A 144,179-nucleotide genomic window follows, 5' to 3' on the forward strand; every position below is an offset into this window, starting at 1 on the left:
AATCGAAATTTAAGTTTTGGTCTAATCGGATAAATTCAAATTCGAACACTTCTGTAAATAATTCTTCAATTTCGATGGCAGCGAAGATTTGCTGAATTTTAGCTATCGTAATCGTATATTTGTTTGCTCCTTATAATAAGTTCCCAGTAAACAACAAATTCGGGAGCTGAAACAATAAAAAGCCTTCAGTTAACACATTTTTAAGAAAAAAAAAAGTCGAACAAATTTACGCAAATCAACTGAGACGTATATTGTAATTGTATTATTTATGTATATCAGTTTTAGTAGCCGTAAAAATTTCAAGCAAATAATGGTTGTTGTTTTCTGAACTTAATTCGGGGAAACGACAAAAAGGCAAGCTTCGATTTTTTCGCTTTTTATAAGCAAGCGAGAAAATATTAACAACACAAAATTCGCATTTTTAGTTCGACACAAAACCGAAGTTGAATACATTAACTCGCGGATGAGAAATCATTATTTAAAGCAGTTTTTAATTAAATGTTTTCCATAATCATTAAAAATTGTTTTATTGTCTCTTTTCCACGACGCTTTTCAGGAAATTGTTTATTTTTTTTTGGGGGGGGGGGGGGGGGGACCTTGAAGCTGAAATTGAAAAGCGAACTGTGAACACGTTTTAAACAGAAAATATGAATCTAACTTAAACGTCTAAAAAGCATAATGCTCTCTTAGAAGAAGTTTTTGGTGAGCTTTAAGACAATTGGGCGCCATTAATTTAATTAAATTTATTCATAATTCTGAGCCGAGAATTCATCAACCTAAAAACTGGTGGCTCAATTTAAATTTTAGCCATATAAACAGTTACCGCTAAAAATCACATTTAAAGTTCTAAAATAAGATTTCATGCCAAAAAATTGATTGAAGAAAAAATTGTTGAAAACTAAAAAATGGCTATATTAAAATTAAATATATATCTTATCATTGAAATAGAGTTAGTTATAGTCACCCCAAGTTATTGTCATATCGTGTTTAGAGAAATGACGCTAAAAGTAGTCACAGATGAATAAATATACTTCCTGTTCTAGACAAAACAAACAATTGCTTGTCAAAAACAGACGGAAAATAAGTTCAAAACAAAATTAAGTTCAAAAATAATCAGTCTCTGATAAAAGTCACGTGATTTCCTAGAAAAATCCTCAAATTAATCACTTGTCTGGTTTTGTTTGTTCCTGCTCTTCGACGAAACAAAAGTATAAACAAAAACAAAACAGGGGGAAAAACCTATTTTTAGGCAGTAAGTTTAAATTTACACCCCCCCCCCTTTAAACCCAAAGTAGTTTAAAAAGGTTGAATAAAAATCTTTTCAATGAATTTAAAGGTTTTTCAAATGTTTTTTCCGTGCCTGCTTTCAGATTGTATAGCGTTGTTTGTGTTATTATTCTTTACATTGTTTTCATTATGGTGTGCGTGGGTGTACTTGTAAAGTATTGATTTCCCCTCTGGGAAAATATGTCTGAAAAAGGAAGCAGGAAATAGGGATAAATCCCAATATTTCCCATCGAATCAAATCCTTTTCAACAACGTGAAAATGTTACCTTTTGTTTTGAAAAACAAAAGCGCCATGATCAAACTAGAATGCGTCAAAAACTGAAATGTTTCAGAAATCAGGCATTATACTTTTTATTTTTAACTGACGTTTTTCTATTTTATTTCGGTTCAATTAACAAATAAAATTTTCATAAAAATTGGGGAACAAAAATAGAATTCTCTTCTGCGAAGCGGAAAAAATGCGAATAAAAATAGATAGAACAAAATAATTGTTTTCAACATATTTTGCCGTGACGAAATCCTTGCTATGAAGTCACTTATCAAAAATCTGTCTGCGTTTTTTTTTCATGTTATTTTTAGACATTTTAAGGTGAAGAAAATCCATTTTGCGATTTTTAAATCACACCAAAAAGATGCATTTGTAAAAAAAAATGGGTAAAAAGCCATCGACGGGCTAAAAGAGTATTAACAAGTGGGTAAAATTTTGCCCAAAAAAAGTCTCAAAAATGGGAAGCACGTAATGTTTACATGGAAAACAAGCGTGGGGAATGAAATCAAATTATCGCACGTTGAGGTATATAGTTCCTCCGGTCGCAGTTTCGAGACCCAACTTGGTTGTAACGAGGGAAAGATATGGGGAGAGAGAAACATGATACGGTTTTGCCATTTAGGCAGGTTATTTATTTTTCGACACCACCCGGCCGAAAGTCGGTTTAGCCAAACGCATGACAAGAATATAATTTTCTTAAATTCTCTTCAAATTTTAGTACTAACTAGTTCTTGCTTATTAAATAATGGTTGTCGACTTCGGGAAAGATGCGGATGTTTTTACGATTGAAAAAGTAAAACAACTGCAATCAACACCATTTTTCCCAAGTTTTCAAATTCCAGAAAATTTATTTTCAAAATTTATATTGTTGTATAAAAATATGTTTGTATGTTTAAAATGTCAAAATTTTGCTTTCCAAGGAAAAAAATGTTACAATTGCTGAAAAAAATAACAATAATAATCGGAAAAAATTAATTTAGGATAACCCAAAACCCAAATTGAACTCAAGTATCAATTAAATTGAAGTGAGAACCTGAAATTTAGTACTTCGTTTACAAAATTATAAATTTAGTTTTCTAAATTTAACGAAGTTTCGTCTCAGTAGACACTTGACCTCTTTTAGGCTAATTTAACCCCTCTTTCGCAGCAAATACATGTAATTCCTGTACGCCTACCTTTAACTGGTATTATTTTCCACCGGGGACGGGCTTTATACAGTGGGTCTGAATTTTGGTCAACCCTTTTTCCAGACGCGGAATGAACAGACTAAGGAATTAAAGAGGGATGTTTGGTGCGGTTGGAGAGAGGAAAAAGAGGAAAATTAAGAAGAACTAGGAATGACATTTATGCATCGGAAAAAGGGGGAGTTAACGTAGGAAAACGGAAACAGGGTCAGAAAGAGGCTGCATTATTGGCATTATTTAAAGGAAAAACGCATCTTTTCGATTCAAAATAGAGATATTAATGAATTTACTTCCAAAACAGACCACAAAAGAAAAAATTATTGTTAATATTAAGAGCGTCGATTCCGTTCGCTAATATCTTGCGCCGAAATTCTGACTAAACTAACTGTTTTCTAAAATCCACTTCTCTGATAAATTGCAGTTATCTACAAGGCACGTTAGCTATTGCGCCATTTTTGAAAGGAAAAAAGAAATTTTTTCGAGGAAAAAAAACAAAAACTTTTTGTATAAGTTTTGTGTGAATCAAAAAGCCCTCATTTCTGAGATTGATTTTTTTTCGCTAGCAGATTTTTCAGGGTTTGTTATGAAAATTTACTGTAAATCAAAATAAGCGTGGGATGATTTTTGGGTATTTGTTGGTTGGAAAATCAACAAAGGAAAAAGATTTGATTATTTATCAATTGTTTGGTCTGATTTACTTTTTGTTAAGCCGTCAACATAAAAACAAGTTCATCTTCTGATAAGAATTGCTGGCTATTTCAAACAACCTAACCAATACCACAAGTTAAATTAGCCGAAATTAATTTAAGCAGAAATTCATCTAACTCGCATAAATTTCAGAAAGTTAGGTACCATGAACAATTTTTTTTAACCATATTTAATTTTAATGCCCAAAAAATTAGCATCTAAATTTCATTTCCAACAAAAAAAAGCTAATTATAGATAAAACGGCTGGAAGTTTTGTCGGCTAAAAACCCAAACTATTTGAAAATTTACCCTTTTTTGCCATTTGAAGGCGAATTTAAACTTCACACACAAAACAGGACTTATCTACTCTCAACGCGGATTATTTTGTTCATTGATTTCAATTCTTTTCAGCGATTACAATTGACCAATTGTTCTTTTTTTCCTATTTTTCATCAGCTGAGCAACAGCGAAAACACGTGAATGAATATTCATGCATAAACGACCTTTTCAAAAATGTATTTTTGCACAGGAAACTTATTATTTGTTCACTCAATAATTGACGAAATGTTACCGCATAAAGACAATATCTTGCGGAAAAAGAACAAATTTTCAATCAATTGAGTTGAATTGAATTTTGGATTTTGTCTATTGTTCACGTTCCTACCTGTAAACCACGGCGAACTAAAGCATATAGATAATCAAAATAAAAAGGCAGAGAAAACAAAGCGAAAGTGACGCAAATTTCTTGTAACAGCTCAATAATGAAAAAACAAGGACCGTTAAAGGGTGAAATTTTAACATAATTATCATGGCTAAGTAGATGTAACCAGCAAATAAAAGAATAAAAGTTCAATCAACTTCCGCACCAATATCATCCGTTCAATGTTTGAAATGTTTCATCATTTGCATAAAAAATAGCCAATAACTAAAGAAAATATGTATGTATGTATGTATGTATGTATATATATATATATATATATATATATATATATATATATATATATATATATATAAACAAAAATTGACAACCGCTATTTTGAACTATCATTCATAAAAATCAATGTTTGTTAACCAAAAAATTATTTTTATTAAGAAAATTGCAAAAAAGACAAAACATTATATATAGCAAGGGAAATTGACCGAGATAAGCTGACGTAAACATAAACAGCAAACGTAAGCTACCACTCCAAACTTTGTATCATTAGTATATATCGAAAAGAAAAAAAACTTTGATTGCACTTGTGCAAAATTTTTTTCTTTCGTCAAAGCGAAACTACAATTTAGCGAGGCTGATTTTTTTTTTTCAGTTTTGTGAGTGAATGGTAAATCTGATTTGATAAAAAAAACAATGTTTCGACAAGAAAACATCAAAAACTCAGAACAAATTTTTTGGGAGTTCTCGATGCAACATAAACGCAATGAAACACGGGTCAACAAAAATTGATTTAATAGAATGCCAAAAATTAAGCCTCAAAAGGTGGTACAACTTTAGCTGATAACTTCAACTAAAAAATGCTGAAATTTTCTGCGGGTTTCTTAGGAATTGTATCTGCTTATAGATTTGATATCAAAGGGCAACAAGAGAAACTAAATTAAAAAAACAACTTTCAAATCAACTGGACGCGGTGAAATGCCGCAAAACCGAAGCTCTAACTGCTGCTCTCCCACTTGTGACCAAAAAAAACTTCAACCGCTTAAGTTCAATACAGAGGTTGCAAACCATTCCGTATAACGCCTTTTGACAGCTGTGCTTCTAAAATTGTATTATCAGCTAGATGATAGTTTTTCGCTGCATTGAATTATACCCTATTATTCAAGATAACTGATCTTTTATGTTTGCAGAATTCGAGATTTGCTTCGATTGGAAAATAAAAATAATTCCACGCCAAGACAATCACAATTTCTTTAAGCTTTAGATAAAGACTCCAGAACAAATTTAAAACAAGATATTGGGTACGAACCGCAGTAAAGATCTATATCAGAGCTATGTTAAATAACAGTTTCTATCTTTTTCCAAATTTCTGTTTTGTGAAGAACGGAACTCTGACTTGAGCTTTTTGTTTAAATTGATCATTTTTGTGCTTGAATCGATTAAAGTAACTCCAATATTGAAACAAAACCGGATTTTGTAAAAGCAAGTAATAAAAAATGACAGAAGTTTTTCTGACTTAGGAATTTGGCTGTATAGAAAAAATAACTGAGATTATAAAATGAGTACAATTTTCCAGAGTCAAAAGTTCAGTTTGGACTGTTCAATTGCTAAGATAATTTGCAGAAACACGACGGAATAACAAGTAATTTAACACTCAAGAATCAACTGATATCATTGAATACCGTTTCCATGTCAATAATCTATGACCAAATATCTGAGTTGTCAGATGATTTTTGGTAGTTTTCTGGCTTCATTGAGCTGCATGTCGATTGAAGGCAAAAATTTTGCAATAAATCAGTGTAAGTAAGTTGTTATGAAAAGCTGTTACCTCTGTAGAACTTGAATCAAGATTTCTATGCCAAAAACGAAATGGCTTCAAAGCAACATCAAAGAATCCGGGGAACTAATTAGGTCTCTTCAATGGTTGCTTATACTTAACCATGCATTTGATGATTGTAGGAAAGTTGTAGTTTGAGTGTGAGTTTTAGTTTCGTTTAAAAGTATAGATTTAGACTGATAATAATTAAAACCAATTAAAATTTTGACAAACGTGAATAAAAGACTAGGTTTTGATTAGAATCTAGCGATGAATTTTACTTGTTGAGCTATTCTAACTCTACAGTTTGAATTGCCCTTGAATGCGTTTGCATAATGAGTACGGCTCAGCTCCAACAAAAAGGGAGATCCTTTCAGAGTGTAATGGAACAAACAAGATACTGACAATTTTTGTGTATGTTGTTGACTAATGGGTAACAACCATTGGAATGTTACATTGTATTTGGAGTTTTAAAATGATAAACTGGGTACAAAATGATTGCTTAGGTTTTCAAATGCATATTCTAATTTTGTTCTCGAACACTGGTTTGACAACACACACACACACACACACACACACACACACACACACACACACACACACACACACACACACACACACACAAACACACACACACACACGCACACACACACACACACACATATATAAATATATATATATATATATACATATATATATATATACATTCATATATATATATATATATATATATATATATATATATAAATATATATATATATATATATATATATATATATAAATATACTTATGTGCTGATTGTGGTAGATAATTCACCTTTCAATTTTGATCAACAGCCTGCGTTTTCCACCTACAAAATTATTGATATCAGTTCTTTTCTGTTTGTAGCTGCCGCTAATCTTCGTTCGCGTGAGTGCCCAAGAACGCGAGAAATCGTATTAGGTATGTTGCCGACATAATATTTTTATGCAAAAAGAACAATGTTTGTGAATTGTCGCTCTAAAAAAGCTTCAAAAGTTTTTTAATATTGACTTATATTTGTTGCTTATAATGAGTTAATGTTCTTTGAATCCCTTTGGTTAATACATACTCCCTAATTCACTTTCAGCCTTATTTTTGGGCATATGGAATTCACTCACGGAAATTTGAAGTAAACTCACAATAAACCGCCAGTGTTCTCCACAGAACGTCTTTAGAGGTGTTTTGTGGAAAACATTAACGAAACAAAGTGGCACACACTTACAGAGTTCTGTCAATGGATTTCACGAAGGCTGAAAAAATGATTCTACATTCTTTATATCTAAGTTTCTTTCTAGTTCTAAAATTCGTTTATTATAGCAATAGTGCGTGGAATACACTTACCTGCCTAAACGATTATTCAATGCATAAATACCCCCTAACCAATATCTGAGATTAATTTATATAATCAGGGAAAAAATAATTTTGGATTCGAAAAATTAGTTGAATATTTTTCTTGGGATAAACCCAAATATAGCTCTTTTTGGATTTAGGGGCAACTTTTGGCTACCTAAAACTTGATTTATTCAACAAAAATAAAGATGATTTCAACTACGCAAATCTCGGAATTTTTTTACGCAAAAACTGAAACCTAATTACTCAAATCGTGAAGTAAAAATACATTTGCCTGTAAAAAAACATTTACTCTATTCCGTTAGTGTATTTGACAACACGCTTTGTGGAGAACACTGACCTAATCCCCTCAATTTAATCCATTTAGCAAACGTAAGTGTATTCCGCAAAGGAATGTAATAAGATTCCGTGTGGAATCCACTTGCACGAACCGGTCATTTATGCCCAATCCCGTGGTCTGTACTGACCAATAATGAAGTGAAAACAGATTTGATGTAGTGGTCAAAACTTGAAAAATTCCCACATTTCTGCATTGTTTATTTATACTGCTTTCTATTGGTAATACAATTAACTTTTTTCAGAATCTTTCCGTATTTGAAAAACAACCAATGACCTTTGCCTCAAAATCTGCTGCTGTTGTTCTTTGCTTTGCACCTAATTTTTTAATAAACTGTTTTCGAACCGGTGCATTCCTCACGCTGACATTAAAATAGAAATCAGTTTTTGTCCAGTTGTGACTGAAAAAAACTGAATAATTGAATCGGTGAAAATGATGCATCAAATTTTTTGGTTTTTTTGATACAATAGCTTAAAACAATTTGGAAAGTTCCTTTTTATTATTTTTTTGCTAATTTGTTTTTTTGATCAAAATAATGAAAACATTTATGGAATGATACACAAAAGTGAAAAAATTTATAATCTGAAAACGTCACCTTTGCCTTTTGCATCTTGTGTACGTTTTCAAACCAACGACTCTGTGCATGCGAAGCATGATTTCTCGATGTTTCTTTGTAAAGTAGTTTTGTCTTTAGGTAGTTCATTAAAATTCCTCTTCTATAAAGCAATTATCTTGAGATGTAAAACATATGATACGGAACCTATAATCCACAGCACAGCAGAGGGTTTTTAACATTTTGATAGAAATTACAACAAAAATAGATTGTGATGTAAACATAGCAATCGTTGATTTAATATGCACGTCATACAAAGTAAGACACCGTTGAAATCGCAGCTATTGAGTAAAATTGAAGAAAGCTACTATCAACATTGAATTAGCCAGCCAATGACTCATTTTCAGTCTAAAAACAAAGAAAAACGAATTTAAATTAATTTTGTTGAAATACACATTTTTCAAAAATAATAATCTTGCAACGACCGGCATTGCTTGTTAATGCTAGAATTATAGAACAATTTGTCTCATTTTATTTTATTTTTTTGATTACTTATTTGAATTAAAAGCTGAAATGCTTTGTTTCAAAGACTCAATTGCGGTATAGAGATTTGGTTGGAAGGTACATAAGACGTACTTTTGATGGGCTTTGATTTTTGCTCAATTCCGATATCAAACTTAATCACGCGCTGACGTATTTCTGACTTATGTTTTGACATATTTCGCATGCCACATTTTGCCATTGAAATTGTAATCGAACTAATTTCGATTATAATTTCGATGGCAAAATCTTCTTCTTCGGAAAAAGGACAAAAACCGAATCTCTCTTTCGTCTAAAAAATGACGATATGCATGGAATCTTTCCTATCTTAAATACCAAACATAAACAGCCAAATTGACTTAAAAACCATAATGGCTAACGTTGTTTTTGGCCAGGAAAAACAACAATACCAGCAATAAATTATGTTTTGAAATCGGCGGTTTCTTGGCAAGAGATAACGAGCGCCAAAAAACTTATTTGCGCTACAGGATCTGATAAAAAAATTTCTGTCCAGATCCCCTGCTTAGCGGATCATTTTTGACGAAAGCATCATAGCTCAATTATAGCTCTATAATAGCTGATTAGCTCAAGGAAATAATAGCTCAATTCATTGTATTGCACATTTTTCAAGCATTTAATAGATGAAAACCATTTTTATTAACAAGAAATAACTTAAATTTAAGGTTATGGGGAGAATCATGTGGCGCTTTGACGGTAAATGAACAAACGTTTAGTTCACAAGTTACATGCTTGATCAACCAAATGTAGAAAAAAAGCTTTGTAGCTTTTTGAGGCGAACTTCAGTGATGGTTCTTTTTTAGTCAGTATTCGATTTCATTTCATTTGGTGAATGATATAAATATTTCGAAACTTGGGGACCAAAAATTGTGCAGATTCACTGTTTTCGAAAAACAAACAGTTTAATTTGTTTAACAGAAGGGTATAAGTGAAAGCGGTTTAAGATTTATATCTCAACATTTCTGACACCACAAAATGTCAAAGAAACAGAATATATTTTAGACATGAAACCAACCAATTAAAAAATGTTGATCTAATCACGATTCACAATTTTGAGCCCAAATTCTCACACTAACACAAGATTCTTGTCAAATCAAATTGATCTTCTCTGTAATTGAGGAATTCGGTTACTAAGATCGCTGAATATATTCGAGTGTTTTATAAAAACGACCAAAACTGCCATTAATTAGTTCTTTGCGTTAACAATAAACAGGTTAGACAATAGATACCGGATCCATTTAATCTGTTATAAGCTCACTTTCTCCGTACCATTTTGTCCAACGTGAAAACGAAGTAAAACCTTGAAATAATAAAAACGAAAAAAACTGTAAAATAAGCAGAAAAATGTGGAGAAGATAAATCTAAACCTGACTCAGAAAACTACAAACTGTGGAAATTTGTATCAATCACCAGGAAAACTAGTTAGTTAGTTTGGATGTCATTTATTGCAATACTTTTAGATCTGATTTTACAGAAAAATAGGATGGCTCGACCGGGTCTGTGCTTAGCACAGCATGTTCCAACACAACTTTGAAAGTCGCAAACTATTACTTTCTGCCAAAGAAACCCTTGGGAAAATCATAAACCAACTTACACACAGTTATAAATACAAACAAACCATACATCTATACAATACACATTACACACACAAAGAAAATCACACAAATATAAACCAGGCATAAAGAAAACATTTAAAAAAAAATTCCTTTTGGCCACTGACTTTTACTCGCCAAGTTCAATTATGTCATCTCCGTTTTGTTTCTAAATAACTAGATGTGGACTGGTTGGGGCAATTTTGTGGATAACTGTAAAATTTGCACTAAATTTTGGAATGAAATTTTTTGAATTTTTTCGAAAATTTGTCTTTTTTCTTGTTTCGTGAGCACAAAAAAAAAATTTTGGCTGCAAACAGCGTTGCCGACGAGATTTGAGAAACTGAAATTGGGTTTCGGGCAAACTTAAAGCGGAATATGAAATTTTCATATTTTTTATTATTTTCGACAATTTTTGCACTCCGTCTCTATTTGTGTCAAACATTCATAGAAACTAACTTCGGAGACTAAGGCCCTTTCTTCTCTCTCCTTTTCTTACCAACGTTTACCATACACATCACATCAAGACACACGCACTCACATGCATACATACATACATACATACATACACACCAGAGCACGCAAACACACACATACACAAAAACACACAATAAAAACCCCGACACAAGAGAAACTTTTTGGCAACTAATCTTTACCCATGATCGGCCTCGTTCACGTACGTCATATTTTTTATCTAAAAAACTCTGCGTGAAACTCTTGAAGGAATTGTAATAGTATTTGTAAGACTGGCGCTTAAAATTGAAAAGAGCTTTTTCAAAATATTTTTCTAAAATTTTGTCATATTTCATGTTTCATGAGCACAATAAAATTTTTGGCTGCGAATATCGTTGCCGACGAGTTTTGAAAAACGGAAATTGGGTTTCAGGCAAATCTAAAGCGGAATAAGAAATATTTCATATTGTTCATTATTTTTGACAATTTTTGCGCTCCGTCTCTATTTGTGTCAAACATTCAGAGAAACTAACTTCGGAGACTAAGGCCCTTTTTTCTCTCTGTCCTTTTTTAACCACATTTACCATACATCACTTAGTATAAAAACTATAAAAAGTTTTGTGAGTGAATGGTAAATCTGATTTGATAAAAAAAACAATGTTTCGACAAGAAAACATCAAAAACTCAGAACAAATTTTTTGGGAGTTCTCGATGCAACATAAACGCAATGAAACACGGGTCAACAAAAATTGATTTAATAGAATGCCACAAGTTAAGCCTCAAAAGGTGGTACAACTTTAGCAGATAACTTCAACTAAAAAATGCTGAAGTTTTCTGCGGGTTTTTTAGGAATTGTGTCTGCTTATAGATTTGATATCAAAGGGCAACAAGAGAAACTAAATTAAAAAAAAAACTTTCAAATCAAATGGACGCGGTGAAATGCCGCAAAACCGAAGCTCTAACTGCTGCTCTCCCACTTGTGACCAAAAAAACTTCAACCGCTTAAGTTCAATACAGAGATTGCAAACAATTCCAAATAAGGCCTTTTGACAGCTGTGCTTCTAGAACTGTTTTATCAGCTAGATGATAGTTTTTCGCTGCATTGAATTATACCCTATTATTCAAGATAACTGATCTTTTATGTTCGCTGACTTCGGGATTTGCTTCGATTGGAAAGTAAAATTAATTCCACGCCAAGACAATCACAATTTCTTTAAGGTTTAGATAAAGACTCCAGCACAAATTTAAAACTAGATATTGGGTACAAACCGCAGTAAAGATCTATATCAGAGCTATGTTAAATAAAAGTTTCTATCTTTTTCCAAATTTCTGTTTTGTGAAGAACGGAACTCTGACTTGAGCTTTTTGTTTAAATTGATCATTTTTGTGGTTGAATCGATTAAAGTAACTCCAATATTGAAACAAAACCAGATTTTGTAAAAGCAAGTAATAGAAAATGACAGAAGTTTTTCTTACTTTGGAATTTGGCTGTATAGAAAAAATAACTGAGATTATCAAATGAGTACAATTTTCCAGAGTCAAAAGTTCAGTTTGGACTGTTCAATTGCTAAGATAACTTGCAGAAACACGACGGAATAACAAGTAATTTAACACTCAAGAATCAACTGATTTGATTGAATACCGTTTCCAAGTCAATAATCTATGACCAAATATCTGAGTTGTCAGATGATTTTTGGTAGTTTTCTGGCTTCATTGAGCTGCTAGTTTTGTATAAATGTCGATTGAAGGCAAAACTTTTGCCATAAATCAGTGTAAGTAAGTTGTTATGAAAAGTTGTTACCTCTGTAGAACTTGAATCAAGATTCCTATGCCAAAAACGAAATGGCTTCAAAGCAACATCACAGAATCCGGGGAACTAATTAGGTCTCTTCAATGGTTGCTTATACTTAACCATGCATTTGATGATTGTAGGAAAGTTGTAGTTTGAATGTGCGTTTTAGTTTCGTTTAAAAGTATAATTTTAGACTGATAATAATTATAGCCAATTAAAATTTTGACAAACGTGAATAAAAGACTAGGTTTTGATTAGAATCTGGCGATGAATTTTACTTGTTGAGCTATTCTAACTCTACAGTTTGGATTGCCCTTGAATGCGTTTGCATAATGAGTGCGGCTCAGCACCAACAAAAAGGGAGATCCATTTCAGAGTGTAATGTAACAAACAAGATACTGACAATTTTTGTGTATGTTGTTGACTAATGGGTAACAACCATTGGAATGTTACATTGTATTTGGAGTTTCAAAATGATAAACTGGGTACAAAATGATTGCTTAGGTTTTCAAATGCTTATTCTAATTTTGTTCTCGAACACTGGTTTGACAACACACACGCACACACACACACACATATATATATATATATATATATATATATTTATATAAATATACTTATGTGCTGATTGTGGTAGATAATTCACCTTTTAATTTTGATCAACAGCCTGCGTTTTCCGCCTACAAAATTATTGTTGTCAGTTCTTTTCTGTTTGTAGCTGCGGCTAATCTTCGTTCGCGTGAGTGCCAAAGAACGCGAGAAATCGTATTAGGTATGTTGCGGAGAGAACATTTTTATGAAAAAAGATCCAGACCTGTGAATTTTGGCTCTAAAAAAGCTCCAAAAACTTTTAATAAAAAATTTGTGTTGACCAGAAAGGATGTTGATACAACTTTACTTATATTTGTTGCTTATAATGATTTAATGTTCTTTGACTCCCTTCGGTTAATACATACTCCCTAATTCACATTTAGCCTTATTTTTGGGCATATGGAATTCACTCACGAAAATTTGAAGTAATTATTTGAAAATTTGAAGTGATTTTTTATTTGAATTAAAAGCTGAAATGCTTTGTTTCTAAGACTCAATTGCGTTATAGAGATTCGGTTGGAAGGTACATAAGACGTACTTTTGATGAGCCTTCGATTTTTGATCAATTCCGATATCAAACTTAATCACGCGCTGACGTATTTTTGACTGATGTTTTGACATATTTCCCATGTCGCATCTGAGTTTCGAACTAATTTCGATTACAATTTCCATGGCAAAATCTTCTTCTTTGTCGAAACGACAAAACCGAATCTCTCCTTCGTCTAAAAAATGACGATATGGAATCTTTCCTATGTTAAATACCAAACAAAAACAGCCAAATTAACTTAAAAACCATAACGGCTAACGTTGTTTTTGGCCAGGAAAAACAACAATACCAGCAATAAATTATGTTTTGAAATCGGCGGTTTCTTGGCAAGAGATAACGAGCGCCAAAAAACTTTTTTGCGCTATAGGATCTGATGAAAAAAATTTCTGTCCAGAACCCCTGCTTAGCGGATCAATTTTGACGAAAGGGTCATAGCTCTATAATAGCTCAATAGCTCAAAAAAATGATAGCTCAATTCATTTTATTGCAATTCGTTTTTCAATCATTTAAAAGATATAAACCATTTTTATTAAAATGAAATAACTTAAATTTAAGTTTATGGGGAAAATCATATGGCGCTTTGACGGTAAATGAACAAACGTTTTGTTCACAAGTTACATGCTTGATCAACCAAATGTAGAAAAAAGGCTTTGTAGATTTTTGAGGCAAATTTCAGTGATAGTTCTTTTTTAGTCAGTATTCGATTTCATTTCATTTGGTGAATGATATAATTATTTTGAAACTTGGGGACCAAAAATTGTGCAGCTTCACTGTTTTCGAAAAACAAACAGTTTAATTTGTTTAACAGAAGGGTATAAGTGAAAGCGGTTTAAGATTTATATCTCAACATTTCTGACACCACAAAATGTCAAAGAAACAGAATATATTTTAGACATGAAACCAACCAATTAAAAAATTTTGATCTAATCACGATTCACAATTTTGAGCCCAAATTCTCACACTAACACAAGATTCTTGTCAAATCAAATTGATCTTCTCTGTAATTGAGGAATTCGGTTACTAAGATCGCTGAATATATTCGAGTATTTTATAAAAACGACCAGAACTGCCATTAATTAGTTCTTTGCGTTAAATATAAACAGGTTAGACAATAGATACCGGATCCACTTAATCTGTTATAAGCTCACTTTCTCCGTACCATTTTTGTCCAACGTGAAAACGAAGTAAAACCTTGAAATAATAAAAACGAAAAAAAAACTGGAAAATAACAAGCAGAAAAATGTGGAGAAGAAAAATCTAAACCTGACTCAGAATACTACAAACTGTTGAAAACTGTATTAATCACCCGGAAAACTAGTTAGGTAGATTGGATGTCAATTATTGCAATACTTTTAGATCTGATTTTACAGAAAAATAGGATGGCTCGACCGGGTCTGTGATCAGTACAGCATGTTCCAACACAACTTTGAAAGTCGCAAACTATTACTTTCTGCCAAAGAAACCCTTGGGAGTATCATAAACCAACTTACACACAGTTATAAATACAAACAAACCATACATCTATACAATACACATTACACACACAAAGAAAATCACACAAATATAAGCCAGGCATAAAGAAAACATTTAAAAAAAATTTCCTTTTGGCCACTGACTTTTACTCGCCAAGTTCAATTATGTCATCTCCGTTTTGTTTCTAAATAACTAGATGTGGACTGGTTGGGGCAACTTTGTGGATAACTGTAAAATTTGCACTAAATTCTGGAATGAAACTTTTTGAAGTTTTTCGAAAATTTGTCATTTTTCTTGTTTCATGAGCACAAAAAAATTTTTGACTGCAAACAGCGTTGCCGACGAGGTTTGAGAAACTGAAATTGGGTTTCGGGCAAATTTAAAGCGGAATGTGAAATTTTCATATTTTTTATTATTTTTTACAATTTTTGCACTCCGTCTCTATTTGTGTCAAACATTCATAGAAACTAACTTCGGAGACTAAGGCCCTTTCTTCTCTCTCCTTTTCTTACCAACGTTTACCATACACATCACATCAAGACACACGCGCTCACATGCATACATACATACATACATACACACCAGAGCACGCAAACACACATATACACAAAAACACACAATAAAAACCCCGACACAAGAGAAACTTTTTGACAACTGATCTTTACCCATGATCGGCCTCGTTCACGTACGTCTTATTTTTTATTTAAAAAACTCTGCGTGAAACTCTTGAAGGAATTGTAATAGTATTTGTAAGACTGGCGCTTAAAATTGAAAAGAGCTTTTTCAAAATATTTTTCTAAAATTTTATCATATTTCATGTTTCACGAGCACAATAAAATTTTTGGCTGCGAATATCGTTGCCGACGAGTTTTGAAAAACGGAAATTGGGTTTCAGGCAAATCTAAAGCGGAATAAGAAATATTTCATATTGTTTATTATTTTTGACAATTTTTGCGCTCCGACTCTATTTGTGTCAAACATTCAGAGAAACTAACTTCGGAGACTAAGGCCTTTTTTCTCTCTGTCCTTTTTTAACCACATTTACCATACATCACTTAGTCAGGACACACGCACTCACATACATACATACATATATACATACATACATACACATAAGAGCACGCAAACACACACATATACAAAAACACACAATAAAAACACAGACACAAAACTTTTGGCAACTGATCTTTACCAATGATTAGCATCGTTCACTTACCTCTTGTTTTTTATCTAAATTACACTGCGCGGAACTTTTGATGCAATTGTAGTGTTATTTGTAAGACTATCGCTTGAAGTTGAAAAGAGCTTTTTCAAATTACTTTTCTAAAATTATATCATTTTTCATGTTTCATGAGCATGATGAGCAAATTGAGTTTTTAAAAAAGTTTTGAAGACGAGATAATGCCAATTTTAATTAACACATTTTGCTTTTCAATATGTTTAAAATCTCCATTGTATCAAATAATAGGTAATTTTATCCAAATTTTTAATATTTTTCACAGATTTGTCTGCCTCTAGATTCGTTTAACATAAATGGGAGCCCTAAAGGCTGTCATTCAAATTTTTACTTGAAAAAGATCTGATTAAGTAACAGTGAAGAAAATTGGTTATCATTATTTTTCTTTATGTAGAGACTTTAATACTTTTTATGTAAACTGAAAACGAAACAAAAGTTTCGGAAGGTTTCGGAAACATCTTTCGGAATTTGTTTTAAAGAACAAACTTTAAAGTCAATGGAATTTTTCGTTTTGCAATATACAGAAAGATCCACAGTCTGGACAAATTTATTCGAAATAAAATTTCATAGAACAGAAAAATGAAAAAGAATTTTCCTCCAATTTTCAAATTTTCAATAAATTTTTCAACCTGGCGATCAATTTACTCTCTATTTTTTTCTTTTTCATTATAAGGAATATAAATTTTCGGAGTTTTTGTTAAAGAAAAAGAAAACTTTAATAGTTTTTATGTGAACTGGAAAACGTAAGTTCTTCCTATCTTTCAAAAATTCTATTAAATGACAATTTTACAGTCAGTTCTCTTTTTAGCGTTTCAATATACAGAAACACCAACAGTCTGAAAAAATTAATTAGAAGTGAAACTTCAAAAATCAGAAAACTGAAATCAGTTTCAGTTCTTTTATTTTTCAAATTTGTATTAAATTTTTCAACCAAGCGATCAATAAACTCCCAATTGTTTTCTGATACATTTTACTGTAGGAATTTAATTCAAAAAATCTTATTTTGAAATAGAAGGAATATCATTCTTTGGAAATTTTTTTTTTTTAAAAAAGAAAATTTATTTTATGTGAACTGAAAAAAAGAAATTTTTTCTAGTCTCATTCAACAATTATTTTAAATAACGACATTTAAAATTATCAAACTTTTTGCCTTGAAATATACAGAAACACCTACAATCTAGAAAAGACATATTAGAAGTGAAATTTCAAAAAACAGAAAGCTGAAAAATAATTTTCTTATAATTTTCAAATTTTACTAAGCTTTTCAACCTGGCGATCAAAGAATTCCCTATTTTTGTTCCTAATTTCTGTCATTTTTGATATTTCTTGAGCACAATAAAGTTTTTTTTGTGGCCAACAGCTTTGCCGAAAAAATTTTAAAAACCTAATTTGGGTTTCGGACAAATTTAAAGCCGAATATAAAAAATTTTTCAATTATTTAGTATTTCTGACAGTTTTCGAACTCTCTTTCTGTTTGTGTCTAACATTTCAAGAAACTTACTTTGGATACTAAGGCTCTATCCTTTTCTCTTTCTCTTACTCACATTAACCAAACACATCACATAGGTAGGGCCGATGCAATCACAAGCGTACACCCACACAAGAGCGCGCAAAGACACAAGCACACACACACACACATACACACACATATACACAAAATAAAATTCCCGACAAAACAATCTTTTTTGGCAAACTGATTTTTACCCATGATTCGCATTGTTCAATTGAGGCTTTTTTGTTTTATCTAAGAAACTATGCGTATATTTCTTGAAGCAATTGTGTCGATAATTGTAAAACTGTCGCTTTAAGTTGAAAAAAAAACTTTTGAAAATTCTTATAAAAACAACTTTTACAGTCGATAAATTTTGCGTTTTGCTGTATACAGAAACAACCACGGTCTGCAATAATTAATTCGAAGTAAAATATCAAAAAAACAGAAAAGTGAAAAAGAAGTTTCTTCAATTTTTCAAATTTTTATCAAATTTTTAACCTGGTGATCAATATACTTCCCATTTTTTTCTTTTACATTATAAGGAAAGTAAATCCTCGGAGTTTTTTCAAAGAAACAGAAAACTTTAAATGTTTTTAAGTCAACTGAAAAGGAAAAGTAAGTTTTTCTTATCCTTTGAGAACTTTTTTCAATGACAAATTTTACAGCATTTACATTTTTAATTTTTCAAAATAGAGAAACACAAACAGTCTGGAAAAATTAATTCGAAGTGAAGTTTCAAAAACCAGAAAGATGAAATCTGTTATCTTTGAATATTCAAATTTGTACTTAGTTTTTCAACCAAGCGATTGATAAACTCCCTATATTTTTCTGGTATATTTTACTGGAGGAAGTTGATTCAAAAAACCTTCTTCTAAAATATAAGGAATTTCATTCTTCGGAGCTTTTTTTTAAAGAAACAGAAAACTTTAATAGTTGTTATGTGAACTGAAAAAGAATAGATAGTTTTTCTCATCTTTCCTAAACTTTTTTAAAGAACGACTTTTAAAGTGATTAAACTTTTTGTTTATAAATATACAGAAACATCTTTATTCTAGAAAAGACATCTTAGAAGTGAACTTTCAAAAAACAAAAAGTTGAAAGACATTTTTCTTCCAATTTTCAAAATTTTATTTGGTTCTTCAAACTGGCGATCCATGTACTCCCTTTTTCTTCTTATGTTCTGTCATTTTTTTAATATTTCATGAGCACAATAGAGTTTTTTTTGGCCAACAATGTCGCCGAAGAAATTTCAAAAACTTAATTTGGGTTTCGGACAACTTTAACCCGAATATGAAAAATTTTTCAATAATTTTTTATTTCTGACCATTTTCGCATTCCCCCTCTGTTTGTATCTAACATTTCCAGAAACTAACTTTGAAGACAAACGCTCCTTTTTTTCTCTTTCTCTTAACAACATTTACCATACAAATCACATAATTCCGACGGATGCACTCACATGCGTACACCCACACAAGAGCGCAAAAACACACAAGCACACACATATATACACACACACATACACATACATATACACACAATAAAATTCCCGACAAAAAATGTTTTTTGGCAACTGATTTTTACCCATTATTCGCATTGTTCATTTGAGGCTTTTTTGTTTTATCTAAAAAACTGTGCGTGTTTTTCTTGAGGCAATTGTGTCAATAATTGTAAAATTGTCGCTTTAAGTTGAAAAAGACTTTTTTAAATTTTTTTTCTATATTTTTTCTTCATTTTTCATGTTTTACGGGCGCTACGAATAAACTCGTTTTTTCAAAATTTTTTGCAGATGTGATAAGAGCCAATTTTAATAAACACATTTTGGTTCCTAATATGCTTAAAAATTCTAATTTTAGCAAGTAATAGGTAATTTTTTTTGCAAAATTTCAATAGTTGCTACCAATTTTTTAATTTTTTTTGCATCTAGATTTGTTTAACATAAAAGGGAGACCTAATGGGAGCCTTTTTAGTGAAGAAAATTGGTTATCATTAATTTTAATTTTTGGCCGCATCAATCCTCGGAATTTTATTTTAAAAAAATAGACAATTTTAATAATTTTAATTGAATTGAAAAAAAGGTTTGTCATATCTTTCGAAAATTCTTTTAAAGAACAACTTTTACAGTCAGTAAATTTTTACGTTTTGCAATATACAGAAACATCCACAGTCTGGACAAGTTAATTTGAAGTGAAATTTCAAAGAACAGAAAACTGAAAAGCCATTTTCTTCCAATTTTCAAATTGTATTAAGTTTTGCAACCTGGCAATCGATATACTCCCTATTTTTTGTTTTACAGTATAAGGAAAATAAATCAGTTTCGGAGTTTTTTAAAGAAACGGAAAACTTTGATAGTTTTTATAGTTTTTATGTGAACTGAAAAAGAAATATAATTATTTCTTATCCTTTGAAAACTCCTTTCAATGACAACTTTTACAGTCAATCATCTATTTAGTTTTCCAAATAAAAGAAACACCAATTGTCTGGAAAAATTAAATCGAAGTGAAATTTCAAACATCAGAAAAGTGAAATCAGTTTTCTTCCAATTTTAAAATGTTTATTAAGTTTTTCAACCGAGCATCAGTAAACTCCCTATATTTTTCTGATATAATTTACTGGAGGAAATTAATTCAAAAAACCTTCCTTTAAAAAAAATGAATATCATTCTCCTGAGTTTTTTTAAACAAATAGAAAACTTTAATAATTTTTATGTGATATGAAGAAGAAAAGGAAGTCTTTCTCCTCTTTCTGAATTTCTTTCAAATAACGACTTTTAAGTTTATTAAACTTTTTGTTTTTAAATATCTAGAAACACCTACAGTCTAGAAAAGAGCTCTTAGAAGTGAAATCTCAAAAAACAGAAAGGTGAAAATTAATTTTCTTCTAATTTTCAAATTTTACTAAGCTTTTCAACCTGGCGATCAAAGAATTCCCTATTTTTGTTCCTAATTTCTGTCATTTTTGATATTTCTTGAGCACAATAAAGTTTTTTTTGTGGCCAACAGCTTTGCCGAAAAAATTTTAAAAACCTAATTTGGGTTTCGGACAAATTTAAAGCCGAATATAAAAAATTTTTCAATTATTTATTATTTCTGACAGTTTTCGAACTCTCTTTCTGTTTGTGTCTAACATTTCAAGAAACTTACTTTGGATACTAAGGCTCTATCCTTTTCTCTTTCTCTTACTCACATTAACCAAACACATCACATAGGTAGGGCCGATGCAATCACAAGCGTACACCCACACAAGAGCGCGCAAAGACACAAGCACACACACACACACATACACACACATATACACAAAATAAAATTCCCGACAAAACAATCTTTTTTGGCAAACTGATTTTTACCCATGATTCGCATTGTTCAATTGAGGCTTTTTTGTTTTATCTAAGAAACTATGCGTATATTTCTTGAAGCAATTGTGTCGATAATTGTAAAACTGTCGCTTTAAGTTGAAAAAAAAACTTTTGAAAATTCTTATAAAAACAACTTTTACAGTCGATAAACTTTGCGTTTTGCTGTATACAGAAACAACCACGGTCTGCAATAATTAATTCGAAGTAAAATATCAAAAAAACAGAAAAAAGAAAAAGAAGTTTCTTCAATTTTTCAAATTTTTATCAAATTTTTAACCTGGTGATCAATATACTTCCCATTTTTTCTTTTACATTATAAGGAAAGTAAATCCTCGGAGTTTTTTCAAAGAAACAGAAAACTTTAAATGTTTTTAAGTCAACTGAAAAGGAAAAGTAAGTTTTTCTTATCCTTTGAGAACTTTTTTCAATGACAAATTTTACAGCATTTACATTTTTAATTTTTCAAAATAGAGAAACACAAACAGTCTGGAAAAATTAATTCGAAGTGAAGTTTCAAAAACCAGAAAGATGAAATCTGTTATCTTTGAATATTCAAATTTGTACTTAGTTTTTCAACCAAGCGATTGATAAACTCCCTATATTTTTCTGGTATATTTTACTGGAGGAATTTGATTCAAAAAACCTTTTTCTAAAATATAAGGAATTTCATTCTTCGGAGCTTTTTTTAAAGAAACAGAAAACTTTAATAGTTGTTATGTGAACTGAAAAAGAATAGATAGTTTTTCTCATCTTTCCTAAACTTTTTTAAAGAACGACTTTTAAAGTGATTAAACTTTTTGTTTATAAATATACAGAAACACCTTTAGTCTAGAAAAGACATCTTAGAAGTGAACTTTCAAAAAACAAAAAGGTGAAAGACATTTTCCTTCCAATTTTCAAAATTTTATTTGGTTCTTCAAATTGGCGATCCAAGTACTCCCTTTTTTTCTTATGTTCTGTCTTTTTTTAATATTTCATGAGCACAATAGAGTTTTTTTTGGCCAACAATGTCGCCGAAGAAATTTCAAAAACTTAATTTGGGTTTCGGACAACTTTAACCCGAATATGAAAAATTTTTCAATAATTTTTTTTATTTCTGACCGTTTTCGCATTCCCCCTCTGTTTGTATCTAACATTTCCAGAAACTAACTTTGGAGACAAACGCTCCTTTTTTTCTCATTCTCTTAACAACATTTACCATACACATCACATAATTCCGACGGATGCACTCACATGCGTACACCCACACAAGAGCGCAAAAACACACAAGCACACACATATATATACACACACACATACACATACATATACACACAATAAAATTCCCGACAAAAAATGTTTTTTTGGCAACTGATTTTTACCCATTATTCGCATTGTTCATTTGAGACTTTTTTGTTTTATCTAAAAAACTGTGCGTGTTTTTCTTGAGGCAATGTGTCAATAATTGTAAAATTGTCGCTTTAAGTTGAAAAAGACATTTTTTTCTATATTTTTTCTTCATTTTTCATGTTTTATGGGCGCTACGAATAAACTCGTTTTTTCAAAATTTTTTGCAGATGTGATAAGAGCCAATTTTAATAAACACATTTTGGTTCCTAATATGCTTAAAAATTCTAATTTTAGCAAGTAATAGGTAATTTTTTTTGCAAAATTTCAATAGTTGCTACCAATTTTTTAATTTTTTTGCATCTAGATTTGTTTAACGTAAAAGGGAGACCTAATGGGAGCCTTTTTAGTGAAGAAAATTGGTTATCATTAATTTTACTTTTTGGCCGCATCAATCCTCGGAATTTTATTTTAAAAAAATAGACAATTTTAATAATTTTAATTGAATTGAAAAAAAAGGTTTGTCATATCTTTCGAAAATTCTGTTAAAGAACAACTTTTACAGTCAGTAAATTTTTACGTTTTGCAATATACAGAAACATTCACAGACTGGACAAGTTAATTTGAAGTGAAATTTCAAAGAACAGAAAACTGAAAAGCAATTTTTTTCCAATTTTAAAATTGTATTAAGTTTTGCAACCTGGCAATCGATATACTCCCTATTTTTTGTTTTACAGTATAAGGAAAATAAATCATTTTCGGAGTTTTTTAAAGAAACAGAAAACTTTGATAGTTTTTATAGTTTTTATGTGAACTGAAAAAGAAATATAATTATTTCTTATCCTTTGAAAACTCCTTTCAATGACAACTTTTACAGTCAATCATCTATTTAGTTTTCCAAATAAAAGAAACACCAATTGTCTGGAAAAATTAAATCGAAGTGAAATTTCAAACATCAGAAAAGTGAAATCAGTTTTCTTCCAATTTTAAAATGTTTATTAAGTTTTTCAACCGAGCATCAATAAACTCCCCATATTTTTCTGATATAATTTACTGGAGGAAATTAATTCAAAAAACCTTCCTTTAAAAAAAGGAATATCATTCTCCTGAGTTTTTTTAAACAAAAAGAAAACTTTAATAATTTTTATGTGATATGAAGAAGAAAAGGAAGTCTTTCTCCTCTTTCTGAATTTCTTTCAAATAACGACTTTTAAGTTTATTAAACTTTTTGTTTTTAAATATCTAGAAACACCTACAGTCTAGAAAAGAGCTCTTAGAAGTGAAATCTCAAAAAACAAAAAGGTGAAAGACAAATTTCTTCCAGTTTTCCAAATTTTTTTTTAGTTTTTCAACCTGGCGATCCATGAACTCCCTATTTTTGATGTTAGGTCATTTTTATATATTTCATCAGCACAATAAAGTATTTTTGGAGCCAATAGCAATTCCGAAGAAATTTCAAAAATTTAATTTGGTTTTCGGAAAAATTTAAACCCGAATATGAAAAATTTTCCAATAATTTTTTATTTCTGACAGCTTTCGCACTCCCCTTCTGTTTGTGTCTAACATTTCAAGAAACTAACATTGGAGACTAATGCTCTTTTCTTTTCTCTTTTCTCAGCCACATTTACTGTACACATCACATAATTACAACAGATGCTCTCACATGCGTACACCCACACAAGAGCGCGCAAAGACACAAGCACACACACACATACACATACATATACACACAATAAAATTCCCGACGAAACAATCTTTTTTGGCAACTAATTTTTACCCATGATTCGCATTGTTCATTTGAGTCTTTTTTGTTTTATCTAAGAAACTATGCGTATATTTCTTGAGGCAATTGTTTTGATAATTGTAAAACTGCCGCTTTAAGTTTGAAAAAACACTTTTTTCATTTTTTCCCAAATTTTTCTTCTTCATTTTTTTCATGTTTTATGAGCGTTATAAACAAATTTGTTTTTTTTTCAAATTTTTGCAGATACAATAAGTACATATTTTAATAAACACATTTTGGTTCCTAATATGTTTAAAATTGTGGCAAATAATAGGTAAGTCTTTCAAAAATTTCAAAAATTTCTACAAATTTTTCTGCCTCTACTTTTGTTTAACATGAAAGAGAACCCTAATGGGAGCCCTGTTAATGAAGAAAACTGGTTATCATTATCTTTACTTTTTGGCCGCTTCAATCTTCGGAGATTTTTTTTAAAAATTAGAAAATTATAATAGTTTTTATGTGAACTGAAAAAGTAAAGAACATTTTTCACATCTTTCAAAAATTCTCTTTAGAACAACTCTTACAGTCAATAAACTTTTTCACTCTGCTGTATGTGGAAAAACCCAGGGTCTGCAAAAAATAATTCGAAGTGAAATATCAAAAAAACAGAAAAGTGAAAAACAATTTTTCCCAATTTTTTTATATTTGTATTAAGTTTTTCAACGTATAAGGCGACCAATAAACTCCCTATTGTTTATTAAGTTTTATAAGGCGACCAATAAACTCCCTATTGTTTTTCTTATAATGTTTTCTGGAGGAAATTAATCCGGAAAATTTTCTCCTACAATATAAGGAATACAAATAAAAAATATAAGAAAATGTTTTTGATCTTTAGTTTCCAATGAATTTGGTTGATTTAGTGTTCTTTCAGTGGAATCGTTTTTTGACCTCGCCACGAGTTTGAAATTACTACAATTACCAGTTGTGATGAAATCTGAAGAACTGTTTTAAAAATCAAAAATTTTGAAATGAACACCTTTTTTTGGTTTTTATTTTCACATTTTCAAACCTGATTTTTGCTATTTTATGAGCTCTAAATTGCCTAAAAATTTCTGTTTTGCTACATATCTCTTCGGTAGAAACAAACATTGGTTTTTTCGGTAGTGTTTAAGCGACAGAAAGCAGAAAGAGGTAAAAAAAATCAACAACTTTTCGAGAAAAAAGAAAGAAAATGATTTTGTTTTAAAAAATTTTGGTCAATTATCTGATATTGTTAGTTTTTAGGCTAGAAACTGTACAGAAATTCTCGTGACAATCAGAACTCCGTTCTACCTAAACTACAAATTTCCGTTTGTTTTATCTAAATTATCAATGTGATCTGTCACTCCCTCCTTCTGAGCGATTTTTTTCTCTTTCGATTTTCCCTTAAAAAGTTTAAAGTGTTTCCTTTTCTTCAGTTTTCTGATGTTTTCTACAAACCAAAACTAGACCCTCGGGGATAAAAATGGCATTTTTTCTCTAAGTTGCGTAAATGAATAGCGAAAATTTGACAGACGAAAATGCTAGCCTTGGATATATATTCCGCCATTGTGAATATATGTTGGAACAACAAGAACGATTGGTGTTCTGAGAGGGCATTTTGAATTTCGTCCTGTCAACCCAAAAAATGAGCGTGGAGTTCATTCCATTTAAAATCTGAGCATAACCTTTAGTTAATGTTCTGAAAGTGTTTCATAAATAAATTTGATTTTTTTTTGCTGGAAAAATCGAAACATTCATTTTGTATAGTTTTTTGATGCTTCGAGTTTATAATTTTGAAAGACTTTTTGACGATATTGTTTATGAGACAAATGGTAAATTTTTCTGCGCTTTAGGTAAGTTTTTTTGCATAAGATTTTTAGGAGAATTTACATGAAAAAGGTTCAGATTACTTTTGGGAGTAATTAATAATTCATAAAAATAATTTCCTGGAAAAAATAATGACAATATTTCAACTCAACTAAATCAGGCGAACAAAGAAAAAGACGGAAATGCTAGTTAAAGTTTTCCAGCATAAACAGCACCTAAATAACTGTCTTAAGCTTTTCAGCTTTGCTTTATTGTTTTGTACAAATTTCACGGCGAAAAAAATTAATTTCCAGGGGCCGAACCTGCAAATCAACGCCTACGCTCAAACAAATTGTCTAAAATTGGTGAAAAAAAATGTGCAAGATTAAAAAAAAAACTTGAACTACATATAGCAATTACAAAAAAGCAAGCAAAAGTGTTATTACTAATTTTGTAGTAATACCTTTGTATGTGTAGTTTGTAAAGATTAAAAGCGAAAACTCAATTAGTACAAAAATGCAGCAGGAAATTAAATGGGCTCTTCAGTTTTCAATTTGGAGGAAATGAAATCATTTCGCATTTGAGAGGTCTGAAGAATAAGCTTGAACAATTTAGGGAATTTGGCTTTGGAAATGAATGATGTTCGTTCACGTGCATCTAATGGAATAGGACTGACCAAAAAATGGTTTTAAACGGATGTAAGCTATCCTTTTCTTTTTAAGGGTCATATTTGAAAGCGTTTCGAAACCTTATTAAAGTGTGCTTATATGTCTTCATATGAAGGCGAACAATATACGTCACTCGGAATTCAAAAACGAAAAGGCACTTACGGTAAAACTTTAAGTTTTGCAAATATTTTTATCTCAAAATTGAATCGCAAATAGCCCAGCGGAACTGTTTTCTGACCAATTAGAGGGCGTTTTGTTTATATTTGAAACAATAAATAGCGATATGTGACCTACTTTGGTCTGTTTTTATAGAAACCTTTCAAAAGGAAACCGAGCGGTATGCATACTAAAATGACACTAAAGAAAGAAACTCCCTCATAAATCGACTTTTATCTCTGGGATCGTTTGATTTTCTTTGTTTTTTCTGCGTCTACTTATTTTCAATTTTGAAGGCAACCGGGACACAACAATCTATAAAATAACTTTTTTTTATAAAAAACAACTAAATTTTTTATAAAAAAATTTTTTTTCCATTTTTTCAATAGTTCGGTTTCCGTTATTTAAAAATACAGAAAAAGAAATTTTCATGTCACAAACCTAAAATATTATTACAGATCTAATTTTTGCAAACAGATTAAAGAAGAGAGCTTAAGGTTTGGAATCGTCAGGTAAAATTTTGAAACAGAAGCGAAGTGAATTGAAAAATCAGACATTTTTCGAATTCCTAGCTGTCTTTTTTCTACATGCTAAACCTGAAAAATTTATACGCATCCAATAGGGAAAGCCATTGAAAAGCAAATTTCAAAAACATGAACTTCAATTATATTTTTTGCAATTTTTTTAGAGTAATTGAAAAACGTTTGAATTAACAGAAAAAACGGAAAAATGAGAATTTTGTTATGATAAAAAATATTGTCCGTTTTTTTTTGATAGTTTGCGTTCCAAAATAATTTAGTCCTAGATTTGAAGCAGTTGAAAAAGAATTCCGTTATGATCTACTGATGAAATTATCTTTTTGCGATGGATCATTTTGTTTTCCCTTTGAATTATTTGCAAACGTAATCATTAGAGAAGAAAAAATTTATCCCATAAAAAATTTCTCTAACGTCAATTTCGTAGATAAATTTGAATCTGGCGATACAAACAACCTAATGCGAAAATAATGAGAAAGTTTGTTTGTATTTCACTTTTGTAAACCATTATTCAAAAATGGGGCTAAAAACGAATTCACTGCATGCTCAATGCAGACTTTTACATCCTATATTTGATTATTTTTCCGACGAACTTCGACCCAAAATAAGTACCTGAATGATAATGATGGCCAATAATTTAGTTTTCATCAGAGCAAATTTGTATCAATATTGCTCAACACATCAACTCAAAGCTATCATGAACATTTTTCAGTATTTTTTTAAGTGGGGAAGGAAAGAATACGCCCAATCAACAGAAATTGATTAGGTGTAAAGAAAATTTTTTCTTCAACTTTTGAAAACTTCGAGACACTTCAAAGGTGCTCTCATCTTTTTGTGAATTTCATCGATTTCAGAATACTTCAATTATTTGCTAACAATGGAAAAACAGCAAGCTAGCAGTTTTCCCCTTTTTTAGCAAGCCAGCTACGGCTCAGTTCCAAAAATGGCAAATCTCTCTTTTGTTTTTTTGGTATTTTTTGTGCAGATCTGGTACTTTTTTTGGAAAATTTCCGCTAAGGGAAGAATAATGTAATTCAGTTGGTAAACACGCTAGCACGTCTCTTGATTATTTCGTTTAAATTTTTGAAAAACGCCTTACACAGAATTTACAAAAAGTGTATCACTGTTGTTCATTTCGCTCTGCATCAAAAGAAAAAATTCTCTTTTTTGATCTTCATTTGAGCAACTGAACAGTTAACAAAAGTAGGTTTAAGAAAATTGTATCTCGGCATTTCATGGGGAAATAAACGTTCAAGTTATCTTTTAATTGATTAAATCTTTCATTCTACACGAAAAATGTTAGGATGCTCAACGTCGAAAATTACTTGTTTTTTTTGTTTTTCACTTGTATTCAATGGAGTTTCTATATCTTATTTTGTCTGAAAATCTAAATAAGTGAATAATTTTTTAGACGTCTTTATGACTGTTCTGACTAATTTTTTGCGTAACTCATTGGAAAATAAACAAGCTTTTTTCGAAATCCAGTTTTTGTTTACGGTTTCCCGTATATACTTGGCTAATCGCTATAATTCTTTATATGAGATAGATATTGGGACTTTTTTCAGTTATCAAAATAATCGTTTTGTCTATATTTTCAATTGACCTCTCTTTTTGACAAATAATTTTAAAATTTTGACGTCTAATTTGATTTAAATAGAACTCCATAGCAGTTCATTTTCAAGTTGAAGAATACTGCTGTAAACTTAAATTGAGACATATAATGTGTATCAGTGAATTATGATAAGTTTAAGCTGCACTTGATATCAAAAATGAATGTTTATGCGAATAATGAATAAATTGAAAAATTTGATATTATAAGCATAAACACAAATAAATTTGATATTATAAGCAATATAAGTTAACGAAACTACACGCATAAGAAACATCTGGATTTTTCTTTGAATTCTTTATTCTTCTTTTTTTGATGATTTTTAGTACACTAAAAACTTAATAAGTTTACTTGTATTGTTCTGTTTGTACTATCACGGCTTAAGTTTTAAGAACAGAGTTATAAGCGAGTGGGAAAAACATTTGCAGTAAGGCCAATTTAGTCCAAATTTGAAAAGGTTTGGAAATATCCGTCAAAGTTGTCCACGATTTGTGTTTTTGAGCGATCGTCGAACGAAAACTTATAACAGGGTGCCAATTACGCAGAAATCAAAGAAAATCTAATTGATTTCTAGAATGACTACATTTTAAAATTTATTCATTTTACTATTTGGGGACTAAAAAGGCACATCGCGGGTTTGAACGTAATCATAATATGGAAATTAACAAAAATTTGAGAGAAAAGACCAGATGAACATCTTGCTGCGTAATGGTACTAAAGATAGTGCCACAGCTTGTTTTACACAGAAAAATAGGGCAGAAAGTTACTAATCACCCTCATTTATATTTGAGATAAAATCAACAGAAACTTTAATGAGTAGAGCAAAAAAATTGTTATTTTTCTCTTATAAAACCTCTTCCAATTAATTTATTATTCACCCAGATTCAGTGAGATACGGACCTCATTGTTTATTTTCTTAGAATTCATTTATGATTCCTTTCAATGGCCTATCCGTACATTAATTTAAAAAATATTCTTCACTAGTAATAGAGTTTTAGGTTGCAATTTTTGATGCCGAAAACTGACAAAAACTCCTCTAACTGACATCTGATAGCAATAACTAACTTCGTTTTTTGTTGATAAATTTTTGCCAAAAATCGAATATAGAATCAATTTGGTCTTCAAAATGCTTTTATAAAACTTTACTTAGATTTAATAGCCACTGTTATTTACTTCTTCTTTTTTCAGTTTTCTTTCTGCCAGTTGTTATTTGTACTTTTTCTCGGCCAAAAAAATGAACTGGCTATCACCCGTTTATAATTTATCTCTCACGTCGAGAAGCTCCAAACCCATCAATTATATATTCTATTTTAAAAACAGTAGCTGAGTAAAAGCCAAATAAACAGAAAAAAATGGCATAAAAGCGTTAAAAATTTAACCATAACAAATTTTTTAAGAAAAAATGTTTTTAACTTTGCTAACGTATCGTTCTGTAAAAACGTAAAGTCAAAAACACCTAAATACCTGAACTTAATCAAGTAAATTTATCGGGACTTACCTCTAATCGTCTCTGCGTAATTTCCCAGCAGTTGCTTTTCCCAGATGAGTAAAAAAATGGGACCAAAAATCAAAGTGTCAGTGATGGAATTAGTTCCGGATTAGTCTTGAAAGTGATTTGAAAAAGTAACTTGTGAATTTAATCGCCAAAAGGGGAACGCGAAATTAAAGTGTATTGAAAATCAGCTCCCTGGTCGCAATTCCATTGGGGGAATTTTGGCGACAGGTAAGGAAAAAATTTTTTCCTAGGGATAAAAGAGAAAGAATTAGGCATGAACAAATTAAGTTACATTGGATGTGTTTTTATATGTGTATATGTATATATAGTATAGAATGCGCTATACGTTAGATGGTATAGTTGTATATGATGGTTTTAAATCAAAATGAATCACCGTTCATGGCATCTTTGTAGTTTTTTTAGAAAAGCGGTGATAAAATTGATGGTTCGTTCCCCCCAGTTTATATCTCTCCATTTTTTCCTTGTATCTTTTCCCCTTTTGCCAGCGCCGTAACCACTAAAGCGAGCAATACTTACGTTGACGCAATACGGGATAAAAATTATTTGTATTGTTATATTTTTTTTTCGTTCTACGCTCTTGTACGTATTTTTAGAACGTGTACGGCAAAATCGATAGTGTATGCGCTTTGTGGCGTAACGTTGGTATTATCGAAATCGCATTTGAGTAATGAAAAAGGATCCATTAAGAGGAAAACAGCTTTTACTGTCATAATTGCGTTTCCTCAAAATAGATCGATTCAAAATCCCTAAGAGGCTAATTTTCAATAATTTCCAATGAGACTAAAATAGAATTGGTTGAATAGCCCGATACAACAAACTGAAATTTATTACTTATTATCTAAATTCTCGCTGTTTTCGTATAATAAATGTTCCTCGAAAAGTGCTCTTTAAATAAACTTCTTAAGTTGAAAACGTTTTCTTGCAGACGTTTTTGTAATAAACATTTGATAAACTGGTGAAAAATTTGAGTCAGAACGGGAAGCAAGTTAAATTTCTCTCAATCGTTATCCATTCTTTCTAAATACTAAGAACTCCTCCCAAGCCAGGGGGGTTCGACAATAGTCGAGGCCTGAATTTTTAAATGATCCACATTAGTAATTACCTGGTCAATATTGTAGCAGTAGAAATACTGGATGTACATCTCCATCCAATCAGAGACTGAGAAAATACTATTCTCTTTTATATAGAGAGAACTCTACTAACCTCTAGTCAGTCTAATAGTTAGATACACCATGTGTATACTCTTGACTCCGGTGCTGTACTTTATTACCACCGTAAGAATAGAAGTTTATCTTCAGTGTTTTACAGAGTCGGTTAGTCTGAGAGACATAGGTATGCCTAATTCTCGCGCAGAAATAAGTAGCCCTACCTCTTTATACCTTAAGGCTGTAAAAGGAGCCCACATCGGGTCTGCTTTAACTGGTGCGACCAGTCAGTTAGCAAACTCTAACCGTAAAAAGAACTCACATAAAACACACTATTCTCTCCTGAGAAGAAAACTTAGAACTAGATTACATAGCTTTTTACTTTTGTTTATTTTGGAAAAAGGGGAACACACTCCCTATAAAAATCAAACAAATAATATGTAAATACAAAAATAAATAAAATGGATCATCACGTTGATCAACCTTCTTCTAACGTCCCAACACATTCGGACGAACTACAACTAGCTGTTTTTACACAACAGAACAAACGTCTAACTTGATAAATCTTGCCCTTTGAAGTTAAACACTATCAACGCCAATATGAATAAAATATACTCTTACACACAGCAAAACAAGTCAAATATCACAATTTGCAGCGGAGCAACAGCCTCTCCTCTCTTTAGCAAAAAAGCATCACAAGTTTCACGAACTGCTTTTCTTTCAAATTTGGTTAAAATTCATGGAGCTCAACTCACAAGGGGCTCGTTTCTATTCATTTGTGATCCACTAAAAAACACGTATACCTCTCTCATATACGATACATTATTTAATCCACTATCTGATACACTAGTTGACTTCCTTCAGGGAATATGGTCAAAAATGCAAACTTCAGACAAAGAAAGTGTGTTTCTAAAATCTTACTTTGAATTTCTTAAACTTCTTGCACCCACGCTTCACAATCACGACGAGAGAGCATACACTAAATCGCTCGAAAGGAAATAGAAGTCTTCACCCACCTTCTTTAAATATACATAAAATCTGTGAAAGAAGCAGATCTGGACGATGAAAACATCTCACACTTTTTGTCTTGGTATATACACAGTTTTTAGAAAAGCTTAGTAAGACACATCTTTCCAGCTACGAAGCTGATAGCAAACATTTTTTCACAAAGAATACCTAAACTGTAAGAGAAACTTCTTTATATTTATGACCCAGATTGGTTTCCACAAAATTTCATAACCGTTCCGGAGATACCATCCGAAACTATTCAAAATTATCTATCAGTCACCACAATTTAGAAATTAAAAACTATTATTCGGAAACACAACCATTTACTTGTAAAAATGTTAAAAAGAACACAAATATCTCTCTGGAAGCATCAGCAATAGAAAAATGGATACTGTAATTCACTCTCAACAAAGAGACACTCGTATCAACGAAACCACAGAAACAGATTTTAACTCAACATTATTAGATGATGGAACACTTTTTTCATCACACACGGTAAACACACCAATCGATCTCGAAAGTAATAATCAAAACAATAATTATATTAATAGCAATAATGTTACTAATAATAATACTAATGACACACATATTTATGGGAATACTCAAAATAGACAACCCATAATCTCAACTGAAATGACACAAAATTCAGTTCCATTGAACACAACCCTACCCACACTACCCAATGTTAACACACCTTTACCACGTATACACAGACAGAACTCTGTCCATTTTAGCCCTGAACCAAATTTGTTAAACAATTCAACACAACCGACACTGGCTAATATCCAAAATATTCAAATAACTCCACAACAATTAGTAAATATTGTTAGACAACTTAATACACAAAGTTCTCAACAAACCACAAACGCTCCAACTCCTTATTATCTACATGCGGCGTCCACACAAACACCATCACTGGTAGTGCGGCAAAACTCTCAAATTATATATCCTTATTTACGCGCATCGGTACCCATGCAACAGTCCTTAAGATCGTTTGATGGTACTGACCCTACTTACACAACAGAAGATTTTTTAAATGCTATAACAGCAAACATGGTAATTAGAGCAGGACCAGAGCAAACTGATTCACCATAGCATGAAGCCTGGTTTCTGAAACGAATTGGAATGATACAAACGGCTCTAGTTGGAGCAGCACAACAGTGGTACTCAAAACCTTGACTCGAGATAAAAAAGAATCGGCAAGCGTTTTGTCGCGAGTTTCAAAAAACATTCGATAACTAACAATCGCAAACACAAGCAAAACTAATATTACAGAGCATAACAGGTGCCTCTGGTGAACAAAATAAAACATTAGATGACTCGAAAAGCATATGTTAACAAGGCTCCAGATTTGCGTAATGCACAAAGGAATGACGCACTTGTCAAAGCACTTGATCCACAATTAGCCAGAATAGCACTAATAAAGATTGCAAATCACAAATCAACTGCACTCGAACCACAACGTTCATTCGCACAATTGGTAGAAAAATACACAAGAAGATATCACAAGAAGACACATAAATAAACATAAATTAATCACTAATTCTACTCTTCCCTCCTCAATTAATAATCTTTCCTTTGATACTGGTAATCTCACAGTCGATGATATCCAAGCAATGGAACAGGATATTGCATATGGGATCAGGGTAGTACCACACAAGTACTCTATTGATCCGAATGTTCAAGGAAAACCAATCTTCCTATAGTTTTGTAAAAAATGTTTTCTCTCAGGACACAACAATTCTAGAGGCCCTGATAAAAGATATATAAAACTACTCGACAAACCTAGTTTTCTAAAACAAACTTTCAATCAAGCAATGAAAGAAACTCAAAACCTTCTAAACAAACAAGTGACGTCAAAGAATATGACAGGTAAAGCACTAACACTTTCACATCGTTCTAGAAGTAACAGTAGAGAACACCGTAATTATTCAAAGCATAGAAGCCCAAATAAGTTCTCACAATCTAACTCAAAACCCTATTAAGGTAATAGTAATTTTAAACCACCGAGTAGAAGTGGTTCACCATACCCAAGAGCATCAAACTCTCAAAACAACTGTAATTATACCTCTAGACCACAATCATCTCATTATAATAGAGATGAAAAAAGTTCACAACAACCATTCTCGCGTAATTGACTTCGTAACGTCAGAATTCATGTTAACTCGCTTTTAGATCAAAAACAAACAGACAGCACAGTGTCTAACACTGAAAATACAGACACACAGAATGTCTCTGAGGAAACACTCCTCGAACAACAATTTAATGAAAAACTTTTAAAACCAATTCAAGACAACCAAGATGAATGTTTTAATTGCCAAGAGGAAGGAAATACCCTCACAGAGGAATAAATTCTTTCTACATCATCTAAGAATAATAACTGTGTACTACCACTAACAATTTATACACAACAAACACTCGATCACACGAAAACAATTTCTCCACCACATCTTGAGATCGATTTTCTCCTAGTTTCCGGTGCAACACTTAACGTATTAAATAATGGCACTTGGAATAAAATTAAAAAAAAACCACAAACTACAGCTGAAAACATCAACATTTGTCTTCTCAGCAGAGAATAATTCTCGGTTACAATCGAAAAGTACAGTAAAATTCACTTTTTATCCAGATATATCAGAGAATAGAACTCTTAGAAATACTTCTTTTACACCCTTTTTTCAAGTACGTAATACAAAATTTAATATTCTAGGAACACTTCTCCTAGAAAAATATGTTAGTTCAATAAAAAGGTCATCTCACACACTTGAGATCTACGACAATGACGATATTAAATCACTAAAATTTTACGACTCTTCAATAAAACCACCCCCATTTTATTCACCATCCCCATTTTTCCAGTCATTAGTGATCTCTCATTGTATTTCAAATCTTTCGAACATAGAATCTTAACTTATTCTTTGACCGCATACGAATGTAAACACAATTATGCCAACCGTACTATTCTTTAAGCATCTGATTTTTCATTTATACCACTACGGAAAAACAGGTTTTTTCTATAATGGATATAAACAATCTTGAATATTCCTATCAATCATTTATCCAAATTTAACCCCAAATCGCTTAAACCACCCTCTCACTCTTGTAAAAGGAATAAAAGGACATGCACAACAAGAGGTGTCATTTAATGATTTTAAAACAACAGAATACAACATTAATGAACTCCCACAATTCATGGATGCTTATATCTCAAATTACCTTACACAAAGTACATCGGAAACACTCAAAAAGCTTCATTGTTAAAAGCTCACTAAACAAAAAGAGCTAGAATACAAATCACAACAAAAATGTTCCACATACCATTCGATGTCTCAAAATTTATAAAAATTAGATCAAGAAATTCTCACTATGTTCAATTTTGAACATACAAAATTAACACAACACAAATTGAAGAAGTAGCACAATTTCTTACAGAATACAAACAATGCTACGCAACATCCAAATGCGATGTCGGAAAAAATAATGTAGAGCTAAATCTTCCCTTAAAGGCAATAGCGGTATTCAAAAAACAAAGAGCTACTCGTTTTCCACTACAATTACTAGACCGAGTACAACATTTACTCGACATATTAACACATTGTGATATTACAACACCATTAAACTTAGATTCCCTCACCACGGGAAATAATTTCATTAACCCAATTTTCATCTTCAGAAACGAAGAGTAACTCAAAATCGTTTTAGATACTCGTCAATTAAACACAATGATTGACGAAGCAAAATGTAGAACCAATCCAAATCATACTAACACCTATTAAAGGATCAATTTTCTCTACAGCAGATATCAATAGAGCATACAACCAAATGTTCGTTGATAAATCATTACAACGACTCACAAATTTTGTAATAGCAGGATAACAGTACTGCTTCGAACGCTTATTTTATGGTATTTCAATCAACTTTCCAGCTTTCGCATCCTTAATGAGCAGTTTTTTGAAAACATTTATCAGAAAGAAAAAAATATTTACATACGTCAATGAAGTTTTCATCCAAGATACTACAATAGACACAATGTTGCAAACGCTTGATCAATATCACGCAATTATTAAACACAAAAATCTTAAAGCCGCTCCAGATAAATCATTCTGTTTTCTAAACGCCGTTAAATTTTTAGGACATCAAGTACAAAATAATCACATACAAACACTACAATCAAAAACTGACAATTTTTGTAAAATTGCAACCACCAAAAAACAAGGGAAAAAACCAAAACAATAATGGAATTATCATATTTGTTTCAAAAAATGTTTATAACTTACAAGTTATTTTAAGATATCGCTATCTCCAACTCCGGGACAAAACATATTTTATATGGATCCCAGAATTACAACAAACTTTTGACAGATTCAAAAAAGAACTTACAGACGGAACACTTCGACTCGTACGTCCTAATCCAGAAAAGCCATTCTTAATTCTCTACCATGACTCTAACTATGATTGCGGCTGCACATCTCCAAATAAAAAAAAAATTGGAAAAATTGAATTAGTGTCAGCAAACTCTCGCTTAATTTCCACACTGAACTTAGACACTCAACAATTCTTCGAGAATGCTCAGCGATAATCTATGGACTCCCAGAATATGAATTTTTTATTCAAGGATCAAAACAACCTATTATTCTGTATACTGATCACAAACCAACTCTTCTTTATTCTTACAAAAGAATAAACCCAACAACAGCGTTTATAAATTTCAGCTAATACTAATGAAATTTCCAAACTTACACATAGTTTGGACGGAAGGAAAAAATCTTTCTCTTCCAGATTTATTAAGTCGTTCACTAACCACAACAACGCAAGACGGACACTACCTTAGAACAGTTTAAAATCCCCATTTCATTAAATTCTTTATGACATACAATCAAAATACTCAACCTATACAGTGTCAATATGCTGTATCAAAAGGTTATATTAACACAGTATCTACAGACACCACTGTAGAATCACCACACTTTCCAATTTACTTACACATCGGAGACAACTGTTTCAAAGTGCAACTAGAAAAGGATATTTATCCTATCTTCCTGTCTCGTATAATGAATTCAAAACTAAAGCCCAACCTTTAGAAAAAATACACAAAGACAAAAAATAACAATTTAAACACAATAACTTATTGTTCGAAAACTATTCCATTGTACAACAAACGGATGTCACACTAAACACAAATAAAACAGAACCTTTTACTCAATGTACTCAAGATGCAAATTATGCCGCATTAATAAACACCATAAAATTCGCACTCCCAGCAATGGATGATTTTATACCAAAATCTCCAGAACTTTACAGTTATTTTTATAGTGAGCAAATGGATCTGAATAACACGCTTCTTTATGAAGCACAACAACAAGACAGTTATTAGACCACTCCTTCTCTGGAAACGGCAAAAAATCAACCCTCATTTCCTTAACTAAATATCCGCGCAAACAAAGGATTGCTACACTACTATCGACGTCTCCAAGACTTAAGTATAAATGAAAGGAATCATCTCTTATACTACATACAAGAAACAACCCCACCCAAAAATTGTCTACCAATTTCCCTTCTTTTGGTAATATTTCACGTTGCACATTCTATAGCAGCCGCCCGTGCGCAATATGTATTACCTTTTGTAATTGAGCGTGGTACTTGTTTAAAATACAAGGATTGAAGTTTAATTAATAAGTAGATAAAAGCAGAAGAGAATGGTTTCAAATAAATGAAGATCAAATTGAGTGATTGATTCTGAAGATAGGTTTATTGTTCAATGAATGAGTTTTATCCTCAGTTTTGTCCGTACTCAATATCGGTTCTACAACTGTGGTAAATTAACCAAGTAAATACTGATACGTAACAATTGTTAGTATTTCTCAAAGCCCGAGCTTTGTCTATTTCAATCTGTCGACACCTATCAGGATTGTGTCAGTCATTAATTAAAATTTAAACTAAATCTTTGAATTTGAAACCCAAGGTTTTTAGTACACCTTTTTTTACATACGCGTAGCACTCACACTGCCCCCCTCTTATTAAGAATAGAGTGTGCCATTCACTCACATAAAATCAAACAAATTTTACAGCTCTTGATGCATGAACATTTTAAAATACAAAAAGTTTGTACTTTTCATATAAAAAGTTTAGGAATCAGTTTTTGTCATTCATGACTTTCTCTGCCTCGTCCAGCCCGAAATGTTTGTACGCTTCTCGCGCCCCATCGTTTATCAGAATTTGGTGTGCTCGATTAATGGTTTTGAAAAGCTCCTCATCTCCACAAGGATCAGTGTGCGTCAACAAGCTCATTTTGTGGTAGTAACTTTTGATCTGATCTTTTGAAGCAGAATTTTTTCCAACAAAATCTGGTACAATGTCGCAGGCCGATTCAAAACATTTTTGTTCCGAATCTCGAATAAACACTTTTCTGTGGCCTTCGTTTTGGCTTTCTCGTTCTTCAAAGAATGCTTTTGTCTATCAATTATAGTGCCTTTTTTTCGGCACTCACTCGCCAAGTACTGGTTATAGTTTTCCAACTGCTGAAGTTCTGACCTCAATTGGTCATTCTCCTTCTCCATTTTCTCCATGGCTTCGCTCTTTTTATCAGTAGTGACTTTTAGATCGGCCAACAACTGCTTAAGTAAGTCGATTGACTGCTCTTGTTCGGCATTTCTAGCTGCCACCGCCTTTAGGTTATCTCTTAGCGCCTCACACTCGGCGCTCAGTTTTCCCAATGCTTTTCTTGTTGCCTCTTTGGCTTTGTCGCAATATTTGTCTAGTTTTTGTCGAAGCTCGACAAGATCATTTTGGAGTAAAGAGTTTGTACTCTTCAATTTCTCTAACTGCGCGCACTGGTTTTGCAGTTCCACTTCAGTCTGCGGAGCTCGGGACCGAATATTGGCGGGTGCCAGAAGTTCTACTGTAGACACCTTCCAAGTCCTTGACAGACAAGATTCCACTCGGTACACTCCTGGGGAAATCTCCGAAATAACTTTCCACAACTCTGGCATATAGTACACATATTCACCAATTTGTGGGGTCTCACTGCCTGCTATGTTTAATAGAAACCATTTTTGCTTCTAAAGTTTCTCAATATTTTCAGTCTTGATCTCGAGACTTTTCCCTTATTTTTATTGGTCTTGACCTCAAAACAACTTTTTTTCATTTTTTTCTTTCTTTTTTTTGGTCTTGAACTCAAGACAACTCTTTTTAGTTTATTTTTGGTCTTAAGCTCAAGACAAGTTATTTTCATTTTTTTGGTCCTGAACTCAAGACAAGTCATTTTCATTCATTTTTTTGGTCCTGAACTCAAGACAAGTAATTTTCATTTTTTTGGTCTTGAACTCAAGACAACTCATTTTTGTTCTTTTTTACACAACCGATTCTTTCAAGGAATCTTTCTCTTTAATCATTTTCTTTTGTTCTCGGCGCTCGTTAATTAATTTGAATAATTGATTATATATACGTGTTCCCGTTACAAGGTCGAGATTCCGCAACAGTTGTTGCCAGGAGGCTCCATTAATGACTAATCCTAAATAGATGAACAATTTAGAAATATTTTTCACAACTTGGAATATGAGGTAAACTGCTAAGACTGACACAGCAATGTCCTTAGCTTTAACCAAACGTATAAGCTTTCAGTTTTTAAGTTACGAAAAATTGTTATTTCATTTGTTAGAAAAAAATGTCTTTGGAACTGAGCGTTCCAATGAATAAAAGTTTCATGACTGTATTTTCCATCCGAGTCTCGGAATGCTTCCCGACTGATAATTCCTTTACTATTATGGCGAATTGTTCGAGCAATTTGACTCTGTTTTACGTCTGATATGGAAAAAATGCTGCGATGCAGGTTTTCATCACTTACATTTAAGTTATTATTCATCGATCACTGATATATCTCACGATTGAATTTCTTCAGCGTTTCTCCATATTGTTGAAAACTGCCATCTTCTAATTTCACAACATTTGGGTACAGCGGGTTGCATGCAGCGATTGTATAGTTATGATACAAAATTTTTGTAATAGGGTCCATTTATCTAATAGAAGAAAAATTCTGACCCTCTACTAACACAGGAACTTCTTCTGTGCAAAAAGGAAGTTTAGTTATTGTTGCTACCATATCTACCATCTTTGCACATTTATGAACATATAACACAGATCCTGCTCTTTCGTGAAGAGCGTTACCGATGGACTAACAATGTTTTTTGATATTTCAATCATAATTTGAATTTTTAGTCGTTGAATCTCGTATTGGAGCGTTCTAATTATCATAAAAAAATTTCTCTCTCCTTGAGAAGTTCGAAATTTAAGGTGTCAACAACGCTTGAAAGAAACATTTCCATGGTTATTTTAAGATTACCAGTTTTCAGTTCTGGACTTTCCTCGGAGTAAAGAACACCTGGAACTCCGGTTGTTTTCACCTGCTGTCCACGCAAATTAATTGCTTTTTCCTCTAAGGTTTCTAATGCAAAATCTTGATATTTGTTTTTGTGTAAAGTTTTTCTGCTGATAAAAGTGGTCTTGTTGTTACTAAAAATTTTTACAGGGTCCTCTTTATTAAAGGGTTTGATCGTTTGACATGTTTGTTCACCTTGATTTTCAAAAAAATAGTTTAATAAGTCGTCTTCAAAATTTGTGGTTTTGATAAAAAACAGTTTTCGAGAAACCTAGGGGATCCTTAAAGGTTAAGAGGTTTCTTTGTATCAGCTTTCCCCAAATTGTTCCGATGTAAAGTTTTGCATTGAGCATCACATTTCCAATAAGTTTTGATCCTGTAGGTGAAACCCACTCTACAGGCTTAGCATACATAGCACCTTCACAATTTTTATTTCATGAAGCTCTAGCTATTCTCCTTGGCATAAGTAGTTTCACTTAATCGTTGTAAAATATTTTCCGTTAATGAATTGTTGACTTTAAAGGTTTTATCTCCAAAACCTGGTAAAGCAAAGTTTTTGTTTTGCCAAAATACTCCTACAGGTTCCCTCGTTTAATGGATATATGGATTTTAGTAGTCTTGAGTTTTTGTTAATAAAGACAACATCGTCATTTAGATTGCTCTTTTAAAGTGCAGACACATTATATGCCGCTTCATACATGCAAAATCCTAATTTTATCTCGGGTTGATCCTCATCATATATCAAACTACCTTCTTCTATCGTTTTCAATACTCGAATTTTGCTATCACAGTTTGTACTGTGATCCAGAGAGTATATTTTTGTTGATACGATATTGTCAAAACCATAGCCGTATAGTTTAATACAAAGTGAAGGAGAAGCAAAAACGGCTAGCAATGGCAGATACAAATATAATGATTTTGCATCACACGATGCTCCAGACGAACTCGTCTTTTTTTTCGATTCCATTATTTCTTTCTGGATTTTCCTGAAACAAAAACATCATCGGTTTACTGGCTGCTAGAGTACTCCTCATCTTGCTCAGTAAAGTAATTTTTTAATCTCTCAGGCACCAATTTTAATCGACTGCTAGACCGTGTAGCCATTTTTGGTGCCTTGGGATTACTATTAATCCATTCTTCAGTACTTTTTGTTTTAGTACTAGATTCCTGTTGCTTTTTTTCTGGTTTTGGAATTTTTGTTTCTGCTGGTTTTTTTTCAGTGTACTCTCTAGCTTTTGATGAAGTATCACCTCCTCCTTCGGGAACATTTTGTGCCTTCTCTTGCCCTTTAGAGGTTTCTTGCTCTGATTCTTTAGCTTCTTTCTCAGACGTTTCATTTATAACATTTAGTGAATCGTTAGCATCCTCAGCTCCGGATTGATTGTCTGTGATAAGATTGCTTTCACTGTCTGTTGATGATTCTATTTCAATTATATCGCCATCGTCCGAGCTGTTCAAATTGCTATTCTGCTGCTCCTTAATGGTTGTTTTTCGTTTCGCCTGAGGCTCAGGCGTGAATGGTTTTTCTCGTGTTTTATATTTCTTCAGTCGGTCATAATAGACCTTGATAGCATTCCTCGTCTTTTTATCTCCTACCTTGAAATTCAAATCGTTTATATTTTCAAAAATTATGTTTGGTCCTCTATAGAAAGAAGTAAATTTTACTGTTTCTCCTTTTTTAACCGTTGTGTTGAAAACTAACACTTCTTCGCCAACTTTATAGCTCGGCCCATACTTACTGCGGTCATAATACGACTTCTGGCGTTCTTGTTCGACATCCATATACTCTCACATCAACTGGTGCGTTTCCTGTAGTTTCTGTTTCTGATCCCACTATAGGCATTTTCCCGTTGTTGGCAGCTATTATATTTTTATTGCACATTCTGATCTGGCTCCGTTCCCCCAGTTGCTTATAGACAATGTCTTATAATATTAACACTACTTCCACTATCAATTAAGGCCATTATCAATTTGTCGTTTATCATCATTTTTGCAAACAACGTCTCTACTGGGCTGTTTCCGCCACGCAAGGTTTTTACGTAGCCGGCTGAAAATGAAGCCCTGCCATTTCAAGCCAGTTCTCGTTTAGATACGGACAATTTCTGATTTGGAAGTGATTTGGGCTCCCACATTCGAAACAATTTTTGTATTCCCTAGATGCATGGATTCGCTGACCGCAACGGCGACATTTTTCTTTCTCGAAACTCACCACTGCCTTCGACTGCTCGGCACGACTCTCGTGCGATCGATCTCGGCTTCTGTTCTCACCTCCCTGTGTTAGCGAACGCGCTCTACTTTCGTAATTTTTTCGTCTATGCTCAGCGCTGCCTCTGGTATAGCTATTAGTACTTCTATTTCTATCTCCGTTCTCTCTTGAACTTCGCTAAATACCGCGCAGAAACTCTTTTGGCCGCATTCCTTGCGATGAAAACTTTTGATTCTCTTGCCTATTAGGTTGATTAGTCTGCAGTGTTCGCACTAAATTGTTAATCAAATTAACTAGTTGTGTGTTTTCGTTCGACTGGATGGCAGAAACCCGCGGCTCATTATCCTCCTCCTCAATTCTCGTGACTGCTTCAATGTGTAGTGCTCTTTCTAAGGCTTTCTCTAAAGTCATATCCGCGTCACCCAAGTTCTTTCTCAGGTCGAGTCGCACCTGACTATTTTCTATGCCTTCAAGGAATCCCCTCAAAATGAGATGATCTCTTATCTCATTAGACTCCTGAGGGTATGCTTTCAAGGCTAAAGTTTGCAAATCACCGAGAAAATCTGTTAATTTTTTTAACGGGCTGCTGGACTCTCCTAGCTAGCCTCCCCCGGAACACTACTGGTTTCTCATTATAATGTTGTCTGAAAGCCTTTACGGTCGCGTCATAACTCTTTCTAGTGTCCTCCGAAAGTGTACGATAAAAATCAATAGCCGACTTTTGTATCCTTAACGCGAAATAATGCGGCCGTTCATCAATTTTGGTCCCGGCGCCGTTTACTGTTTATTTTCTTTGCCACTTTTGAAGTTGTGACAAGAGCTCAAAGTGTGTAACATAACTTTCAAAATCATTTGATCCAGTAAACGGTTCCGGTAACAGCGTTTTTGAGGAGTGCCGCGCCATCTTTATTTTATTTAAAAGCTGTTGTTATTCAAAATGTTTCACTAATTCTGTTCGAAACTCGAACTATTTTGCCGACACTCTAGTTAACAGCTTTTAAAAAATAATTGAAACTCTAATTCCCTCTTCAATAAATGCAAAAAAACTCGAGGTTTAATGCTTGAGTTTAAGTCAAATTAAGTCAAATTAAAATACTGATGTTTCTGAACGCTATTTTATTTTAAAAAAAAACATTTACGCCCTGATTTATGCTAATCGAATTTTTAGGGAGTACGCACTTGAAAGTTCCAAGATGGCAGTTGTTCTTGTCGAATCCCGACAGCAGTCCACAATTCCTCTTCCGGGTAGTGATGTTATGACGTCGAACTCGAGTTTAAAAGTTGGTTTTCAAACAAAAAATAGATTTCTCTTGGAAATTAGTACAACGATCAATTTTATTGTGTGTTGGCTTTCTATTTACTTTTAACCTCTGTCGCCACTATAGCAGCCGCCGGTGCGCAATATGTTTTATCTTTTGTAATTGAGCGTGGTACTTGTTTAAAATACAAGGATTGAAGTTTAATTAATAAGTAGATAAAAGCAGAAGAGAATGGTTTCAAATAAATGAAGATCTAATTGAGTGATTAACTCTGAAGGTAGGTTTATTGTTCAATGAATGAGTTCTTCAGTTTTGTGCGTACCCAATATCGGTTCTATCACCGTGGTAAATTAACCAAGTAAATACTGATATGTGACAATTGTTAGTATTGCTCGAAGCCCGAGCTTCGTCTATTTCAATCTGTCGACACCTATCAAGATTGTGTCAGTCATTAATTAAAATTTAAACTAAATCTTTGACATTGAAACCCAAGGTTTTTCGTACACCTTTTTTTTACATACGTGTGACACTCACAATTCTCACGATCTTTTAGGTCGCCCTGGTCGTAAAAAACACACGCTACAATAACAGAAAACTACTATTTCCCAAATATTCAAACATGGATTTCAATACTTACCTGAATTGCTTGAATTGCCAAACAAGGAATCTCTTATATTAATATTAAACCTTCATTGGCCATCAAGGTCTTGCAAACGTCTGCATTTTATCGATAGCTGTGATAAAATACTAAATATCTATGTTGACATTGAGGTGAATTAATAACAATGGACCTTCCAATATTGACTGTGTTTGGGGGAGATGTTATGAATTTAAGTGTTCTGTCTTCCAGGCGAATATGTCGGCCACTGATGAAGATACAGAATTGAGAGACCTTGTTGCGCAGACACTACACCAACAAGGCGTCCTCTCGAAAATCAAAGCACAGCTACGAGCATCCATTTTTCTAGCCTTAGACGAACACGAGCAGGGAAAAATTGATGTAAGCTGTTTGATAATTTTAATTCTAATAAAGCTTAGTTTCCATGGTAATATGGTGTTTATGCTTCAGCAGACGAAATCTCCACTTGTGAATGAAAAGTTGAAACAATTTTTAGAAACCAAGGAGGGTAAGTCGAACTGATATGTATTTTTCAGTAAAGTTCTCTCGGGAAGCCTAAGGATATATAATTGTTCAGTTGTGACTGCAGGATGCTTGAGACTGAGGTAGAGCTCGAATTTCCAAGGTTCCGAGCACTTGCTGCACTTATTTAGACCCGAAATGCTTTGTGATCCAGATAAAGATATTGCTGAGCAACAGAGTTAATTTTGCTTCTTATATGCAGATTAAAACTTCAGTTTGTTCCATTGAGTTGAATCTCCATGCTTGAATTGGTCTCGCATTTGGGTCTGTTGTGCCGGTCTTTCATAAGGACTGACTTAAAAAAGATGAGCAAAAAATTGCTTTTCTGGAAAGGTACTCTTTCTGGAAATTTATAGTGGGAGATAATTGCGTAAACTTTTTCAATGGCCTGTGCTAGTATTACGGTTTAATCTGTACAATAACATCAAATTATTTCAAAGTTTACCAAACCATAAATATGATTTTATACCCTGTAACTGGTATTTTGAGAAACACCTGTTTGCAAGAAGTTTGTTCAATTGATACCTCAGATTTTTGGTCACAAGTTGAGAAGACTGAATGGCTGAACTGATATCTGTATACACAGAAGGAAAGGCGTATGGCAAAGACTTGGCGAGGGGAACAAAAACTCACCTGAAACGTTTGAAAGTGGATGAGTCGGTGGATTCACCTAAGAGATTAGCATACACATATGAAATAGATTCGTCTATAAACGTCTGTAAGAAGACCTACAAAATCTAAAATTGACGGATAAAACTCATGAAAAGCGAGAACCGAGTTAAAAGTCGAAAATGAGGGCCCTCCTGTCCAGAATGGTAATGGCTGATGCACAAGTTAAAGCGAAACAATAGCTGTGACGGAAACCACTGTGTTTGGTTGCTCTATAATTCAGACAACTTTTAAAGTAAATAGAAACGTGTGAAATCACAGTTCCAGAGTAGACGGATAGTCGTACACAGGAAACCAAGCAATGTGTGGTGTTGTAGAGATTGGGGTTTCTTAATCCTGAAGACACTCCTCTGCCGCTGTTGATTATGACCCCAACAAACTAAACTCTACCCCAGATGCGGGAATGTAACGATTGATCTTATGAAAATCAGAGACGCATGCATACAGTCCCTCGAAGGTCTTAGACTAAATATCTGCGGTAGGGACTACTTAGATCATAGCGAAATGAGTGACCAACACCCAAGAAAGTGGAACAAATTTTTTGGAAACCACTGTTAGGGATTTGAATGCGAACAGGAATTAGAGAGAGAGAGAGAGAGAGAGAGAGAGAGAGAGAGAGAGAGAGAGAGAGAGAGAGAGAGAGAGAGAGAAAGACTTAATTCTCAAAGAGAAACCAAAAGTATTAGCATATGCTCTTCGTAACAACACAATTTGAACAAGTACATACAACATAATAGGTACAGATTAAGTCAACGCAAAACGTTTTTTTAATCAAGAAATCTTTGACAGCATTTATGTCACTCTTTCTGAATCCGGTAATAATCTTATGACGAAAGAGATAATTAGCCATAACTGTACTCCGTGAGAAGAATGATTTTGAGTTGCTAAATTTGGGGTCAATTACAAATAAGCTGGACGAGCAGACACGTTTTTCACTTTTGTTAGCATTGAAGGTGATAAATTGATCGTAGTCAAGTTTGTATTTATTGTTCATGAGTTGTGCTAGAAAAACAAAGGTCCGGAATTCGATAAGATGACACATCGGTAGAATGGAATGCTTTTTGAGTAGTGATTGATATGGCGTTTTTAACCCAAAAATCCATTTGAAGCATTGCATTTGAAACTTTTCCATTGACTTCAGACGCGTTATGTCAGGAGACCAAGATGGTATTCCATAGAGAAGTACAGATAACACTAAGGATGAATACAGTTCATACTTCTTCCATGACGGCGTTTGCCAAGGAATTTTCTGTTTCAAAGCGTGAAAGCATTTCGTAGCATTATTCAACTTTGTTAGCACGTGCTCTGTCCATTTGAGGTTATTGCTAACAATTATTCCAAGATCCTTTATATGAGCAACATTATCTAAGAGAGGGCGATTCATTTCAACCGAGGAAGACCCTTTCAAATTAAGACACTTTGTTTTATCGAGATTAGCGATCATTCCGTTTGCAATGTTCCAGTTGTAGAGCCGCGAAAGATCATTATGAAAATTCAAAGACGTGAAAAGGAGTTTAAGGTCATCTGCAAACATCCAGGCTAGACAGTCTTAAAAAATACTTGGAAGGTCATTAATAAAGATGAGAAACAAAAACGGGCCAAGTACGGAACCTTGTGGTACTCCACTAGTGACCAAAATCGGATCAGAAAAATAACCATCCAGATTAACAATTTGGGAACGGTTCTCCAGATAAGAGACAAATAAGTAACAGAGCTCCTCGTCGAAGCCAAAAAGGTTCAGTTTGGCGATTAGAATTTCATGCGGAACTTTGTCAAAGGCCTTTTCATAGTCCAAGTAAATCGTAAAAAGGGTATGAGATTTTTTGCTGTACAATGTCTCCAAATAGTCGATTAATTGCAGAACTGCATTTTTTCGTGACTGAAAGCCGAACTGTTTGGGATGGATCTGGTGTTTAGATAATTCATAAAGATAATTGAAAAGTAAGCGTTCAAAAATCAAAGAGACTATTGACAGTAAACTGATAGGGCGGTAGTTTTCGATGTTGGATTTGGAAAGCTTTTTGTGCAAGGGCCTAACATAGGCTACTTTCCAAATAGCGGGAAAAGATTGAGATTCAGCAATTGAGTTAAAGAGATAAGATAGTAAATCTGCAAACAGATGTGGAGTTAGTTTAAGGAGAGAACACGGGAAGAAATCATTCGTTAGGTAAGTTGATGTTTGTTTTCATTATCTCATCTAAGATCAAATCAGGTCTTATGGACGAACTGAAAAACTTAGTCTGATTGACTCGGCTGGAGCAAGTGGATTGCGGACATATGAGCTTGCGTTGAAGTTTTTTTCAAAGAAATTGTTGAAGCAGTTAGCGATAGCTATAGGATCTTCAAGCGCTTTGTTTTTATAGAACATTTGTTTGGGATAAGATGAAGTTTTCAGTCTACGCAGTAAAGCAAAACAATCGGGTAGACATGTGGTCATTGAACCGTTAATAAAGCAAATCTTATCCATTTCGGAAAACGCTTCAAACTCAGAGGCTAGTCGAGATAGTTGAGATCGATTGCTTTTCGTTGGGTTCCGGGCAGCTCGTTTACGCGCCGTATTCAATTGGTTTAAAGTGTGCATAGTTAACGAGCTGTAATAGAATGGATTTGCTTTGCGTTTTGATCGCTTACGCTGGAAGTTAGTTCGGATGCTGTTCCACAGAAAATCATGGAAAGTTGTTACGTCGTTGCTGGTCAACGAGGCATCAAAAATGAAATAAGTCCAAGATTCAACAAATTTATTGAGATTTGTTGCCTGATTAAAGCAGTATTGCGTCGGTAAGATAGGGTTAGTAAGTAAAATTCTGGTGTCAACCAAAACTTCGATTGGAAAGTGATCGCTAATCAGGAGATCCCTGCGAACTTGGCAGCTAGTAGAGGCTGCCGCTGAGCCTGCATCGATTAAAACATTATCAAGAGTGCCTCCTCTATGATGTGTAGGAGTGTCATGGATGAGTGGTTCCAGGGAGTGACTTATTAGGATATTTAGAATTTCTTGTTCTTGATGGCTAGGGCTAGTCATAAGCTTCCAGTTGCATGCGGGTAGATTGAAGTCACCAAGAAGAAATGGGGATACACTGAACTTCTCTTTTGGATACCTATGATTCAAGTTTTTGAGGCAGCTACCAATAAATAGTTCAAGTTGGTCAGGCGGTACTCTGTATTTGCTTGAGGTTGGTGGTAGATATACGCACATGAAAACAAGAGCTTCAGACGAATTGTCTACCGCGAAAGCAGTTCCAAAGTCATTTTTGAGAAAGTTAAGTTGTCGCGTTACTAAGTCACTTGAAGTTTTACGTAGAACAGCAACTCCCATGTTGACCCTTGAGTCTGTCAACTCTCGATACTAGCTCATACTGACCAAAAAGGTTGAAGTTATCACTCATTGTGGAGGAATCGAGCCAGGTTTCTGTCAGAATTGCTATTTCGATTTCGTTGAGTGTGAGGTAATTCAGTAAAGTTGATTGTTTTTCCATAGAGTTAATTGATTGAACATTAAGGAGTTGTATGCGTGACCTCAAGGATTGTCATTCGTTTGGAACTAATTAAAAGTTTAAATTAGCTAACTGATTTTAGCTGCGGCAACAGATGGAAGTGGTGAATAATTTGCAAATTCATTTGCTGCGATGATGAAGTTTTTGACTTTTCAAGCTTAGCATAGAGTTACTTGGTTATTTTGTGTTTATTTATTTGAGAATTCTTCGACCTGAGCGGCTTTTTCTTTTTTCCTTTTCCCCCAGTTTAATAGTTGTAGACCGTATATTTCTACATCGGCACCTCAGTTACCGTAAATATACTCTATCATGGCGATATTATTTTGTTGGGGGTAAAGAGTAGTAGTTTATCATGGGAATGTTTCGAAGGTTGTCTGTTTAACAATTTTTGGCCTTTAGTTCATCTTTGTGATTTTGATATATTTAGGTCTTGAAGCTGTTAGTCTCATCCGAGAGTTCCTTCAGTTCTTCGACCTCGACTACACTTTAGCTGTGTTCGAACCAGAGCTTAACCATGTAAGTCTAAACATTCTGGGAAACTGAAAGTTTGCTTTTCAAGATTTCTTTGACGAAAAAGCATGAATATGGAACGCATACTTGTTTGTTTAAATTAGACGCTTTACTTATGTGAGCACAATTAATTGCTCTCGAATGAAGTTTGAAGCAATTATTGTGAACGTGTATTTTTTTGCGAAGTTTTTGCTTGGCCGTTTTCGTCTAGAACTTTCTTTCGATTCATTTCTCGGGTGACTTTTTCGCGATTAATTTTTGCTTGATTAATAGCCGCACAGCGATAGCTGGGGCTATTATTGGCCTTCTCTTGGTTTTTTACAATTCAAAGAATTTGAATTGTATTGGTGCGCTGTCTTTAAGATCTGTTCACGCTTTTTTCGACTTTTTCACGTCAGTGTGAAGCCAAATTGGAGCGGTGATTCGAGTAGGTTTGAGGTGTGACTTTTTTCAAAATACCTTTAAAGTGGAGTGGGAAATTGGTGTTTGAAGAATTTGGCAGTTTTTGAGATGGATTTTTTTTCAGGTGCGTCAATTTGACTTCTGTTTTAGAGTTTCCTCTTCTTCAGTGCTTATAAGACAGTACATATGTGTTCTAATTGTGCCTAGTTGACTTGGCTTGATTTCATTAAGGGGCAGCTAGAACTTTTTTTGACTTTGCCACTATATGTTGTCATAAAATATTAGTGAATTTTCTATTTTGCCAACTTTTTTTACATTTCTGTTGTCTTATCCCTTAGTATCATAAATGAGAGGTCTGATTGATTGCTTATGAGGCATAAAAGAACCTAATTAATGGCTCGGGTTAATAGCTAGCGGCTTTCATGACTTTGACACTAATTTTTCTCAAAAATTTTGAGTGCTGCAAGTTTTTTTTTTTACTTTCTGATCTCTTATCATTTAATCTCATTGGGGACAGGTGTCTGATACACCTAATAGGTGTCAATTTAGTCGATTTCATTGTTTTTGTTCAAGGATAGTGCTCTTTATTACTTTGACACTGATTGTTTTCAATAATTATCGAATTTTTTTAGTTTTGCGAGTTTTTGTTTTAAACTTTGTCATCCCTTAGTCACTTTATTGACAGGTGTCATCGTTTGTTAAAAAGGCTTCAATTAATGCAAATCATTTAAGTTCATAGCTATTGCTTTTTGTGACTTATACGCTTGTTCGTTTTTTGAAAAAATCTTAGTGGTTTTTTTGTTTTGCTAGTTTTTGTACTTATTGCTGTCTTATCACTTAATTTCATTGATGACAGGTCTCTATGGTGGTCATTGAGGACCTAATTAATTGATTTGATTGTATCCTTCAGTAGCTCTCGCATTCTGTGACTTTTATGCCAATTGTTTTCAAAAAGTTTCAGCGAGTTGTTTTGCGATTTTTGGTTATTTTTGTCTGATCATTTAATGTGATTAGTGAGAGGACTCATCGACATTTAATGACAAGTTGGTAATGAGAAATAAAGGAATATAGTTGGCTTTTTGAGTTCATAGCAAATGTTTTTTGATGTTGATCGTGTCCTTTCAAAAAATGAAACTCGAATTTTGTCTTGCTTGTTTTTGTTGTTCTTGTGTTGTATTATTGCTTAGTCTCATTACTAACAGCTCTCAATTGCCTTTTAAAGCGGAGTAAATGATCATCATTTCATAAATTAATACAATACTTTGAATTGTTTATCAGGACTTGTCCTGCTATGTTTTTTATTTCGTCGTCAAGATTTTTGTTAGGACCATATGAGGTCACAATCACTTCAAATCTGCTTTTTGTTCATTCGCTCATTCAATTTCAACTAAATTGCGTGCGTGATATCATTTTCAATCTTATTAGAGCGTTTTTTTTGTTCATTTGCGTGATTAAGTTTTTGTTCACGCCTGACTTACTTTCAAAAATGACTTCCTCTCTCAAACTGATTTTTCTTTACTTTGATTCAAAGAGATAAGGTCAAGTGAGTGCGTGTCACTCTAAATGAAGGTTATTAGAGAGCAGCTAGTAGAAGCAGCAATAACTGATACGGATTCGTAATTAAAATATAACATCTCAGAATTTAACAAAAAGAAACTTCCCTTGGTCTATTTCTGTTACTATCTTTTTGAGAATTCAGCGGCTATTTTCTGGCAATCCGCCAGCTATGTTTTTTTAGTGATCACGGATATGAAGCCCACCCGAGTCAGAAGTTTCTTACCATAAAAGTGTCGCTAGCCGATGTCCCTTCTAAATTGTTTGCCTCACGAGTCGTTCGAGAGCAATTCGTCCGATGTTTTCATAAAGTCACGGTGACAGATTACTGCATCGGTGCTGGCTTCCTTATGCAGTCGAGTTTAACCTTAACCCTTTAGAGTAGATAATATCTTTCTCTGTTGTGAAATCGTTCCTACTCTTTCCAGATCGAGCAATCACAATTTCTCAACTCCGAGGAGCTCCGGGAAACGCACAAAGTTGGGTCGGAAGACAGCTCAGTTCCACTTCTGGTACAGGTTCTCAAAAACACTCCCGCGGAATCTTCCATACCCTCCGTCAAGTCAGACAATTCCAACAAGTCCATATCAATATCAGCCAAGCCTTCCAAAGTCAGTATGAATTGTTCTGTATTCTTCCTGTTCCCCACGAAGGAAGTCTCTTTTTGCCTGTGTTAAGTAACTAACGCGTGTTTTTGCAATAATAATTATTTGTGTAAAGTCTTTGTGTAAGATTCTATTGCAGTTTAACAATACCATTATAAAGGTATAAGCGTTTTGTGCACACGTCCCGTTTCGTGTTCGATTTATTGATAAAGGAGATAAAAAGGCAATATAGAAGATGTTCTGTTTCCTCTCCCATCAAGATAAACGGGCGAACAATTACCCCCCCCATTATTGTGAATCTCAACATCATTCTGCATCGTGCTACTATATTTTAACAAAATAATTTGAAACGGGGGGGGGGGGCTTAAGAAGCTTGGAAGAGAACAAAATAGATCCGTTCGGTCTCAGTTAAATTAAAGTGAATGCCAAATTTTTCGTTGGGAGTTAAGTTAGTTGATCTTTAGCTGTATTTTCAGAAACCAGATCCTCCGCAATTGGCTCCTGCAGTTAGCGCTAATGCTGATGTTCTCTTCGATTTGGAAGAGTCTCTTGACAGAAAGGACGGTCTCATGGGATCCTTCTCTTAGTAAGTACGCTGATTTCTGGAATTGTCAACAAAAGATTGTTAGATCCTGTTTCGAGAAAACAAATTTGACCCTATTTTTAACTGCTCTCGATTGAAGTATGGATCAAGATTGGCTTTTACGGCCTTAATTTTTGAATTGTGCGTGATCTTACTTGCCCTCTCATTGTAAGAGAAATGCTTGTAAAAATGAGAAAAATGTGTGGCGGTTTCGAAAGAGTATTTTTGTTCCAACTAACTTTTCAGCTAAAGTGTTTTTGTCTACCTCAACAACTAATTGTTTATAATTTATGTTACACTTTAAGACGCTTTTTTGAGTTTTTTGATTTCGCCACTTTCAACGCTTTTGAAAGTGGCCAAAATCAAGGTTGTCATTTTCAAGTTCTTGCCTCTTAAAGGTTTTTTTTGGTTTTGATAATTTTTTTTCAACACAAATATTGATTAAAGTAAATAAAATTTTGGCCTGTTGTCTGCTTCTGAATTTTTTCCCTAATTAATCAATGTTAATTGCTTTCGAAGTGTTTTTTCTTATTCAGTCGTTCAGTTATAACGACTTAATGTACGCCGTTAAATAGAAGAGTCCTTTAATATTTGGTCAATGTTTACTGATTAATTGCTCTCGAATGAAGTTGGAGGTAATTATTGTAAGCGATTGTCTTTTTATGCAAAATTTTTGCTTGAACGTTTTTGCGCTTTTGTTCTAGAACATTCTTTGACTTCTCAATTGATTTTTTCACGTTTGTCTAATTCATTTTTTGCGGCTAAATTAAAAGCAATTTTAAGATAGGAATTCAAAGGGGTATGGTAGCCGAGTAGTTACTGATTCTGTCGAAAAATCCCGCGGTCGGGTGTTCAATTTCCTCCCGCATTTCTGCAGCCATAAAAAAATCTATCTAAACGACTGACCCTGAATTAAATTTTTCGCCTGTCTTTTGAGAGCAATTTGCCCGACGTTAGTCGGTTTATGGTTACAGAAATAACAAAGGGTCTAAAAAATGTTGAGCCGCTTAAAAATTTTTGCCTTTCGTTGGTTTTATCTGCATGCCTTGTTTATTTATAGCTGCGTCAGCTTCCTAGCTGGCTATTATTGTGCTCTTATTATTTTGTTTTCGTCAAACAAATTTTTGTTTCGCTTTTTTATTTTTTTTAAATTTTAATCCCAATTTTAATCACGGAATTCAATCGCGGCTATTTTAAGGCATTCTTTTAAGGCATTCATATTTTAAGGCATAATTATTGGAGCCCAATCTTGTGGAGATTTTGTGCAAATTTTTCTACATTTTGCATTTCTTTTTTCATCTTTGTTTTTGTTTCATTTTTGTTTGTATTGAAAAAGTTTTTTCAATTCAGATAGCGTTTGGTTGGAGCTTGAAGTTTTTGCAAAATTGGATCTGAAAGATTTTTCTTTTTTGAGAACGACTTTTTCTTGTTCATATGTGGCAATTTGACTTCTGTTTTCGCTGTTTTTCTCTTCACCTTTTCTTGAATGGGTAACTTCCCTGAATGGGTAACTAGTGGATTTTGTGGCATATTTTGTGTCACCACTTGCTCTCACTAATGATTCGTCCTATTGCTTTTTGGTGAGGCATAAATGAACTTAATTTACACTTTTCTACGACTTGTAGCGTCACTTTCAGTTCAAATCGGCTTTCGTTCATATTTTTGGCCATGACTTCATAATTAATTTTTTGTTCAATTCATACATTTTTTGATCATACATGACTTCCTTTGATCATACATGACCCAGTCTCAAATTTATTTTCCTCACTCTCAAAATAGCTTTTTATTTAAGGTCAAATGATAATCTCTCAACCTAATTGAAAGGCAGCTTTTAAAGACAGGTCATGAACTTAATCAAGTTGAGACATCAGTGCTTTATTCCACATTTTTTAGGTTTTTTGTTTTTTTTGTCGTTTTGATATTACAGGTCTACAGGCTGTTGCAGCTTTTTGCTGGCAATTAGCCAGCTTTGTGTTGCCTTCTAAAATTTTTCTAGGTTAAATGGCGAGGGGACTTGGTTGCCCAGAAAATCGATAAAAAATTCAGCGATCCGTTGTGAAATGGTGAAGCGAGCGCTGCTGGTTGATGTTGCAAATTAGATAGTTTGGAAAAGCTTTTCCTCAGTGAGGCCCGTAGTTTTTTGTGGTCATCGGAGTAACAGAAACACTAAAACTACGTGGACTGTCGCAATGAAATTACTTGAACTGTCGCGGAAGAAGTTTCAAGACAGTACTTGATAGTAAAGTAAAATTAATACAGATATTGTTGTTTGCTCCTTAAATTTATTTAAATTGCTCACAGAATCCCAAGGCATTGAGGTACTGCTAATCTAACCTATTTTGAACTTAATCAAGATTTTCATACGTCTTACACTGTGTTTAGAATTTTTCAAATAAGGGTTCGAGGTTCCGCGTGCTGTCAAACTTGTAGTTAACCTCGAACCCTGATTTGAAAAATTTAAATGGATTCGGAAGTTGTTTCATTTGGTCGGTACAAGTTTGAATTATTATTAATAGCCGCACAGCGATAGCTGAGGCTATTATTGGCCTTCTCTTGGTTTTTTACAATTCAAAGAATTTGAATTGTATTGGTGCGCTGTGTTTTTTTTTAAGATGTGTTCACACATTTTTCAATGACTTTGATCTTTCAAAACGGGATAAACAGGTAAAGCCCAGCGGGCATTAAGTTTCATTAGAGGCCCAAAGTGGGCTTAAGTAGTCCTTCAAGTGCTTACAGTGGTGCAAATGCTGGGATGGCCTTAATTAAAGGTTAAAAGGTCATTTTTAGGAGTTTTTGGGCTCAAAATCGTGCAATTTTTCATGTTTTTTTGTGATTTTTTTTGTGAGTTTTTTGTTTGATGAGTCTTAGGTTGACGTTTTAAAAAATGATGAAGTCCTTTTGTGAAACAAAATTGCTCGTTATGACCATTTTATGAGCTATATGTTTTAGTACTACAAACACAAACACACAAAATGATAATAATTTTAGCAATTTTGTTCAGGTTTTTTGAAAATTTTTTTCATTTTTTGAGTTTTTTAGCCCTAGGTGCCAAGAAACCTCCTCTAGATTTTGATGAAGGGCTTTATGATAGATTACTGCATACTTTCTAGTGGTAATGGAATGGTTTTCAACTTTTTGCCATCGTGGATTTTAGCATTTTTTGACAAAGCTTGCAATTTTTTCATATTTTTTTAACATTTATTGCCATTATTCAAGTTGTTTGAGTCTTAGGGGCCAGGAAACCTCATTAGCGGTTTGATGATAAGTTACTGAAAAACTTTTAGTTGCCATGGAAAAGGTTTCAACTTTTGAACATCAAAAATTTTAGCAATTTTTTTTGACAAAATTCGCATTTTTTTTCGTTTTTGAATATTTCCTTCGTTTTTTCGGTTTTCAAAACATTTATTTGATTTATTTTTTCTTGCCTCAGTAGCTGGTTAACCTCATTCAGGATTTGATATTATGTTATTAAATAGTTGCTAGGGGGCTATTGAATGGTTTTCAACATTTTAATAGATCCAATAACTATTTTTTGAAGTTTGAAATTTCTAAAAAAATATTTCCTATCGATCTATGAGCCAATGAGTTTTCAAAGCTTGGAATTGGGTTACTGGATAGCCTCTAGAGACACAGAAATGATTCTGAAGATATTTATATCACGATTGTCGGCAACATTTCCTTATAATTTGCAGTTGATTTTTTTTCAAATTTTTTGGTCAATTTCGAGTTAATCGATCTTCAAGGGCCAATGAATATTTTTTAGGTCTTCCAGATATAATACTGGACCAATTTAAGAAACAAAATTTATTTTTGAACATATTTTTGAAATAGGTATTTTTAAGGCGAGAAAATTTTGCCTTAGGTTTAAAGCTTCAATAGTTTTAGCAATGAGTATGTTTTTGTTTGGTTTTGATTCTTTTTGTCTCTCAAATTTTTGATGATTTTTGTGTTCTGGCTGGCATTGTTCAATTGATCTGCTGGTCAGGTAAAGTACGTCTGAGTTTTTCATTCAATTCTTTGAATTGTATTTCAGGACTTGTCCTGCTATGTTTTTTTTATTTCTGTCGGTTAATGGGAACGCAGAGACAAATCTTGTAATCTAATAGTTAAATTAGAAATAATGGTTGACAACTGTGGCGATTAACACGAAATTCAGTCCATATTTATTACCCCAAATTACCGCACTTTTACATTCATGGTGATCACCTTTAATTTATAACTTCCTTGACTTCTTATGACATCCGATCTTAACTAGCTATTTACTCTGATAATTTACTTCTAAAAGATCAAGGGTCATCATATCACCTATAACAATATGAAAAGTTGGGGACAAATCTAGTATAAATAACACGTATTAGTTCCTTGTTGCATTCACTCATTTCATAAATAACCAAGATGTAAATCAGCACGTGGATGAGGTACGTATATCTTTCCATACTTTAAACAATTAACATTATACTTTCAACACTCCTCCTATCATGTTAAGTGTTTGTTCCGAGAAGGACATCACGAAAAAGTGATACTTTGGTCCTCTCCAATGCTTTTGTAAGTGTGTCTGCCGGCATGCGATCGGTAGGTAAGTAGTTTAGCTCTAATAGTCGACTTTTGACTAAATTCCGAACGAAGTGCACTTTTAATGAAAAGTGCTTTGTCTTTCCGTGATTCATCGAATTTTTACTTAGAGCAATACAAGCTTGGTTGTCTACAAAGACGCTTACTGGCTGCTGTATTTCTAAATCTAATTCTCGTAATAGGTTAACTAAATGTACTGCTTCTTTACTGGCCTCTACTACGGCGTTAAGCTCAGCCTCAGCTGTTGAAGTAGATACACACTTTTGTAACTTGCTAGCCCAACTGATTGCACCTGAACTATTATTAAGTTTAAAACGAAGACCACTTGTACTTTTTCTATTGTCTATGTTGCCTGCCCAATCTGAGTCTGAAAATCCTGTTAACTCCAGTTTCTCACTTTTTCTAAAAATCATCTCTGATTTTGTACTTTTTAGGTAACGTAAACACCCTTTTGCCGCATTCCAATGTCGCCTTCCAGGATTTTCAACAAACGAACTCAATAAATTGGCTGCGTGCGCAATATCTGGTCTACTTGTTAATGCCAAATAGTTCAAACATCCCACTATACCCCTATAATCACATGATTGCATTTCTCTATGCTCATTGCGGCCTATTTCTGTTGAATCTAATTTTGATAGTTTCAGGCTAACATCTAAAGGTGTTTCCAGTGTCTTTGATTCGCTCATGTTAAACTTCTCTAGTAATTTTTCTACATATGCTTCTTGGCTTAGCATAATTTCGTTTTGTGTTCGCTCAATTTTTATATTTAAGAACCAGCTAAGATCTCCATAACTGCTAATTTGGAATTGCTCACTAACTTTATTTTTAAAGTTTTCACAAAAGTCCTCCTGCAATCCTAATATCACCATATCATCTACCCAAAGACACACTAATCCCTCTATACCATTTTCTCCTTTCTTTATGAAAAGACACTCATCTTGAATAGCCGGCGTGAAACCTAATTGGTTGAGAAAAGTTCTGATTGTTAAGTACCAATTTCTACCGGACTGTTTCAATCCATATAAACTTTTCCTCAGCTTACAAATTAATGGATTTCGTTGCTTGTCAAACTTTTCAAACCCTTCGGGCTGTTGCATAAAGATTTCTTCTTCGATGTCAGCGTTTAAGTATGCTGTTTTGATATCCATTTGTTTTAACTCGGTGTTTTTATATACTGCGTAGCTTATCAGTACTCGAATTGTTGAGAGGCGTGTTGTTGGTGAGTAGGTTTCGTTGTAATCCCGACCTGGAACTTGGCTAAATCCTTTTGCTACGAATCTTGCCTTATACCTTGTTATCTCACCACTAGGACCAAACTTCAGAGCAAAGTGCCAGCGGCTACCAATGGGTTTATTTCCTTTGTTCTCTACCAGTTCCCAAACTTTATTTTCCACTAATGAGTTGTATTCCAACTTCATTGCCTCGTACCAGTTTTTATCCCTAATTGCTTCATCAATAGACTTAGGTAACAATTCGTTGTTAACAATTTCACCAAGGAAAGCTACCGGGTTTAAATCTCTATCACCATCTGAATGATGCTTGTTGACTATCTCCTCCTTCTTTTCTTTGACTTCAGTAAACATTTCGTTTTCGTTGAAAGTTACATTGCGAGATTTTCTAACCTTAAAGACCCCTTTGTCATTTGGAGTACCTACCAGATAAGTCTTACTATTGTCTGAAGACCCTAAGAATATTCCTTTTTGAGAAGTTCTCTCAATCTTACCACGAAAATTTTTTTCAACATGAACGAAAGCTGAACAACCAAACACTTTGATAGATTCTAAGTTAGGTTTCTTCTTGTACATTGCCTCAAAAGCTGTATTCTGAATACCTGAATGGAAACAAAAATTTTTAATCTCACTTGCCATGTTAAGTGCATATGGCCAATACTCTTTCTCTAAACCTGACTGCTCTAAAAGACATCTAGCCATTGGGGTGATTGTCCCCCAATTCCTCTCAACCTTTCCGTTTTCTTTCCGTGTTGTATACGGTGCCGAGAACTCAAACCTAATGCCTTTTCGTCTACATAATTGTTTTATGTCATTTGACACATATTCCCCTGCACCGTCACAAACTAAGGTTCCTGGTTGTCCTATGTCTTCAAAGAGCTGTTCAACTTTTTCAAAGGCCTCGTCCCTTGTCCTCTAAAAATATAGTTTCTGATATCTGCTAAAACTATCCACGAACCCTATTGCATACCTATGACCATCAACCGCTTCCGGTTGGATGGGCCCTAATATGTCGGTATGAACAATCTGTCAGACTTCACTTGCTCTTGTTCCTGAGTCCCCTGGTACTGGAAGTTTCTTTGATTTATTTAGCTGACAAATTTCACCGTTTGCTAAATCATGCTCGTTTACTTTTAGCCCCACTGCGTGATCTTTTAATTTGTATATGTCCTCAACATTGTTATGACCCAAACGCTTATGCCACAAACTAAGGGGATCTCCATTTGCTAAGTTGCACTGCTCGCCGTAATCAATGTTGTGCCAGATAAATAAACTATCTCTTTCCTCGAAAGGGAAAACTGTTCCGTTCTTAGTTCGTATTTCTAAAGTCCCACCAAAGACGACCTCATTGCCTGTTGCTCTAAGTTTTGACACTGATATCAGATTCCTTGTGTTGTTGGGAACAAGCAACGCATTATTTAATCTTATTTTTCGCGCTAAACCATTGGAATCCAAAACCCTAATTTCAACTGTTCCTTTCCCACTAATTGAACTTTTACTGCTGTTTGCATTAGTGATGGTACCAGAATACTCCTTGTCTATATCTATGAATAAACTTTCATCTTTAATCATATGACTGGTAGCACCTGAGTCTAAAACTAGTTCATTTGCAAGGTTGTTTTCCGACGTTTGAAAGAAGGAAAAGATTTCTTCTTCTTCTTCTTCTTCTTCTTCTTCTAAATTCTGCTCCTCAACTAAATTTTGCGTGCCCCTCTGGTTGGTTCTCCTGCTTTGACTTACAAACTTTTTCTCATGTTTCTGTTGTTTTCTACAAAATTTAGCTATATGTCCGTGCTCACCACACTTAAAACATTTCATTTGAGAAGCTTTGGTTTGTTCGGAAATCGTTTTCTTAAACCTAAATTCTTTTGCGATATGTCCCATTTTCTCGCAGTTGAAACATTTCCGTTCCTTATTAAAGAATACGCTCTCTGTTTTGGTTTTTACATTTTCATTATCAAAGTTTATCAGGTCTCGTTTTATTTCCTCTAGAGTTTTCTCGTCTTTGCTGTATTTCACGAGTGTTGTGAAATTTTCATATTCCTTCGGGAGCCCTTTTCGAATTATTGAGACAAACATTTTTTCACTAATTCCTTCCTTCACTAGTGTTAAGTTGTATTGCATATCATCTGCTCTGGTGAGATAATCTACTATACTCTCACTTGAAGTCTTCCTAAGGCTAGTTAATTGCGCTATCAATTTGTGTAGCTGGGGTCTCTCAAAACTTTTGAAGCGTTTACACAGTACATCCCAAGCTCTAGTACCATCACCCTTATGTGGTCTATGAAAAAGAACTGATGTTTTGTCTAAAGCCTGAACTAAATCGTACCACAATGTCTTCTTTTTCTCTTCTAATTCTTCCCTCCCTTTTTCTATAGCTTGCCTACGTTGCTCCTCCGAAGAATTATTTCTAACAGCTGGCACATAATCCAGATAGGTGGCTTCTCCACTAAGAACTTTACCAAGTTTTAAAAAGTGCATACGAGCCTCAAACTGTTCAGCAAAATACAAGAAATCATCCTCACGCCCGCTGAATACCAATCTTTCTAATTTTGAGCTCATTGTTAGGCCTGTCTTACTTTCGTTTAATTTCCGTTCGTCTCAAATTAACTCTTTAGCTTTAATTGTTCCCTTCTGAACCAAAGACTTATGATGCCCCAACTATGTCCTTTGTTTTTTCTAAGCTAGTACTGCTCTAGGTAAATATTCTTTGGTAAAAAGGGTCGGGCTCTAAAAAAAAAATCTTGTTCGGACTTAGATCAAAACTGCTTTCCTTTCTACGCGTGTTTGAATCTGTTGCCTGTTGGTGGCTGTGTTATAAGGCGACGAAGCGGTGCGTCGTTATGTTTGTGTATCCAAAAAATGCTTTTTAGCACCAGGTTAGCACTTGTTGTAATATGGTAGCACTTGTTAGAAAAAAAAACACTAAGCAAAAAGAGTTTGGTCGACTAAATTAATCTAGAAGTTGGTGTTCTGTTCGAGTTCTGTAGTATCCTTGACAAAATCGAAAGCAGGACATTGACATTGAGCCAGGGTTTTTCTGCCGTGATTAAGCACGATGAGGATACCAACACCCTCCGAGGATAATGTACTCGAACCCTAATCCTAGTCCTAATTAAGAATTGTTTTACCACCAACTTTTGTGTCTTTCGACCAAACTTGTATCTTACAGAAGCACAGCACACACAATTGAAAATGAAACAGTTGTTTTAGCTGAGCTGTTCTCAGCTATACTAAGCAATCCTGGTTCCCCGACAGCTCTGTTATACAATTGAACCTCCGCGCTCGTTTTTGATCCCCCACAACAGCTCCACTCACTCTTGACTTCACAAGCAGAATCCACTGCTTAGCTACACACACTTAGCACTCCACGATTGAAGTCCCCCGACCAGGTACACAAGCTCTCGACTCAACAGGTGAAGTCCCCCAACCAGCTTCACAATCTGCTCACTTCACAAGTGAAGTCCCCCAACCACTTACAAAAGCTTCCAACTCCACAATTGAAGTCCCCCAACCAGTCACACAAGCTTTCAACTCCACAACTGAAGTCCCTCAACCAGTTACACAAGCTTCTTACTCTTGCTTCTTCTGGTCTCACTTGGCCACTTCTTGACTACAAGGCTTGTCTCTCCTTGTCTTCTCTGTCTTCCTCCCCCAGTGATTTCAGCGATCCTCTTATCTAGCAAAGAGGCGCAGCAACAACGTTTTTCTATTTACGATGGGGGTTGATTACTTAACTTAGAAAAGCTCTGGGCCCATAACCCGTCGGTTAATGGGAACGCAGAGACAAATCTTGTAATCTAATAGTTAAATTAGAAATAATGGTTGACAACTGTGGCGATTAACACGAAATTCACTCCATATTTATTGCCCCAAATTACCGCACTTTTACATTCATGGTGATCACCTTTAATTTATAACTTCCTTGACTTCTTATGACATTTGATCTTAACTAGCTATTTACTCTGATAATTTACTTCTCTAAAAGATCAAGGGTCATCATATCACCTATAACAATATGAAAAGTTGGGGACAAATCTAGTATAAATAACACGTATTAGCTCCTTGTTGCATTCACTCATTTCATAAATAACCAATATGTAAATCAGCACGTGGATGAGGTACGTATATCTTTCCATACTTTAAACAATTAACATTATACTTTCAACAATTTCGTCGTCATGATTTTTGTTACGACCATATGACGTCACAGCCATTTTTGTTCATTCGTTCATGCAATTTCAATTGAATTGCATGTGTGACGTCATTTTTCGCTCTTAGTGGAGCGAGTTTTTTTGTTCATGCGCGTGATTAAATTTTTGGTCACACTTGACTTACCTCACTCTCAAAAGTGACTTCCTCACTTTGAAATTGACTTTTATTTACTTTAATTCAAAGAGATAAGGTCAAATGGGTGTGTGTCACTCTAAATGAAGGTTATTTGAGATCAGCTAATAGAGGCAGCAATAACTTATACAGATTTTTATTCAAAATATAACAGATCAGCCTTCAATGAAAAGACGAATTTTTTTGGTCTGTCTTTTTTACTGTTTTTTTAGACTGCCGATCTACGAATCTATTGCGGCTATTTTCTGGCAATCTGCCAGCTATGTTAAAATAAGAGCTACGTATTTCAGCGAGGAATCGCCCCGTTCGCCCCGGAAGCCCCTCACAAACCTGAACAATTTTGGCGATTCACTACAAGTCAACAATGCACTCAGCAACGAGGCCACAAAATCACAACTGTTCGACGACAATGAAAAGAATCTTGGAGCCAGTCACGTGAGCGATCTTTACGAGGACGATTTCGGATCATCAGCTAACAGTATTAACTTACCGAAGAGTAGTGCAAGAAGTGGGAAAGGCGTGGGCGGAATTTCAGGACTGATTGAGAAGTCGGAGATCTCGGAGGATTTGGAGGACCAGGAGGATGAAGTGGAGGAGGAATTGTCAGAACCCTTAGAAGAGGAGGAACCTACAAATGACAAAAATGCAAAGGTCAGTTTAAATTAGCATCTATTACAAGATTTTCAGTGCTTACGGGATATTCCGTGCGAGAAATCACCTCCAGTTAATATTGATTGGGTGTAATGGTGGTGCCCTGATCGCACGCTAGGAAACCAAACTTCGTGTTGTGAAGAAAAAGGGAATTGTTTGCTTTTTGTCTGTGAACAAAATATTTTTCTGTGTAACTACTGCTCTTTTATGTAGTGGTAATGGTCTGTTTAGCCTAATAAGAGCTCTGACTGGCCACTCAGTTATTTTCCTATTAAATGAACCATTTCATTTGTTTAACCTTTTTAGTAGCCGCGAAGCGATAGCGAGTCCATTATTGGTACCATCATGGTTTTCGCTGCTCAAATAAGACTATCGATGAACCGTCTTTTTTGTCGATAAGTTTTGTTGAAGTGTATTTGAAACAGGAAATACCGCACGTTAAAGTGTTTAGTTCGGAACAAAATTGAAGAGCAGATTGGATGGAGTGGCTATTAGCGTATATTAAGAGGGCGAGAAAATTAAGTTTCATAACATTCTCAAAGCAGTTTTGTTTAAGTCGTTTTTTAACCGAAATGCTTCAACTGCGCAGCATCATGGGCTCTCAAGTTGTTGTCCAAGCGTTTTGACCATTTTGGGAACAGAGAAATGTTATGCCAAAATTTACTGTCTTTAACTAATATGTGACAGATGTACAATAAAGACGTTTAATATTTGCTATGTTAAACCATTTTTTAATATCGTTCGATTGATTCTGACAGATTTTTTTTTACTTCGCCTTCAATTTCTTCACATTTTTTTCAAATCTCCTTTGTAGAATGAAAACGTTTAATATTTGACTTAATCGATAGAAACTGGTTGCTATCGTTTTTGCTGTATAGATTCCGAGCACTTTGATGCTGATGACTTTTTTCAGCAAAATATCTGTTTTTTCAATTTTCACAATTTTTTTGATTTTAATAGCCGCGAAGCGATAGCGGCTCTTATTGGGGACATCGTGGTTTTTTACAATTCAAAGAATTTGAATTGTATTGGGGCGCTGTCTTTTTTTAAGATCTGTTCACACATTTTCATGATTTTTGAAGTCAAATTGGAGTAGTGATTTTGGTCACGCCGAAACAGGAAGTGGAGTGAAAAAGGAAGTGGTTTTCCGGTGTGAATTTTTTTGCTCTAACTTAAATTAGAGTGAGAAAACGGTGTTTGAACAAAACTTCGCTTTCTTACTATTGGTTTTTGTTCACTTGCTGCATTTTCACTTTGATTTTTGCTGTTTTTTTATTGTTTGGATTGGATTTTTTTTTAAGTGGTTTCCCCAATCCATTCATCGTTGATTCTAGGCCTTATTTTTCATTTGAACCAAATTTCAATTTATCGCTATTGGTTTTTTGACATTCGTTTTCTGATTTTTTTTGCGATCTGATTTTTTTAGAAATGGTTTTCTTAATTCACTCATATTCTGTTCTAGGTCTAGTTGTTTGTTTAGTCAATGAAAATTCTTTGAATTGTACGTCAGGACTTGTCCTGTTATGTTTTTTTCGTCTCCATCGATTATTCTTGCGATCTCTTGGAATTGACCTCTTGCGACCTCTTGACTTCTTGGAATTGACTTTTTCAATTTCAGTAATTTCTACTGCTTTGCAGTTAAAATTTGTGTGCGTGACGTCATTTGTTCTGCTTTTAGGTCATTGCATGACTTACCTCACTCAAAAAAATGACTTCTGAGCTCACTTAATGAACTTCAAAATAGTATGCATCTAAGTAGTGCCAAACGCATGTCTTGAGTTTTTGATTTCGAATATTAATTTTGAAAAAGCTTTTTTAGGGCTTTTTCCTCATAGAGCGTATGTGTCTCATAAAAATGACATTCCGACTCTAACCCAAAAAGTCTAGGGGTCTATTAAAGGACTGGTGGTCAATCTGTCTAGCTTATTTCTTTAGTTAGTTGTTTCAATTCCATGGGAGGCCAGAAGCGTCTATCGCGGCTATTTTCGACAATCTGCCGGCTATATTTTAATCAGTAACCAAAATGAACATCATGCTTGTTGAGTCATGCTTACAAACTTCTGTTATTGCGTATGGTTTCTGCTCATTTTTAGCCGTACATCAATGGTAGCGGGCAAACTCTGAGCTGAACGAAGCTTTTTTATGGTGTTTTTGTTTGTTATACTGCATTGAAGGGGAGGTGTAGTGAAGTTAAATAGATTTAAGTGAGTAGCTAGCTACAACTTTGGTACATTTTTCACTAATGTCGTTTCCGGAGTCTTTCGCCTGTTTTTGTTTCCTCCTACGATCCTTTTGTTCGTATTATAGGTTTTTGACACCCCAAATTTCAAAAGTGCATTTTTTGCCACTTTCGTACTTATTTTTCACTGCTCTTTAGCAGCCTTCACGTGCTTGGCCTCAATCCTAACTTAAGTGGATGTGATTATTAAGCTAGATTTTGAAAATTTTTCTTCAAAATCTTTTTAGATTTTAAAATGAGTATTATATATTTCTTCAGCAACACCATCAGATTCTGTGTCTCTTTATTAATTGCTCTCAAACGAAGTTTGTAGCAATTATATTAGTCCTGTCGGTCTTTTTTTATGCGTTTTTTGCTTGACCGATTTTTCGTCTGACGCATTTGACTTTTCGTCCTCAAAAACGGAATAAACAGGGCATTAAGTGCTCTTAGAGCATTTCAGCTATGTCTCAGCTCAAACTGTTTCGGATACTTATAATTATGGACTTACACTTGTGGTGTGAAGGGTGGTTAGCTACTGACGAACAACCGCTTGCTAGAAACAGGCAAATTTATACTAATTTTCACAATTTTATTTTTGTCATTTTTTGAGTTTTAGCCCTAGGTGTTAAGTAACCTCCACTACGGTTTAATAATAGGTTACTGCATAGTTTCTAGTGGTAATGGAGTAGTTTCAACATTTTAACATTACGAATATAAGCATTTTTTTGACAAAACGTGCAATATTTTTTCAATTTTTTGTCATCAATTTTTCATTATTCAAGTCTTTCCGGACCCAGGGGCCAGAAAACCTTCATAGGGGTTTGATTATAAGTTACTGAACAATTTTTACTGGCCATAGAATAGTTTTCAACTTTTTAATATCACAAGTTTAAGCAATTTTTTGATAAAACTTGCCTTTTTTAAGTTATTTTTTGAATTTTTCTGTCATTTTTTAGATTTTTCCGGCTTTAGGAGCCACGGAACCTCCTCTAGGGTTTGATGTAACAGAATGATTTTTAAGATTTTAATATTACGAATTTAAGCAATTTTTTAGAAAGAAATTGCAATTTTTGTTTTGCAAAATTTTTTGATTTTTGAATTTTTTCCGGCACCAGGGGCCCTCTAAGGTTTGATAATAATCTGCTGCATAGTTCTTAAATTTATTGAATTGTTGATCAATATTTATATGATTACAGTTTTAGTAATTTTTGGATAAAATTTTTGGATAAATTTTTTTTTAAGTTTGCGGAAAATTATTATCCTGTCCCAAGTTTATGGATCTTTAAGAGCGAGTGAAACTATTTCATGATTGAAACAGGGATACTAGATAGCCTCATTAGACAATGAAATTGTTTTGAAGATATTATTATCTGAAATTTTAGCCAGATTTTGTTAAAATTCGCTATTGTTTTCAAAATTTTTGAATATTTTTCGTCCTTTTCTGAGTTTAACGATCTTATCTGGCCAACGAAAATTTCTAAGTCTTGCAGAGTAAACTGAGCAAAATTAGACTACAAGCTTTGTCACCTAATTTTCAAATTGATGTATCTCAATTTCGCAAAATTGGCGGAACTACTTTTGCGAAAAATAGCTACAAAGCTTGTCTCGTAATTTTGCTCATTTTTTGTGACTATTTTTTGCACGATTTTTAATGAATGAACGTAATGAAAATCTTGTAACTTTTCATACAATGCAATCAATAGTCATTCGATCACATCGCTGCACTGGCGAAAAAAGAACATTTTCTCAGGCAATTAGGTTGCGATATGATTGTAAAATGTCTCCTTTTTTAGCGTTTTGCGTTGCATTGAAAAGTTGAAGCAGCAATTTGCAATGTCTGATTTAAAAATTAGGAAATTTTTCGATTTTTTTTCAATTGATTAAATTAAAAGCCAAACTGAGTGTGTTTTAGAACAATGACGTCACAAGTGATCATTCGGTGTCTAGAATCAGTGACACAGAGGGAGATATGGACTACATGGAAGACCCTACTACTGCACACTGACAATTGGGTTATTTCCCATTTTAGACCTGAACCCACAAAATTTAGCCCCCTCTAATTATGGTGATGGGGGTTGGGCTGCAATGGGAAAGAACAAATAATTGTGTAATAGTTCTTGTATAGCCGAATTTTACACCTGATTGAGCAGAATACTGAATTGTACATGATGAGTTATGATTGTTTCTGAAGTTAACTAACCAATGAAATGTGAGCCGTGTGCGGTTTTTGTGTTCTGGCACTTATATGGAACTTTTTTTCTTTTCCCGATACGATATGACCAACTGTGATGCATATCTTTTCCCGCCTTCCTATGCAAATTTATGGTAGAGAAATTTTTTTTGCTGTCGGGGAAATAAATTCATCGTTGTAATGATCATGACAAGACAAATTGATGATCCAAGTTCCGCTGTTAATTTCAGAGTAAATTTATTAAATTTGTTAAAGTTGGATTTGAGGACCCGGAAATCGCGTCTACCTGAATAGGGCTCAAAACGAGGATGCCTTGACTCCAGAATTCCCATTAATAATAGCTGCTAAGGAGCCTATTTTTGTGCTATTTTTACGCTTCTACAATGAGTATTGATATCGTCCTTTTTTAACACGGTTGGAATATAAGTGCAGCGAAATATCGTAGGTGAAAAAAAAATAGTAAGGTCAAACTGACGAGCCAATTGAAATAATTTGTGAAAGTCGGTTCAATTTTACTAGCTACGATAGTGATAGCTGAACGGAGCTATTATTGGCCTTCTCTTGTTTTTTATAGCTGCGAAGCTGTAAGCTGAGCGTAGCTATATTGCGGTGCTCTTGGTTTTGTACAATTCAAAGAATTTGAATTGTATTGGTGCGCTGTGTTTTTTTTTTAAGATGTGTTCACACATTTTTCAATGACTTTGATCTTTCGAAACGGGATAAACAGGTAAAGCCCAGCGGGCATTAAGTTTCATTAGAGGCCCAAAGTGGGCTTTAGTAGTCCTTCAAGTGCGTATAGTAGTGCAGCTGCTGGGATGGCCTTAATTTAAGGTTAAAAGGTCATTTTTAGGAGTTTTTCTGCTCAAAATGGTGCATTTTTTCATGTTTTTTGTGATTTTTTTGAGATTTTTGTTTGATTAGTCTTAGGTTGAAGTTTTTAAAAGCTGATGAAGGCCTTTTGCGAGACAAAATTGCTTGTTATGACCATTTTATGAGCTATATGTTGTGGTACTACAAACACACAAAAGGATACTAATTTTTTAAATTTTTTTCAGGTTTTTTGAAAATTTTTGTCATTTTTTGAGTTTTTTAGCCCTAGGTGTCACAAAAACTCCTCTAGGGTTTGATAAAGGGTTGGGTGATGGGTTACTGCACAGTCTCTAGTGGTAATGGAACGGTTTTCAACTTTTTGACATCATGAATTTTAGCATTCTTTGACAAAAGTTGCAAATTTTTCATGTTTTTTGACATATTTATTGTCATCCTTCAAGTGGTTTGAGTCACAGGGGCAAGAAACCCATATTAGAGGTTGGATAAAAAGTTACTGAAAAATTTTTAGTTGCCATGGAGTAGGTTTCAACTTTTGAATATCACAAATTTTAGCGATTTTTTTGAACAAATTTGCATTTTTTTCAGGTTTTTGAAAATTTTCCCATTTTTTCAGTTTTTCCAGTTTCAGGGACCAGGCAATCTGTTTTAAGTTTTGTTAGTAGGGAACTGCATAGTCTCTAGTAACAATGGAATGCTTTTTAACTTTTTAATGTCTCGAATTTTAGCATTTTTGTGATAAGAACTGCAATTTTTTTTAATGTTTCCTAAAGTTTTTGTCAGTTTTTGATATTCGTCCGCTCTCAAGTGCAAGAAAACCTATTCCGCGTTTTGATAAAAATTTACTGCATGGTTTTTAGTTTCAATGGATTTGTTTTCAACAAAACAACCTTTCGACTTTTAGAAATTGTTTGATAGAATTTGCAATTTTTTTCAAGTTTTTTTAAAAACATTTGTATTTTATTTTTTTCTTGCCTCAGTTGCCCGGTAAACGCATCCAGGGTTTGACAGCATTTTATTAAATAGTTGCTAGGGGGAAATTTAATGGCTTTCAACATTTTAATAGAAGGAATTTCTATTTGAAGTTTGAAATTTTTTCTAAAAATTATTGCCTATCGATCTATGAGCCAATGATTTTTTTAATGCTTGGAATTGGGTTACTGGATAGCCTCTAGAGACACAGAAATGATTCTGAAGATATTTATATCACGATTTTCAGCAACATTTTCTTATAATTTTCAATTGATTTCTTTTTTCTTTTAATTTTTTAGTCATTTTCGAGTTAATCGATCTTCAAGGTCCAATGAATATTTTTCAGGTCTTGCAGATACAATACTGGACCGATTTCAGAAACAAAAATTGTTTTTGAACATATTTTTTGTAATAGGTGTTTTAAAGGCAAAAAATTTTTTGCTCATGTTTAAAATCTTCAAGAGTTTTAGCAATGAGTTTGTTTTTGTTTAGTTTTGATTCTTTTAGTTTCTCAATTCTTTGGTGATTTTTGTGTTCTGGCTGGCATTGTTCAATTGATCTGCTGTTCAGGTAGAGTGCGCCAGAGTTTTTCATTCAATTCTTTGAATTGTATTTCAGGACTTGTCCTGCTATGTTTTTTGTTTCGTCGTCCGACGCTCTTTTTTCGTTTTACATTTGTTCACACAGCAAAGCTGAAAAAGTCAAATTTTCTGAATGACTTCTTCCTCTCACTAACGGCATTTGCGCGCGTGACGTCATTTTTCACTCGCTTAAGCGAAAGTTTTTAGGTTATTTGCGTGATTAGATTTTGATCATACGTGACTTACCTCACTCAATAAAATGACTTTTGCACTTTAAAACTTAAGTTTAGTTTGAATTTGTTTGAGGTCAAAGGAACTCATATGTGCAGTAAAGGTCCCTAATAAGAGGCTTCTGTGAAATGAATTTTAACAAGCTTTATTAATTTATCGCTGAATGTTTTTTAGCCTAGTTTTTTGAGCGGCGTCGATTTTTTTCAAATTAGATCTGTATCTATTTCTATCTCTATTATGTGGCACGCAGGTCTATTCTTTCGCAGCTATTCCGGCAATCTGCCGGCTATGTTTTACTATTCCAATCTGAAGCAGGAAATGTTCCGCGTTTTATAAGGTTTAAGCGACTTGAAACAGTTGAAGAGCAGAGCGAAGAGAGTGGTTCTTTGTTGACGCATTTTTATAGAGCACGAGAAAAGTAGATTTGAAATTTTTTTTTGATCAAGATTTTTGTGGTAGCGTGGGGCACCAAAATACTAAAATGTTTTCGCTTGGCTTAATTATGGGGTTTAAAGGTGGTTTCTAGAAGGTTTCAACTTTTGGGTAGTTAGCCGGCTAAGTGTGATAAATTTTAGCATTTTACACGGTTATGGTGACTTTTAAAACAGTTCTTAATCAATATTAAAACAAAGTTGTCTGCGTTAGTCTGAGTGGAATTGGGTGCCATGCATCTTTGTTTATTTTTTTAAGAGTTGATGGAATCTGCTTATTGTATTTGGCTGCATTAACTTCGGTAAAATAATAAAAAATTTTAAAGATTTTCCGTATTTTGAAAATTTCTCTTATTTTTTGTCCAATTTCTTTACAAATAGCGTGGTTTTTTCAGGTGGTATGGTTGGTATTTTCCTGTATGCATCAAAAATAGTTAAATTCCCTTTCGCTATGTTTAGAAATTGATTGTACAGTTGCTGATGACAAATGTGGCAAAATTAACTGGGTTTTTTCTCCTTTTGTGTTTGATTCTCTTTAGTGTTACGTAAGCTTGTAACCTCTTCCTAAAATTATTAATTGCTCTTGAACGAAGTTCATTGCAATTATTGTAAACATTTTGCTCTTTTCAATGCAAATTTTAGGCTTGACCGTTTTTTCGCTTTTCTAGAACATTCTTTGACTTCTCGAGTGACTTTCACGCTTTCGTTCTTCATTTCTGAGTGATCTCTATTGCTCTCACTCCGAAGTAAAGCTTGTTGCTAAAAAAACGACTGCATCATAGGAAAAAGCAGAGACTGATAGTCGAGTTGGAAGTGCGTCTGTTTAGGGAGCAGGAGGTCCGTGTTTCGAATCCCGGTGTGGTCAAATGTTTTTGCACCCATAAAGAAAAATTGATCTAGGTTACAGCCCCTGATTTAAATTGCCTCGCCTGTCGTTCAAGAGCAATTCTTTCGACATTAGTCGGTTTATGTTTCGAATCGATAATATGATAATATCTGTTGGAGGAAATTTATATTGTTTGATGAGCTCTGTTAGTGAGGAGGAATTGGTGTTTTCTGCAGGAGTAATCGTTGTACTTTCAGAGCTCTATAATATTGTGGTTTGCTAATTTGAAGAACTTGTTCAGATCCTATTGGGAACTAAAACTATTTAAGATTTGAAATTACGTTTGAAACGCTGAGATTTCAAGCCATATATTTGAACGTCTTTGTATGGCTCTGTACTGTCTTAGAGTTATTTTGTTAGCATTGTGCAATTTTTTGAATTTTTTACGCATAATTGAATGAACTAGAAAGTTAACTTCAATTTTCATGGATATTTATTACAACAATAGTCTAATTACTCTAAAAGGAATTTTATGAGAAGTTTGAACTAGTTTTTCCAGTTTGAACTAGAAAACTATTTATTTTTGTAGAAGATTTGCTTAAAAATTCATTTAGAAGATTCTTAAAATGCATTGAAAAGAGTGGTTTTCTTGATTCAATGATAGCATATTTTAAAGGTTTTAAGTTTTTTGAAGTGCTAAAATTGACTTTAATGAAGTTGAAGATTAATCAGTGGAATTCAGAATTGGGTGCTATTTGTTCTGAGATTTTGAAATAATGAAAATAATAGTTTGGGATATTTTAAAACATTCATTTTGAAGTTCTTAAAACTAAGTACGGTGAAATCAATAGTTATTATCAATTTGAACTTTCGACGTGAACCTAATTATTGATTGTTCCGACCCCCACTTTAGTGGGGAGGGAGGAACTATGTACTCAAATGGGTTTTTTTTGTTCAGTCAATTTTGGCCGATCGATATAATCATCGTAGAGAGTTGTGAGTGGTATCAATAGAAAGCCAGTCCAGCGTAGAATAAGGAATTAAAAAGATTTTTTTCATTTTTCGCTTTTTATAGGGAGTTATCGAGGTTTAAAGTTTTGTGAATAATTGCTGTTTTTATTCACATTTTCAGTATCTTTGACCAAATTTTTGTCAATTTTGCTCAAAAGATTGTAAAAATTGTTAACTGTACTGCTTTTGATTTCTTCTCTAAAGATAAAAGAGGGCTGCTGAGTTGTTCGATCCGAGTTTTTTGGCTAGAATTTATGCTAAATTTTTTGAAAATCAGACTTTTTGCGAGAAAAATACGACCACATTTGCTTTTTTTAGCCCACTTGCTTTAAATTTGCTGAAAGTACACATCTTAAAGCTGCGGTCGAAATCTTCTTGAGCTCAGAAAGGAGCTAGTTGTAATGCGGCTGGCTTCATGAGTCTTCTTGATCAGAATTTTGCAAGTTTTTTGCAAATTTATACTCGATAATTACAAAAAAAGCATTATTTTTTTTTTGACAAACTGAAAATTTTGTTTAAAAATTGATCTTTTTCTTAATCATTTGAACAATTGAATGTTTTGATAGACGCGGGCGCAGCAGTATCTGGGCTGATCTTGATCTCACCATGGATCCTTACGATAAAAAAAAATTTAGATTTAAATGGGGCGCGACCTTTTTTTTCAAAGCATTTCCGCTATGTAAATGTTTTTATTTAAATTACTGACAAGAATCTCAAATCAGGGCTCAATTTATGCCAGATACTATTTGCAAAAAAGATGTCCAACGAAATTATAATATGATTTAAGAGTTAAGCTAAAGGTTTATATGGCTTTGACGAATTGTTTTCGTAAATATTTTATAGACTTCTTCAGTTTTGCCTTCATTTTTTATACTTTTTGTAGCCCAACGACTTAATGTCCCCAATCAAAGATGCAGTGAATTTTTTAGCATGTATAGATGAAACTAGACAATTCTGTCAGTTGTTATCTAATGTCTCTTATGACTTTGAATATATTTGTTTTAAGAAAAGATTGGTGAATTTTTGAACTTGTCCACTATCTTATTTCTCTTTATCTTATTTCTCTCGATCTTATTTCTTAATTCGAGCGCAGCCTCAGTAAAAACAGGCAAATACCAATTCCGTGTGATTAATACATTATTGTTGGAAACGGTTTTTTATTCAACTTATGCTTTCCATGAATTGATACTACGCGTTTTCATATATTTTTTTTTATAATTTATAATTTCATAATTGCATTTAATTTCCTTATCAAATTATCACATTTTTGGCAAATCTAATTGAAAAAGAGCATAGTAGGAAAACTGAACAGCGTTCTTGTCAATAGTTCATGTTTTTTGTTCTTGTCAATAGTTTATGTTTTTTGGGCTGAGACCAAATTATCTCGCAAATTTTTGTGGATTTTTTTGTTGTTTTTCAATGTTTGTCTGTCCTTTTGCTCTTTTCCGCTATATAGTTAATAACGATAGATCTCAATTGCTCCTCCAGGACGTAAAACTCCACCTAGATAAAGATTTCAGTTTATAGCTGTTTGTTTTAATGACTTTCACCTAAAATTTTTAAAACAGTTTTTTTCAACTGTCTCTATTTGCTTTCAATTTGGTCACCATGTGAGTCAATCTCACTGATTATAGGTCTCAATTACGTTTGATGATTCATCCACTTTAATTGCGCTTTGTTATACGTTGTGACTGATTGCTTCGACCATTTATTTTCAAAAAAAGTTTTCGAGATTTATAAAATGTTCAATTTTCGGGTTTCTTTTTGTTGTCGTGTCCTTGGCCTTTCATAGGGCCTTATATAGGGAAGACTCGTTGATGTTAGGATGAAGAAAAAAAGATGATTTACAGTTCTTGCGGGTAACATTTTATGAGTATAATGCCTTGAATAGTGTGATGTCGTAAAATTGTTTGAAGTTTTGTCTTCTTCATGTATTGGTTATGTGTTTGTTATTTTGTCGGGTCGTGGCGTGGTCTCATTATTAATAGGCCCAATTGGCTTCCTGAGGTTTTGCAATTTTATCCATCGTTTTTTGTTGAAATCTTAAATCTTTTATGACTTTTGGAAATATTTGTTACCAAAACAAATTTGGGTTTTTGAGCTTTGTCAGTTTTTAAAAAAGTTTTTTGGTCGAATTGAAGTTCAGTCTTTGTAAACACAGGTCACAACCCGTTTGTAGTGAGCCATAAATTAACCCTTGTAACAGTTTTAGCTTCAAACTTCTCCTCGGATTTTTTACTACTTTTACTACGAGACTTCATAAAATTTTTGAGATTTTTAGATATTTGTTCATTTTGGAGGATTTTTGTTGTCTTTTTGGTTTATAACAATAATCGTAAATCCTATTGACTTTAGAATTTTTCGCAATTGAAGATTGAATTCTGCTATGTCTCAATTGCTTCCTATGGAGATATAAACGAAAATTTCAAGGATTTCATATGATATCTAATGACATTAATAATTGTGAAGTTAATTGTTTTCAAAAATAGAAACGTATTTTTTAACTTTGCACCTCTTTGCTATTTTTGGCTTTTTTGTCGACCTGTTAAGCAGTTGCATTGAGAACCTGTCCCATAATTTTTCTAATGATGCATAGGTTAAACTGTTTTGTTTAGATTTTATATGACGCGAGTTTGATTTTGTTATTATTTTTTTATTGTAGACATCAAGTTGTGGTCGTAAATAATGTTTGATTTTTATTTTTCTTTGGTCCATTTTAGTAGTTCTATTGTCAAAAACTGTCATCGGCCCTCTAACATGGCTTTATATTCCATTGGTTGTTTGTTGAACGATATCTATGTTTTTGATCTCTTCATCATTTGGTAGCCAATTAAGTTAAGAATGTGGATGAGCGGGGTCGGAACATTGTGCGTACGCACATTACCGAGCCTCCTTGTTTAACTTCTAAGCTTAAATATCTGTCTAGTATTGTGGTGTCTAGTGTGACGGGGATTATGAACAGCACGGCGAGGTGGGATCGGGAAAAAATCGACTGGGAAAAGAATTGAAATCTGAACTTGAGTTCTAATTTGAAGTTAAGAATGCAATTTGTAGTTGAATGTATGGCGTTTATTGTCATGTATTAGCATATTACAGATTATCATTCATAATTTGTTCATATTTGTACAGTTTTATAGTTTATAGTTCAAGTTTGTATTAAACTATGCTCATTCCATTCCTAATCTTTTTAAATCTCAGCAAATTTTCCCAAAAAATCTCAAAAAGTCGTTTTAAGTTTCCTAGAAGTAACGATTTGATCATCAACTAGTGGTTTTTTTCAGATTTTGAGTTTGGTCGAGTATGTTTAAGTGCATTCATTTGCTGAAAGCCTTAGACTCCAATTTTGCGAAATATTCAATTAGTGTAGCAGACCTTTTATGCACAAATTTTACGAGACAAAACTCAACGATAGCTCAATTTGGAAAGCTGAAGAGAAAAATATACATGCGAAGGTATCCCTTAAGAATCGTGAATTCGGACGGGTCTTGTTTTGACGTTATGCATTCTGAACCGCATGCAATATTCCACGTTCCCTATGATACGAGTCATATGAACACGGACCAATTGGCGAAGTACAAGTTGGAGAGGAAAACGAAAGTCAACAAAAAACAGCGTGCGAAGAAAAAGGAAGTGGTATCGGATGATGCAATTGATTTTGATCACACAAATTTTGGCAAATTTCTATAAATTTATTTTTCTTTTTGTCGGTTTTATTAGTTTTAACATGACAGGAATTCGACTGTTATTAATTGCTCCGAAACTAAATTTCAGGTACTCATGTAGTCCTGTTTTTCAAGTTTTTGCTTAACCGCCTTGATTTGACATTTGCAGTAGTTAAAATAATATTTGCACAGTGAAGTACCTATTTTAAGCCCGTTTTTCGTCGACATTTGTGTGCACGTTTATTTTGTTTAATAGCCGTCCTCATCTTCTCGGCCGGCTATTATTGCGCTCCTATTTTTTTTTACTTCGTCGAACTTTTTTTCGCTTTACCATTTTGCCGCTTTTTCGACATTTTGCGTGAAATCTTTTTGACTTCTCTAGGCTAGTTTCTCTCTTCTCTCATTCTGCTAAAAGTGATTTTGAACATCAGTTGCTCAGCAAAGCAATTCAAAATGAACAGAGTCAGTATAAAAAATTGAAGTCAGAAATAGAAACGGGATAAGCCCATAAAGCCCAATTTTTGATGCCCCCTATTTGAACGTCGTTCCTATAAGTCTTAGTTGCCATCTGTTATGCTTATTGGTATTGATAGTATCCCCTGTAGCCTCTCTCTAAGAAACAGAAGTACGTTCAACTACGAAATGCCATCAAAATAAATTGGACTTAAAAATGTTTTTGTACAAAAATCTTTTTTTTTCAATATCTTCTATTCTTTCAATCCCTATCATGCTTATTGGAATCAATGGCGGCTATTTTCCGGCAGTCTTTTTAATTGCTCTCGAAGAGAAGCAATTATTGTAAACGTGTGTGTCTTTTTACGACTCAAAGAGGAGTATTGGTATTCTACAGGTTTTTTTTAGCTGAAGTTGTGACCTGAAATTTGACTTTTGATTTCGAACCTCGACTTCTGTTTTGGAACAATGGACTTTAAAAAGTAGCTTGGTTTGTAATGTATAGTAATTAAGAGCTCTTGGTAATATTCAAGGTTAAAAGGTCATTTTGAGAGTTTTTGATCCCATATAAGTCCCTCCAACCTATCTAAACTCCCCCAAACTTGACCCCACACCTACCCTCACCCCACACCTACCCCCATACACAAACACACACTCACACACACAGACACACACACACACACACGTAACCCCCACCTATTTCACACTGTATATTGATTTTTTTTCACACTATATTGCTTTTTTATTTCATTTTTCTGAAATAGTTAGGGTTAGATAAGAGGTTTTTTGCACGACTCTTCGAGTCGTTTCTGGTATTCTACTGGCTATGTTTTTATGCAAAATTTTCGCTTTACCGTTTTGACTTTTCGAGCGACTTTTATGCCTTTGACTTCTTGTGGTTTTTGTGAGCTAAAATTCTTTCTCAATCGCAATTTCAAGCAGCTTAACTCAATTGGCAACAATTTATTACCTAAAGTCAAATGATTAGTGCGCGGAAATTGGTGTCATATTTTTTTTACTTCAAATCCTAATAATGGCATTTATTAACCTCTAACTAGGTTGTTTGGTGAGCCCCCTATCGAATTGGTTAGTCCCATTTAGCCCCCCCCCCGCCCCCGACTGAAGCAGGTTGCAGAGATGGTAGAGCTCCCACTAGTCGTTCGAGAACAATTCTTTAGACGTTAGTCGGTTATTTATTTTATGAATCGACGCATAATTGAAAAATTTAATGGCTGTAATTATTAGAAAAAGAAATCAGTTTGCCAGTAATCAGTTCTAATCTCTTTTTTTGCAATGCAAAGATTGGGATTATATTAGTGCACTATCTTTTGATCTGTTCTTTTTGGGGACTTTTAGTGTAAATGAAAAGTCAAAGTAGAGTGGTGTTCTTAGTGATTTTGAAGTATTAAAAAGAGTGAAATGGCTATTAGGTTTGAAGCGTGATTTTTTTTCTAATTACCTTTAAAGAAGTGCAAATTTGGCGTTGAAACCGATTTTTGGTTTTTGAGAGTGATTTGTTTTCCAAGTGTTGCCATTTGACCTTTGTTTTCCCTATTTTTTCTCTTGAAAGGTATTAAAATGTTACATATGTGCTCTAATTGCGCCTATTTGCATTTGCTTGAATCCCTTAACCGGCAGCTAATGTTCTATAACTTGGAAAATAATTGTTATAAAATATTGGTTCAGTTTTGGCGTTTTCGCATATTTTTTGCTATTTTGGTTGTCTTATCACTTAGTCTCATTAGTCGCTCGTCTCATTATTAGTGTCATTGATTGCTAATGAGACATAAGCGAATCAAATCAATAGTTTCTGTTCATAGCGAAGTGTTTCATTGAATTCAATACTTATTGTTTTCGAAAATATTAGCGAATTTTCGAAAGTTGCCTTTATGTGTTGGTTATTTTGTGTGATTACGGGTAGGTCTCATCGATTGCTAATGCGACATAAAATTCTTTTAAATTTTTTTGTGGCCACTCAAAAAGATTTTGATTCCAGTTAAATTTGATTTTACTCAGTTTTACTTTCCCTCATTGATTTCTGTAATGTTTTGCGGATTTAAAGTCAAATACTTTGTTGACTGAGAAGTTTTGCTTGAAGGTATTGAGGTTAACGGTTGAATTTTAATTCAGGATTTGTCATGCTGTATTTTTTAAATTCGTTCTACCTTTTTTAATCACGTTTTTCGTTTTACATAAGTCACGTTGGAATCCATCCAGCAAATTTACGCGAATGCGGACAAGGTCAAAAATCTAAATCAAATGAACCGGTTAAACCAATAAAGCACAGGCAATAGATTTTTATGTTGAAAGACAGTGCCTTAACTTATAAAAGTTCTCCAGAGTATGCTGATAACTGGTATTAGTATTAGAATGGTTGTTCTCCAATTTAAAAGGTTAATTCAACATATTTATCTAAACTAATGAATTTGTACGAGAGATTAGAGTAACTTAAAGAGTTTTTTTTGTAACTTAGAAAAAAAACTAGGTTGTCAATTTTAGTACTTTCCTTTAAGACAAAATCGTTTTTGAAGTAATTGTTCCTATAATAGTAAAATATATTTTTAGCTCCTTAAAATGAAATTTTCCCCCTCGCTAAAGCAGTCTAAAGTAAATTCTCAGCGCGGCAAAATTGGCATTTTTAGGCATTTTTAACTGGCCAAATTGTTTGAGTGGCCAGTAATGATTTTTTTTGTGGATTTTACCCCGATGGAAAATGCCTTCAGTACTTGAAATGCAATTAGTGCGACATGCGGGCCATTATTTTGTTCAGTAATTACAAGCGCATTTCATAAATTCATATATTTTGATGTTTTGAAGCATTTCAGGTCACTCTGAGATCAAAATGAGATAAATAAAAACATGAAAATAAAGGTAATGCTCAAATAAACGAGCGGAAGCTATTTTGTTGTTTAATTAAATTGGTTGCCTCAGATGGGCGTCTTTAATGATTCTTAGTATTTGTGAAGTTTTTCATGTTTGCTGTCAATTGCTCAACATACACTTATTAACTTAAAATTTGTAACAAACATCACTTTCAAACTAGCTTGTGTGGATATAAATAAATGCGCGTTGGTTTCTTGTGGTTTTGTATTGAACTGCAGTGATTTATGTTTATACTCCTGAGCTTTGTTAATTCGCCTTTGTTCAGTTTGAAAAAGAACTGCTCAATTTCAGGTTATCTGACAACTGTGAATTGTGTTTATATCCTGTCCCCATCTCAGATTTCACCCGACATTTGGACCAAGTTTGAGTTTTGACTCTATTTTACAGAAAATAAAGCTCTGCAACCAAAATTCTGCGAACGTTTGTCAGAAGTCTTTCAAGGATGGCGTTCGGATTTGAAGAGAAAGGGTCGAAGTTTGCGGATTCCTACAGGATATTTTTGACCAAAGACGGCGAGTATGTGTCTCCATTCCACGACATTCCACTTTTCGCATCTGGTAGTGGGGCTGGTGCTGTTGGGGAGCCTCTTGTGTTGAACATGGTAGTCGAGGTTGGCAGGTATACGAATGCGAAGATGGAAATTAGCAAGGAGCTCAAGTTGAATCCGATCAAACAGGACGTCAAAAAGGTCAGTCTGTAAAGTTTGTCATTTTTTTCAGTTTTTGCCTTTGTCCCCCCATGTATTTTGTGTGTGTATTATTTTCAACCCCCAGGTGAACGTGCTATGAAACTGGGACTACATACTGAAAGAGAGGGAGAGAGGGGGACGGAAATGATCCTTTTATCGAGAATTTAGATAATTGAGAACTTTGTTGTGACTACGAAATTTTGGTCGTTTATTGATCAGAATTATGTTTCTAAGCTGGTTCTGTTATTCTGAATTTTGCTGTCTTTTGTGAATGGACACATTGAGTAATTGGAATCCCTCTAAAATGTAATCGAAAAAAAAACTTAAAACATTTTCGAGTTTGTGATTGAAGTCTGTGTGTAACGTAAAAAAGATTAATAAGGATATCTCGATACAGTAGTATTAGTTCTCTTGTACATGAATTGGGCATCAAATCTGTCTCGTATTAGATCACAGTTGCCGACTGTTGTAAAATTTATCAACAGCTTTTCATTAAATCAACATAGTTTTATTCTACTTGCCCCAACCCCCCCCCCCCCCCCCCGTGTTTTTTATGAACCCCAGCTGCGAAGCTTGTGTTGATCCATAGCACATTCAAATTTTAAAATATCAAATTCTGGTGCGGAGATGAAAGTTGAATGACCACTAAGCTGGGGTCCAAAAACAATTAGATCCATTTTAAATAGGCAATGTCTGTCTGGTGATTCAGGGCAAGATGCGTTTCATAGCAAACGTGTTTCCAAACAAGGGGTATCCCTGGAATTACGGAGCATTCCCACAAACCTGGGAGGACCCTAAGAATGTGGACCAGCACACAGGATTCCAAGGGGATAACGACCCTTTGGACGTGTGTGAGATTAGTGACATTATTCCGCCAGCGGGCACTGTTATCCAGGTGAAAGTGTTGGGCATACTGGCTATGATTGATGAAGGTAAGATCTTGTCTTTTAGCTAGACAACATTCGTGTCTTTGGTTCTTTTTCGATTGTTTGTGTTCGTTGGTATGTATCAAGATCATACAAACATTATATTGTCGAGCAAAAACAACGATATATTTTATAATTCAGTGACTTTACCGCTGTGAAATTCAATTAATGTACTTATCACCATTTGTTTAGTATCAATTTTTGCAGCAAATATTGACAATTTTTGAGCCGTTGTAAAATTAAAATGATATTGAGTCCAATTTTTCAAAAGCCGAAGAATTTTGAATACAACGTTGAAAAAGAAGCCAATATAGAATTTTGTAGCGGGTCAAAAATTAAAAAAAAAACAAAAATGCCCCTCGCCCGCCCGCCCCCATAATTCTTATGAATGATGTTTATGTGCTGCCACAGCGGGCTTCTATGTGTGAAAATAGAGAATTATCCCGAGCAATTGAAACGGGAGGCGCAAACATTTTCTATCCACTAAAGGGAGGGCGAAAAAATCGGAGAATGGGTTCATTTTCAGGTGAGACTGATTGGAAAGTGATTGCTATCAACATGTCAGATCCGAACATTAGTGAATATAGTAACATCCAGGATGTGGAGAGGATGAAGCCAGGCCTTTTGAAAAGAACTGTCGAGTGGTTCAAATACTACAAGGTAATGAAGACCTCGAGATGATAGCCATCTATGGATGTCAAAAAATCATTTTAAAGACAATCAAAATTTTGACAAATTTCTCACACGAATTATATGAAAAATTGGATCTTCTCCTTTTGTGCCGCCCAGTGCGTTATGCGCCCCCAGTTACAGAGCTTGTGCCATTACATAGTAAATCATTCTGTAAAAAAATGGCACGTGCGTCTGGGGGGTGCAAATAAAATGCGCCCACTAAGCTGGGGGCACAAACGGAAAAGTTCCAAAAAATTGTACTTGAAAATAATCACTTTATCTTTTGCTTTGTGTTTGAGGTTCCGGATGGTAAGCCAGTGAACAAATTTGCTTTCAACGAGGAATTTAAAGACCAACAGTTTGCTGCACAAATTGTGAAACACACCCACGAGTCCTGGAAAGCTCTGATTGCCAAAGAGTCCGACAATGCTGGAATCTCATTGGCCAATGCGACTATCCAATTGTCATCCGAGAAAATTTCGCAAGACGCTGCAAAAGATACTTTAGGTCAACAATCTGCTCTTAGTGGGTCAACGCCACTGCCCTCTACAATTGATACTTACTTTTATGTACCCAACGGAATTTGACTAGAGAACCTGAGTCGGTTGTAACAAATGGTTTTGAGTTCAGTGAGCCGTTTCCTTTTCCCCCGTGAACAAACATTTTAAAATAAACGTCGGATCTTTTCCGTTTGTGCCCCCCTCCGCTTAGTGGGCACATAATATTATTTGCAACCCACCCCCTAGACGCACGTGCCATATTTTTACATGATGAATTACCATGTAATGACACGTGCTCTGTAACGGGGGGGGGGGGTGGGAATGACGTACTGGGGGACACAAACGGAAAATATCCTAAACGTCTAAAGAAAATATCTTGTTTCTGCCCTGATAATGGTTTGGTTGGCCTATAAGGAGGCGCCAAGTTGTATATACGTCATTGTAAAGGCTTGTCGATATCCACTTAATTTGTTAATTTTCTAAAGGAAACAGTTCAGAAATGGTTTTGAATTGAAGTATATATATATAGCCCAAAAACTGATTCTTGTGATATAAACTACCTTGCAACGCGAACAGGGTTTGACGTTTGTATGTGACGCCCCCTTGAGCTTTTTTAAACGATTCCTCAAACTGGTACGGAGATAATAAAGTGTTCAAACTACTGAATTTCAACTCCAGAATAGAGCATCAATTTTGAGTTTGCAAGGTATGGTACGAAAGTGAGAGTTTAAGTGAAGGAGTTTAAGAGAAGCTCACTGGAATAAATAAGATTGTATTGTTAATGCACTTGTATATTGTGAATGGAAAATGACATTACTAACAATTCAGACAACATTGTTCGTTTTTCAATTGAGCGGTTGGTAATAAAATTTAGTTTTTAATTTCGATATGGAATTATGTAATCAAATTATCGAGTTTGTTTTGGTACTATTTTGGGCTCATTGCCACAATTGTCTGAATTGTTCGGCTACATGAACTGTATGAACGTGAGTTATAATGGTATCTATTGTACCAATTGTATATTCTCTTTGATTATGGCGTGCGATGATTTTTGATATCGTTTATGATACTACTCAAGCAGGAAAAATCTATCCTATGCAAATAATGTCAGCTTTTTCTCTTAGTGAAAGTTGAAAACGAAGAAATATTGTAAGAAAGGGCATATATAGTTTATAGAAGGCATTGCCGCCACAAGCTGAAGGTCTTGCTTATGCCATCAATGCGAATTATGAAAATGAAATCTTTTGAAATTATTGCAGCTATTTATTCAAATCCGAAGTGCATTGAGTTCGGTTTCATTGATAGCTGCGAAAGTGTGAGTGGATTTAGCTATTGGTTGGCTACTTTTGGTTTCTTATTAATAGCCGCCCTCATCTTCTCAGCCGGCTCTTTTGGTGCTCCTATTACTATTCAAAGAATTTGAATTGTATTGGCGCGCTGTCGTTTTAATTGCTCTCAAACGAAGTCTGTAGCAATTATATTAGTCATGTGGTCTTTTTTAATGTGATTTTTTGCTTGACCAATTTTTTTTAACCCATTTGACTTTTCGTCCTTAAAAATGGGATGAACGGGTAGCGTTCGGAGGGCAGAAAGGGCTCTTAGAGCCTTTCAGCCTACCAGGCTCTAAGTATGAATTCAACGAAACTGTTTTGGAGACATAAATTCATGGTATCAAGGCGGTTCTCAGAGTTCCACCCTCGCTTCACCCACCCACCCCCCCCCCCCCCCTCCCACCCACATCACCCCCCTCCCCCCCCCCCCTCACACACACACACATCAGCCCCCTCACCCCTCTCCCCACCCATCCTGCATTCGTTCCACCCCTAAACCAAGCGTCTCGACAATACCCCCGTAAGCTTCCCCACACTGCGCTCAACCTACGCCCCTTCAACTCTTCAATTAAGCTAAAACTGGCCTCCTTTAGCCGTAGCTAGCTACTAACGAAGCCTAACTCTCGCCAGTCGAGAGCAATTCGCTCGATGTTAGTCGGTTATGTTTTTTAAGATCTGTTCACGCATTTTCAAGATTTTTGAAGTTAAATTGAAGTGGTGTTTGTGGTCACGCTGAAACTGGAAGCGGAGCGAGCAAGCAAATGATTTTGTAGCGTAAAATTTTTTGTTCTAATTTTTAAGTAATTACAAAGCCGTGCTTGAACAAAAATTCGCTTTCTTGCTATTTTTGACATCGATTTTTGATCTGATTTTTCTTTGAATGTTTTTCTCAATTCACTCAAAGTCCACGATAGGTCTTGTTTTTTTGTTCAGTCTATAAAAAGTTTTTGAATTGTGACAGGACTTGTCCTGCTGTTTTTTTATTTCGTCGAAATATTATTTTGCTTTACTTCATTTTGCCGCATTTTGCGGGAAATCTTTTTGAGGGCTAGTTTCATTGGTTGCTAATTCTGCTCAAAGTGTTCTTATGCAGCAGTTGCCCAGCAAAGCAATCAAAAATGAACAGAATCAGTTTCGAAAAAACGAAATCCAAAATAGCAACGGGATGAAGCCAATTTTAGATGCACGCTACTAGAACTTTTATAAGCTTTAGTTAGCATCTCTAATGCGTTTCGGTATTGATACTAGCCACTGTATCTTCTCGTTAAGAAACAGGGAGACGTCTACTTACCTACAAAATCAAAACAAAATAGTTCGCTCTTTGAAAAATGTTTTTTTTGTACAACAATGTTTTCATTGTTTTTCTGTTCCTTCAATCACAGTCGCTATTATGGGAATATTGGGAGCTATTTTCTGCAATCTGTCGGGTATATTTTTTCGTATGTCTGAACATTTTGTCTGAAATTCAATAATTTAAAATCTTTTTTCGTGATTAACGGTTTTCAATGATGGAATTAAGATCAACTGGAGATATGCTCCTCTAATTTTCTGTTGACAGTTTTTAGAAACCGTTCATAATTCAGATTTTTAATTGCTCGCAAACGAAGTTTGTAGCAATTATATTAGTTCTTTGGTATTTTTGCGATTATTTACTTGAACGATTGTTCGCCTGTCGCTTTTACTTTGCGAGTAAATTTTGTCATCCTTGACTTTTGATTTTTGCTTGATCTAAACTGCTCTCATTGAAAATTTGAGCCGTGTTATAATTTGAGAGAGATCAACCTAATGAAAATTGTGCATAGAAGCTCTACTTGTTCGACGTATACTTGGCTAGAGAAAGAAGCCTTGAGGAACAACTAAGAGAAGAGCATGAGAGGATTATAAGAGATACCCAAGTTCGAGAGCTTAAAGACCAACCTGCTAGTAAGAGATGTTGGACCGAATCCTGTACTTGTACATTTTCTGTGGTTGCTCCTGCTTTTACCCCCTTAACAAGCCCCTAGCTTAATTCGAGGCGGTTTATTACTAAAAATCAAATCAAAAGTGCGCAAAAATTGGGTTCGTGTATCTAAGTCTTAAAAATAGGCTATAATAAGCTTTAATATCATCATTTTAAGCTCCTCAGTGTCATTATAACCCTTCCTTGAATTTGGATTAAGCAAGGCCAATTGAACCCTCCCCCCATGAATGTCGTTTGAGAGCAGTTTGGCCGACCTTAGTTGGTTACGTTTTTTTTTTCAATTTAGCAGGCCACAGCATACCACATAATAGAAAAACGTTGCACATATAAATTGCAATGTTTTTCTATTATTTTGTGTATGTGTGTGTGTTTTCGTTAATGCTGGCAGGATTTATTTCTAGAAAGCAGTTGCAGCTATTTTCTAGTAGCCTACCAGATTTGTTTTTCAAATCAGAGGCATTTCTGTTAGAGAGAAATGGTCGTTTCAGAGCGACCTAATTAACTTGTGTTACTTAGTTTAATTATCATGATGCTTTTGTTTCTAAGTGAGATAATTTTGGCATATTCTGTTTACTTCTTCATGCCGACTCATTTCGTATTAAACCTCCGATTGGAAACAATTTCTTGTAGATTAACGATGAGTGTGTTTTCCTCGGAAGCTGCTAAGAAGATGGTTGGAAAAACTTACATCGAGCAAGGGTCACAAAACTTGACCTCTTTTAACAGCCAGCTTTCAGAACTGGTCGAAAAGCGAAAATTGCCCGCAAAACCCTACTCGGACCAGAAAATCGAATTCATCTTGAATGAACTCTCATTGATGGACAGTAATAATTTTGACGGTAATTCGGGCGTGGGTGAGCGCGAAGGTCGATGCTTTTCATCTCTGGTACATCGTCGGAATTTTGGTTTCTGTCACGGGATCGGAAGGTCTGGCGATATCACAGAAGTCCAGCCTAAAGCTGCTGGGTCGAGTTTGTTAGTTAAACTGTGTCGTGATATGACTTTGGACGCCTTGAAGATCTCAGGGAACTGTTTCCTTTTTCCCCCCTCAGTAACTTTATTTTACTAAACACGTCCTCATATCACGCCCTCGTGCTATTACTTTTAATGGTTATTTATTGTTGTAAGCTGAGCAAAGATATATTGTGGTTCTCTCGGTTTTAAGCGAAGCTCGGAGCATTTATATGTGTACTTCTAGTTTTATTCGATTGTTTTGCTCTATCTACTTTTCGTCTGATTGTTTTTTCGTCTGATTGTTTTTTCGTCTGATTGTTTTTTCGTCTGACCCATTTGACTTTTTGTCCTCAAAAACGGGATAAACAGGTAAAGCCCAGAGGGCATTAAGTTGCTGAGCAGTACTCTTAGAGCCTTACGTCTTACTAGTCTCTTAGTATGCGATTCACTTTCACCGAAACAGTCGAGGATAAATAAATCGAATATGTGAAGGGCTGTTCTTAGAGTCTCAGGCCCCCATTGTCCACTACGCCCGTCCTCGTCTACCCCAACCTCATTCCACCCGTAACCCCGCACCCTCGATCCACCTTAAGACCCCCTCACTCCGCTGACACAGTTCCACCCCCCCCCCCCCTCAATTAAGCTGAAGCTGGCCCCTTAGTCCGCCGCTACTTTCTGATAAAGCAAACCGCTCGCCATTTTGAAAGCAATTCGACGTTAGTCGGTTATAAGCGTGGTCGAGCGTTTTGGTTAACATTTTTTCACGTCCCAAAACCTCAAAAGACCGCGTTTGTGCACACTTTCGTGTCGCATTACCCTCTTGATAGTTTTTTAAGTGACGTCATCACGGAAAGTAATTGAGAATGAATTTTAAGCTGAATTGGGTCTTATTTTTTCTGAACATAAATTACTTACCTCACAATCTAAATAACTTTTTAACATTAACAAGAAGGTTACAATAAACTCAATGAAACTACATAATTTGTTTAAATATGCTTATGAAAACAAATTCTATTTACAGGAGAGAAAACAGTTCCAAATTAAGGAATTAGAGGTTGCAATGATTGTGTGTTGTTACCTGTTGCTACGGGAATGGCGCTGACTTTGTGTTTGATGACACTGAAACAAACTAAACCTTCAGCTGAATTTGTCATTTTTCTCAGAATAGACCAGAAAAGTTGTTTTAAGTCAATATTGACCGCTGGTTTGAAGCCTATAGTCGTGGACGGGGTCCAAAATGGCGATGAAATCCAAACGAACTTGGAAAAGTTGAAAGAAGTAATTCGAGAACAAAGTTCTGAATCGATTTTGTGTGTAATGTCTACGACTAGCTGTTTTGCGCCTCGCGTGCCCGACAATATCCCTGAAATTGGAAAAATTTGTTCAGAATCAAGCATCGCTCACGTCGTGAACAACGCTTACGGGTTGCAGTCTACGAAATGCTGTCATTTAATATCGGAAACTTTTAGACTGGGCTATAGAATTGACGCTTTTGTTCAAAGTATGGATAAAAATTTTATGGTTCCGGTTGGAGGAAGTATAGTTGCGAGTTTCGAACCCAAATATATTCAAAATTTGGGCAAAATTTACCCAGGTAGAGCGTCTATTGCTTCTATTATGGATTTGTTCATAACTTTTTTATCTATGGGATCGGAAAAGTATAGAGAATTATTGGCTGAAAGAAGAGGATCGTTTACAAAATTACAAGATGAGTTGAAAATTATTGCCGATAAGAATGGCGAAAAGTTATTGTCAACCCCGCACAATGACATATCAATGGGTATATCTTTACAAAATGATGTCATTTGTTCGAATACAAATGACAATGACGTCACGGATACGTCACGTGACGTTACCAAATTAGGAAGTATGTTGTTCACACGGTTCGTGTCCGGTGCTCGAGTCGTGGCTCGTGGGACGAATAAAGAGATATCTGGTTATAAATTTGTCGGGTTTGGTTCTCATATTGAACAGTATTCGTGTGACTATTTAACTGCGGCAGCTTCTATCGGAATTACTATAAACGATATTGACCTGTTCTCAAAACGCCTGAGTTCTGTACTGTCTAAAGCGTTGAAACAGCGAGAAATTGAGAACGGTGGTGATAAAAATTATGACAAAAATATCAGCAAAAATTAAGATAAAATCGGAAAAATTTAAATCTATTTGATGAAGCAGAAATGGAACACGCCATTTTATTGGTTAGTGATTATATTGCGAAGCTTAAGGCAATTAGTCTGAATCATATCAAATGCAATCGTCGGTTCACTATTTAATCATAATTGTTGTCATAAAAATTGCAGAACTCGAAAAATTTGGGATCACGATATTTATCCAGAACCCACTGGTCCTGTTTTGAAGTTTGGCCCCGAAGTGCGTCTGTGATTGAAATGTAACCTGTAAAAGTCATTTAATGTATTCTTATAATTTTTGCACTGTATTTCTATTCAAAGAATAGAAATTAAAATATGAAACAAAATGTTTTCATTGAGTTGCGAGTTACCTCAATCGAGTCACACCATAAAATTCAACAGAACGAAAAAAAAAATACTGTTTTGCCCAATTAAGTAATTTTTGTTTTTTTTTTTCATTAGAACTGTTCCTCTTGTTCATGTTTTTGATGTTTGCCAATGTGAATTTGAATATATTAGGCTGTCTTCAACAAGCCTCCAGTAGGGTTTCCGGCTAGTCCAGTCTTGAATGGCTATGAACATAATGGTGATTCTCTGTTATGATAATTCAAAACTCCTAGAAATCCTCTATTTTGACAAAATACAGTGTATCATAACATTAGGTAGGACATTTCAAAAATGGTTCCTGTTGTACACAAATTTTTAGCAACATGTCGGAAAAATAAGTGTCATTAATTTTGTACCTCAGCGCACCTCCAGAAGTATCATAGTGCCCAAACAATGAGAAATTGAATTGTTGACTTAATTTTTAAAGCAGAACAGACACGCTAAAATGAAAGTCTCATATAATCTTTAGAAATAATCAATATAAGTTAGTTGGGCTAAACGAACAGAGCAATAATATTAGTTATTCTGAATAAACTGATGACTATGCAAAATCAGAGAGAAACACAGACAATACTGTGCCAAAAAATTTCTAGTCTTCACTTAAAATTTGGTTCTCAAACGCAGATAACACCTCACATTGCCTGACAACAGCGCACTATGAACATTCTTGAGTAAGAAAATTGGTATTTAGTCATTAGAAATAGGTTTGAGAGGTTGATTTTGTTTCTTTTGATTGTAGTGAGTTAAAAATAGCTTGATCTAAAACAGTTGTTGTGTACTAATAAACTCATTGGGTTTTAAGGAAACTAGAAAAGCGTTTACATCGAGAATAGACTTGGAATGAGAGTTTTAAAAGTTTGAAAGCTGTCTTCCATAATTTACTGAGATTAGATGCTATTGTAAATGAGGTTTAGCTGGCGCAATTGAGTCAGTGCCTTATATCTATTTAGCAGCAAAAATACGATAAATTAAAACAATAATTAGGGGCAAATGACATTTTTATATTGCTCAATAAAATTACTCGTATTATGTTTTCAAAACAAAAGTACTAATTGACTTTTCAGTTCACCACAATCCAAAGAATTGACCAGCATAATACGAATTGACTTTTCAGAGCAGCTTGTTTTCAAAAAATAAAAAACTAAAAGTTAAATTGACAAGAAACTTTAACATAACCTGGTTCTCCAATGTTTTTTTTTTTCTATTATTTAAAGTTTATTGAGAGTATTCGTGAGTGGAGTAAGTGTGTATTTATCGATACGGAAAAATTACGAAGTTTTTGTAGATCTGTTGGTTGTTTGTCATGTAATAAATATAATTTATATAAGAAAAGGTGGGCTAAGCTAGTTGTATAAAACGGACGAATAATAGTAGTTTTTATGAGCAAACTGATGATTTTGCAAAATAAGGGAGAAACAAAGACAAAACTCAAATTTCCTTATTTGACACCTCACATTGCCTGATTTTCCTGCGCACTATGAATATTTTTGAAATAAATAAAATGCTATTTAGTCAGAAGGAAGAGGTTTGATAAGTTGATTTTGTTTCTTTGGATTGTGGTGAACTAAAAATATCTTGATAAAAGACAGTAGTTTTGTACCGCTGAACTCGTTTGGTTTTAGAGACACTAAAAGAGCACTTCCATTGAGCATAGACCTCAAATGAGTGTTTTTAAAATTGTTTGAAAGCTCTTTTGTTACTGGAATAGCTATTTCTAGCTATAAATTAGTGGAATTAGTTGCTGTTATAAATGAATTTTAGCTGGAGAAGTCAGCGGTTTACATCTATTTAGCTGCAAGAGAAGTAAATAGAATTAAAACAGTGCTTAGCAGCAACAGCAGGTGACTTTTTATTTTATTTAATGAAATGACCCTGATTACGTTTTCGAAACAACTACAAGTATTTCAAATAACAATAGGAATAGGAAAAATAAAAAAAAGTCAAGTTGACACAAAACTTTGGTTTTAAGAATCTAAATTTTATCGAAAGTAGGTGTGTCAGATGGAGTAAATGCTTGTCTACCGATGCAGGAAAATTTTTGCTGAGAAATTTTAAAAAATGGTTTTTGGAAAATCTTTTTGTTGTTTGTTAAATATATCCAGATGTTGACATTTAGACGTAAGCTAATTATCTAACTTGGAAGTTTTCTTTCCTCTGGTCCAACAAGTAGCAAAATGATCACAAATTAGAAAAATGGTCAAAATGACCAGAACTATTAAGACAGGAACCTTTTTGGCCAAAGTTAGCTGCAGTGTGTCTTAATTGTCTTGAACTGTGACCAAAACCCGTTGTTTCCATTTCTCTGAAAAAATAATTATGGGGTTCTAGGCGCAAAGAGTATTGAACTGATACTGCTCATGCTAATTCTGAGACAATTGTACGAACAAAGAAATTGAGCCTGGCACAAAGTCTTCACATTTTTGAAAGTGCAAGAACAAAATTTAGTTTTGCTTTCTGTACCTGGAAAATTATAGAACTTAACGGTTTCAATTGAACAGATCGTAAATGAGAATTAACTGATATGATAGACTAATTTCCGTTAAATAGCTTAAATATATTATCCAGTTAATTGTTTAAAAGTCCTTGATCTGTTTTAAAGCCATTGTTCGCTGTATGACGGGTAATATTGTGATTTGATCATATTTTTTCCAATTATATTTTCTATGTTTTTATCATATTTCAATTATCGTGTCACAGATTTTGTGAAGTAGGCTATTGTTTTGGAGGGCCTCTTCGAGTTTAGAGCTCATTTGTTCTTGTTTGACAGTAGTTGTTTTATCAGGTGGTTGGATTGCTTGACCGTTTTTGTGTAATTGCTCTAGAAGAAGTGTGAAGCATTCGTTTTAAACGTGAGTTTATGTGAAATTTTTGCTCAACCGATTTCTGCGACTCAGTCGATTTCAATTCTCGAGTGACTTTATTACGCCTGACTTTTTGGTTTTCTTTGTGATTAATTGCTCTCGAACGAAGTTAGAGGCAGTTATTATAAACGTGTCTTTTTGCAATTTTTTGCTTGCCTGTTTTTGTGATTTTATTCTAGAATTTTCTTTGACTGCTCAAGTGATTTTTTCACGCTTCTATATTTTTGGCTGATCGCCCTTGATCTCATGTAGAAATAAAGTTTGTTGCTAATATAAAATAATATAAAAGCTATTGTGATCGGTTAAGTAGCAACGCCGTTGTAGCTTAGTGGTTAAGATGAGAGACTGCTATCCTGGAGGTCGTGGGTTGGAAACCCTAAGCGGTCGTGTTTGCACCCATATAAAGGTTTTGGGTGCTAAGCTGCACCCTGAGTCTAAATTAAATTGCCCCTTCGCCCTTATTTGCCCTTTCGCCTCGTCAGATGTTAGAGATCAGTTCGTCTAACGTCATCTCTTGTTTTCAAAGATGTGAAATTTTGTCTTCTGCGAATTTTTGTCTTTTGCTCTGATATGCAAACCAGTTTCGGCCATTTTCTGTCATGCTCGTTTTTTTTCGAAAATGTGTTTTCTTGAGTGGGTGCAGTAGTCACCCCTTGGTTTTTAAAGCCTTGGATTGTATCTCACGACTTGAGAATCTGATAAACACGTTTATCATATAAACTCTATTTGTGGTTTTTTTGTCCTATAGGCTTCAGATACTGCAGAAATCTAAAATAATTCTCTTAAGTTATGCACAAATATTTTCGAGAGCTGTTTTATCCTGATTGTTCTGTCAAAATTCTTGGTTGAGAGTTTGAAATAAGCATAAACTTATCAAATTAATTTTGAACGTGTTGTTTTTGTGGTACTTGTATTTTTTCCCGTGTTTAGAAACTCAACAATTCAGTTACGGAAAAATGACCAATTTTTCCTCAGATTTTTTGTGCTTACCAATGTAATGCTGAGCTCGAGATGTGAGAGATTTTGTTAAGACTACGAATTATTATTATCAAAAAATAGTTGGAAAAAGATAATCGACCCAGAACTATTTTTTATACCGTTTGATGTCCAATTACAAAGTTTCATGGCCTCTTTTCGATGTTATGAATTTATGAAAACATTAATCAAAAAGATAGAGCAGAAAGTTTTATATTGTAATTTATGATAGAATTATGGACAATTTTGAGATCCTGCAATTCGTGAACTCGTTATAAGATTTAAAGATTATCAATAACGAATTGTAGTATTCTACCAACAGAGAAAACGAAAAAGTCCAAATTATTATTCCTTTTGGTGACTTGAAATTGCAAATTTATCTTTTTGTATTAAGAAAGTGGAAACTTGAAATCTGTTCAAACCTCGGTTTTAATATCAGGTCTTCAATTTTAACCCGTAAGCTGTTTACTTTCAATCTGTCAAATAAAGTCTTGTTAACAAGGTTACTGCTCGGCGTGAATTCATTTGGTACTCTTTTACTTGCTTTGTTATTCTAAGCCTCAAATTGTTTCTTCAATTACAATTTTGCGAACTGCTTCAAGTGAGTTTATATCAGAACTTTATTTCAGGTATTATGCGCCAAATTACGCGGAATGGTTTCACGCTAACCATCGTCGAATTTCGAATTGCCTACTTCCGAATTTACCACTTTTGCGTCTGAAAATCGGAGTTTACAAGTGAAATTTGGAAGATATTTAGGTTTTGTTGGGCTCTAAATCATGGAGCGAGGTACAAGTGGAAATATATCTAGCCTGTCCGACAAAAGACGTCCTACCCTAGCTCGCTTCAGTTCACTTTCATTTATCCACGATTACAAGCTGGCCTCTGAAATGTTTGCGGGCAACGAAAAGCTGTTCAAGCAGGCCTTTTTCAACGCGGCTGCTAACATTTTTGTCCTCCTTGCGGTGTTAGCCTCTATAGCCGTATTTTTTGTACTGGAAGTCTTTTTGCGGCCGCTTTTGTGGGCGACGCTTACTGGGTCGTTTTTGTACCCTTTTAAAAAGGCGGCAACGGGTTCTGTTCAACGATGGTTGAAAAGTTTGACACAGTCAGGGACCCCCCTATTTGTCGGGCTAATTCTTTTGCCGTTTAATTTTATAAACTACCTCTCTGATTTGATCGGAATTTTCATCTCAAAGAAGTTTTATCTTTTCGCTATAGCCTTTCTTTCATACCCGTTATTGTACCTTATATTTGCGTGGACCCCGATTAGGTTATTTTGCCGAATGGTCGCGTGGATAATTCATTTAGTATTAAGGGTGAACGGTGGGGTAGCATCCGTTTGGTGTAGATTTATAGCGCCTTATTTTTGGACAATATACGTTGCCTATTTCGCAATTGCCTTTTTTTACGCAACTCAGGACAATTCGCAAGTTTTGAAGAAGATTTCGATGTGCTTTTGGGCGCTTTTAGTTTACCATTTGATTATCACTTCGTCAGGGATTGTGGTTTTGGGTATATTGATGCTGTCTTGTATCGCACTGGTTGGGTATATTCAAAGCCACATGAAGAAGGAATCAAAAAGCAGAAAGAAGGTAAGTTAACCCGGTTGGTTTTTTATTCCACTCGTGATTTTTTTATGCGTGAAAAAGATAATGCAGACCTTTGCATGGATAATAGTTTCCGTAATAGGGGGTAGAACTATCTCTTGGTTTTTTCGCATAAAACATTATCAGGGTGTCAATTTTTTTTATTGTATAATTTATGATTATTAAGCGATCATGTTGTACCTGAGGGGGGGTGTTGTTTATAGTTCCACTTTCAATTGAGCTGATTTATGTTTACGAAAATTAGAACAGGTGATTTTATAATCAGTTTATCGGATCTTTTCCGATTGTACCCCTCTCCCCCCAGTACGTTATGCGCCCCCAGTTACAGAGCACGTGCCATTACATGGTAAATCTATATGGACACGTGCGTCTGGGGAGTGCAAATAATATGCACCCACTAAAATGGAGGGGGGGGGGGCACAAACGGAAAAGATCCGTTTTATCTGTAGTTTGCCGTCAATGTTGGTTAGTTAAAAGTCGCATACTATAATCAATGATGAAGAATGTAGTCCTCGTTCAACTTCCGTTTTCATACTGGTTGTAATCCTAGAATTCGTGTGAAATGTTTTTGATCAATGTTCTCTTTTTCAAGTCAAATATCGAGCCTGCCTCATACGCGACGACAATTCCGACTGTGTCTGAATCCCACGAGCAAGAAACATCGCCGGATTCCTCAGTTACAGCAACATCAACTCGGAATCTAGCTGATAAAAGTGTCTCAAATGCGGCTGATAAGACGGTTTCGGAGAGTGTAGAAAGCCTCACAGCAGATGGAGAGCACAGATCTAGTTCTAACAGCAACGAATCACTTCAGGCACTGAAAAAATAAATAAAAACAATAATAAATCTTTCATCCCAAACGTTTCCGATTAATTTTCGAGCGCTGATTTATTCAGTTGGATTTTGAAGTCAGTTTGTAGAATTGTTTTTGCCAACAACTTGCTGCTGTTTTTGAAATTGTGCGAGCTTTTTAAATTATACTGGAATTATCTTTCAGTTAAAAATACTTAGGTTAACTGCAGAATAGAATGCTTGGGTGCTCACCTGAATTGTTTTTAAGTGCTCTCAAACGAAGTTTGTCGCAATTATATTAGTGCTGTTGGTCTTTTTTTATGAGATTTTTCGCTTGACCGATTTTTCGTCGGATCGATTTGACATTTCGTCCTTAAAAACGGGATAAACAGGTAGCACCCAGCGGGCAGTAAGTTTCATTAGAGGGCTTTAGCCGCGTTTAAGAGTCCTTCAAAGGCTTAGTGTTGTGAAGCTACTGGGAAGGCTGTAGTTTAAGGTTTAATTTCGTTGAGTTTTTGAGCCCAAAATGTTGCAAATTTTCGTCATTTTTCAGTTTTTTTTTGCCGAAACAGTCTGAAATAGAGGCTGGTTAAAGTTGATAAAAATCTTTTGCAGGATATAAGTACTTTTTATGACCATTTTAATAGCTATATGTTTTGGTAAAATTTGTGAAAAGTAGTACAAAACACGCAAATTTGTACTACTTTTCACAAGTTTTTGAAAATGTTTGTCACTTTTTGAGTTCTTTCAGGCCTAGGTGTCAAGGAGCCTCCTCTAGTGTTTGATAATAGGTAACTGCATGGTTTTAGTGGTAATGGAATGGTTTTCAACAATTTAACATCACTACTTTTAGCATTTTTATGACAAAACTTTTTTCTTCAGTTTTTCAATTTTTTCACATTGTCATTATCCAAGTTTTTCCAGCTCCAGGGACCAAAAACCCTTCTTAAGGGTTTTATAATTAATACTGGATGATATATTGTAAAGTTACTGAAAATTTTTTATTGACCATGAAATAGTTTTCAACTTTTTATTATCACAAATTTTAGCAATTTTTCAAACTTGCAGTTTTCAAGTTTTTTGAAATTTTTGGGTTCCTCCAGCCTCAAGAGCAACGGAACCTCATCTAAGATTTGATAATAGCTTACTGCATAGTCTCTAGATGTAATGAAATGTTTTTTTAAGTTTTTAATAACACGAATTTTAGCAATTTTTATTATAAAATATTTGCAATTTTCCGTTTTTTTGTTCTGAATATTGTTTTTTCCGTTTTTTTCCGGCACCAGGGCTCCAGGGACTGCCTCTAAGCTAATAATAAGCTGCTGCATAGTTTCAAGTGTTAATGGAACGGTTATCAATATTTCAATGAATCGAGTTTTAGCGAATTTTCATAAAGTTTAATTTTTTTTTCAATTTTTCGGAAAACTCTTTAGTTGTGACAATTTCTGAAAATTTTGTATTTATTTCCCTAGTGGCTGGGGAAAATTCTATGGTGTTTACTAGTATATTATTGCATAGTGTTTAGTGGCAATGAGATAGTTTTATTTGATATCTTGATTTTTAGCAGTTTTTTCGGCACCAGGGTCCCAGGAACCTCCACTAGAGTTTGATATGAACTTACTGCATAGTTTCTAGAATTGATAATAATTGATATCTTCAATGGAATCGTTGTGAAAATACACAGTTAATGAATCTAGTGTTAATGTTTGACAAAATTTTAAAAGATTTTGAAATTTGCGGAAAATTATTATCTTATTCCAAGTTTATGGATCTTTATAAGCCAGTGAAACTATTTAATGCTTGGAATAGGGATAACAGATAGTCTCTTGAGGCTATGAATTGGCGCTCTCAAAATATCGATATCACAAAAACTAGCAAGATTTTGATAAAATTTGCAATTGTTAAAAAATTTTGAATATTGTCCTTTTCTGAGTTTAACGATCATTACTGGCCAACGAAAGTCTTGGAGATTCATTACATGACAGAACTCAGAGACTAAGAATGATTCTGAGCTTTTTTTCACTGCGAAATCTGGAAACTTTAAAAAAAATTTTGCTCGTTCAGTTTTTTTTCTATGATTTAATCACTAACTGGGCTAGAAAACTAGAACACGCAGAGTCGATTCTGATCATGGAAAATATTCATAGCTCCTTCTCTCTCTCTCTGTAGGCTGGGTTTTTTTACTCTTCTTTTTCGTTCACGTTTTATCTCTCTCAAAATATCTCTGTAGCAATTATAATAATCCTGTTGGTCTTTTTTATGCGATTTTTTGCTTGACCGATTTTTCGTCAGACCCAATTGACTTGTTGTCCTCAGAAACGGGATAGAGAGGTGTCGCCCAGTGGGTATCAAGTTCTCTTAGAGTCTTTCAGCCCACTAGTCTCCAAGTATGCGAATCATACAAACTGTTTTTTCGAGACTTATACTTATGGTGTGAAGGGCAGTTCTTAGATTTTGACCCCCCCCCCCACACCCAACCCCCACTTCGCCTATTTCCCACATCAGCCTCCCTTCACTTACCCCTAATCCCCACCCCTACGCATGGTTAAGGCCGCAAGGACGTGTCCTGTGTACAGCTAAGGAACCCCTGACGGTTGCCCTCATCAGTCCACGGTGACCCCCGCTACTCTCACCTCACGCCCCTTCAATTAAGCTAAAGCTAGCCTCACTAAACCGTGGCTAGCTACTGACGGAGCCAAGAACTCGCCGGTCGTGTGAAAGCAATTCGACCGACGTTACTTGTTTATGTTTAAATTATGTTGTTTCTGATCACGGCTGACAAAAAAGTTTTAAGTCGGAGCTTGGCTGGGATTGCACATTTTTTTTCATATGTTCTTGTTTAAATGCTGATTCCCTGATTTTCCTCAATTTTTCGTCCATTTGCTTAAAATATGTTAAGATCGCTAACGACTGTCTTATTGATTGTACTTTCAAGAATAGAGGAGTGTTGTTGAACTGTTTGACCTGAATTTTTGGCTAACTTTGCTAAAAATTCAGTTCAACAAAAATTACTCAAAATATGCTTCTTTAGCCCATTTTTAAATTTGCAAAAATTACATAAAAACTGCTGACACAATCTAAGGTGCTGACTTAGTGTAAACTCCAAAGAGGGCTAATTTTACTTCTGCTTCCTATGAGAGACTTCTGGAATAAAAATTTAGCTGGATTTGCGCTTGTTCAACTCGATAATTATAATGCTTAAAATGCATTATTTTTTGATGAGTTCTTGCTTGTTCGTCAAATGATCTATTTCTCTTACATTTGGAACCATTACGTGTTTTTAGTGGACGAACAGCAGTAACAAGGCTGGTTTTGGTCTAATCGTGGATTTTAACAATCCAAAGCTCTTCGGATTTTATTGGGCCGATTCTTAACAAATATTTTGTTTTTTATAGCCGCAAAACGATAGTGGCTATTATACTTTCATTTCAGACCAGAATGATTTCAAATCAAGCTCAATTAATAACAGATTCTATATACGTGCAATTGAGTCCCAATGAACATTTAATTCAATTTCAGTGAAAATCTCACTTTTTGTGGCTTGAATAATGTTTGCGTAAATTCTCGAAGTCGACCGGAATTCGTTTTTAATTTGGTAGTCTTATAAATTAGACTAATGAATGACTGCTTCAACTGGCTTCCTAAGGTGTTATAAGTTAATCTATCTAAAGTTTTTATTTGGAAGCTTCTTGTTATCACTTTGAAAATTGTATTAAAAAAGATTTGTCGACTTTTAACTTTCTCAGCAAAGTAAATTCGCATTTTCATTATTGCGAATTTAACCTTTGTTGCCGTTATATGTTTTTGTTAATGTTTTTTTTTGGCTTTGATACTGCGAGTTATTTATATTTTTTTTGATATTTAGATATTTTACTTCTTTTGTCACATTATCACAATATTAACAGGTTAACTATCACTAAAATGGCGTTGAGACAGGGAGCATTTGAATATATCTATTGTTTGTAGTGGATAGATTTTGGTCGTAATGGCTTCGACGCCGCTTATCGCAAAGGTTACTCGAATTTCTGGTTTTCGCTTGTTTTGTCGTTCTTTGTAAAGCCGTGTGACATGTTCGGGATAATGACAGGTCTCAACGGCTTCCTATGAAGGCGTAAAATAACTTATATCATGATAGCTAATGGTTTTATCGACTTTGAATTCAATTGTTTGTTCTTTTGTCGACTTGTTACCTAGTTTCGTTAAGGACAGGTGCCGTATCTTTTCTACTAAAGTACAAGATAGTTTGTTTAGATTAGTTTTCAAATGACGCCTTTTTTTTTACTTTTAATTATTTTTAATAAAAATTGACATTGAGTTTTGATATTAGTTAATGTTTGTTTTTATTTGATTTTGTTTGATGATAGGTCTCATCAGCCCTCTAATGCTGAATTATTTAGTTCGTTTGGTGGTTGGAGTCTAAAGAGATCCGTTTTCAATCATACGCCAATTATTCTTGAACATTGTGAATTTTTGAAAATTTATCTCTTCATTTGGTAGATAATTAAGTCAAAAATGTGGATGAGCGGTGTCGGAGCATTATGTGCACATTACCGAGCGTCAGTTTGAAATGTATTTTGTCCAATCTAGGCATTAGCTACTCTAACTAGCTATAAAATAAGCTTCTGTGTAACAATTTTTGATAAATTATGAAAAGTTAATATCAATTATCAGTGCCGGAAACCGTACAGGACATTTCTACGTCTCTCAGCGAGTTTGTTCAGAAGAGTCTGGGTTGGTTAAGAAGGTACTCGAAGCAAGTGTTCGAGGCTGATTCCAATTCCTCGTCGAGTGGAAATGGAAGTGGAAAAGAGACCAGCAGTGGAAGTATGTTTCATAGATAGTTGTACAATTTTGTACCTAGTATTGTTTTCAACTCAAAAATAATAAAAATAGAAAAAAAATTGGTTATCAGAATCTAAGGATATTTTACGGATTATAAGCAAACATCTCTTAGATCTGAGAGGTCATCAAGGGTCTAAACGAGTGTTGCCTTTAAACAGTTTAGTAATATTTATTAACGCATTGACGCCTTCTTTGAACTTATTATTGTGAACAGAAAAAACATACTCATTAACTGAACTGCATACCGTCTTCAGAAAGACGCGTAAATATCCATAATTTTTTGTTAACATAGCTAGAAAGCAAGCGAGTGTAAATGACGATGCAAATAAATTCTCTCAAACAAGTTCGGAAGAATTATATCTCATTATTGTGACGTTGCCATGTGTTTGGGTTCCCTGATATTGAATTGAGCTAGGGAATCGGATTTTTGCGAACGCATATTGTTCCAACCCAACGCGTGCACACAATTTTTAGAGAAATTTAGATAACTCTTACATATCATTCTTCAAATCACATGATGCTTCAATGCTTTTTTGTGCAACCTATAAGTAAGTGTGCCACTATTATTGTTTCTTTGTTTATTTATTTATTTGTTTGTTTTGTGAACAGGTGTGGATTTCAACGATCTGATAGTGTCCTTCGGCTTCTATTCTCTCTTCTGGTCAATCCTTATGATCCAGACACTGAGACACCTCTGGATCTTGCCAGTCTTCTTCATCCCAATTACTCTCTTCATTCTCAAGAGGTCTTTCTTCCTCTTCGGACTGGACAGAGTTCTGGAACCATACTTCGCTTTGGCTAAGGTATTGGTAGTCATTTGAAAGGTATTCATGGTAACTCCTTCCGGACAAAACCGTCTTTAAAAACAAAATATTCACAGTCGAAATCGTTCGCGGCAATTTTCCGGCAATCTGCCAGCTATATTTAATATTACTATTTCCGCTCAATAGTTATCCATATAAGACTAAATAATGGAACTTTTGTTTTTCAGCACAAAATTGCGCAAGCTCAGAGCGTGTTGATGCCTTCGTTCGTGAAACAGCTGGTCCATTTCTACCTGTTAGGAGATAAGAAAGTGATCAAAGCTCTGAAAGGATCAATCGGGGTGGTAGTGACCATTCTTCTAGTCAGTTTGCTCCTGATTGGCTCTCTATTGATGTCCTTCTTGCTGGCTGCTCAGATTCAGGAGGAGGGCATGGCCATTGTTGAAATTGGAACCACATTAGCACAGGAGATGGCATCACATTACCCGGAATTCAGAACGTAAACTGATATTTTACCCGATTACTATGATAGCTCTGTTTTTATTTTATTTAAAAAAGAAAAGAAAAAGAAGAACATTATTAATTTCCTCTGATACAATAAGAATAAAATGCAAATGGTAAAAGAGGCAATGTAAAGTTAAGAATAGAACATTATGTAAAATTATAAAATCATTAAATTACTAACTAAAAATATGACCTTATATTAGTTAAAAATGGCTTAAAATGCGAGCAAATTCGCTTTTTCGCCAGTGTCTTTTTGTTCACATGCGATTTTTGCTTCGATTTTTATGTTTTTTAATTTTTTTATAGAAATTTTTTTAATGAAATTTCCAATTCACTCATAGTCCATGCTAGGTCTAGTTTTTTTTAAGTCAATGAAAATTTTTTGAATTGTAGGTCAGAACTTGTCATGCTAGTTTTCAATTTAAGTTAATAATTTGAATATCTGAGTAAGATACTTGTTCGAGGGTCTGTTATCGAGTTTTGTTTTGAACAAGATTCTTTATTGTGCTGTGGGAACGTTAAAACATTTTTAATAGCCGCACAGCGATAGCTGAGGTTATTATTGGCCTTATCTTGGTTTTTTTACAATTCAAAGAATTTTGAATTGTATTGGGGCGCTGTCTTTTTTTAGGATCTGTTCACACATTTTCATGATTTTTTAAGTCAAATTGGAGTAGTGATTTTGGTCACGCCGAAACAGGAAATGGAGCGAAAAAGCGAGTGGTTTTGCGGCGTGAAATTTTTTCGCTCTAATTTTGAAGTAGAGTGAGAAAACAATGTTTGGACAAAAGTTCGCTTTCTTGCTAGTCATTTTTTTGTTCACATGCGGCAATTTCACTTCGATTTTTTCTGTTTTTTCGATTTTTTGCATCTGATTTTTTTTAGAAATGTCTTTCACAATTCCCTCATAGGTTCCGCTCTAGGTCTAGTTTCTTTTTGTTTAGTCAATGAAAATTCTTTGGATTGTACGTCAGGACTTGTCCTGGTATGTTTTTTTTATTTCGTCGTCGCGATTTTTGTTACGACCATATGATGTCACAACCATTTCAAATCTGCTTTTTGTTCATTCGTTCATGCAATTTCAACTGAAGTGCGTTGCGTACGTGACGTCATTTTTCGCTCTTAGTGGAGCGAGTTTTTTGTTCATTTGCGTGATTAAATTTTTGGTCACACTTGACTTGCCTCACTCACAAAAATGACTATTTCCTCACTTGGAAATTGACTTTTATTTACTTTAATCTAAAGAGATTAGGTCAAATGGGTGCGTGTCACTCTAAATTAAGGTTATTAGAGAGGAGCTAATAGAGGCAGCACAAAAACATACAGAGTTTTAGTCAAAATATAACATATCAGCCTTCAATGAAAAGACGATTTTTTTGGTCTTTTTTACTGTTTTTTTTAGACTGCCGATCTACGAAGCTATTGCGGCTATTTTCTGGCAATCTGTCAGCTATGTTCTTTTTCTTTTCGAAGAGTAAATTCAAATAACCAAATTTTTCAGCCGAACATTTAGAAAAAAGTAATCTTTACAAAGTACCTGGGATATATATGTATATATATATATATATATATATATATATTTCATGCCGCATTTTTCAACCAATCAGACTGTCTCATGAATATATTCACGATAATTTCCACTATTAGATGTTCCGTGACCGCTCAACAGAATGGAAGGAATTTATTTATTATTAATTAATAACTTTCATGTTAATCAAACCAAAATTGGTTTGTTTGAAAAATTTCAAATAAAAAGAAAAGACATCATTGTTCGCTGCATAGGGAGATAATACAGGAAACGTACGTGCATTGAAAGTATTGTAACGTATCAACCAATTTTGCACGAAGACACCAAGAAATTGGTAGCAGCCTGAGATCGTTGTAAGCAAGCATTAAACACTTGTTAGTAGAAATTCAAAACTTTTATCATTATAACCCCCGCAACTAATTTACAACACCCATTGGGGTCCTGGTTTCACTAAGCTGCGGCTATAATGGGACCACCCATTTTTGGAATTCATAAAAATTTTGAATTTCATTTCCAGAGTACTTCCGAATAGCACAAACATCCAATCGAGTCTGACGATGGTAGTTGAGAGAGCGTACGACTACAGTCGAGGGCTGATAGAGAACTGGATCACGTCCTACTTAGTGACCGGAGGTCAGAACGGAGAGAGCGACGCTAGAAGTCAAGAGATCACTGATCAATTGCTGAAAGTGTATGATGAGTTGTATCTGCAGTTGTGGGTTAACAGAAATCAAACGTCTAATCAAGTTAGTAATGTTCGGGAAATTTTTGATTGCTCTCTAGCAAAATTTGTGGGCAAAGTAATTCCGTCAGTCATTTTGCTAACCCGTAATGCTAAGCTAACCACCCGAAATCTACCCCGAGATCAATACACCAGTCATAAAAGGTAGTTCACTCTTGAAATTTAACTGGACCAACGCCAATGATGTGCGTAGTTTCAAGCTAGTCGAGTTTAATTTTTACTATAGCTGCTAATCTGTAAACTGGGCCAGCTATATTGTGGTTGTCTTGGCTGCCTTTTTGTTTCGACGCCTGACGTTTTGTTTCACATTTTACGCCGCATAGCTCAAAGGAGATTTTTTATATCATGGGTTTATATTCTTCAACTGCTTATATACCGTAAATTTATTTGTAATGTACTCATTACTTGTCAGTTATCAGCTGAATTGCGTGAATAATTTTAAATTATAATGGCATATACTTCGCTGTCAAGCAAAATGACTACTTTTACGGTCACTTCTAATTACGTTAAATTCATTTAAGCTTAAAGAGAGGACCGTTGCATAATGGGGCCAGAAGTAAGGCTTCGGGAGTTAATTGAAATCAGAAATTTTTGTTTGGGAAAAAATTTGTTATTAATTCCTCTTGAACGAAGTTGGAAGCTATTATTGTAAAGGTGCTGGTCTTTTTTTTTCGGCAAAATTTTGAGTTTTACGCCCTCGACTTTGTTTTTGCGTCATCTAAATTTTGCTCTCATTTGCAGGTGTCAGCAGCTAAACTCAAGTGGAGGTAGTTCACTACTAAAAGATAAATGAAAAATGCGCTGAAATTGAAGTATTATTACTGTTAATTTTATTAGTTGTAGTTGTATATAATGACCTCTAATGGCGTCATTTAAAGCCCCCCTCAGTGATTTTATTAACCCACCGCGACTGAAGCAGGCTGCAACCATGTTTTTGTTTGCTTCCATTGGAACTTGAATTGACGCCTGATGTTTTAAGAATTTTTCAGTTACCTGTTGGTATAAGGCAATTGTTTGTAGAAATGTAGCAAAAAAATTTGAAAAATTGTATTTTTGTCAATTTCCTTTAATTTTATCTCCGTTTGTTTATTTGGATTAGAACTATTGATTTGTCCGTTTTGTATGAGTTTTTGAGTATTTTAAAGTGCTCGAGAAAAGGTTTTCAGTTTATATGAGTGGTTTTATTATATGAGGAATGAAATTCTAGTGTAATTTAGTTCTTGGCTATTTTTATTAATAGCCGCACAGCGATAGCTGGGGCTATTATTGGCCTTCTCGTGGTTTTTTTTTATTTCGTCGTCAAGATTTTTGTTTCGACCATATAACGTCACAACCACTTCAAATCTGCTTTTTGTTCATTTGTTCATGCAATTTCAACTGAAGTGCGTGTGTGACGTCATTTTTCGCTCTTAGTGGAGCGATTTTTTCATTCGCGTGATTAAATTGTTGGTCACACTTGACTTACCTCGCTCTCAAAAATGACTACCTGACTTTGAAATTGACATTTATTTACTTTAATTCAAAGAGATGAGGTCAAAAGAGTGTGTGTGTCACTCTAAATGAAGGTTATTTGAGAGCAGCTATTAGAGGCAGCAAAAACTTATACAAAAACCATACAGGTTTTTAATCAAAATATAACATCAGCCTTCATTAAAAAGACGACTTTTTTGGTCTGTCTTTTTTACTGTTTTTTTTTTGAGACTGCATATCTAAGAAGCTATTGAGGCTATTTTCTGGCGATCTGCCAGCTATGTTTTTTTTATTTCAGATTGTTTTTTGTCTTGACGTGTGTTAGTATTTACAAATTAATCGAATGGCCAGTTTATTTGCCGAGGATATCTCTGAGTCGTTTCCGGAGTTTTTCTGCATCTGTTTATTCTTCAACTTTGTGGAACACAAGTTACTTTTGCTTTACCTTATTTTACAGCTTGCTCATTTTACGTTAAATTTTTTTAGAGTTCTTTAGGCCTGCTTCAGTCATCTCTTTTTGCCTAAAATGCTTTATACAGTTGTTGCGCAGCAAAGCAAACTAAATGAGCATGCATAGTCAGCATTGAGAATTCAAATGAAAAATTGAAGCAGGATAAACCCATGAAGACCTTATTTGATCAGTGTCCTCTCATTAAGAAACATGAATATACCCAACGACAAAATTCATAAAATGAACTCACTCATTAACATTTTTAATAGCCGCACTCATCTTCTCAGCCGGCTATTATAGCGCTCCTATTTTTTTTAAAATTCAAAGAATTTGAATTGTATTGGGGCGCTGTCTTTTTTTTATGATCTGTTCACACATTTTCATGATTTTTGAAGTCAAATTGGAGTAGTGGTTCTGGTCACGCCGAAACAGGAAATGGAGAGAAAAAGCAAGTGGTTCTGCGGCGTGAATTTTTTTCGCTCTAATTTTAAAGTAGAGTGAGAAAACGGTGTTTGAACAAAAATTCGGTTTCTCGGTAGTGGTTTTTTGTTCACATGCGGCAATTTAACTCTGATGTTTACTGTTTTTTCGATTTTTTGGACCGGATTTTTTTTTCTAAATGGCTTTCCCAATCCATTAGCAGCTCATTCTAGACCTAGTTTTTGTTTGAATCAAATTTTCATTTCTCGCTAATGGTTTTTTTGTTCACATGCGGCATTTTGACATTGATTTTCCGTTTTTTCTTTTTTTTGATCTGTTTTTTTCTAAAATGGTTTTTTCAATTCACTCATAGTCTATTCTAGGTCTAGTTTTTCTGTTTAGTCAATGAAAATTCTTTGAATTGTACGTCAGGACTTGTCCTGCTATGTTTTTTACTTCGTCGAACTTTTTTCGCTTTACCATTTTGCCGCTTTTTCGACTTTTTGCGTGAAATCTTTTTGACTTCTCTAGGCTAGTTTCTCTCTTCTCTCATTCTGCTAGAAGTGAATTTGAACATCAGTTGCTCAGCAAAGCAATTCAAAATGAACGTAGTCAGTATAAAAAATTGAAATTAGAAATAGAAACGGGATAACCCCATAAAGCCCAATTTTAGATGCCCGCTATTTGAACGTCGTTCCTATAAGTCTTAGTTACCATCTCTTATGCTTATTGGTATTGATAGTAGCCCCTGTGGCCTCTCTCAAACAAACAGAAGTATGATCAACTACGAAATGCCATCAAAGTAAATCGGACTTAAAAAATGTTTTTGTACAAAAATCTTTTTTTCAATACCTATTCTTTCAATCCCAATCATGCTTATTGGAATCAACGGCGGCTATTTTCCGGCAATCTGCCGGGTATGTTTTTGTTTGATAATCAGTTTTTTTTTCTGTTCTGTTTCAATCTCATTCTGATTGGGAGTCAATGGCGGATATTTTCTGACAACCTGCCGATTGATTTTCAAAAGTTATATGTATATCTAATTTCTTGATTTCAACTTTATTTTGATGGAACGGTTTTTAAAGAAATGGATAGCCAAATTTTTCCAGTGATTATCAGCTGGAGTCTGCGGTTTAAGAAAAAACAATAGTCTTATAAACCGTACAAACTTGTTCACTTACAAAGCGAGAAAAATGTAGCTCACCTTTTGAAAAATAATTAAAAGGCCAAAAACCACTTATGAGTTTTGTAACAATTTGTTTCGTTCACAGAGTATAGCTGAAGTGTTCAGCTCTGTCAAATCACTCTACACAGAAGACGGTTCATCAGATCCAAGCGAGGGGTTTCTAAATGCGTTCAAGTCCCACGGAACCGATCTGTTCTACTCTGGTTACGATATAATCCACGGAAACTTTGACACCCTCAGATCAATTTCCATGTCTGTATGGAGCATCCTTCAAAGCAATATCAACCTCGTCTTCTCAATTCTGACGTCACTAATTTGGGTTGTGTTGACAAGTGGGTCTCATATTATGAACTTCTTGATATCGTTTGTGGTGTTCCTTACAGCACTGTTCTATCTTTTGAGTCTGAGTGGCAATCGGTACAAACCGATGGAAGTCATTGCGTCAATTATGCCTGCTAATCCTGGAATTCAAGTTTCGGATGGGAGTAAAGCTAACTCGACGTTAACTAGTGCTCAGGTGTGTTAACCTATTGCAATTCTTTAAATGGTGGAAAGGAATTTGCTAATTTGGGCTCGTGGCAATTTACCCAATTCTATTATACCCAACCTTCCCGTTTACTAATTCTTAAATGCGTTAGTTTAAAATCACACGTTCAAAAATTGAGGTATTTTTAAAATACCCAATTACTCGGTATTGAGTAATTGTCGTAAAAGTGGTTTTAGCAGCAGCAGTTAAAGTATAATTGTCTCACTCAATATGGAGCTATTTATGGAATGCTCTTCCTATTATTATTTATGCGGATTGGCTAAAATTGGCACAAAAAATTTCAAAGTATATTTGTCTAGAACGGATGATCAAATTTATCTTAAGAGAATTGTCTATTCTAATATAGAAAGTACGTTAGAAATTATATGACATTATAGAAAATTGTTTATAAAGAACATGTTCGTTGTAACCCTTAAACAGGCGAAAAAGATCGGAACTGTCCTCTATTGTTTTTAAGAATGAAAATCTACAGATAAATACTTTCGCTGACTACTGAATATGATTAATGTACGGACATGACTAGCTGTTTTGTTTGGAAATTAAGTTGATGTTTTTCAGCTGCAAGAGCTAACAAGGGAAAAGGTAATGTGAGCAACTGAATGACTAGTTCTTGACAATAAAACACTGCTGCTACCTCTCGTTTTGTTCAGCCAGGGCTTAGGGGTTTTTATGTTACCGATTTAGATGCATGCAGTTTTTATGAGGCATTTTATTATCAGCTAAATCTATTATTGCTCCAAAACGATGTTTAAGTTATTTTGGGTCCATTTGTATTCGAAAACAGCCCCACGCTTGTCGTTTGAGAGCAATTCATCCGTTATGGTCCAAAATTTTTCACGGTCCGAAATCTCAATTGCGCTCAGCATAATACGCTACTACCTTACAACTTAAAGATTAGCGGAAAATGAAGAGCCGGTTTTTGATACTTAAGTTTAAGTTTCAGCGATTTTAAGTTTCGAAATATAATTCTTTCATCGTTTTGGAGCCTCCAGTCGGCTGAGTCCAATCCAATTTATTTTTCTGTTTGTTATTCAACTGTTGTTTGTTTGTTTGTTTGTTTGTTTGTTTAGACTACGAACACGTTTGCAGAGGCTGTAAACAGCGCGGTTATGGGAGTTTTCGGAGCGTCACTGAAACTCTCTGCTTTTTACGGTCTTTTAACTTACGTCACCCATTCTATAGCCGGGGTCAGGCTAGTTTTCCTCCCGGCCGCAGTTGCGGCTCTACTAGGAGCTGTTCCAGTGTTTGGAACCTACCTGGCTGCAGTTCCGGCAGTGCTGGAATTGTGGCTTCTCCATGACGAGTGGGTGGGTGCTGTTGTTTTGTTAGTGTGCCATATGCTGCCTATGTACGGAGGCTTTGATGCTGCAATTTACGCACAAATCACAGGTAAGCTTGTGTTATCCCCACTGATTCTGGATTTTTTATCCTATAAGATCTGATCAGATGCTTAATTAGAATTTTAATCGTGTAAGATCTGACAAATTGTCTTATAAGATCTTGTACGGTTATGCATCTTATCATTTCTTATAAGACAATTTTGTAAATTTGTCAGATCTTACACGACTTTCCTTAACTTTAATTCAAAGAGATAAGGCCAAGTGAATGTGTGTCACTCTAATTGAAGGTTATTTGAGAGCACCTAATAGAAGCAGCAATAAGTTATAAAGATTCTTAATCAAAATATAACGTCTCAGCATTTAATATTTTTTTGTTCTGTTTTTTTTTACCATTTTTTGAGACTGCAGATCTACAAAGCTATTGTGGTTATTTTCTGGCAACCTGCCAGCTATGATATTTACTGGTCTTACTCTCTCGAACTTGGGTATCTGTCATATTCCGTTTTCTTCTTTCTAGTTTCCTCGATAGTTCAATCTCAACGTCGGATCTTTTCCTCAGTCTCACTCCACTAGTTGGCCTAAAATTTTCACCTGTTTGGGTGGCAAATCCTGTTTTACCACTAAAATGATTGACAGGAGAAGCGCGGCAGCAAAGGAAAAGATCCTAAGCATTGTTATCTTGGGGGGGGGGGGGTGAGTTTGTTGTTGCGGGAGCTCAAAGTATTCTGATGTAGCCAAGAGTTGAAACTGCTATAAAGAACAAATTTCAATTTGAAAGAATAGTGGCCTTTTTCGTAATTCCATTTCATACTCAATTTTAAGAATAGCAAAAACGACCTCATTAACAAGAGTTCAAACTGTTTCAGGTGCAGGTCACCCTTACCTCACAGGCTTAGCTGTAGTGGGCGGAATCTCAGTTCGGGGTCTAGAAGGCGCCATTTTGGGACCGATCTTACTCTGTCTTCTAATAGTAGTCTCAAACGTGTACACTTCTGTAATAGCGGGAGGAAACAGTTCAATCTATAACACCTCAACGTCCGTGGATTCGTCATCAGTTACAAACGAAGCAATAGGAGTTCCTACTAAACCTAGTTTGAAAGGATTGAGAAGTCAGTCGTTTATGGGGATGGACTCGAATCGCGATGACGTCACACCTTAGACCAATGACGTCACGATTTTGAACAATGCTAATGACAATCTAAACAATATTAATAACGTCACCTCAAACGATGTTAATAACGTCATATGTTTAAACAAAAAACTAATGACGTCACTATCTTTATCAAATCTTAGGATCAGTTTCGTTCTTTCACAGTGCACAAATTCAAAATTCGCATTGCGATGTCGAGATAGCAATGTCATAGATTTTTTGCCTCCCCCATCCCATCTTAGTCATTGCATATTATTACAATACAATAATTTGGTATTTATTTAGATATTCAAATTCGAACTGAAGCTAGAAACAGATCTGAGAGCGTTCGCGAGAAATGCTGTTCAGCCACTTTCCTTTATGACCTGGAATTTAGGGGCGGGTGTTTTCACGCTTTTTATTGATAAAACGTAATATATGGGCGCTATAATACGAATGGAAAGGGGCAAATTAAGCTCTGCGGCGACAGAGATTTAAATGATTTTCTCCGTGTAGATTCACTCTCTTTAAAAAGTGAAAACTTTCAGTCAATAAATCGGAAATTGTGTTTGTTGTCTTCCTCAAAGTCACTTGCTAATCATCATATACTTACATATTTATATTTTGGATATTATTAGATGCGTTATTTATAACAGATTCTTGCAATTAGATTACTAACAGAATTTAAATTACATAAAATTGTACTTGACGCTTTTCGGTGAGAAACATCTATATTCGTTAACAAAAGTAAGCCTTCAAATAGTAAAATTGCATTTTAAAATGCCCCTTTTTTGAAGAGCTTTTTCAGTACCATTCGGATTTGTTTTCCGTAAGTTTTTTATGAATCAACTACAAATAAATATTATTAATTACTCTCAAAGTTTGTAGCAATTATATTAATCATGTATTTTTTATGCGATTTTTCGCTGGACCAATTTTTCGTCTACCGTTTTTATTTCATTCGTCCTGAACAACGGAACGAACAAATAAAGACCGCGGAGGGCATTAAGTCGCTGAGGAGCTGCTCCGTTAGTCTGTGTACAATTCATCGAAGCAGCTGAGAAGCTGAGCTGAAAATCATAGTGTAAAGGGAAGGTTTGCCCCCCCCCCCTCGTCCACCACTGCCCCAACTCGCTGGACTCCCAGCTACGTGAGACCGGACTCAGCTCAACCCCCTACTACCGCTCCAACCCATGAAATATGTTAATCTTGATCATAAAACTTCTGTAGTCACATTGCATTGGGAAATATGTTGCAAATTATGAAGGCGAGGTCAAGTTGAACAGATGTCACTTGGAACTCGACTTAACTTCTTTTCACGGAAGGCTAGTAAACTTTATCTTGATTTTCTACTTAAATACTTGTGTCACTTTTCTAGAATTTAGAACAGTTGAGAAATCTATCTTTGCCGCTGATTCGTTTAGGAAAGTGTAAAGAACGAAACAATAATGTTAGCTGCAAATTAGTCGCTCTGTGCGCTGAGAGTGAGAAGAATCTAAATTGCCATTTTGATGCCACACGCATTAAAACACATGACGCAAGTTTGAACTGAAATCGATTGGTTTATCCCAAATTCACAAACAATTTACTTGTAGTTTATACATTTCTCTCCCAATAATTCCCTGTATAATTTAAGTAACTGCCCTATTTTGTCCAGAAGTGTCTCCAAAACTCTGCTTACTGTCAAATATGGATTCTGAAACTTTATCCAAATTATTGGAAACTGCTTACGTCAAATCTTAGCCGATTTTTCCCAAAAACTGGAGATCAAAGATGAAAGAATTGTTCAATTAGAGAACAGAGTTGCTTCGCTGGAACTGCGCGTTAGTCAACAGGAGAAATACAGCTCAAAAGACTGCATTATAATAGAAAATATGCCTTTGAGACGATCTGATCAGCCACTAACTCACCAAGTTTGTCAGTTTTTCAGCGAGTTTTTGCAGTGTTCGACACAGCCGAGCAACTTCAAAGCCTGTCACCCACTTGGACCATGGAAAGACTTGAACTATCCACCTGCAATTATTGTTAAATTTATTTATTTTGGAGAGAAAAACGAAATCTACGGGAGACGATCGTGGTTGAGCCAAGTCAAAAAGCCAATAAATGTGAGGCCTATTTTCATCAAAGAAAGGCTTCCAAAGGCCCAAAAAGAAATAAAAGACTACGCGGATGAACAAGGACTCATAACTACTACGAACAATTGTGATGTGAAACTTTTCTACAAAAAAGACGACGGAAAATTTCGATCAGTAGTGGTTAACAGCGTTCGAGCAGTTCAGGACTTCAAACCAAAAGCGGTACATAGGGTAATAAACAATAATAAAAATGTTTGTGAACAGGGTTTAGCGGAGTTTACCGAAATGGATGTTAACGACAATCAGAAACCTGATGGCAACTATAGACGTGAACAGACAATGTCCAGCGGTTACGAGCTATGCAAGAAATCATGTGAAATGTTCGACTTCTCTAACACTCCAAAGGCAAAACTGAGTAATGTCAACGCTCTGCTGAATTGCCTCCATAGTTCACCGGATGAACAAGAAAGTATGGAGCTTATTAAAAGGTTCTGCAAAGATCATAAACTTCTAGAAACTCAAAATCAATTTTAAGAAAGTCTGCAAAATAGTCCTAGCTTTTTGGTGACTCTCACTCTCTAGCACATTTATATATATATATATATATATATATATATATATATATATATCTTTTGCAAGCTTTCTGTTCTCTTTCGCCAAATTGTTGTGTTTATTTTAGTTTCACAAAACCGCCTACAAGAGGCCTCAATATGGAAAAAGTGTTTTTCCTAAACGTGCAATCCCTCAGAAGCCATCATGACCAACTTAAACTACTAATTGAGTCGTTTCAAACAAAACCAGCTCTTGTTGCCCTCTGTGAAACATGGTTGAGTGATAATGATCCAATCGATATTTATGAATAGGCATAGTAAAATTGTTACCGCCAATAGACAAACCCTGGGTGGGGGTGTTGGTTGCTATATAGGTTAAGGTATCATATACACGCAGCGTTGTTTGAAAACAATTTTGGAACACATTGTAATACGCTTGCAATCCAACATCGGAATGACAAATGTAGTAATAGTTTACAGACCACCATCAATCAGTTTTCACGATTTTTATGAACAACTTGAAAAATTGTTGTTTGAAGCAAGAAATTTAGGCGGAAATTTATTAGTCCTAGGGGATTTCAATCTTGATATTTTATCCCATAGTTGTCAAAGTAACATTTTGTCATATAAAAATCTTCTGGCTTCGTTTGATTTGAGGTTACAAAATAGTTTACCCACAAGAGAAACTGCAACTACTTCAACATGTATTGACCATTGTTTTGCCAATATTTTATGTAAAGTGGACACGGTTAAGTGTCACATAAGTGATCACCACGGTCTACTATCGGATCTACCGATACAACGGGCAACAAGAGATGGTCCAAAGTATATGTTAACGCGTGACTTAAGATATTTGAAGAAAGACGAAAATATCTGCAAGCTGTTGTTTTATGCTAATCATGAGCTTTCTAAAATTTCTGTAAGCTACTCTGATGTTGAAAAGTATCTCCAGCAATTTAGCGCTGTTTTAATCAAAGCATTTGACAAATTCTGTTCTTTGGTAAAACGCACTCCTAATTCAAAACAAAACTGGAATAATCGGGTTATAAAGCGATTAATAGCTCAAAAAAATGTTTTGAAAAATAAACAGATTAAAGAAAATTCGGAAGAAATTTCACGACAATTAAAATTTGTAAAAAACCGGCTTAATAATGAAATCCGTAAATACAAACGCTCATTTTATGATACCAAACTTGCTAAATGCTCTTCTGCTGGTGGAATGTTTAAAGTTTTTAATGAGCGGATCACGTAAACAGCAAGAAATAACTATCTCTCCGGATAATCTAAACAATTTTTTCGCCAACATTGGTCCAAAACTTGTTGAGGCTCAAATAGACCAATCTTTTACAACTTTCGAGCACATAAAAAGGACAACTTCAACATTCTTTTTGTTTAAAACTAACACGAACGAAATTTTTAAAATAATAAACACAATGCAAAACAAAAAATCAAACGGCCAGGATGGCCTGAAATCTCATATAATAAAAATCGTGGCTCCAGTCATCTGCCAACATTTAGAAATCGTCTTCAACAAACGCATGGAGCATGGACATTTCCCTGATTTCCTTAAAATTGCCAAAGTAATCCCTCTCTTCAAAGGTGGGGACCCTGATGATGCGAGTAATTATCGCCCTATAAGCCTACTCACGGCAGTGAGCAAAGTCTTCGAAAAGTTGATATACAAAAGAATGGTCAGGTTTATAGGAAAACACAAACTTTTGAACGATCATCAGTTTGGTTTTCGCACCAAGTGATCTTGTGTTCATGCAATTATCTCAACAACCGAAATAATGAGAGATGTTATTAACAAACGTGAATACGGCTCATCTTGTTTTATTGATCTCAAAAAGGCCTTTGATACAATAAATCGTAACCTCTTGATTGAAAAACTTGAGTTATATGTTTTTCGGGGGCAAATCTAGAGAGTTTTTAGCATCTTATTTGACAAATCGGAAACAGTATGTTCACGTAAACGGAGTTTCTTCACAGTTTCAAGATGTAACATGTGGTGTGCCACAAGGATCAATTCTAGGTCCACTGTTGTTTTTGCTGTTCATAAATGACCTTCCTCTTCAACTAAAAGGGAGTGAAACAACACTTTTTGCCGATGACACTACTGTTACTGTTCATAGCAAAAAACTTTCGTCAATAAAACAACTTGAAACTGTAACACGGATTGCAGATGACTGGTGTAACAAAAACAAGCTCGCAATTAACACGTCGAAATGTAAAATACTAAACTTCGGGAAAACAAATACAAATGGCACTTTCGATTTAAAAGATGAATCACTTGAAATTGTGTCGGAGTTCAAGTATCTAGGTGTTTGGATTGACAAAAGTCTTACCTTTGAAACTCATGTTTGTACAGTGATAAAAAAATTAGCCAGATTCAACGGAGTGATGTACAAAGCTCGTTCTTGTTTCTCTTCATCTACTCTTTTACAGTTCTACAAAACATACGCAAAGCCCCTTATTTCGTATGGTCTTTTAGTATATGGCAACTCAAGTCGAACTTTATTGAATAAAGTTTTCGTAATGCAAAAGAGAATTATTAGAACTATCTTTTTCAAAAGAAAATATGAACATGTCGGCAATATATTTGAAAAGTTCAAAATTAAATCCGTCTTTGACATGTTTTTTAACCAATTGCTGAACGAATCTATTTTACAACACCTTAATGTATCCTGTATAAAACTGCTACAGGGTAATCCAGCGCCCACTAGATCTACTAGAAGGTCTGAAAATGGTTTCTACACTTTGATAAAATCAAAAATTATGGAAAAATCATTAGCAAACACTTCGCAGAGCGCTTAACATTTTGATTCAATACAATCTGATTCCCGACAATCTAGATAGCTATAGCACAACTCAGCTGAAAAGTTTTGTTACTAAAATCTGTGAGAACTATTTTAAAGGCGATACTGATATTGTGAGCTTGTTTTTCTAGAGGGCATGCACAGCCTCTCGTTTTTGTGGTTTTGGGGCGCAATTTAAAGAGCAGGTGTTTGCTCGTTTTGCGTCATTGTAGTTTTTGTAAATTCATAACTTTGATTATGGAGATAACTGCAAAATTAAATTGAAAATTGAAAAAAAAGGAAAACGATTGTTCATATAGAAAAGCTGTTCAAAAGCAGGTATTTTGCTGTAATTTTGTGAATTGAACGCTTACTTCTGTTAACAATTTAGGTGAACAGTTTAGGTGAACTTGTTGGAGTGGCTGATAGATGTAAAATGATACATATTATTCGACTCATTTGTTTTGTACTAACTAAATGTACACTGAACGTCAAAAGTGAGCTAACCCCATTGCTTCAAGAAGTAAAAATGCCATTTTTGATGCATTATTACGCCAAGTTTTAATAGAATTTCAAGAAATTTTTTCACCATTGACCCCCCAACTTTAGTGGTTTTGCCTACCTAAGAAATTTGAGATATTTTGTAATGATAAAATACCAAAAAATCCAATGTAAAGTTATTTAAATCCAAGAATTACAGTAAAAAATGGTCGCAATATCAGTATTAATTGACATTTCTTACGGTTTTTTAACTTTCTTTTTGACTGTGAGAATTGGATAGGTTGAGTCAAATTTACATTTGTGTTTCTACTAAGTTTTTTTGTATAAGCGCAGTATCGTAGCTAGGAAGGACCACTCGTGTAGGAGATCATAATTATTCTTGAAATTTGCCTAAAAGTTGGTGTAATATTGCGTCAAAAATGGAACTTTTACTTCCTCAAACTAAGAGCTCTCACTTACTTTTGACGATCGGTATATTTTTTTACTGATTAGCAACCGTGTCGTATACTCAACTGGGTGTTATTGAGCTTATATTTTTTAATGGCTCTCAAGTGATATTTGTAGGAATTATATTTGCCCTGCGGTCTTTTGCAATTTTTCGCTGGACCAATTTTTCGTCTGACTTGACTTTTCGTCCTCATAAACGGGATAAACAGTTATATATAATGGGATAAACGCCCGGGGTATTAAATTTTCTTCAATGTTTTTGGCTCAGCAGAATATCAGTATGCGATTCACCGACACCGTTTTTGAGACATAGATTTACGGTTTTGGACGGTTCTTACCCACCCCCCCCCCCCCCCCCCCCAATCCAGCCCCCCCTGCACATTGTTACACCCACACATCAGAGTGCTCGAAGTCAAGGTCGAAAACATCGTTAATGTTGGTGTGATATGCGGAAAGGGATATAATTCTAACTGATGCTAGTACTAATAACTAATACCATTGAGAGGCGGGATTGAATAGCGACGAAATCAATGGGAAAATTGTACGTGCTTTTCGATATTTTTTTTCGATTCTTCGAAAGAAATATCTTTCATAATGTCGTCGTTTGTTTTTGTGTTTCATAGCTCTCACAAAATTGAGATCTGTGGCTCTTTTTATGCAATTTTTGGACTAAAGTTTCTGTCTGAATGATTTGATTTTGTGATTAAACGGAATACAATGGGAAATTCTAATTTTCACAAGTTACGATGCAGTTATTTTGGAGCTTGTCTTCTCTCTAATTGTCGCGATGCACCGAGACTCCTTGAAACGCATAAGCTTATGTTCTAAATGATAATTTTTTTTAACTTTTAGACAACATACACCTTTCGCCCCCCATCGCCGAATAAGACCGAGCGCCCTATGCTGGCTATATAAACACCGTCGGCCTCATTCTTTCTAGAACAATTTGTCCGACTCTAATTGGTTAGTTTTTTTTACTGATGATTCAGTTTCTCTTTTCTGCACAATCATTATCCGTGGTTGAATGGCAATTGTTAATAAGTACTATTAATTGCTTGAGTTTCAAAGATTCAACTCATTACGCTGCCGAACTTTTTTGCGTCCTTAATGATTAAAGTTTTTTGCTGCCGTTTTCCTTTTTGATTTGATACATCAATTCAAAGATATATTTGACATTAATTTGGTTGCTTTTCTGTTTGAAACGATATGAAAAAATAACCCAGGTTTCTTTTACACGATTATAAGGGTCCAGTTATAACGGTTGCTTTTCGCTCTGTTATAACCCCATGTCAATTGTTTTTATGATCTATCCTAACGTTGCATTTTCTGTTGCTTCGCTTATCGCGGTTGTTTTAATTATTTCTGAAGATCTTTGCCAAAAAGGTTTTTTTATGCAGCTTTTATAAGTGGAAATTGGATTGCAAAATTTCCACTCTGTTAGTCATGACTTTTATGCTGACAGATTTGGAATTTTTTTATGTAAAGTTTAAATAGAAGAGTAGTAGGCTAACCTATTTGCTGAGATCTAATAACTAGTTAGTTAAAAAGAATGAATTTCATTACTCTCATATATGCGATGTTTTTTGTGCGCACTCGGCCTAATATAGACAGAAAAGGCTAGTACTATTTGAAGGTTTAGAAATATGATAACATCATTTTGAAAGGTAGTAAAGAGTCAAATTTGTTTTTGTAGCGTGTTTTTTGCATTTCGTATTATTTAGAATCTTCCATTTAAAAGACTTCTTTGGAAAACGTAGAATTTTCTTAAACTCGATGCTGGTTTTTCAATGATTGCTGGTTACAGAATTTAACGAAAACTCTGCTTGGATTCTTTTAAACTGATAATCTGATAGTGAGTTGAATATGAAACTAGTTCTTAACTACATTGATTGCTACTAGCTAGGGATGGTTGCTAATGTCATTGATAAACAGCCGCCCTCATCTTCTCAGCCGGCTATTATAGCGCTCCTATTTTTTTACAATTCAAAGAATTTGAATTGTATAGGTGCGCTGTGTTTTTTTTAAGATGTGTTCACACATTTTTCAATGACCTTGATCTTTCAAAACGGATAAACAGGTAAAGCCCAGCGGGCATTAAGTTGCATTAGAGGCCCAAAGTGGTCTTCAGAACTCTTTCAAATGCTTAGAGTGGTGCAGCTGCTGGGATGGCCTTAATTTAAGGTTAAAAGGTCATTTTTTAGGAGTTTTTGGGCTCAAAATGGCGCAATTTTTCATGTTTGATTTTTTTTCAGTTTTTTGTTTGTTTAGTCTTAGGTTGAAGTTTTTAAAAGTTGATGAAGGCTTTTATCGAGACAAAATACTTGTTATGACCATTTTATGAACTATATGTTTTGGTTCTACAATCAAAAACACGCAAAATGATACAAATTTTTGCAATTTTTTTCAGGTTTTTTGAAATTTTTTGTTATTTTTTGAGTTTTTTTCAGCCCTAGGTGTCACGAAACTTCCTCTACGTTTTGATAATAGAATACTGCATAGTTTCTAGTGGTAATGGAATGGTTTTCAACTTTTTTCCATCACGAATTTTAACATTTTTTGACAAAACTTGCCCTTTTTTTCGTTTTTTTTCCGATATTTATTGTCATTATTCAAGTTTTTTTAGTCACAGGGGCTAGAAAACATCATTAGGGGTTGGATAATAAGTTACTGAAAGTTTTTCAGTGGCCATGGAATAGGTTTCAATATTTGAATAACACAAATTTTAGCAGTTTTTTGACACTACTGGACCGATTTCAGAAACAAAAATTGGTTTTGAACGTATTTTTAGATAAGTATTTTTAAAGGGAAAAAATTTTGCAATAGATTGAAAAGGTTCAGTTTTAGCAATGAGTATATTTTTGTTTAGTTTGTTTGATTGTTTCTTTCTCAATTTTTTGAGATAATTTTGTTTGTGTTTGTTCAAGGCTGGCATTGTTCAATTGATCTGCTGGTCAGGTAGAGTACTTCTGAGTTTTTCATTCAATTCTTTGAATTGTATTTCAGAACTTGTCCTATGTTTTTTTTACTTCGTCGAACTTTTTTCGCTTTACCCATTTTGCCGCTTTTTCGACATTTTGCGTGAAATCTTTTTGACTTCTCTAGGCTAGTTTCACTCTTCTGTCATTCTGCTCAAAGGCCTTTTAAACAGCGGCTGCTCAGCATAGCAATTTAAAATGAAGAGAGTCAGTATAAAAAAAATCAAAGTTAGAAATAGAAACGGGATAAACCCATAAAGCCCATTTTTAGATACCCGGTACTTGAACTTTGTTCTCATAAGTTTTAGTTACTATCTATAATGCTTATTGGTATTGATACTAGACCCTGTAGCCTCTCACTGAGAGACAGGAGTATGTTCAATTACGAAATGACATCAAAATAAATTGCACTTAAAAATGTTTTTATACAAAAATCAATTTTTGTTGATTTTTTTTCTTTTAATCCCAATAGAGTTATGTGAATCAACGGCGGCTATTTTCCGGCAATCTGCCGGGTATGTTTTTCCTTGTCATTGTTATTGGCGACTGATTTCGCTGGAATTCCACTCAGCATTTTGTGATGATTTGCAACCAACGAACTGATTTGTGTACACGGGGTGATTTGCAACCGACGAACTGATTTGTGTACATGGGGGGATTCGGTAAGATTAAGATTACGGTAGCTTGCTTAATGACTTCTTTATTCAACTTTGTTTTTGAACATTTAATATTTTCCGCTTGTATGATCAAGGATGCATGACTATGGTTAATGTGCCGCTTGCAGATGACCAGAAAGTTAGCACTCAGCTTTTATGTTCCTAAATTCACAAATTGAAGATACACTGAATATGAAGAGGTAGTTTTTGTTTTATGTATATAAATAAAAATTATTTCCCCAAGTCCTGCGTTAGCCCATTTTCCAAAAATATTGAAATTTACTTCTTTTATTATATGTTAATACGAGTTTGAAAAACTTTAATCCGGTTATTCTTCAATTATGGAGTGGTAATGTTATTGTTTTTCTCAAACAGCGTTTCACAGCTCAGCAGTTTCGGATCCTGTTTTCTGCCTTTTTCATTGGGCTTTTTCTCAACAAGTTCTTTTCATTTAGTCACATTTGAACCATTCTCGCCCCCGCCAGATGATGGTGACAGCTGCGCCTGGAAACTTCCATTGCTCTTCCATGAGAACCTCATGATCTAATGATTTTCCGTTTTTGTTTTTTTTGGACCAAGAGCAGCGTCATCTTCGCCCCCTCCAACAACTAGCTGTCCACAATCGATAGATTTTTTTCTGTTAGATTTTTTACCCGGCGCTCACATTGACATCCAGTTGCAATCCACATCGAGCGCCTCATGCAGACAAGTTTTGCCGTCTGATTCCTCCTGCAATACCAACTGGATGTTTAGAATTTTTTTCTGCTCATCAGATGTGAACACTTTCTGTTACTCTCATTTTGTAACTCTACACAATTTACACGTGTTTACTAACTTCTCCGTTAGATTTAAACAAAGCCTGCAATAACCAATTTCATGTGCGCGCAACGCAACCACCGATGCAAAGCGGCATTAATTGAGCAGGTGATCAAACCTAAAATGAACAAACGTCATTTGTGGTTAGAAGTTTAAATCTAAATGAGCAAACATAAATCGCATTCACAATCAGGGTGAACAAACATTTATCACATTCAGAATCAACTGAAAAACACAAGTTTCTGAGGAAACAGAAAAGTACAAATATATCCATAAATCGCGTGATTACTATCAGTGCTTCCCACTCCCGGGTCTGATTAATCTATTCCAACCCTTCTTTTTGGCATCCTAGAACCCACCCCTACCCCGCTAGAAGCAACTCGCGATAGAATACCGGGTTGTTTATTCGTTAAACAGAAAAATAGAAGGAGGTACTATCAGTGCTTACCTGTCTCCAGATCTAAGTTTCAATTCCAACCTTTTAAGTTGACGTCCATTTCCTCTCTAGCCTTTAGCCAACTCGGTTTAACACCCTAAGTTTTGCTTTTAAGCGTTTGTTCTAAAACATTCTTGTCTCTTTGTTGACTTTTTCACTCTTGACTTCTAAATTTTTGCCTGATCTCAATTGCTTACATTCCGAAGAATGTTTGTTGGAAATATAAAAGCGATATTTAGCGTTGAGTTTGAAAAGAAGCTATAGCTTAGTGAAAGACTAGAAGACTTGTATCCTCTGGGGTCGGGATTTTTGCAGCCATAGAAATTTCTAAGGAACATCACCTCAAAATCAATTTGCACCTCCTGTCGTTCGACTTTAGTCGGTTAATGTTTTTTAAATAAAAAACTCCTAAATTTCACGATGCTTTTAAAATAACAGTTTAGTAAACTGTCAATTCCTTTCGTCGCACTTTCACAACTAGCAACATAAAAATCAGAACTGCCGTAAAAGTGGTTCTGCTGAGACAAATTCAATTGTTTTATGATTCGGACTGATTTTCTTTTTTAATAAAAATAATTCTGATTCTTGACTGGGCGTAGCGAAAAAGTGTACAATGGATTTGAACTGTCAGCACTGATTTTCAGTGTTATTCTTTTTAGAATGTTTCAGTACTGAAATCGTCCGGTTGGTAGATCAACTCCGAGGTGGCCCAAGTTCGTTTTTCTGTCAAGCAATCACTCTTTCAATTTTTCCTTTAGTCTTTTTTACTTCTACTAACCTCACCCTCCTATCCAAAGTGTACTTTCTATCACTTTTACCCTCGCTTAAGACAGCAATGATTGATACTGATATGAATCTCATCTCATTATAATAGCGGGAAGTTAGTGTGTTATCAGAAGGCTTAGATCAGCGGGCACTGTAGAAAAAGAAGGTCACGTGCCTTTTATAATATCTTTCAAGTCTTTCAACTGATAGCTGTGATATTTTGATCTCAGATCTGATTTCTTCGCCTACATTTTCATTTATTTTCAGGTGATTATTGTGACTGATTGTTTGTTACCATTTTCTTACTTCTGTCTATATTTTCCCTGGACTTATCCCCTCTTTGTTCCTGCCAGGCAACCTCCTTATAAGATTGCGTTCACCTGAGCCAGGGAAAAACTGATTGCCAAAGGAAATTAAATCGGAACGGCTCTGTGGATAAACTGCCTATTCTGTTATAATTTTTACCCCTACTTAACACTAGCTGAATTCCCTTTTTTTCCAGATATTATTTAACCTTTCTCATTAGCGTTTAACCTACTTTCTGTTAAGGAAAGACCGGAAAATTTTGTGTCATTTGTGAAATCAAAATGATCCGTTTATCGAGGAATTCAACATTAATCAAAAATACCTCTGTTCAGAAAATTTGCCTTCGCCCATTCCTATCTTTGAAAAATTCATATCAAAATTCGTCAGCTCTTGCATCTGCTGCAGTGTTACCAGAATGGTACTTCGACACAAAAGTTGACCCATCCGAACCCTTATTCAAAAAGGTGCTAATTGCTAACCGGGGTGAAATTGCGTGTCGGGTTATAACAACATGCAAGCGTCTCGGAATACCCACTGTTGCCGTGTTCTCGGATTCGGATGCCCAGAGTCTGCACGTTCGGATGGCAGACGAGAAAGTTCACATTGGTGCCTCGGCTAGTAAGGACTCGTATTTGAGAATGGACCGGATTTTGGAGAGTTGCCACAAGACGGGGTCGGAGGCGGTCCACCCTGGGTTTGGGTTCCTCTCGGAAAATACCCATTTTGCGTCTTTGCTGCAGGAAAATGACATTGCTTTTATTGGTCCTCCAAGTACTGCTATTCAGGTAAGATTCTCATTTTGGGAACTCTTTCCTTTACCCCTTTAACGCACGTGAACAAATTTAATGTTTCTGTTAACATGTAAACATGATCAAACCCTGTTTTTGCACAGATTGTTTGGTATGCCCCAATAAGATGTGCGACTAGTCATTACAATTTGGTAATTATTCAAAAGGTGTAAATATCAATTATTGTTGGTCATGATCTACCGTGGGGGGGGGGGTTTGGAAGGGTTCCCGATTTTTGAAAATACGTGAGCTCAGAACAAACCAATCTAGTGAAACAACAGAACATCGTTCATGATTTGCATTAATATATACAAGTTTGCGCTCTCTTGTACCGTTTTATTATTGCGGGATTTTTGGAATTACTAAAATTATGGATGGTATTTTTTAAATTGCTCTCGAACCAAGTTTGAAGCAATTAGTGAATTGGTGTAAACGTGTTGGTCTTTTTGTGCGCTTTTGTTCCAGAACATTCTGCGACTTCTCAAGTGACCTTTTCAAGCTTCACTTCTGCATTTTGAGTGATTTCAATTGCTCGCATTTCGAAATGAAGTTTGTTGCTAATATAAAAGTGATTGTTAGCGGTTAATTCTCAAAGACGTTGTAACTGAGTGGTTAAGATGTATTACAGCTATCCGGGAGGTCTAGGGTTCGAACCCCTATGAGGGAGTCGAGTTTGTGCACCCATAAAAATTTGAACCAAACCCCTGAATTAAATCCCCCCGCCTGTCTTTCGCGAGAATTTCATCCGACGTTAGTCCGTTTATGTTTGTCTCATTGCATGTTAAGTGAAATATTAGGATGTTAAGGAGTATATTGTTAATTGAATTCAATTATTTGCTACCATCTAAACAAAGTTCTGCAAAAACCATCTAAGCTATATTTGCATCCGCTTTTCGTTATTGTACCTGTATGTCCTTTTGTCCTATTGATGTGTTCACAGGCTATGGGTGACAAGATAGAATCTAAAAGAATAGCAGAGAGTGCTAGAGTGAACTTGATTCCTGGATTTGACGGAGCTGTGGCCGATGCAGATGAGGCTGTCAAAGTGGCCAGGGACATCGGGTACCCTGTCATGCTAAAAGCATCTGCTGGGGGAGGGGGCAAGGGTATGCGGGTTGCATATAATGACGACGAGTGCGTGAAGGGATTCCAGGTAATCACTACCTATCATAATTAAGAGTCTTGGTATAGATTTATTGAATTTTGGGGAGTAAAGAATAAATTCGCCAATTCTTGGGGGTGACGTTCTCGATTAAAAACTGATAATTGTTAAAAACAGATTGTGGTCATTATTCGAAAGGGTGTTTACAACCATTTGTATATAAAGGTATTTGAACGTGCGTGCCGCCATCATTTTGTGTCTTTTATGGTATTGGTAACCGGGTCCGAATTGAAGGAACAACCACTGTGGAAAGAGATCAAATCTAGGTTCGAGCCCGCATATCTTACTTGCGATCACAGTGTGCTCACCACCACACCAACACGTCTTAAGCCCTCGAACTTATGAATGTTTTTTTAACTTTTTGTAAATCGCTCTCGAAAGAGGTTTTAAGCAATTATGGTGAACGTGTTTCTTATGAAAAATTTTGCTTGATCATTTTTGCGTTATTGAAGATTCTTAGATTTCAAGTGACTTTCACGCTTGACTATTGAATTTTGCTTGATCTCAATTGCTCTCATTCCGAAATAAAGGTCGTTGCTCAAATGAAAGCGATTGTAAGCGATGGAGTAGCAAAGCTGGTGTAGCGCAGTGATTAAGAGTTAAGAGTGTCATGCAGAAGGGCACGGGTTCAAATCCATGTGGGCTCGGTTTATGGCACCTATAAGAATTTCCTAATTACACCCCCTCTAAAATAAATGGTCCCCCGCCTGTCGTTGGAGAGAAATTCATCCGACTTTGGTCGGTTTGTTTTTTCTGTCTAGATTTTCGAAGTTTCATGTCTCTACCCAGGTGTGCATTGAATAAGTAGGCCTTATTGTCAAGCCTATCGCACGCATACTGTACATTTGGTTCTTCTTGATTAGCTTTTAACAGTATGTGTCTTGGGAGTTTAAAAGCATGTTTTTTCAAGATAATTTATGGCAGTTTTATTATTATAGTAGTTGATAATTCTTAATTTTGCTTTTTCACTCAATGAAAATTCTTTTTCACTCAATGTTTTTGCTCCATTTCTAATTGCTCTCAATCTGAGCAACTAATGTAGTCATGTGTCTTTCATGCAAAGTTTTTGCTCGACTAATTTAACTGTTACATTGAATTTCGCACACTTGACTTCTTTGCTTTTGCTGCTGATCTAATTTGCGCTGCAGTCCACTGTAGGCTCAATTAACTGAACTCTCTTGAGGTCAGTTAACTAAATAGAATAACACGTTCGCCGCAATTTACTTTGTTTTGTAAATTTAACTTATTGTCTCCAGTACCATCATTTATTGCCCCCTATTTTTTTTGCTTTAATGACAGAAAAGGAGAGCAGCGTTTGATCAAATGTTAAATTACCGAAAAACATGAATTGATATAAAAAGTCAATTTGAGTTGGGTTCGGCTGATTTTGCACAGAAGGGATTTTTTGTTTTGTTTATTTTTTGCCCTTGAACTTTAATGATTCTTCACTCTGAAGGGTGGTGTTATTGCATTTTTTAAAATTATTATTGCTTTAAAATGAATATGTAAAATGATTTGTCAACCATTTTGACAGCATTTCCAAAAAAATGAAGGAATGTGGTTTCATAATTCCAAGTGGTACATTTGAAATCTATGCATTTTCAATAGAGACAATTTTCGAATTGATGTAGCTCGTAGTCACCTGCTATCTGTTAAATTGTTTTGATAAAGAGTGCTGAAGGTGAGAGATGATTTGGATCATTGATGCAATGGTTTCTTCGGTGAATGTTTTTAAATTTTTGTCTCTGCTTTTGTTTTTCTTGCCACCAATTGTTACGTGTTCTTTCTGCCTAGCGTAGTTTGTAAACAAAACGTTTTTGAACCTGAGTTATTTTGTTTATCGCGCTTCCTGTACCCCAACCTGAATAAGTTTTTGTAGCAATTGATTTTGGATTGAGAATGGGAGTCAATAGAGTACCACTAGTCAAATACAGATACTGCACTGGCTGCTACCTAACGAACATTCTTCAATTTTTATGTGAAAAATAGGATTAAAATAACAAAACAGATTGGACTGAATTTCCTGCAATTAATTTTTTTTGCATTATGTGTCTACGTTTTCTACTGTTATCAGCTTCGTTTTTATTAGATTATTAAACAATCTGCTCCCGATATTTTTGTTCGTATCTAAACTTTCCTCTCAGAGCTATTATAAAATTAAAGGTCGATTAGACAGACGCTCAATGTGGCATCGTACATTTTAGTTTAAAAAATTCATAAACGATAAAGTGCCGCTGTACCAGAACGGAGCATTGATGCTCACGAAAAGAACCGTCTGAAATGTGGGGAATAAGAGAAAGATTTAACCGAGAACAGCTTTCCGTTAATCATCTGACTGTTGGAGCGCCTAATGTTATACGCTGCGCTTTCCAAGAAGCTAAATTATTCCAATTGTTTTAGCTGAGCTCCCAGGAAGCCAAATCAAGTTTTGGTGATGACCGAATCCTAGTCGAGAAGTTCATTGAGAGTCCTCGTCATGTCGAGATCCAGATCTTAGGAGACCAACACGGAAACTACCTCTACCTTCACGAGCGAGAGTGTTCGATACAGAGACGGAACCAGAAAGTCATTGAAGAAGCCCCCAGTCCGTTTATTGATCAAATGACACGTGATGCAATGGGACAGCAGGCCGTATCTCTAGCCAGAGAAGTCGGATACTTTTCAGCCGGTACAGTTGAATTCCTGGTTGACAAGAACAAAAAGTTTTACTTTTTGGAAATGAATACGAGATTGCAAGTTGAACATCCTATTACAGAATGCATTACTGGAATTGACATCGTGCAGGAAATGTTGCGAGTTGCGAAAGGTTACAAATTGATAAAATCTCAATCTGATGTTGCTCTTCAAGGTCATGCAGTCGAGTGCCGAGTATACGCCGAAGACCCGACCAAGAACTTCGGCTTGCCGTCGATTGGTCGGCTTTACAAGTACGAAGAACCAAAAACGTCCAAAGTAAGGTGCGATTCGGGAATTGACGAGGGATCCGAAATATCCATGTATTACGACCCGATGATTTGCAAATTGGTCACGTATGGTTGTGACCGAAATGAGGCCTTGAACAACATGACTGAAGCGTTGGACTCTTACGTCATCCAAGGAGTCACTCATAATATTTCTCTTCTCAGAACTTGTATTAATGAAGATAAGTTTAGAGCTGGAGATGTCACTACAAACTACCTCTATGAAACGTTCCCGGACGGTTTTAAAGGTCATTCCTTGTCATCAACGGACCAGAACTACCTTTCAGCGATCGCGGCTCTGGTCAAACTTAGCCAGGAGTATCTATACATGAACAAAAATATAGCCAAAGATTTGAACAAGAAAATATCTTTAGCAGTAAAATGTAACGGAGCTTTCGTCAATTTAGAAGTTTCTAAATGTCAGGACGGTTTTGATATCACAATAGGCGATGAGAAATTCTTAATTTCAAATTTTAGCCCTGATGGCTTGATAGATTGCGCAGTAAACGGAAATCGAATTCCGATTATTCAGCTTCTGTCTCGCGACTCGGGTGGTAAAATCCGACTCCAGTATCTCGGAACCGAGTTTGACCTCACAGTCATGAGTCCACGAAGCGCTGAGTTGTTGCAAATCTTGCCAGTGAGACCAAAACCGGATCTGTCAAAACTGGTCAAAGCTCCGATGGCTGGCACTTTAGTAGAGATTGCCTTGAAAGTTGGAGATGTTGTGAATGCGGGTCAAGAAGTTTGCGTGCTAGAAGCTATGAAAATGCAGAATTCACTGACTGTGGCTTCTGATGGTGTTGTGAAAAAAGTGAACTTTTCAGCGGGTTCAACTGTAAATAAAGATGACCTTATTGTTGAAATTGAATAATTAGTGGCAGTATATTAAATTGCAGTATCATTATCAGGAAGGAACATTCTGTTATTTTGTAGATAAAGTTTGTATAGAGTATGTTATGCAGATTTTAAATTTCGTAACTGTTTTTTTTGCAAAAGTTGAGTTCTGTGGTTAAAATTATTTGCGCACTTTGACCTATCTCCGCTATATTCAAATATTAAAAAAAAGTAGCGACCCGGTGGTTTTTAATTTAGACATAAAAGTAAACATCAAACTATCATGCCTACATTTCGAATAAACTTTCAACAATTCAGTGTAATTTAAATATATTCAGTGTTCGGACCCCACCTTATCGGGGGGGGGGGGGGGATGTCCGGTTTAGTTTTAAGTGGTATCATTCGAAAGCCCGTCAAGCAGACATTTTTATTTCGAAGAATTTTCTTGATTTTCGTTTTATCAAGTAGTTATTGAGATTTAGATTTTTCGTGGACATTGCGATTTGGCGTTCACTTAAAGCGTCATTTTTGTTCAATTAAAAATTTCTATATGAAATTGTTGTTTCAAATTATGTATTACGCTGAGATTTGGACCAATTACGTGTTTAAAATAGACGAACAGCTAGTTTTGGTCTCATTGTGGATTTTTACAATCAAAAGGATTCGAATTGTGTTGTATTGCTGTTTTCTTGAATCTTTTCACAGTTTTGTTGTTTTCTATGTCAATCGCAGGCATTTCAATTTTGTATATCAAGTTTCCATTAACAACAAATCCCATTTACGTTCAAATCAGGTCCTATGAACATATAATGAACATATATTTTGTTTTCACAGAAGATTGCGTTTTTGTTGCTTGACACTTTTTTCGTCAACTTTAAGTGAATGTTTGAGCTTCACCTGCATTTTTGTTGTCCTATGACTTGCTCTTTTTGAACAAAAATCCACTTTGCATGCTAAGGAGGAAATTAGTGCGTGGAGTCGATACGTAATGGCTGTTATGACCTTGAATATACTTCTAACCCCCTTTTTAGTCTTTTTTTCTATGAATTTGCTGCCCAGTCTCACTGTCGATATGAGCCCTCTTTCTTCCACTGAAACAAAAACTAAAATTTTCAGTGGCTTTTTGTTTGAACTAATGGTTTTATGACTTTGAGTGCTATGAAAAGTTTTGTAAGTGTTGTATACTTGTTCATTTATGTAGTTCTCTTACGAAGTCTTGTCACAATCCACATAGTGACAGGTCCTTTTGGAATGGCTGGCTTTGGTAAGAATCCAAGCTGAAGCTATCTATAATATTGAGAGAATAGCTGACGATTTTTTGAGATTAGACACGTTTTCTCCCTTGTTTGTTATTGAACCCTTAGTTTTTCCTGGACTGTTTCTTCTGCTGTAATCGTATAAATTCGTTTGATTACTGGCAGGTCCAATTTTTTCCTATTGAGGTACAAGTGGACTCTAAAACAATCTTACATTTCTCTTTTTATATGAATTGCAAAAAAAAACATCGAGAGCCAGAAAAAACTGCAAGAACCAAGAATTGAGCAATCTAAAGCAGCATACTTTGGTCAACTAAACTACTCCATCTAGTAAGGGAAACTACAAAGTAGAGAAGAACAGAGATAAAAGTCGACGACATGTACTTTTGTTTCTAACAAGACTGACAATTTACAGCGTCAGAACTAACCGCCAACTTGCTTGCATTGGGAGCTTCTGCTGCAAAAACCCTGGACAATTATTAAAGAAAACAGGCTACAGTGAGCTTTCAGTTTTTGTTTTTTATCATGTTGCCTCAACAAAAGAAAATAGATGGAATAGAGAATGCGCAATTAGATTCAACAAAGTTTCAATTGGGCCATGAAAAATACAAGTAAAATTTTCTGATGACCAACATGAGTTTAAAGCTATATCCAGGTACATGTCGAGTACCAAATAACTCAGGAATAATGCGGGAGAGTTTTTATACCTGGACACTTTCAGGGATGTTTTCAAAGAGAGCAAGAACAAACGATATGTTTTCGATATGTTTTATTAGGTATTGCACGATTTTTCTCTGAGCACCTCTTGTAGAGTCTTTTGACTCGTATGGTGTCCAAGGTGGTAAATTGATTAAACTTAATATTCTTTATAAAATACTCTGTATCGTCTACCATCTGAATTTAAATCAATATAAAAACATGTGATCAACAAGGGACGGAGCTAGTTGTACAAATACAGCAATCGAGAAAAAATGACAAGACAGGTTCAAATGTGATCTTGCTTATCAGCTGTTGGTTACTGGTCGGTTGTTTACAAATATTTTGGGTCAGGTAGCATTCACTTCAATGAATCAGCAAAAGCAGCAATTGTTTTTGTTTGCTTTCTGAATTTATTGCAACTAGTTTAAGCTAGCACCGAGCTTTTGTTTGTACTCAAATTGAAGTCATTTTTCTAGATAGAAAATAGGCAAGTTTGTTATAAAATTAGAAAATTTTTCAAATGTTAATATTTGAGTCTGAAATGGTTAATCTTTTCTATGAAAATCCCTCTTTGCAGCTTTTTTGTTAACACGCATGTCCTTTTTTTAAGATAAAAGGTCACATATTTTCGGCGAGACTGAGTTTCAATTGCTATTGTGATATCCCTGACTGTAGAGATACAATTCGTGTCACAAATCCACTTAGAGTTAGGTGAATGGATTCGAGGTGCGAATCCAACTTTTACTGAATTATTGGATTTCCACTTTTAGACTTAGCTACAATCGTGTTGCGATTGCAGACAAAATTAGTGAGAGTGGAATTCCTCCTCAAATCCAATAGGATCTCGACTAGTGCAAAACAGACTATATTGAATGCAACTGAATTCAGAAACAAGATTCAAGAGAATGAATAAATAATCAAAAGTGGGGGATGTGAACAATCTGAAATATTGGCTTTTTAGTCGGCGGTAATTTACTTGTATGTGAACGTTGACTTTAGTCTGACAGGGACAAGAATAAAATAATTTAGTACAACTTAATGAACATGAACTAAAATAAGGTACAACCGTACCACATATCCTGGGCTAAGCAAAATTTTAAACTGCAACAGTAAAAAATTTATGATAATATTAACATATGTACTGGTTATTATAAATAATAAAGATTGTGAGCAACAACAGACGAGTAGCTGAGAAGTAGTGGAAAGGTGGCTCGAATGTGGAAGTAAATTAAATCAATGTAAACTGTCAACATTTACAGTAAAATGTATGCACGCAATATAAATTAAGGCACAATCGCGATGCAAATCCTGCAAAAGTATAACACAGAAGATATGGTTACATGAGCAACATCAAATTTAACTAAAGAATACCCAACACGAACACAAATTTAAGGTACACACTAAACATGAAATGAATGGAAAAGTGATACAATTCCATATTTAACTGAACAATTACAGAATTTAAATTTTTAACAAGTGAACAATTAATGATGACAGTTTAAGCAGTTTTGATTCAAATTTGGTTTTCGGCGTCAAAGACGCTCATACTTATTTCCCGTGCATAATCGTCATAGTCATAATCCACAGGTGACCATGTTCCCACTGGAGGGGGCGCAGGAGGGCTCACCACTCGCAGTTCGTAATTCGTATCAGGAACGGGAGACTGCGCTGCTTCTTCCTGAATGATAGTCTCTATCACAGGATTTGCGGGTCTTTGTTTTTTAGAGACAGGAGCAGCTGAATCGTCACTCAAAGAACACACCGAACTTTCAAATCCGTAGTAGTCAGGCGCGCGGCAATTACGTTTAGTGTGGGAAGTCGACGGAGAGGCAACCGATGATGTTGCAGAGGAGGCAGCAACAGATGAAGCATTGGAGGTGTTCAGCGTGACAGATGTAGTACGAGAACGTTTACCTCCTGCTTGGGGTTTTCGGGGTTTTCGAGACGCCATGGCTTTAGAAATGTTGCTGTTCGCAGATGAAACTCCCGATGCTGCATCAGACTGGTTGGGGCGATGACGAATTTTAATTTCTCCGCGGAATTTTTTCTTCAATTCTTTGGTATGTTGCGCAATCTTCTCGGTCGTTTTTTCATACGGCAGAGGTCAACGTTTAGCGTATTCCCATAGATCTGTATTGCGTTCGGCACGGGTGCCGATCTTCGCAATATCGCTTTTTTGGACACTGACCTCAGGTACTCCTGGTTCCTTAATGACTGTAGTAGTATTAGATGTACGGACAACTGTACTACCGGGGGCCAGGGTTTCCCAGAGTCCGCGAAGGTCTCGTTTCGAACGCTTCGTTACTTTCCGAGCCAACTTGAGGTCCAGTGACTGCTCTGTCCGTGAGAACGGATTATTCAATTTTGGGTGCAGAATGAAACGGGAGATAGACTTGTTGTGATCACCATTGTAGCGGCGACCTGCGTCTACCTGAGCTCTCTGCATGGCCTCGTCGATCAAGATATCACTGCGATCCCCCGTCACCCATCCATTTTCGTCCAAGTAGTCTTCAACTGGGACGGTATCAGCGTCTAAATAGTGGTGAAGAATGTTTTCATATGATAAGTTAGATGATTTAGGTGTTGTACTTATATTACTCAGTGGTGTATTTGGCTTTCTTCCAAAATGTGCTTGGAAAGGTGTTACGTTTGTTGTCTTTTGTTTACATATACGTAATTGATATACAATTGACTTTATTGCTTCTTTAATTGTGAATGTATTATTTTTATTGTCTAATTTCATACAACCTAAGCGTCTTTTAATAGTTTGTATCAAACGCTGCACTAATCCTATAGCTCTATGATCGTTTGCTGGGGCAGTGATAATGTTAATATTATGTTGTTTACAAAAGTTTTTAACTTTATAACCTATTAGGCAACGTGCTTGATCTAATCTAATGTTTCGAGGGACACCGTGAATTTGAATGTAGTCGTCTAGAAATTTAAGAACATTGGGTCCATTCGCCTTATCAAATACTTCTACAGAAGGATATTTAGAAAAACGATCAATACATGCAAGAAAATGAATATCTTGATCTTTTTCATTGGTGATTGGACCTCCAAAGTCAATTTGTATTTCTTCATTCGGCTCTGTACATGGCAATAAAGGTTTCCTTTTAGACGCCGGAATAACAGGCTTAAGATTCTTACCAATATCAGTACAAGGCTTGCACTGCGCCTCTTTGTTCAAAATTTCTCGGTGCATATACGGCCAGAACGCGTATTTCCCGAGCGTTATCATGCCCCAACTTCCCGGATGTGTTAAGTGGAGGCTTTCCAATACCGCGTCCTGAATCGAATATGGAATCGCTACGCGTTCGTCCACACAAACACATCCCGAGCGGACATGTAAATCCCTCCAGTACGAGAAGAGATAAGGATTCAATCCCTTACACCTTTGGGGGTCATTTTGAAGGATGCAGTCACGTACTTCCTTCAGAACTGCATCTTTACTGGTGAGAACTGCCAAGAATCCCTTTGTGAAGAGTTGTGTTAAGTTGTTCTCAAAGACCTCTTCTTTTGACAGTTCCAAGTTTAGTGATGTTTGACCTTCATTCGATGAGCGGGTGGTATTCACTCCTGAATTGGGGGTAGACTGGAACGTGACCCGGCTGTGTGTAGGGGGAGTTTGCGGATTAGATACAGAGCTGCTCATTGTGTGATTATGAATTGAATGGATATGTGATGTGTATGATGGGAACTTAAGATGAGGCTGGATTTGAACTGGCATGGTACTACTAGTAGAGAGAGATTGGAATTGTGCTGCGTTTGCAGAGTTTTCAAGAAGCAACTGAGTTGTATTACGATTAATGGGAGAAAGCAATTTAGAATAGTTTGTTAAGCGAGGATGCGAGGCACGTGTGGAATTTGTGTGAGTAACGCTGTTAAAGTGCTGTGATTGACAGGTTTGTGGTGTGGTATTTACATAAATTGCAACAATAGCGTCACGAATGTGGGTAATTGTTGCTACCTTAAATTCCTCGTCATATTTGTTTGTAACTTTTGCTTTTTGATTTGGTTGGCGAGAAATATAATCTACCAGCCCTATTTTTGCACCGGGTATATGTTCAATATTAAAATCAAAATGTGAAAGACGATCGATCCAGCGTGTTAATTTACTATTATAGGATTTATTTAATCTATGTTCTTTCATAATGGAGAGTAATGCTCGGTGATCCGTGATAATTGTGAATGATTTGCCAAATAAGTAATATTTAAAATATTCTACATACCACACCACACCTAATAATTCTAGTTCATTAATACTATAGCGTTTCTCATTAGAGTTGAGGAAACGAGATGCAAATGAAACTGTGTGCCAGCCCGTAGGCGAGCGTTGTTCTAATGCTGCTCCTAAACCCGCTCTTGAAGCGTCGCATTTGATCCGCGTTTCCAAGTGAGGATTATAGTGTGTGTTTTCTGTGGTGTTTGCAACTTTATCTTTAATTGCTTGGAAGTGTGTATCATGTTCAGTGTTCCAAATGAATTTTGTGTTCTTTTTTAATAAAAGACGAAGGGGATGACACAATTGGGACAAATTAGGGATAAATTTTCCGAGGTAATGAACAGAACCTAAGAAAGATCTAAATTGTTTTAAATTTTTAGGTGCTGACAGTGAAGCGATTGCCGCTGTTTTTGACTCAAGTGGAGCTATTCCTGATTGACTAAACTTATGTCCCAACCATTCAATTTCGGTTTTTGCAAAATGACATTTAGGTAAGTTGATTCGTAAATTATCCTCATCTAATTTCTTTAAACATTTATAGATGAGTTTTAAGTGGTCATCTTTAGAACCACGACTAACTACTATAATGTTATCCAGAAAACAATAGGTATTTTGAAGTCCGACTAAAGTCCCATCACTTTTTGGAAAGCTGCTGGCATATCAGTTAAACCGTAAAAACCTGTAATAAAACGGTATGTTCCAGTTCTCTCACCGCTAATAATAAAGTTAGTGTTGAGCCGTTTCCGGGTCTAATTTAAGTTGACTGTATGCGTACTTCAAATCCAGTGTTGAATAATATGCTGTTTCTTGTGATGCGGATGTATTCAAATTCTGTTGAATTGTGTCAATCAAATTATCAATATTTGGCATTTGATATTTGTTTTTATGAATAGATTTATTTAAGATTTTGGAATCTAAAGCTAATTTAACTGTTTTATCTCTTTTAACTGTAATGACTATAGGTGAAATAAAATTTTTATCTGAACAACCGTTTAATTTTATGATGTGTTTTTCGTCAAGTAGTTTTTTAAGTTCTATATTAACTAGTGGTTGTAAGTTAATTGGAACTCGTCGCTCTTTTTGATGTGTAGGTGTAAATTCATTATGAAATGTTGACTTTACTGAATATTTTAAAGATTTACCGACACGGGTGATGAGATCTGGAAAAGCAAAAGAGATCTGCCTCTTGATTGGACATTGATTTTGATCAATATTTGCAACTTGTTTCAATTGAATAACAGAAAAGCCTAGCTTTGGAAAGAGATCTCGTCCAATGATGGGTCGGTGACCGTCTTCCACGACAGTTACATCAACGCCCGTAGCTATCCAGTCATTACACTTTATTGATGTATTGATTACACCGACAATCTTGATTATATCATTAGAAAAAGTTTTCAGATCATGTATTTCTGGTGACTGTACCCAATAACTTTCTCTGCATTCGGACACCACTGTGTCCGCCAGACTTTTGTTTACAATAGTGCATACGCTTCCCGAATCCACCAATGCTTTTGTGCATGTATTTCCAACACAAATGACAAAATTTACGGGTTCTACCTCACGAGTGTCGGTTTTGATGGAAATTGCAGCTACACAGTTATCGTTATAATCATCGTAATCGGAGTCGTAGTTGGCATCGTAAATGCTTTTCTGCTGTAGAAGCTTGCTGATATTGTTAACTTGTTCCGCCGCCGTTGTTGGAGTACCTACTGTAGCCGCCTCAGAAACCGAGTCATCTACATATTTTACTCTAGCTTTTGGTTTACTAGTTTGTTTTGATTTGCGACAAACTTTTGCAAAGTGATTAGCGATTCCACAATTTTTACAAGATTTTCCACGAGCAGGACAGTTTTGTCTATGAGAAGGAGTCCAGCCATAGCCACAATTTGGGCAAATCGTAGGTTTGACAAACTGGTTTGTCGGTGCTCGGGTTCTATTCCACGATCCTTGAACACTATTTATCGATTGACTTGAAATTTCATTTGTGGTGTTGGGAATTGGAGTTTCAGAAATTTTCAATTGGTTTTGTATTCCCATTTCAATGTTCATTGCAACCTCGAGAGTTTTTTAGCCGTCCGTGTTTCTTTGAGTAGCTCCCTTTGGATTTCACCATCTTGCATATTAGCAATGAAGACATCCCGAATGATCGACTCCTCGTGACTTCCTAGATCACAGTTTAGAGACAACTCTCGAAGACACCCGTAGAACTTTTCCACAGGTTCTCCTTTCATTTATTTACTGGTGAGAAATTTGTATCGATCCAATGTGATATTTCTTTGCTTAGTGAACACCCTATCAAGGCATTCCCAAAGAACTTTTGTTGTTACTCTATCGATCTGGATACTCGGTTCTTGCGAACCAAATATTCGTCTCCCTTCCTTTCCCAAGCTGAGATATGTTAGAGAGACTGCTTTGCTATCACAGTACTTCCACGGTTTTTCTCCACACAGTATGCCAACAAGTTCTATTTTTTGACATCTATTGAGCCACGAATTTTTGAGCTGTTCGTTTCTGGTACGTCGATCTCGTTCACTTTGAGCTGTGCTATTTTCGACATCATCCTCGTAAATAGGTTCTGGGGTAGAGTGACCTTGTCCGGAGGGTCATCAAGGAGAGTGTCAATTGAAATTCCTTCTTTAGCCATGATAGCCAATTTTAGCATGATCTGCCATCTATCCCATCGCAATGGAGGTTCAAGTGTTGGTTTATCCCAAAAGGGCTCGATTCCCAAGAGTGCACGTTCTTTAGTTGCTGACTGCGCCATGTGATATCCCTGACTGTAGAGATACAATTCGTGTCACAAATCCACTTAGAGTTAGGTGAATGGATTCGAGGTGCGAATCCAACTTTTACTGAATTATTTGATTTCCACTTTTAGACTTAGCTACAATCGTGTTGCGATTGCAGACAAAATTAGTGATAGTGGAATTCCTCCTCAAATCCATTAGGATCTCGACTAGTGCAAAACAGACTAGATTGAATGCAACTGAATTCGGAAACAAGATTCAAGAGAATGAATAAATAATCAAAAGTGGGGGATGTGAACAATCTGAAAAATTGACTTTTTAGTCGGCGGTAAATTACTTGTATGTGAACGATGACTTTAGTCTGACAAGGACAAGAATAAAATAATTTAGTACAACTTAATGAACATGAACTAAAATAAGGTACAACCGTACCACAGCTATATATAACATTTGCAAACATTTTTAGAACATTTGAAAAAAATATGTTATTAATGTCTCAGAAAATTGAGATATTGCCAAAACTTACAGAAATTTAACGAAATTTTCCAAAAAACGTCAGTTTTGATTCTTTTTGGCATAGTTTAATATGTCGTCAAAGAATACCCATTGTTATAGAATACCCATTGTCATAGAAGACCACCGACAGAATTTCGCCATCAAAACTTTTAGATTTCCTGTAACTATAAATTATAATTCCGCCATTGCTAATATTTTTCAATCGGCAAAATTGTCATAGATAAACCCAAATTATATTGAAGAGAGCGGGCGGAAAAAGGAATTGCTTCTGACCAAGACAAAAATTTAATCAAAAGGATGCAAAAAAATTTTGAACTGAAACTCAACAAAAAACGATCCTCAATGCGTATAGAACACGTGTCTAGTTATGTAAATTCAGTGATATAAAGTCATATTCAGTCTTCTTTATCGGAGTTACTGCTGTTCACGTTTTGTTTGGACAAGTTCACGTTCCCACTTTTTACAACAAGTGTTTTCTATCCTAAAGGTTGCAAATCACATTCAACAAATTTGTGCAATAGTTATCTACTGTTGCAGTCTGAGGAACGGCTGCAATTATTTTAACCAGACGCCCTGTCCCTCCCCCCCCCCCCCCATTTAAACTATTCTAAACATTTGAGGGTTTTCAGTTATTATACCATCACATATTCTTTGTTATATTCAGTTATAAGACCAGTCTAATAATACAGTTGGGATAATTATTGGAAAAACTGTTGATGACCCGATCGCGTGAATGGATAATCAGTTTTCTCTCCAACAGTCTTTGACATCAAAGATTTGTACGCAAAGAGATTCCGGAATTTGGATGAAAACATGATGTGATTATTATTTCAATTGATTCTAAATAACTGCTTCCGAAAGGTTAAAGGAAAGAATTTCATTTCTTACCAAAAATCTTATACAAAAAATCTTATCTGATTTTTTTCTAAAGATCCAAAACTTATCTGAAAATTTGCGTTGGACAAAAAATGTGTGTTGCAATTTTCACAAAAATTTGCGTTCAAAAAATTTTCTTTGAAAAACGCAAAAATGCTCAAAAAATTGCGTTGGATTTTGGACAAAAGTTTGCGTTGGAAAAATTTACAAAAAATTCATTCGTTGGAAAACGCACAAAAACTTGCGTTGGAACCAAAAATTGCACTCAATGTAATATCAATATAATCTTCCCGTTTTCTGAACTTAATTAGAGCACTTCTTTTCCATATTAGTTCTAATAACTAAATTTTCCTTAACTAACACATCTTGTTTCATCTCAAACTGTAGTTCCTTTTGGAAAAGAATACTCAATATCGTCTCTGATGATTAATTTCACATAATTAGTTGACGATTGAGTATTTTAACTACGAGTATTAACTACGACGTTAATGGGTGTAGCAGTTGTTCTAAGTGTTGCTTATAAAATGATCTAAGATAAATTGCCAACTTGAGAGCACTTATATATTTTAAAACTATTACTGCAAAATATAGCACTAGAGGAATCTACAAGGCGTCGCTAAATGAGCAAAGTATTGAAGTCGAAATTGAAAATTGGGAAAATATTTTTTATTAAACTTTGAAGGTGCCATAAATTAATCGAATTTCAACCAGGCGCTTCTTAATTTCCCATTAAGCGACAAGAGAGTTTCGTCATTTGTATCATTTTTGTTTGTCATCATTACTGCGTAAGTTTCTTTGATTTTCAAATAATGTCGAATTATACGAAATTTTTAAATTGAAAGAACTTTTTGCAATAATGATAGTTCAAAAAAACCGTCTGGTAGAATTTTGCAAAAGGGTAACCTCCCCGCATAAGTCAGCGTTTCACAAATAAAAAATTTTATTCCATAAAGACATTGTTCAATATACGTGTGTGATAATATCATGATACTACGCGTTTTAGCGTTTGAACTCTGACCTTTATCACGGCCTAATTCAGTCTGGTCAATATCTGTTTTGGGTTGCGGGCCTCGCCTGTGTATATTGTATAGCCTAAAAGATTAATTGAGACAACCACCAAATTAATATTCCCCGGTATAAAAATTATTCAAAATCAGAAATGACAACACTCCTCAAAAATTTTTGTTATTATTTGATCATTATATTTTCTGCAGTTTGAAGAGAGTTTTTTTTGGAAACTTGACAATAATGTTCGGATATTTTTTGTTTTATCATCAAGCAAAACTAATCAAATCTTTAGCACCGCTTCGTTTCATTGGACTTAAAAATTTAAATTCAACATCTTAAAAAGAGATCAAATTTTATATTGACGTTAACTTGTTCAAGTTAGTTACTCCCATTTGGGGAAAGAGTCTATTTGCGTTGCTTTGGGTTGTAAAAATAATTTTAAAAAAGTTGGAATTGGCCTAACATTAAATATTAAGTGTGCAAGTTACAACGGAATTTTGATAATTTCACAAAAAATATTTAGATTTAATGTCAAAAGTAAAAGCGCTAGTTTTTTTTTCTAAAAAGTTTAGTTTTGTTTGTGATTGATAAAAAACAAAAAATTGATTGGTAAGAAACACAGTGCGCTGACTTCATTTTGTGCAAATCCTCAACAAAATTGACAAAGGACTCCTTAAAATCCGTCGTTTCTCTTAAAAAACCGCTTAAAGCGTTCCAGATTAGAAGTTTCTCAGTATAATTTACTCTGCGTACTAACTTGATAAAGTGTTATTATCACAAGATGCAATCAAATAAGGCTTTACTGTTTAGACAAGAATAAAATGAAGAGCTTTTGATTTAGCATTCAATTCCAACTAGATTGATAATCCACCAGTTGGTTTTGATGAGCGAAAAATGACGTGCTGGCATAGTTTTCTTCTCTAATTCTCAGTCTCACTTGTTGATCAGTTAAGTGGTTTTTGAGTCATTGGACAACGTGTATAGATTTCAACATTATAAGTGGCAATGTTTTGTGTTAATCAGCAAATTTTAAAATATTTCAGTTAGTAGAAGAAGCAGTAAAAGATGTCTTTAACCGTTGAAATTAATTTAATTCAATTTGCTGCTGTGGCGTATGCCCTGTTCAAGAAATTTGCCAAAAATTTTGTAGTAAATGCGATTAAATTTCGAAATTTTCAGCGCAACAACCTTACATACTACCTTACATAAATACCTAACGAATGTGTTGAAATGCGGTGAAAAACGCTAATTTTTCAAATAGTTCAGCTCATTATCAAGTTCTTTCCGGCTCGTTTCGCACATTTCTCTAAACTTTGTTAGTTATCAACCTTCTTGTTTAATTTACTTGATTTTATTTTAACAAACAATTTTGTCAGACATTCTCTGAAAAGCGCTGAAATGTGCTGGAGTCATACAAATGTTTTAAAAATTCTGCTCATTTCTTACTTAATTTCAGGGCAGTTCAACACATTTCTTTCAAAAATGATAAAAGTTCCTGGGCAAAAACCTTACATATTTTTGCGTTAAAATCTGATGAAACTGTGTTTAAAATTCGCTGAAATACAAACATATAAAAGCACACGCACAAGCACACTCCTATGTGCATACACACGAATACATAAAAAAAGACACGCACAAAAAAAGACACAACGCTTTTCTACATGATACAGAAAAATCTCTCGGTTGCAGTGCAAAAATGCTAAAATTTTTCTATGATGAAATGTGTCAAATTTGTATGAAATACGCTGAAAAACGCTGAAGAGATAAGAAAGAGACGAACCATCTGATCTTATAAGAGTGTTGAATTTTTTGAAAAAAATGCGCTGAAAGTTGCTGAATTTTTAGGACGGATGCCCTGAAACTGCGCTGAAACTTTGTAAAAAAGTACTGGAAAAGGCGCTGAACAATATAAAAAAACGTGCTGAAGATTTTCTGAATTTATGTAGTGATTTCGTTGAATATACGTTTCCAAAGATGTGCATTCAAAAGATCAGCGCATTTCAGCGCTTTCGGTGCAATTTCTTCAATAATTTTAACGAACTCAGCAAATTTTCTTCAAAATTTTTGCGCATTCAACGCATTGCTGACAAAAAAATGTGCTGTAACGGTGCTGAAATCTCAACCCGTGTATTCGCTACATTGGTATAACGCTTCATTCTAATTTTCAAGAATAACAATTGGAAGGGACTCGCTTCTTACTGCATAAATCAAAATAAAGCTATGATTTGGAAACTTGGCCTCAACAGCGAAGATGAATGCGATCATCCAAATTTTCAGAACTTTGCTTCTTATGTTATAAACAAAACTCTCCACTTGGGCTAAACATTTCGACACCCAAAGGGGTAAATTCATCCGTTTGTTAGAGTTTTGCAAAATGGTCCCCTCCCCGCATACGTCAGCGTTTCTCACATGAAAAATTTTATCCCATAAAAACATTGTTCAATAAACGTGTGTAAGCATATCATGATGCTACGTGTTTTAGCGTTTGAGCTCCAACTTTTTCACGACCCAATTCGATGTTGCCAATATCTGTCTTGGGTTGTGGGCCTCGCCTGTGTGGTGACATTTTGTATAGCCTAAAAAGAGATCGAGACAACCACCAAAAAAAGATTTCCCGTCATAGAAATTATGATAATTTTGCGATACATTAGGCAAAATCAGAAGTGACAGAAGAACCTAAAAAAATTTTGTTGTTATTTCTTGATCTTTATATTTTCTACAGTTTGAAAAAAAATTTGTTCGAAAACTCGGAAACAATGTTTGGATATCTATTGTTTTATCGTCAAGCAAAGCTGATCTTCAGCACTTTCGTTTCAGTGGACTGGAAAATTTAAATTCAACATCTTAAAAAGAGATCAAATTTTATTTTGACGTTAAAACGCCAATTTGGGAAACTAGTTTTTCTTCGTTCATTTGAGTTAAAAAATCAATCAAAACAAGTTAACTTTTGCTGGAACCATGAAAAAATGTTTGCTGGACCTTAACTAAGAATATCGACTGTGTAGTTTTGGTCAATATTGACCCCTGCTCCCCCTACTAGACTATTTGGATCTTTTCATAAGTCAAAGACTATAATTGTGGAAAAATTAAACAGTTGGATCGTTGTTGTATTTTCTGTAACGCGATAAATAGCATACCTATAAATTTCTGGCGGATGTTTTTCTATGAAGTTTTACAGTAAATATTTTTGGATTTTTGCGTTGAGAGATACAGCGCTACATTTTAAACAAAGATTAATTTTGTTTGTGATTGTTAAAAATCAGAAAAACAGTTAGTAAGAGACAAGTGGAGCTGAATTCATTTGGGACCAAAACATCTCTAAAAGTTGCGAGGACACCTTCAAGACTATTGTTTCTCTTGAAAAGATTTCCGACCGCGTTTCGGACTAGACATATTTAATGAAATTTACTGAAGGTACGAAATTGCATT

The 144,179-nt window shown here is 34.8% G+C and overlaps 5 protein-coding genes across 7 annotated transcripts; all 5 read left to right on the forward strand.

Moving 5' to 3' along the window:
- The first annotated feature begins 45,413 nt into the window (after positions 1 to 45,413).
- LOC142351477 (uncharacterized) lies at positions 45,414 to 68,872 on the forward strand. Of its 2 annotated transcripts, none has more exons than XM_075403514.1 (7): positions 45,414 to 45,595; positions 45,665 to 45,722; positions 50,327 to 50,415; positions 52,794 to 52,976; positions 53,447 to 53,556; positions 63,992 to 64,352; positions 68,486 to 68,872. In XM_075403514.1, exons 1-7 carry the CDS (start codon positions 45,452 to 45,454, stop codon positions 68,576 to 68,578), a joined length of 1,038 nt encoding a protein of 345 aa, XP_075259629.1. In that variant the 5' UTR covers positions 45,414 to 45,451; the 3' UTR covers positions 68,579 to 68,872. The 2 variants fall into 2 exon arrangements, with proteins under 2 accessions (XP_075259629.1, XP_075259630.1); XM_075403515.1 differs by having other exon boundaries at positions 45,668 to 45,722.
- Positions 68,873 to 80,883: 12,011 nt separating this feature from the next.
- LOC142352079 (inorganic pyrophosphatase-like) lies at positions 80,884 to 83,656 on the forward strand. Its single transcript, XM_075404442.1, has 4 exons — positions 80,884 to 81,330; positions 82,040 to 82,262; positions 82,783 to 82,916; positions 83,228 to 83,656. The coding sequence occupies exons 1-4, from the start codon at positions 81,085 to 81,087 to the stop codon at positions 83,513 to 83,515; spliced, it is 891 nt and encodes a 296-aa protein (XP_075260557.1). The 5' UTR covers positions 80,884 to 81,084; the 3' UTR covers positions 83,516 to 83,656.
- A 3,362-nt stretch (positions 83,657 to 87,018) lies between these two features.
- LOC142351558 (O-phosphoseryl-tRNA(Sec) selenium transferase-like) lies at positions 87,019 to 90,822 on the forward strand. The gene is given in 2 exon segments (XM_075403644.1): positions 87,019 to 87,750; positions 88,719 to 90,822. Coding segments are annotated over 2 exon segments (1,599 nt in total). The 5' UTR covers positions 87,019 to 87,245; the 3' UTR covers positions 89,813 to 90,822.
- Positions 90,823 to 94,628: 3,806 nt separating this feature from the next.
- On the forward strand, positions 94,629 to 111,637 carry LOC142351897 (transmembrane protein 245-like). Of its 2 annotated transcripts, XM_075404151.1 has the most exons (10): positions 94,629 to 95,623; positions 96,231 to 96,455; positions 101,122 to 101,254; positions 101,882 to 102,075; positions 102,264 to 102,535; positions 104,586 to 104,814; positions 108,423 to 108,854; positions 109,443 to 109,466; positions 109,955 to 110,273; positions 111,091 to 111,637. In XM_075404151.1, the coding sequence occupies exons 1-10, from the start codon at positions 94,808 to 94,810 to the stop codon at positions 111,381 to 111,383; spliced, it is 2,937 nt and encodes a 978-aa protein (XP_075260266.1). In that variant the 5' UTR covers positions 94,629 to 94,807; the 3' UTR covers positions 111,384 to 111,637. The 2 variants fall into 2 exon arrangements, with proteins under 2 accessions (XP_075260266.1, XP_075260267.1); XM_075404152.1 differs by lacking the exon at positions 109,443 to 109,466.
- An 11,131-nt stretch (positions 111,638 to 122,768) lies between these two features.
- On the forward strand, positions 122,769 to 129,570 carry LOC142351898 (propionyl-CoA carboxylase alpha chain, mitochondrial-like). The gene is made up of 3 exons (XM_075404153.1): positions 122,769 to 124,461; positions 125,405 to 125,617; positions 128,027 to 129,570. The coding sequence occupies exons 1-3, from the start codon at positions 123,958 to 123,960 to the stop codon at positions 129,458 to 129,460; spliced, it is 2,151 nt and encodes a 716-aa protein (XP_075260268.1). The 5' UTR covers positions 122,769 to 123,957; the 3' UTR covers positions 129,461 to 129,570.
- Positions 129,571 to 144,179: the final 14,609 nt, after the last annotated feature.

This window comes from Convolutriloba macropyga, chromosome 13 (genome assembly GCF_964194025.1).
Source record: "Convolutriloba macropyga chromosome 13, txConMacr16.3, whole genome shotgun sequence".
NCBI classification, from domain to species: Eukaryota; Metazoa; Xenacoelomorpha; order Acoela; family Convolutidae; genus Convolutriloba; species Convolutriloba macropyga.

Excerpts from the sequence above, each read along its gene's own strand:
- LOC142351897 (XM_075404151.1), top strand. The coding sequence starts at position 94,808 with ATGGAGCGAGGTACAAGTGGAAATATATCTAGCCTGTCCGACAAAAGA. Across the intron at positions 95,624-96,230 it reads AATCAAAAAGCAGAAAGAAG|TCAAATATCGAGCCTGCCTC; the intron begins GTAAGTTAACCC and ends CTCTTTTTCAAG. Across the intron at positions 104,815-108,422 it reads GAAATCAAACGTCTAATCAA|AGTATAGCTGAAGTGTTCAG; the intron begins GTTAGTAATGTT and ends TTTCGTTCACAG.
- LOC142351898 (XM_075404153.1), top strand. The coding sequence starts at position 123,958 with ATGATCCGTTTATCGAGGAATTCAACATTAATCAAAAATACCTCTGTT. Across the intron at positions 124,462-125,404 it reads CTCCAAGTACTGCTATTCAG|GCTATGGGTGACAAGATAGA; the intron begins GTAAGATTCTCA and ends ATGTGTTCACAG. Across the intron at positions 125,618-128,026 it reads AGTGCGTGAAGGGATTCCAG|CTGAGCTCCCAGGAAGCCAA; the intron begins GTAATCACTACC and ends CAATTGTTTTAG.
- LOC142352079 (XM_075404442.1), top strand. The coding sequence starts at position 81,085 with ATGGCGTTCGGATTTGAAGAGAAAGGGTCGAAGTTTGCGGATTCCTAC. Across the intron at positions 82,263-82,782 it reads ACTGGCTATGATTGATGAAG|GTGAGACTGATTGGAAAGTG; the intron begins GTAAGATCTTGT and ends GTTCATTTTCAG. Across the intron at positions 82,917-83,227 it reads AGTGGTTCAAATACTACAAG|GTTCCGGATGGTAAGCCAGT; the intron begins GTAATGAAGACC and ends TTTGTGTTTGAG.
- LOC142351477 (XM_075403514.1), top strand. The coding sequence starts at position 45,452 with ATGTCGGCCACTGATGAAGATACAGAATTGAGAGACCTTGTTGCGCAG. Across the intron at positions 45,723-50,326 it reads ATTTTTAGAAACCAAGGAGG|GTCTTGAAGCTGTTAGTCTC; the intron begins GTAAGTCGAACT and ends TGATATATTTAG. Across the intron at positions 64,353-68,485 it reads CAAATGACAAAAATGCAAAG|AACAATGACGTCACAAGTGA; the intron begins GTCAGTTTAAAT and ends AGTGTGTTTTAG.